Source organism: Trachemys scripta, chromosome 2, assembly GCF_013100865.1.
Source record: "Trachemys scripta elegans isolate TJP31775 chromosome 2, CAS_Tse_1.0, whole genome shotgun sequence".
Classification (NCBI taxonomy): domain Eukaryota; kingdom Metazoa; phylum Chordata; order Testudines; family Emydidae; genus Trachemys; species Trachemys scripta.
Window position 1 is genome coordinate 105655167 of NC_048299.1, and position 116549 is coordinate 105771715.

Genomic DNA, 116549 nt, shown 5'->3' on the forward strand with positions numbered 1-116549 from the left:
TGAGCGGAGCGGCGCGGCTCACAGGTCGGTGAGCGGAGCGGAGCGGCGCGGCTCACAGGTCGGTGAGCGGAGCGGAGCAGAGCAGCTGCCAGAGCAGTTCGTGGGACGGCAGGAGTGGGACTGCGGGTGGAGTGGAGCAGTTCGTGGTAAGGCTGCGGTGGAACCCCACGGAGAAGCAGCCGGGTTGGCCTCGGATCACGTAAGGTGCCCCTTAACACCCTGCTCACCCCCCCCTTTTTGAACTCTGGGGCTGCACTGATCAGGGACAGAGACTTTGGGGGGTTGTCGGACTTTTGGGACTTTTGTGATTCTTGGGTTGCTGGACCCAAGAGACTTTGGGATCGGTGGACTTTTGGGACTTTGGTGACTCTTGGGTCGCTGGTTTCAAGAACCAACGGGAGAGGACACGGCCCAATTTGCTGGGGTGGGTCTTCGCTCATGGTTTGGTCTATGAACTCTAGTTGTGGTGTTTTCCCAATTTAATGCTATGTCGTTTACCTCATGTTATTAAACATTTTCTGCTACACCGAGGCTCTGTGCTTGCGAGAGGGGAAATATTGCCTCTTCGAGGCGCCTAGGGGTTTGTGTAAGATTTTCCCAGGTCACTGGGTGGGGGCTTGAGCTGGTTCTGTGTCACGCTGTTGGGAAGGGACCCCTATATACTGAACCCGGCCCTTGCTGCTATCAACTTGGCCTGGCAGAAGGGTTACAGGTATATTTTAAAATTATGTTTTTCATTGAACAGGTGTTAAGATGGAAACTACACGGAATAGCCTCAGCTCTTATAGATCCAGATGGGAAGCAAAGCAAAATATCTTTTCAGTTCTGGTTTCTTCAGAGCTGGTTTGCTTGGTGATTCTCGATTTACTTCTGGGCTTTTCTTGTTCTTAGATTGCTTTTGGGCTCTCATTTCTGCTTTTTCCTCCTGAAACCAGAATTTTTTTCCCACTACAGTGACTTTTCTCTTTTTTAGACTATGGTTTTGTATTGTAGTGCACAACACACAAAGACAGGTCCTGGGATCTGCCTATTTGAGAAACTGACTCTCCCCTAGCCAGGTTGTCCCAGCTACTGTCATCAAAGGAGCTCAAGACAGAGCTGTTTCAATAGAGAAACAGGGAGTTGCTGGCTACTTTCTATGAAGGAAACTCAATACTAGAACTCACTCACCACTTAGACTGAAATAGCCTGAAACTGTTTAATTTGCAGGCATGCTTCAAGACCCATCTCTTTACCCAGGCTTTTTTTGGGGGAGCTGGGGGGTGAGGGGAGTGGTAAGGACTGGAATTTACCAGTTAGGGAAAGTACTGTTTGAGATTGATTTGGGGTTCTCTGGTGTGGGGGTGAGCAGAAGCTACTGGCTTTATCTTTTATTCCAAGGTCCTTCTAATGATAAAAAGCATAATTGGCAAAGCAGTTTTCAATTTTCCCAGCTGGGAAGTATTTGCAAAATGTAATTTTGAAGTCATGAAAGTTTTTTGTCCTAGCTGGAAACTTTTTTTAAAGATGATCTCAGCCTTTATTATAATTCAGCTTCTTCTCTCTCTCTCTCTCTCTCTTTTTAAATTTTGTTTTTGCCAAAGAAAATCCTTTAATAAGCACTGTAGTTTATGACTGAGTCCACCCCATGGCATCAGTAAAACTAAGATGTTGGCTACTGGCAGATAGTTCAGCATGGTACTGTATTATCTGATTCCGATCATGTTGAGAAAATGGAGCCAACTGGACTCTTCCCTCCTGCCACACCCCAAAATATTAGGAGCAGTAAGTAGCTGACATCAATATTGTGATGATGTAATATATATATATTGTAGTATTACAATTGGATCGTGGGCTGACACTATATTTTAGTTAGTAATCAAGACTGTGGGTGAAATTCACACCAGTGAAGAAAGTCTTCTGCAACACCACGATTCTCTTAAGGCCATAGATGCTGATCCTGCAAATACTTACACATATGTTTAATTTTGAGCACCTTAGTAGTCTTTTTGACTTCAGTGGGACACAAGCTTCAGTGAGACTGCTCACAAGCTTAAGTGTTTACAGGATCAGAGCCTTAGGGTGAAATCCATCTCCATGCAGAGGGGCAGCACAAAGCCTATTCCTCACTATTTAAGGCCTTTGCAAAGGATGAATTTCATCCCTAACCTCTCTGTGCCTCTCCTTACCTTACATTACAAAATTATGTTTTCTGACTCTTTTTTAAAAACCCTTTTAATCCTCTCTTGTGGGATATATGATCTACACAACACACTATAACATGAAAGGATAAAACTATCCATAGTCTGTACCAGCTACTGTTGATGTAGACCTGGAGCAGTGACCCCAGCAACAGCAAATCTGTGCCAGTGGCCACAACTAGCCCTCTGGTTAGTCTCTGATTTCATGATTACATACCATATTTTTCCCTCTTGTGTCATCAGCAGGGGTAAAACCCAGGACTTCTAAATATCCTGGCCTCTTCTACTTGCGCTAAAGGAGTAACTGATAACAGAAGGAGGCTGTTATGTGGCTTAGTCCCTAAATGACAACATAATATACACTTTGAAGGTGGGTTATACAACTGTAGGAATGCTCTAGGAAATATTTCAGGGAAGTTTTATGGTCTGTGTTTCACAGGAAGTCAGACTAGACGGTCACAATGGTCCCTTCTGGTCTTGGAATCTATGAACTATTTGTGAGACAGCAGTGGAATGTTTGGTACCAGAACTCCAGGATTTTATCCATGGCTCTGGTAGAACAGTGTGTTCAAGTGGTTAGAGCAGTGGTTACAGACATGATAGTCAAGCACATACATTTGGCACATTCATTCTGAAAGGCATTGTGTCAAAATGGATGAAACTTGGCTCTGTCATGATAGAGAGACAGGGTCTATTCCTAGTTTTGCATAAAGAGACCTTGTACGATATCTCAGAAACTGATAAAAAGAGGAGGATCATAGTTGTGTATCTCCTACAGTAGAGGTGTGTGCAGCTTTGGTCAATAATAAGGGATGTGAACTGCTCAGAAATACTAATTTCAGTCAGGGGAGAGGTCAGACTATAGTCCATGGTCTCCTGACTCCCAGCCCAGTGCATCATCCTCATCTAAGTCAAAATGGGGGACTCAGTCTATGTGGAGGAAGACAGGAGTAGCAGGTCTTTCAAATGTTTGAGTGCCACATGAGCTATGGGACACATGGCACCTGTGCAAAAGTTCAATATTTAAAATCACCATGTAACATTGTAGAAAACATAGCAAACTTAAAATGTAACTTCCCTGAGTGGAAGGACTGACTGCCTTTATACTTATTTGTTCACAATTTTCCAAAATAGTCTCCTTTAGGCTTGACATTTTCCATTGTTGGTCTTTGGGGGGGAAAAGATGATTTAAAATGATCACTGTACACTTAATTGATAATATTATCCTATATGCTATTCTCATTACCATTTTTTCACACATATAACTCAAATAACCATATTTTTGAAGTTCAAACTTTGCAGAGGTTTAGCCCTCCCTGAGACACAGTGTCTTTGATAGGAATGAAAAATGTTGGTTCTGGATTAATAAATTCACCCATTTGAAAACATTGTTTGGATTGTGCAAACGAGAAACAGTTCACCGAAGCCTAGAAGGGCACATTTGAAAGGCTTGCTCCTGCTCCCTGTGAAGTTAATGACAGTATCCTGTTGACTTCAAGAGGAGCAAAAGCAGGACAATAATGCTCATCAGGGTGTATTTAACTGCACAGTTCACATGCACATATGTAAGGCCCAAATCCAGCTCAGTATAAAAACCACTAGTGTAGGGGTGTCAAACTCAGTGAATGAAGAGGGCTGAATTCTATTTTTAATTATGGTCAGTAGATGTGGGTATAAACTTAGGACCGCACACCTACCCTTGATCTCCAACAGAAAGCCCAATGATGTCAGTGGGCATGCCCTGGGTTGTATGTTCAACACCCTGTTCCTGCGGAACCCAGATGGTATTCTACTGACTGCTATATGACTGAATGTATTCTTAATCAGCAAGTAACAATCACTAAATATAGTGAGTCAGAGTCTCCTCTCACTTAGCCCTGGTCTACTCTACGAGTTTAGGTCGAATTTAGCAGCTTTAGATCGATTTAACCCTGCACCCGACCACACGACGAAGCCATTTTTGTCGATTTAAAGGGCTCTTAAAATCAATTTCTGTATTCTTCCCCGGCGAGGGGTTTAGCACTAAAATCGACCTCGCTGGGTCGAATTTGGGGTAGTGTGTATGCAATTCGATGGTATTGGCCTCCGGGAGCTATCCCAGAGTGCTCCATTGTGACCGCTCTTGACAGCACCTTTGAACTCAGATGCACTAGCCAGGTACACAGGAAAAGCCCTGGGAACTTTTGAATTTCATTTCCTGTTTGGCCAGCGTGGCGATCTCAGCAGCACGCAACAGCACAGGTGACCATGCAGTCCCTCCAGAATGTTTCTACGCTCCCCCTATCATCTCCGTCCCTGAGGTTATCGCAGATTAGAAGGCGAAAATAACGCACTCACGATGACATGTTTTCCGAGCTCATGCAGTCCTCTCGCACTGATAGGGCACAGCGTAATGCATGGAGGCATTCTGTGGCAGAGGCCAGGAAAGAATTGCTGTGTTTACTTAACGGCAAAAGTATCATGCCTTGCTAGCGATCCTGCCAGAGCCAGGTCGCTGTGTCACATGCAATCCGCGCTTGTCAGCCCTGGGTGGGGGCATGACCACTTTGTGAGCAGGAAGGCCATAGATATAGACATTGCATTAGGTAGCTTCTGTAGCTAAAGAAAACATGCCTGTGCATTCGGCAAAGTCTTTGGCAAAAAAAGAGAAGCCCCGTAGTGTAGTGGTTATCACGTTCACCTAACACACACAAGCCCCTTCGTGTAGTGGTGTAAATGTTCACCTCACACGCGAAACGACCACAGTTCAAAACTGGGTGGAAACAGGTCACTGTTCCTTTTTCTGACTCCCCTCCTTCATTTTTAGTCTTAGAACAGACCGCGCTGTGAAATTTGACTTTGAATTATATCAATTATGAGTTAAATAACATGGAAGCTCTCTCTAAGTTATAGTCCTGGGTTCCTTACCCTTTCAGCTGCTCTGATAAATTAGCATTTTTGTTAGGGGCAGGGGAAAATTTTCATGAAGCCTTTTATAGGGCTAAATGCTATCTAGGACTCTGAAATAATCTTAATGTGGCCCATAGAGTGCAACCCTTCGTTCTGGATTTGTCATTCCACAAGTTGAACTGCTCCTTACTACTGTCCAGGCTTCATGAGCCATGGGAGCAAGGGGCAGGCTGGGGTTGGTGCGACTGCGCGGTAATGTCGGCTGGGAGAGCAGCCTGAGGCAGAAGCCTCCAGCTCGCATGATATTCCAGGCTGGATTGAATCACCATGAGATGAAACTTAAAGAAGAGAATGACCTGGAGTCACTCCCATTCTGTGCTCTAAGAGGAGGATAGCCATGTCTGTCCAGGCACCCCTGATCGACCTCACCGAGGTCTGCCAGCAAAGTGGGGCTGAGCGGGACTCCGGCTGGCAGGAGCCGGTGGACAGAGCCTCAGACCGGCAGCGGGCTGAGCGGCTCAGCCCGCTGCCGGTCTGGGGCTCCATCTGTCGGCCCCGCTCAACTCACTGCCTGCCTGGGGTTCCGATCATCCAGGCAGGCAGCGAGCTGAGCGGGTCAGGCAGATGGGACCCCGGAAAAAAGGCACGAAACAATTGTCTGCCGTTGCTTTCACAGAAGGAAGGAGGGAGGGGGGCCTGACGACATATACCCCAAACCACCCGCGACAAAGTTTTTGTCCCATCAGGCATTGGGAGCTTAACCCAGAATTCCAATGGGCAGCGGAGACTGCGGGAACTGTGGGATAGCTACCCACAGTGCACCGCTTTGTAAGTCGATGCTAGCCGCGGTAGTGAGGACGCACTCCACCGACTTAATGCGCTTAGTGTGGACATATGCAATAGACTGTATAAAATTGACTTACTTCTATAAAATCGACCTAATTTCATAGTGTAGACATACCCTTAGACCAGTTTTACAGTGATATAACTCCACAGACATCAGTGGAGCTAACCTTATTTACACCAGTGTAAGTAAGAGGAAAATCTAGTCCATTGTGTTCAATAAACTGGGAGACTGTGGCTTTCATTCTGTCAAACTGATCATGCTGGAACACCTCTTTCACACTTTGAAACCTCTAATGATTATTTCCAAAGGAAACAGAACTGCAGAACCTCAGGACTATTAAGTTAAATCATGCATTTGCTTGCTAGGGACTGGAGGGAATGGGTGGGGGAGAGAAACCTGGAGAAAATGAGAGCGAAACCAGACCTCAATCAGGCCTTATCTTGCATAAAGATGGATTAGAATTTCACCTACAAGCCACCCTTTCCCGACTCCTGCATAGGGGTAGTGGTTTCTTAATACCAAATATTATTTTCAGCGGTTTAATAACCCCAAAAATGTACTAGAACTAAAAGTGTTGGATAATCTTTGGATGTGTGTCTGAACTTAGTAGGGACCTGCAAAACTTTCAGAATTTGGCCATTGTTAATTTAATCCCTAGGGTCAGGGTGAAAGTAGAAGTGAAAATAGTGATTCCCACTCTGTACATCCAACTAGGACAGGGTTGATATATTTTCAATTACAAAGGAAGATGTCAAAGTTTGGGGTGGGGTGAGGAGGGTGCTTGTGACGCTCTGTACCTCGGGTGAACACCCTATACCCCCATGTTCATCTTTATAAAATGATTGTGTGGTATCCAATGCAAAGTTTGTCATGTTGGGTGTCTTTGGAAGATTTATGATGCACTGAGCACGGTTGTTATAGTGATGTTATAGTAACTGTTACAGAAATGTTATAGTAAAGTTATAGGTTGTAATTTCATGTATATTGTTAAGAGGCTGAAAATGTATCCTCATGGCCTAAAGCAAGCCCATGCAAAAACTCTCCAAGAACAGAGAGTCAGTTCACACCTCGTCAGGGCATGAATGGGACAAACCCAGCCCAGCCTCACAGGAACAATCCACACTGGTTTAGGCAGGAACAAAAGAGTCTGTTAGACCCTCGAAGGAGTCACCCCCTTCCTTTGGTCAGTTTGGAACTGTGATGAGGTAATGCTCACCTGACTCTGAAGGGAGGGTTGGGGGGAAAAGCCAAGAGGAAAGAAAGGGCATGATAAAAGGGAGAGACATTTTGCCATGCTCTCTCTCTTCCACCTACATCTACAGACACCACCACCACCACCAAGCAACTGAAGTGCTGATCGAAGGAGAGAGCCTGACTGAAACATAACCAGCCAGCCTGTGGTGAGAAGCATCTAAGTTTGCAAGGACATTGAAAGTGTTAAGATCACCTTAGAATGCGTTTTGCTTTTATTTCATTTGACCAAATCTGACTTCTTATGCTTTGACTTATAATACTTAAGATCTATCTTTATAGCTAATACATTTGTTTGTTTATTTTACCTGAAGCAGTGTGTTTGGTTTGCAGTGTGTCAGAGGCTCCCCTTGGGATAACAAGCCTGGTACATATCAATTTCTTTGTTAAATTGATGAACTCATATAAGCTTGCAGCGTCCAATGGGCATAACTGGACACTGCAAGACGGAGGTTCCTAGGGTTGTTTCTGGGACTGGAGATATTGACTAGTGTCATTCGCTTGCAAGTAGCTGGGAGCAGCTGACATGCCAGAGGCAGTGCGTGAACAGCCCAGGAGTGGGGGTTCTCACAGCAGTGCAGGGTAAGGCTGGCTCCCAGAGTCAAGGATTGGAGTGGCCTAGCAGATCACTGGTCCAGACAACACCAGAGGGGAATGTCACAGTGCTGTCTGCTTTCAGCAGAATATCTGGTGCTTTTCATAGAATCATAATATATTAGGGTTGGAAGATACCTCAGGAGGTCATCTAGTCCAACCCCCTGCTCAAAGCAGGACCAGCCCCACTAAATCATTCCAGCCAAGGCTTTGTCAAGCCAGGCCTTAAAAACCTCTAAGGATAGAGATTTTTTCACCACCTCCCTAGGTAACCCATTCCAGTGCTTCACCACCATCCTAGTGAAATAGTATTTCCTAATATCCAACCTAGGCCTCCCTCACTGTAACTTGAGATCATTGCTCCTTGTTCTGTCATCTGCCACCACTGAGAACAGCCGAGCTCCATCCTCTTTGGAACCCCCCTTCAGGTAGTTGAAAGCTGCTATCAAATCTCAAATCAAATCAATTTGGTGACAATATATACCTCCAGACCAGTGGCACCGCTATGGGCACCTGCATGGCCCCACAATATGCCAACATTTTTATGGCTGACCTGGAACAACGCTTCCTCAGCTCTCGTCCACTCATGCCCCTTCTCTACCTACGCTATATTGATGACATCTTCATCATCTGGACCCATGGGAAGGAGACCCTGGAAGAATTCCACCATGCTTTCAACAGCTTCCACCCCACCATCAACCTCAGCCTGGACCAATCTACACAGGAGGTCCACTTCCTGGACACCACCGTACAAATAAGCGATGGCCACATTAACACCACCCTATACCGAAAACCCACCGACCGCTACGCCTACCTTCATGCCTCCAGCTTCCACCCCAGTCACACCACACGATCCATCGTCTACAGCCAAGCACTGAGGTACAATCGCATCTGCTCCAACCCCTCAGACAGAGACCAACACCTACAAGATCTTCACCAAGCATTCTCAAAACTACGATACCCACACAAGGAAATAAAGAAACAAATCAACAGAGCCAGACGTGTACCCAGAAGCCTCCTGCTACAAGACAGGCCCAGAAGAGAAACCAACAGAACTCCACTGGCCATCACCTACAGTCCTCAGCTTAAACCTCTCCAACGCATCATCAGTGATCTACAACCCATCCTGGACAATGATCCCTCACTTTCACAGACCTTGGGAGGCAGGCCAGTCCTCGCCCACAGACAACCTGCCAACCTTAAGCATATTCTCACCAGCAACCACGCACCGCACCATAACAACTCTAACTCAGGAACCAACCCACGCAACAAACCTCGATGCCAACTCTGCCCACATATCTACACCAGCAACACCATCACTGGACCTAACCAGATCAGCTACAACATCACCGGCTCATTCACCTGCACGTCCACCAATGTTATATATGCCATCATATGCCAGCAATGCCCCTCTGCTATGTACATTGGCCAAACTGGACAGTCACTACGCAAGAGGATAAATGGACACAAGTCAGATATCAGGAATGGCAATATACAAAAACCTGTAGGAGAACACTTCAACCTCCCTGGCCACACAATAGCAGATGTTAAGGTAGCCATCTTACAGCAAAAAAACTTCAGGACCAGACTCCAAAGAGAAACTGCTGAGCTCCAGTTCATTTGCAAATTTGACACCATCAGATCAGGATTAAACAAAGACTGTGAATGGCTATCCAACTACAGAAACAGTTTCTCCTCCCTTGGTGTTCACACCTCAACTGCTAGCAGAGCACCTCACCCTCCCTGATTGAACTAACCTCGTTAACTCCACACTGATATATACCTGCCTCTGGAGATTTCCATTACTTGCATCTGAAGAAGTGGGGTTCTTACCCACGAAAGCTTATGCTCCCAGTACTTCTGTTAGTCTCAAAGGTGCCACAGGACCCTCTGTTGCTTTTTATCAAATCTCCCCTCACTCTTTTCTTCAGCGGACTAAATAAGCCCAGTTCCCTCAGCCTCTCCTCATGCTGAATGGGAGATAGCCTTGAAGCAAACTTTCTCTCAATCCCAAGCTCCATTCTTGCAGCAGTGCCAGTTAAGAGCAGACAGTCAGGTGGAGAGTGCTAAGTACTTAGACCATGACAGCAGATAACGAGGACAGACTCATCAGTATGAGGACGTTTGGTGACCATACACTGGATTCTGAGGGTTGTTATGGGTTAAAATGAGCCACTTAACATAATGACACACGAGATCTAAACTTAGGAAAATTATCCCTGGTGTGTGGTTGTCCCTGATATACACAGCCGGCTTCAGGTTTCAAAAACAATGATAGCAGCCATTGGGAAAAACTTCAGGTCATTTTCAGTGCAAGTCATGCAGCAACTGAGAGAAAACATTGATTGTTTGGGGTCAGCCAAATTTCTTGATGATATCAAATGAAAGCTGCTGGCATGAACCTAGTACCTATGAGCCCAGTGGAACTGATGGAGCCCAAGGCTGCTGGAGCCCATCATTTGTTAAACAAACAAAACAAGCAGTTCTGGCAATTGAGACCTCACTATCCTGCCAGGTTCTTCTGACGCCATTTCATATTCATAAAGCCCAAATGACTTTGACATGCTATCTGGCGTATCCATGACAGGAAGGGTTGCTGAAATCACAGTTGTTGACTGTGAGCAACTTAAGGCTTGCCCTAACAGGGCAAAATTGGATACTATATATGGTGGCTGCACTTTGAGAACCCCATAGCTTAAAAGCATTGTTTCATTTTATTCAAATATGTATCCAGGTCTTTTCTGCTGGCAATCTGTTTTATCCATAAGTAATGCTAGAATATTGGAGGATTATGCGCAAATACAGTGCTGATCAATCTTTTATAAAATGCTCTGAATGACGTAGAAATAGCGAAAGTGAGAAAAGTCAGATGAACTGTATGTCACCATTCAATGTTTATCAGATGGGTAGTGACTTTGAATCACAACTGACCAGTCTTGATTCAGATTAGCAGTCTGTAAATAAACACTCCGTATCCCCACCTGCTTTTATTTGAATATTTTTAATGGGTTTTATACTCCACTGAACCTGAGGACTGCTCAGTAAAAGAAGGCTGACAGGGAGGCAGTCACAGCTCCTTGATTCTCAGCCAAATCTCAGTGTTTCAGGCCCTAAATAATGATTGGAGGATTAATGCGAGTGAAGTAATCATAAAATAATAATGAAATAAACTAAAAGTGCAGGGAGCAGCTTTAGTTTATACCACTGATGTAAGATCGCTCAGGGATACACACCCCTCCAACACACTCCCTTCCCCCTTCCTATGCTGGGGAAGGAGCCAGGGTGACTGGAGCAGGCAGGAGCAGAGCTGGTGAAGGAGGCATTCAAGCTTCCTCCATCAGTTTTACGCCAGTGGAGATTCCCCACACAGAGAAAAACCCAGACCTAGGTGTTTTATCAGTTTGAATCTTTTCATAGAATCATAGAATCATAGAATATCAGAGTTGGAAGGGACCTCAAGAGGTCATCTAGTCCAACCCCCTGCTCAAAGCAGGACCAATTCCCAGCTAAATCATCCCAGCCACGGCTTTGTCAAGCCGGGCCTTAAAAACCTCCAAGGAAGGAGACTCCACCACTTCCCTAAGTAACGCATTCCAGTGTTTCACCACCCTCCTAGTGAAATAGTTTTTCCTGATATCCAACCTGGGCCTCCCCCACTGCAACTTGAGACCATTGCTCCTTGTTCTGTCATCTGCCACCACTGAGAACAGCCGAGCTCCATCCTCTTTGGAACCCCCCTTCAGGTAGTTGAAGGCTGCTATCAAATCCCCGCTCATTCTTCTCTTCTGGAGACTAAACAATCCCAGTTCCCTCAGCCTCTCCTCATAAGTCATGTGCTCCAGACCCCTAATCATTTTTGTTGCCCTCCGCTGGACTCTTTCCAATTTTTCCACATCCTTCTTGGGTGTGGGGCTCAAAACTGGACACAGTATTCCAGATGAGGCCTCACCAATGTTGAATAAAGGGGAACGATCACGTTCCTCGATCTGCTGGCAATGCCCCTACTTATACAGCCCAAAATACCGTTAGCCTTCTTGGCAACAAGAGCACACTGTTGACTCATATCCAGCTTCTCATCCACTGTGACCCCTAGGTCCTTTTCAGCAGAACTGCTACCTAGCCATTCGGTCCCTAGTCTGTAGCAGTGCATGGGATTCTTCCGTCCTAAGTGCAGGACTCTGCACTTGTCCTTGTTGAACCTCATCAGGTTTTTTTCGGCCCAATCCTCTAATTTGTCTAGGTCCCTCTGTATCCGATCCCTACCCTCTAGTGTATCTACCACGCCTCCTAGTTTAGTGTCATCTGCAAACTTGCTGAGAGTGCAGTCCACACCATCCTCCAGATCATTAATAAAGATATTAAACAAAACCGGCCCCAGGACCGACCCTTGGGGCACTCCGCTTGAAACTGGCTGCCAACTAGACATGGAGCCATTGATCACTACCCGTTGAGCCCGACGATCTAGCCAGCTTTCTATCCACCTTACAGTCCATTCATCCAGCCCATACTTCTTTAACTTGGCGGCAAGAATACTGTGGGAGACCGTATCAAAAGCTTTGCTAAAGTCAAGGAATAACACATCCACTGCTTTCCCCTCATCCACAGAGCCAGTTATCTCATCATAGAAGGCAATTAGGTTAGTCAGGCATGACTTCCCCTTCGTGAATCCATGCTGACTGTTCCTGATCACTTTCCTCTCCTCTAAATGTTTCATAATTGATTCCTTGAGGACCTGCTCCATGATTTTTCCAGGGACTGAAAAATGTTATACATTCTCATTTCTTGGTCAACATTAAAGAGGTTTCTAGAAAACAACATAACTGCCATCTGCTTCATGTGGGTCAGTAAATCACATATGTGCAATATTTAAAAAATGCCATGTATACTGTATTTAATATGTATTAAGAATGTGAATTTATCCCAACATTTTGAAAATACTGCAAGAGATTTCAGTACACCGTGCCGAACAGTGACAGAAGGAAGTTGCATAACTAAAGTACTGTGTAGCGCTTTGTAATTTTGTCTAATATTTTGACTTCTGAATGATTTTGTCTGATATATGTCTGTAAAATTATAACATTTTATGACATTCATCAGTCACAGAGACATATAGTAAAATCTATAGACACAAAGCAGATTTGTTAGCTGACCTGTTAGTATTTCCATTAACTTTCAGCAGTAAAATGCAAATCACTTAGTACTTACTCATTCAAAACTTTATTGACCTCAAAGGCTCTTTGATTTCATGATCAAGGGCCCAAACTTGGGAGATCCTGAATGCCCTTAACTCTAAGGCTATGTCTACACTACAGCTTATGTCGGCGTAATTTATGTTACTCAGGGGAATGAATAAATCCATCCCCCTAAGTGGCATAAGTTATGTCGACATAAGCGCCAGTGTGGCAGAAGAGCTTCTCCCACTGACATAGATTCTGATCTGGAAAGAAAGTCCCAGCATGCAGCTTTCTATACAGTCCAGTTTTCCGAAAGATGCGTGCATCATGCACCTTCCCTGACCACCCTGCATTTATGTCAGTAAAACGGCCACAGTGATCCACCAGTGCCTGCAAGACCATGGAGAAGTAGCTCTTTCAGTTGATATACTCCATCACAAGATGGTTCGGGGCCAAAATTGGGATAAGCATTCCATCTATTGCTCCAACACAGTTAGGGAATCCCATTGCCTCAAAGCTATCAATTATTTCCTGCACATTAAACTCCTGGGGGAATTCTGCGCCAAAAAAATAAAAATTATGCACCAAAAAAATTAAAAAGTCTGCACACAATATTTTAAAATTCTGCATATTTTATTTGTCAAAATAACAAAATGTAATCATGCCAGTTTCAATTATTCTGATAATTTATTTCAAAGTATTTGGTAGCAAGTTTGTCTGTAATAATACAGACCAAAAATAGAGTCTGGTAATTTTTTTTTTTTTTTGACAAATAGATTCCTTACTAGGCATATTAGTACAGAACTTTAAATAATTAATTTAAAATACAATACCAAACTGTATTTCCAGCACCTGTCAGAAGCAGTGCAAAGGCTTGGAGGAGTCAGGGGTAACAGAGAAGTTGAGGAACCTGGAAGGTTGTTGGGTGTGGGTGGGAGAGATATGCAACAGGTTTTTTGGGAGGGCAGGATAGTTAGGGAGTTCAGAAGCCTCCCGCATGCAGACCCTTGCTGACCCCAAGCCTCTCCCATTCAGTCAGGCACATCTGCCCTTCTCCCCGCACCCCCCATTCTCCTGGTTCTCTGCAGCCTCCTTCTCCAGCCTCATGTGTCCCTGCAGCCCTCTTCCCCATCTCCATGAGGCCTTGCACCCCCATTCCCATTCAGCCCTTGGCTCAACACTGTCACCCCACTAGCTCCTGAGCTTTGCCCCAGTCTGTCCCTCCCACACTAGATATGCTGAAGTCCAGTCTGTGACCCTCCCCAGCAGTCCCATGTGCCCCACTCTGTCTGTCCTAACCTGGCTCCTCAGGCACAGTGCTGTGATGAGCTTCTACTTCTGGGGGAATTCTGTGCCATTGTGCATGCACAGAATTTTTTTCCCCAAAGAAAATACATTCTGTCCCACAAGTGCTGCAGTTCCACCTTTTGCCCATCAGAGGCTGCTGTGTCACCAGAACAGTTGGCTGCGTTCATGCTGTTGGCTGTTCTGGTGACACAGCAGCCTCTGGTAGGCAAAAGGCAGAACTACAGCACTTCTTGGGCAGAATGTATTTTCTGCGGGGAAAAAAATAAAATTTTGCGGGGCTAATGAATTCTGCGCATGCGCAGTGGTGCAGAATTCCCCCAGGAGTAACATTACTGAAAGTCACAGTCCTTCATAACAGGAGGCGATTAATGGCCCTGCACATTTGCATCACCGCAACTCTCATGGTGGACTTCCCAGCTCCAAAGTGATTTGCGACTGACTAGTAGCAGTCTGGAGTTGCCAGCTTCCACACAGTGATCACCACTCACTTTTCCTCAGTGAGGTCAGCTCTCATTCTGGTGTTCTTGCACCACAATGCTGGGGTAAAATCCTCACATAGTTCTAGGAAGGTGGATTTTCACATCCGAAAGTTCTTCCACCACTGCTTATCACTCCATACCTGCATCGTGATGAATCTCACCACTCAGTGCTTGTTTTGGTCCACTGTGTGTAGCTGTTCCATGAATGCCAGCAACAATCTTGAATTATTTGTTTCCATGGCAGACAGCAGGGCAGGCATCTCTGATTCATTCTCTGTTTTGCAGCTCATGGAATACTGCAGGACCAGCCACATTGTGTTGTGTATTTAGACACAACCCCCAGAAATCAAACTTTAAAGAAAGGCTACATTTTTTAGAAATTGCACAGTTTAGAAGGCAAGTTCATGATTTTTTTGGAACTGAATTATGATTTTTGAACAATAGCAGCCACCAACACAAGACAGGCAGAATGTTTTAAAGTTACTCCAAACTGAGGTAGATCTACTTGAGCTGCCACTTACGTTGGAAAAAATCGACATTTGGAGAATTTCAATCATCTGTACTTAAAATGTTGCTAGTTGGGTGGTGATGATGCTAAACATTGGCTACATAAGAAAATAGTTCTATAATCTTTACCTAAAAAAGCATACTAGGATTGCCATCTACACACTGCAGCATTTCTTTGACGTAGTACAAATAAATGCAGGACAGCTGAACTCAGCTTCTGGCTTCTAGGTTGGGGGACTGTTTCCTGGAGAACAGGGACTCTGAAAAAACTTTAGGGTCATGGGAGATAACAAACTGAACATGAACGCCCAGTGCCAGTGTGATTGTTGGGTTGATAGAGCAGGGTGTGATGCTATCCTGGCATTACTGAGATCATTGCTGGTATACTGGATCCAGTTTTAGTGTCCAGGCTTTAAAAAATATCTTAAAAAATTCGAAAGGTTTTAGAAAAGAGTTATAAGAAAGACACAAGTCTGGAAGACATGCCCGTATAGTGTAAGATTTGAGGCGCTCAGTCTATTCAATTTATTGATAAGAAGATTAAAGTATGACTTAAACTCAGTCTATAAGTTCTACACTTAGAGGAAAACACTTTGATTTAGCAAACAAAATCATAACAGGATCCAATGGCTGGAAGCTGAATGTTTTAAACTGGAAATCAGACACAATTTTTAACTGTGACAGTAATTAATCACTGCAATAGTTTACCAAGGAATGTTGTAGATTCTCCATCAATTGAAATCTTTAAATTAAAATAGGATGTCTAAAAGATATGCTCTTATTCAATCACAAGAAATTTGATTTGATGCAAGAATTATTTGGTAAAATTCCATAGTCTATGTTGCTCTGGTGGTCAGACTAGATTAGCATAAAGATTTTCTGACCTTAAAAATCAGGGGTGTGGATTTTGTAGCTATGCTGATGTAAGTTTTCAGTGTAGACTAGCCCTAAGATTGCCTTACTTGTCCCATTAAAAGATCCATGGATATACAAACCTCTATTCAAAATGATCCACTGATGTGTCTAAATTATGTTTTCTGTAAGAGCATGCCATTCCCACTGACTTCCTTGAGCTTATGCACATTATCTGACTACAGAATTTGATCCGATGATAATGGTGAGTGTGCACTATCTGGAGAATGTACTTCTCCATGTTTAAAATAATAGGATATAAAACAGATTCTTATTTCAGTTAATAGAATTGATTTGAATTTTACTCCAGTGTAGCTTAGATCAGAATCTATCTAAGAGTGTCCTATTGATTGATGCACAGATCTCCACTTGATGCTAGGCTAAGAACTTCCATGAAGAAAAGTATGTTTCCACTTTTAAATTGTAGAAATTTACCCCTTAATCCAAAGGCAAATCTCATCACCTAAAAAGTAACCCAAAAAGGGGAAGGATATGCAAATAAGCACACCAAGCATTCCTATCTTTAGCCTTTATACTTTTATTATAGGTGATGCTGGTAGTACAACTTATTATTAAGGCTATATCTACACTTAAAATGCTACAGCTGCATTGCTGTAGCACATCAGTGTAGACACTTATTATAGCGATGGGAAGGATTCTCCTGTCACTGTAGTTAATTCACCTACACAAGAGGCAGTAGCTAGGTCAATGGAAGAATTCTTCTGTTGACTAAGGCTAGGTCTATACTACCCACCTGAATCGGCGGGTAGAAATCGACCTCTCGGGGATCGATTTATCGCGTCCCATCGGGACGCAACAATCGATCCCCGAATCGGCGCTCTTACTCCACCAGCGGAGGTGGTAGTAAGCGCTGCCGACAGAAAGCGGCAGAAGTCGATTTTGCCGCCGTCCTCACAACGGGGTAAGTCGGCTGCGATACGTCGAATTCAGCTACGCTATTCACGTAGCTGAATTTGCGTAACTTAAATTGACTCCCCCCTGTAGTGTAGATGTACCCCTAGTGTTGTCTACACCAAAGGTTGGCTTGGCATAGCCACGTCTCAGGGGTGTGGATTTTGTAGCTATGCTGATGTAAGTTTTCAGTGTAGATCAGCCCTAAGATTGCCTTACTAGTCCCATTAAAAGATCCTGTTTTTAGTTGCTTATATCATTGCCAAACTTTAACTGTTTGGGCTGAAATTTTCCATGCTGGATGTTTGCCTCAGGCTGATATTTATTTATTTTAATTTCAGTCAAAACAGTTTGGCTGTTTCTAAGAATGAGGCTAGGGAAAAATACATTGTCTTGTCCATGTTAAAAAATTCTGTTGACCTTTGTTTTTCAGAAGCTTTAGTGGTCCCATGCTTCGCAGCAGGGACTTGAAATGTGGCAAAGGGCAGCCTTTGAGTCAGGGATGTGCATTTTGCTGATCCCATGAAAATCTGCCCAAATGTGGCCAAACTATAAGCCTTTGAAAAATCACAGCTTGCACATTCTCAATATAGACTTGTTAGAGCTTCACAGTTAAATTTCCCAAAGATTCCACCAGCACAGGGTATGCTCTAGCCTGGGGCTGCAGTGGGCTGAGCAGGACTATTCCTGGAATAGCAGCTCTTGATTGCTGAGGATTGGGGCTGGGGCCAGGCACAGGCACCAACTTTCTTCTTTCCAGGTGGCTCCTCCCCAAAGCTCCCCCCAGGCCACACCCCAGCTCTCCCCGCCACCACTTCATCCCCTCCCCTCAGTGTTTCCCGCCTGTTGCCAAACAGCTGATCGGTAGGGCTTGCCAAACAGCTGATCAGCCAGTGGCTTGTGGGTGCTGAGCACCCACTATTTTTCTCCATGGGTGCTCCAGTCCCAGAGCACCCACAGAGTTGGTGCCTATGGAGTCAGGTACTGTAAGTCAGAGTAGGGAAACTATTCTCTTCTGTGCTCTCAATGCCCTCCCTGCTCATGCCCAGGGAGTGAGGAGGAGGAGGAGGCAGAGGCCTCATATGAACAGAGGGGACAAAAGCCAGACCTAGTGGGGACAGGGTGAGTAGACTGGGATAAGAAGCCTGTGTGAGGGGACTGGAGACTGTGTGGGAGGGATGAAGAGGGAAACTGGGATGGAGAGTGGGCAAGGAGACTGAGACTGGGGGAGACTGGGATGGGGAGCCCAAAACAGGAGACTAGAACAGGCTGGGCAAGGGGACTAGATCTGGGATGAGAGGCCTAAGGATTGACAATTAACAGATGTGATGTGAGCAAGACACGAGAAGTCATTCTTCCGCTCCACTCTGCACTGGTTAGGCCTCAACTGGAGTATTGTGTCCAGTTCTGGGCACCGCATTTCAAGAAAGACATGGAGAAATTAGAGAGGGTCCAGAGAAGAGCAACAAGAATGATTAAAGGTCTTGAGAACATGACCTATGAAGGAAGGCTGAAAGAACTGGGTTTGTTTAGTTTGGAAAAGAGAAGACTGAGAGGAGACATGATAGCAGTTTTCACGTATCTAAAAGGGTGTCATAAGGAGGAGGGAGAAAACTTGTTCACCTTAGCCTCTAAGGATAGAACAAGAAGCAATGAGCTTAAACTGCAGCAAGGGAGGTTTAGGCTGGACATTAGGAAAAAGTTCCTAGCTGTCAGGGTGGTTAAACACTGGAATAAACTGCCTAGGGAGGTTGTGGAATCTCCATCTCTGGAGATATTTAAGAGTAGGTTAGATAAATGTCTATCAGGGATGGTCTAGACAGTATTTGGTCCTGCCATGAGGGCAGGGGACTGGATTCGATGACCTCTCGAGGTCCCTTCCAGTCCTAGAATCTATGAATCTATGAATGACTAGGTGAGGAGAATAGGACTGGGATGAAGAATCAGGGGTGGGGAAGAGAAAGGTCTGGAGGGGATGGGGTCATGTTGGAATGGAACCCATTACAGACTCTCACCATTTCTCTGCTGTCAGCAAATAGCTGTGAAACCTACTGGCAAAGTGTTCCATCTCCTTCTAGTGTTGGTCCACATAGAGGATGACAATCTACTACTGCTATCAGTTACACCATTGGCTCAAATGGCAAAGCTGAGTGCAGTGGATTGAAAGGTCCGAACCCAGCTGATGAACCATGCAGGTGTTAATATGAAGCCACATGATGGAATTTGTTGTTTTTTAACATAGGAAATTACACACAAGAACCCACATTAAAAGAACATTAATAAGATTGCAAAGTCAAGCAATCAAAAGCTAGGAAACGCTAGAATTATGGTTGCCAATGCAGCCTTAATTCAGTTCTGTTGTGTGTATGCATTATAATATAGTCTTTAATTATATGATCACATGTGTAATTGTGTAATTATGTGTATAACCATACTGTTTGTATTGAAAAGTACAATGGAAATATACCACATTAGCACCCTCCAGCAATAAACAAAGAGCCAAATTCTGCTGTCAGTTATACTAGTTTTAATCAGTGCAGTTACTCTGGATGTTCATCATTGTAACAGAGAGCAAAATTTGGCCCAAGCTGTTCAGTAAATAATTTTTTAATGACTTCTTTGTTTTAAACAAAAAATTTGTCACATTTACCTTGTACACTACCAGAAATGAGTAATCCTGCAGCAAAAGAAAAGAGATGGGAATGAAACTACTGCAGCCACATCTAAACCACTAGTGACACCTAATTTTCATCAAAAAGGTAGGCAGCTACAGTATTACATTTTTAACAACTCTGAGGTCTTTGGCAATGTTCTGTTTAATGTGTTTATAAAATACGTAAGCATTGTTTATTGACACTTGAGCTAGATTCAGCAATGGGTTTTACTGGCTGAGAGTGTAAACCACAGTGCTGCTGGCGACATCAAAGTGCCCAGTTAAATCCCAGCTCTAGCACAGGCTCTTGTTAGTGTAGCCTTTCAAGTGGATGGAACTGGTGGGTCATCCTGGATCCCTCTCTCAGCAGGATTTCTCTGGCCCCTTAAAGTTGCACTACCCCATGGAAGCCCTGGGGGTGAATAGGTAATGAAAACACTGCCTGTCCTTCCTAGAGGTGACTCTTCCTTGAGAGACAGTGGCCCCTACTGGAGCAGGGAGGTGAATCAACCCATTTGCTGTTGTTAAATTCAAGCTTAAACTTGCATTTTCCAGAAGTTCTCAATAGGATTTCCTTATGGTGCCTTGATACTTTAAAGGGTGTTTACTTCTTTAAAATACTAACATTATTTATTACTAGGAATGTGCTCTATTACTTTTATGCTATGGATAAAAGCTGTACACACTCCAGGGCATATATTAATGGCCCATTAATACACTACTCAGAATGTTAAAATTAATCTAAAGCTTCATGCCTCTCAACACACCTGAGTTAATACATACCCCCGAGTGTCTTATTGCCTAGTTACAGCTCTCCCTTCACTCAAAAAACCTGGAACTTGATTACATCCATATATCAATCACAGTGCATGTTTACATAGTATGATTTGAGTTAATAGTTTAATGATGAAAGGGCAGGATGTACTTAACCGGCTCTGGCTGTTCGCCTGACTCTTAGGAGAAAAGAAAGGTTTTATGCAAACATCCTTATATGTCCTGCTACAAGAGAGGCAGAGAAAGGACGAAACCCTAGTGAAGATTCTAGATTGTGCAATCTATCCTTTTGCTCTGAACAATTCTGACAATCTGCATGGCTCCAGAAAGGGTTGATCTTAATATGAAATGCAGCAATTTATTTCCATCTTTAGTTCATTAAATTAAAATGTAAAGTGCTTGAAGTCAGGAATTTATATAAAAAAGTCTTTGGCTCCAGTATGCAGCTTGGATAGATGGCTTCGACATGGATTTTTCCTTCCATTTAAGCTTTCTTCTGCTGTCTGTCCTTAGGCTGATTCGGTATTTTATTTTTAGTTTTCGCCTGGGATATGGCCTCTCTGTATTCAGCAGTAAATGGAATTGAATTCTTCTCCAGAATAGCTAATCTAGATGAATCACCATCTTTTGAGGTCAGGAGTTAATTTTGGGTTACATTTTCAAAGCCTCCCTTTTGTGTTTGTAGTACAAGATATATGGACAAAAGAACTTATCCAACTTTGTATAATTTTGAACAAGTCAATTAATCTCTCTGTGCTTCAGTTTCCTCATTTGCTACATTGGGAAAATGCCTGTCCCACAAGATATATTCTTGTTTACAAAGTCCTTTGAGATTCCAGGATGAAAGGTGCTAAGAAATATCAAGTATTATTAATTATCACTACAGCTATTTACTCACTAAATGTTATTTCCCCCCATCTACATACTTTCTTGTCTTCTATATATTTCTTGGAGGTGAGGCATTGACAAAACTGTACTTCAACTCCCTCTTCTATCCAGTCTTGTGAGTGAAACTGTCTTGTGAGTTGCCAATCTCTTTTTCTATAGCTGTTTACAAAGGTTCAGCTGTAACTTCAGAATAACTCCCTAATAGGCAGCATGAATTAAGAGTTAACTGCTGAATCAGTTTCATCGGTTTCCTACTTCATGTGTATCTATCCATTCAATCTGTTTCACCTGAGTAGTCTCTTCTGAATTATGCCAACAGTGTCCTCTGCTGTACATAATAAAAATAACAGCATTCTACAAGTTAGGTTTTCAGACCTCATTTCACCCATGCTGACTCAAAATACAAATGATCAGTGATGAATTGGATCTCCAAGTTTAAATTCTGCCACCAAAATGAAAGAAGGGTTGGGATGATTTCCCTGGCTTTTGTGAAGCTAGCCCTCCCATTTCTGAATCCTGCTAACTCATCCTTGCTCAAGGTTACTTATTCCTGGGGTTTGCAGAAATATTTCTGAAGAGCTAACGTTTTGTCTTGGGAATGGACCAGATTGTCCCAAGAAACAGGTATTTTAGAAATATTTCCCAGGGAAGGATACCCAGGAGTGTGTTCTCTTCCAATCCCCTTTGCAAGTGCCCACATCCCACTAGCGATCCATGGTATTTAGCACGGGGAGTGGGAAATGTTGTGAGAGTTTTCAAAAATCTTAAATATGTTTTTTGCTGCAAGGTTATTGCTGTTTGCTTATTCATGACTGAAGGCTAGTTCTGGGTATAGTTTATTTCAGGGGTTCTCAAACTTCATTGCACCGCAACCCCCTTTTGACAACAAAAATTACTACAGGATCCTAGGAGGGGAGACTGAAGCCTGAGCCTACCCAAGCCCTGCCATCCTGGGTATGTGTGTGGCGGGGGGGACAAAGCCAAAGCCAAAGCCCCACCACCCCAGGCCAGGGGGCCAAAGCCCAAGGGCTTCAGCCCCAGACAGGGGGCCTGTAACATGAACCCCAGGGCCATCCCTAGCCATTTGGATGCCCTACGCAGCCCCCCTGTGGGGAGGCCATGTGGGGACCCAGGCCTCCCCCTCCCCAGGGTCTGGGAGGCAGGAGCTGTGGGGGGCCACTTTTGGGGGCCCCACAGGCCCAGAGTGGCCCGGGGGATTAGTGAGGGGCCAGGAGCAGCCTGCTCCGCTTCCTTTGCCCTGGCCCCAGCTGTGTCTCTCGGGGGTGGGGGGGGGCTTGGGGGAAGGAATCCCCCACTCACCAGCAGCAGCGGCAAGCGGAGCAGCCCGGCCCCAGCCCGCTCTACTCCACCAGCTCCCAGCTGCAGCGCTCCGCTTCCTGCTGCCGGTGAATTCGGGGGCGATCCTTTCCCCGCACTCACCGGCGGCAGGAAGCAGAGCGCCACAGCTAGGAGCTGGTGGAGTAGAGCGGGCTGGGGCTGGGTTGCTCTGCTTCCTGCCACTGCCAGTGAGTGCGGGGTCACTGGGGGAAGAGGTGGAATGGGGGCGGAGCAAGGGGAAGGGTAAAAGGCAGGGCGGAGGGAGTTGTCTGCCTCCCGCCCCAGGGATGGCCCTGCCCCTTGCAGGGGGGGCACCCGAGGGATAGGGCTGGTGCTGCTGTGAATGCAGCATGGAGGTGCCTCAAATTTCATGGTGCCCTACGCAGCTGCGTAAGCTGCATATGCCTAAGGACCGCCCTGCTGCCCAGGGCTGAAGGCCTTGGGCTTGGGCCAAGTCTAAGCTAACCCTGGCAACCCCATTAAAATGGGGTCGTGACCCACTTTGGGTCCTGACTCACAGTTTGAGAACCTCTGGTCTATTTTAAGGTTGTGTACTTAAAATTACCAAGGAGTGCCTAGAGCAAGGAATAGGCACTTCTTTTGAATTGATGTGTGTATAAATCTAAGGAAATAGTAAATGAATACATGTCTGAGAGAGACATTACCTGAAGTTATAATGTGACATACCTGGAACTGGGAAAAGCCTTTCTGATGTTGCACTCCATATGATTTTATGAAAATATGCTAATGAGTGTGAATATAATGTAACTGGAATATGCTTCATGCAAAAGGTCTCTTGTAAGGTTTCATTACAAAGCTTATAATCTACTGCGTGTGGTCATCCGATTTGTATAACTGTATCATTCTTGTATCTGAAATTAGAAATATGAAATATAACTCTGAGGTCCCATTGTAATTATGCAAAGTGTGGGCCATTAACGGTGGTTTGGAATCTTCATGGCTCCCATCAACTAGGACAATTGGTTGTAAATAGCTCTGTTTACTTGCAAGCCTTCCTATGAGTCAGGCCAGGAAGAATGAAGGCTTGGGGTCTCACAGGACATGTGACCATGTCACCTGGTACTGGAATCCATCTTAAAGCTGGGTGCTTTTCCATTTAGAAGGAGGGGACCCAGAAAGACAAAAGATTCCCACCTTGTGCCAAAGCTATATAAGGGGGTGGAACAGAACAAAGGAGGTTCCAGTCATGAAAAATCCCCCAGTTTTACCACCTGAGCTGGAGCTAACAAGAACTGTATGGGGGAAAGGATTGGGCCCAGACTAGGAAGGAGTCCAGTTTGTGAAAGAAGCTTATTGGAACATCTCTGAGGGTGAGATTTTATCTGTAATCAGTTTCTTAATGTATTAGGCTTAGACATGCATGTTTTGTTTTATTTTGCTTGGTAACTTACTTTGTTCTGTCTGTTATTACTTGGAACCACTTAAATCCTACTTTTATATTTAATAAAATCGCTTTTGCTTATTAATTAACCCAGAGTAAGTAATTAATACCTGGGTGAGCAAACAGCTGTGCATATCTCTCTATCAGTGTTATAGAGGGTGGACAATTTATGAGTTTACCCTGTATAAGTTTTATATATTTGGGGTTTAGGCTCCCAGATTGACTGAATACTGGGAATGTCCCTGTTAACTGAGAAAACCCTGGGCTAAGTGAATCTTAGTTTCTGTGCACTGCAGGAGGGCGTGGCCCAACCTGTTCATCTGTGCTGTAGCTGACTGGAGCGTTTAACTCAGCAAGATGGGAGTGGAGGGAAGCCTTCTCTGGCAGGAGGGTTTGCTCTCAGTGGTATCCTAGCACATCTAGTGACAGTTTCTGTGACCGAACCTGTTACAGTCTTATCTGAAGTTTCTTTAGAAAGACTATGGTTGAAAAGGATACTCTGAAGTAGAGGTAGGGAGAGGTCATGGAATCAGAGTTACAATCCAATGAAGCGCTGCTTGCCTATCCAAGGGGTCTAACCATTACATTTGAGCACTGCTGTCCCTCTTAGGTAAGTCACATGGGGAAAATGTTGGCTGTGCTTGTTTCCTTAATTAAATGTCTCCTAGTCCAAGAATTCCCAATGTTGTCTCATAGTTTGAGCAATACCTGCAAGTGAGGAAGACCTATCATATAAATTTTCTCTCTGCTGTAGTCAGCCAAGAAAAATCAAAGCATAGCCCTGGGTGCTGCAAAAAACAGGGCTATTGCCACATTCAGAATGTGGAGTACTGCTTTAAACAATAACAGCTGAGAACTACTCATCCAAGGAGCTCTGCTTCATATCAGATCAGTTAAGAGCTAAAAACCTAAAATACAATTATAATTCTGACTGTTTCAGCCCCATGTGATCCATTTCGTTTGCTCCTCCCCCTGTTGCTTACTTTTTAATCACTGCACACCAGCTACTGGAAAAGATTCAGGAACTTGCCCCAGAACCAAGTGAAAAACATGATCCTGTTCTAGAACTTATTTAATTTGATTCCTGTAGCATCTCTATCTACTTAGAAAGTTTTAACTCATAATTCAAACCCTGGTGTGATAGAAATGTTGAGGAAATCTGTGGGAGTTTAAAAAGAAATGTTTGAGGGGAAACATGGTAGGGTTCTCAAAAATTGTTTTTCTCAATACCTCATAAATGCTCCTTATTCTGATGCAAGCAAGAGTCACAAGCTAGCACCTTTCAGGGAAGGTGGGGCTGCAGCACTGCCACCTCACACAAGAAATCATGAGTACAAGTACGATTCTGTTACGGAGGTCACAGATTGTGACTTTCCTGGACCTCCGTGACTTCTTCTGCAGTGGCAGGCCTGGAACAGCTGTCAGTGCCGGGGCCGCTGCAGCAGCGGCCAGGATTGCATCAGCCCTGTGCAGAAGCAGCGGTGGGGCTGGAGTAGCTGCCAGAGGTCAGCCCCCAGCAGTGCTCTGTTAGTCCTGCCCCCTCGCACATTTTTTTTTTTTAAAGTAAAAGTCAAGGACAGGTTGTGGGCTTCCATGAATTTTTGATTATTGCCCATGAGCTGTCCCTGACTTTTACTAAAACTTCCTCAAGACAGAAACTTAACCTTAATTACACTGGTCTACAATTTTTGAGAAGTCGTCTACTTCAGAGATAAAATGTGCTATTTATTATGTATTTTGATGTGCTGAATTCAAATATGACAATTAAAACAACTGATTGGCTACTGTTTCTAAGATATTTAAGTTTTTACATTTTATGTCTATGTATATTGTGTAGATAGTAGAGTTTTAATCATAAATTGTAAACCTAGGTCTTTTCATGTGTTTATGGTTGCTTTACATGATAATATTTCACCTGTCCTGTTTATGTAACACTTTAAAAATCAGCAAAAGGGTTATATAAATAAAATTTATTATGAAACAAAAGGCAAAAAACTATTATGAACATAGTTTAGTCCTATTCAGTGTCTACTCGGCGCTTCTTGGCTTGTCTCTTGTATTCATTAAATGGAGCATCTCTTGTCACTGTCCAGCAATAGTCTGCAAGCGTTGATGGGCTCTATTTGCCCTGATAGCGTTTCTCCATTGTTGCAATGTCCTGGTGAAATAGCTCGCCGTGCTCGTCGCTCACTGCTCTGCAGTTCGGTGGAAAAAAATCTAGATGAGAGTGCAAAAAATGTATCTTTAGTAACATGTTGCAACCAAGGCTTTTGTATGCCTTGAGGAGATTTTCCACCAACAACCTGAAGTTGTCTGCCTTGTTGTTTCCGAGAAAATTTATTGCCACTAACTGGAAGGCTTTCCATGCCGTCTTTTCCTTGCCACGCAGTGCATGATCAAATGCATCATCTGGAAGAAGTTCACGAATCTGAGGACCAACAAAGACACCTTCCTTTATCTTAGCTTCACTTAACCTTGGAAATTTTCCACGGAGGTACTTGAAAGCTGCTTGTGTTTTGTCAATGGCCTTGACAAAGTTCTTCATCAGACCCAGCTTGATGTGTAAGGGTGGTAACAAAATCTTCCTTGATTCAACAAGTGGTGGACTCTGAACACTTTTCCTCAATGACTGTCGAAGTGGCCAAACCTTCTTGATGTAGTGGGAATCTCTTGCACGACTATCCCATTCGCAGAGAAAACAGCAGTACTTTGTGTATCCAGTCTGCAGACCAAGCAAGAGAGCAACAACCTTCAAATCGCCACAAAGCTGCCACTGATGTTGGTCATAAGTTTATGCACCTCAAAAGTTGTTTCATGTTGTCATAGGTTTCCTTCATATGGACTGCATGACCAACTGGAATTGATGGCAAAACATTGCCATTATGCAGTAAAACAGCTTTAAGACTCGTCTTCGACGAATCAATGAATAGTCTCCACTCATCTGGATCGTGAACGATGTTGAGGGCTGCCATCACACCATCGATGTTGTTGCAGGCTACAAGATCACCTTCCATGAAGAAGAATGGGACAAGATCCTTTTGACGGTCATGGAACATGGAAACCCTAACATCACCTGCCAGGAGATTCCACTGCTGTAGTCTGGAGCCTAACAGCTCTGCCTTACTCTTGGGTAGTTCCAAATCCCTGACAAAGTCATTCAGTTCACCCTGTGTTATGAGGTGTGGTTCAGAGGAGGAGGATGGGAGAAAATGTGGGTCCTGTGACATTGATGGTTCAGGACCAGAAGTTTCATCCTCTTCCTCGTCTGACTTAAGTGAGAATGATTCTGGTGCATCAGGTTGGGGGCAGGGAACCCCCTCTGATTGGTGACTCTTCTCCAGGAGGCGGGCAATTGAGGAAGAACAGGAGGGGAGGGATAGCTCAGTGGTTTGAGCATTGGCCTGCTAAACCCAGGGTTGTGAGTTCAATCCTTGAGGAGGCCATTTAGGGATTGGAGGCAAAAATCTGTCTGGGGATTGGTCCTGCTTTGAGAAGGGGGTTGGACTAGATGACCTCCTGAGGTCCCTTCTACCCCTGACATTCTATGAGTCTATAACAGTCAATCAGAGCTGCTGTAGGAAGCAGACAGCGCTTCCCTTCCCTAACAGGAACTAAGAGGACTTTAGGTGATGGGGGAGATGGAGCAGCTGATACTATCTTCACAGGACAGGTGGAGGGAAGGAAGAGCAGAAAGATCCCATAGGTTAGGGCTGCCTTCTCCCATTCTGTGAATAATGGGTCAGTCTGCTCTCTGCTTCTTCCTCCTCCTGTCTTCATCCTGACACCACCAGGCCTGCTAATGAGGAGTGAGTATAGAGTCCCTGCAGTTGACCTCATCAGAACCTGGGATGGATGAGAAGAGGACATTGCTTCATCTGTCCCTGTCTCCTCCCCCCCCCCCCCCCCCCAACCTGGGAATGGATGGGGAAGACCCCCTGGTACTGCACTATTGAATCAATTGCCTCTCCCCCAGGAGCTACAGCAGTGGAGGCAGAATTGATGTAGAAATGAGGGGATCAGGGTTTTGGGGTGCAGAATTATGTGAGCTATGTAACAAACTTCTTGGCCAGGGGATGGCAGCTGTGGGGTTTGAGGTGCAGACTTAAATAATTAGAATGCTAAGGTATGAGGAGACCACGCCAACAGGCAGCCATCGAGCACCCCTGTAGTGGGAGCCTAGATCACCTGAAAATCAATACATTTGGGAGAACAGGGGGCAACACTAATTGTCACAGACTTGTGCAGGGAGTTCAAAAAACAGAAGAGAGCCCAAAAACCAAGCCAAAACCCCTACTTTATTTTCAAAAAAATCTCATGACTTTTGGGATACTCTTATCATGTTGGGGGTGTGGGCTCTGACATGACATTTTTAATTGTTGGGGTTAGCGGTAGGTACTGCGCTTGTTCTGTGTCAAGGGCAGCAGAAAATAGCTCTTGGAGGGATGGCAACTGCCAGGGGAGCCAGGCATGATGAAGTGAACAACGTAAACGATCCACGAGGCCAGTCCAAACCAGTGAAATGTTCAGAGACACCCCCGTGGTCCCTGATCCATCTCCCCTGCTTCTCAACGTTTCGTATCACACGCGCCCCCCCGCTCCCCCGGTCCGCGTGTTGCAGGGCCGCTGCTGCCCAGGCCTGCGGGGTGAACGCGGGGATCATTACGCGCCAGCATCCACGTGCCCCAGACTCTGCCCCCGCCCCTTGGGCTCCTCCTCTCCCCGGGCAGGGGCGTGGCCTTGTCTTTCACCCGGATGTGGGACGTTCGGTTCCGCCCCTCGCTGAAGACCCGCCCCGGTAGTGACGTAAGGAGTGAGGGCGGAGAGAATCGGGCTCTGGGCTGCCGCCATTTTGGTTGCGTGGGGCCAGGGCCGGTGGGTTTGTCAGGCGCGGGCCCCGCCGGGCGGCGTGTGAGGGGCGCGCGGGCGGGCGGGGCGGGATGTCGGCGTTCTCGGAGGCGGCGCTGGAGCGGAAGCTCTCGGAGCTCAGTAACTCCCAGCAGAGCGTGCAGACGCTGAGCCTCTGGCTCATCCACCACCGCAAGCACTCGGGGCTCATCGTCACCGTCTGGGAGCGGGAGCTGCGCAAAGGTGAGGTCGGCACTGGGCAGGCCGAGTCCGCCCCATGCTGCTGGCTCGCCCCGGCCTGGGGCTCACCCTTCCCGCGGCACCGCCCGCCGGGGGCGAGCGGAGCCGCCGGGACAAGTAGGAGCCCCGAGGGCCCTGCTCGGCTGAGGGGGCGGCCGCTCTGTGTCTTCTCCGCCTCGCTGCCCCACCCCCCGGAAGGCGGCATCGCCCGCTCCGCGCGGCACGCGGCCTTTCCCCGGTGACCCGCCGCCTCCGCTGCTGGGAAAACAGCGCGGTGTGTGGGGAGCGGGCCCGGGCTAGGAGCTGCGGCTCTGCTACGGGCTCGGCGGCGATCCCCGTCCTAGCGCGCTGGGGAAGAGCAGTGCGGCAGGCGGGTCCCCGGGGATGCGCTGTGCCGGGGTCCGCGCTGTGCCTTGCTTGGCCTGGAGACTTCCAACTGCGTCAGCGGGTTTGTCTCTTTTCAGAGACCGTTAGTCAGCGGGTAGGACTAATTAAAGGGACACCGTCAACTTTACAAATAAGGCTTTTTTAATCTATGATGTTTTAGTGGTACTGAAGATCCGTATAACAAAGGCTAGAGACTCGTTTTCCCTTTCGGTATTTACTTTCAGTGTTGGACATTGTTTTGTGTATAATCAGTTTTGCAGTGTAGTAGGCAAATTGCTGTTTGTGGCTCCTTCACAGCAGTAGCCTGGAGTAAATACATTAAATAGAAACATGTGATGTGTAACTACAAAAATGGGCAGGAGGACTCAGATAAGTGTGAGAACTAAAGCTTTGTTTACCTGGCTTTGGAAACTGACTATATTTCAGTCTGTTTTTTTTAAACTTTGAGGTTGTCTCCTTGGTAATATGCGTTCATCCTTAATTTAGTTTTTCCTAGCAAATGAATTGTAGACTTTCTGCTGCAATGACAGGAGCTGGCCTATTTGCCATAGTACTAGAAGTCACCTTAGCTGATAACTTGCTCTTCCTGGCAACTTTTGCTTTCACTCTCCCCATAGTTACCTTTAACACAGCAGAGACATTTAGGGATTTGAACAGGAAGAGTTTAGGGGTGGGTTTTTCATTAAGGAGGAGAAGCTGGTAGGCAGCAGTCCAACAAAATTGATAGGAAAAAATTGGCTGCCCTGATGTATGTGCCTTGCCCTATTGATAGATCGCAGTGTCCAAATAAATCTGTTAGTCTTTAAGGTGCCAATGGATTCCTCCTTGTTTTTGTGGATACAGACTAACAGGGCTACCCCTCTGATAAGTGGTGGATTAAAGTGTTTTTTTTTTTTTCTGGGTTGGACCACATAACTTCATAGACATAGAATTGGTTCATCCTAGAAATGTGGGTTTAAAATTAAATAGGATTAAGTTAAAAGGAAAACTTTAGTATTCGTATCTTATAATTATTTTAGCCTGTATTGAAACAGTATGTAAGTTTTAACATCTTACATTAGGCTTTCATGTGTTTTGTATTAGGAACGTTTAAAAATACATTTGATTTTAAAATACATTTTAGTTCACTTCTTGCAGAAAATGGCTCTCTTTTGAACTTTCAAATCACTAGACTGAACAGAGTAAGTAGAATTAATATCAAACCCAAAACTTGTGGGTTCTTGGTAGAAACCATGGGATGTCAGAATGCACAAACTGAAGTTAATTGTCTACTACACAGATATGTAGGTTTAACTACTTTATCTAAGTTATTTTGTAAAGTAAAAGTAACTTCCCTAGAACAACACTGTCTCCGGAGCAGTTTCTCTTGTTTTTCATGGGTTTTCTCCTACAGGTCTAAAAAACAAAAATCCCAAACACACCCCAAATAAATTATTTAAGATCACTGTTTTGAATGATGGAGAAGTTTATGAAGAACAGCTGATTGTAGGAGCCTTTTTAATTGGTTTTATTTTCTATCTTCATCAACATACATATGAGTTTGAGGGTATGAGGCAGTCACTGTAGTACCATCAGTATATTGCTCATGTCGAGCTCTTTAACTCCTTATGAAGTTCAGATAGTATAGTTAAGGCTATGTTTTAGTCACGGGTATTTTTAGTAAAAGTCATGGACAGGTCACATACCGTAAACAAAAATTCATGGGCCTGTGACCTGTCTATGGCTTTTACTAAAAATACCTGCTGTAAATAAAGCTGGGGGAGGGGGACCGGCCTGGGAGTGGGGGCTGGGCCACGGCCTGGGGCTCCTGCTGGTACTGGGGAAGGGAGGGCTGGTAGGGGCTTCCTACCTGGCTCTGCATCCCTGCAATTCCTAAGTGGCAGGGGCCAGGGCAGAAACTGCTCCCGCCACAAGTGTTGGCTGCCGCAGCTCCCCCGCCACCAGCCGCTGCAAAGGTCACAGAAAATCATGGAATCTGTGACAACTCACAGCCTTAGGGGCTGTGACTAGGGAAATGGTTGAAACTCAGTCTGTCAGTGGTTTCAATCTTATTTGATCATGCCCCCCTTCTTTATGTCTGTAGTAGTTTTATGCACCACACCATACAAGTATGTATACCGATTTAAAAAAAAATCAATATGTAACTCTCACTAAATATTAAAAGCAGTAAGGCATTGATTCAAACAGAGCAAACAATCCATTATAATAAAAGCAAAACTGCGATTGTGGTTGATGCTTACAATTAAATGTGGACACCACGTCGTAGCAACGTATAGATGGCAACGACTTTGTATAATTCTATGCAAGTTAAAACAAATCCATCAAAATACACAGCGTCCTCTGAGAACCTGTATGGAGGAATCAGCTTTGCTAATTATTCATTGCTGTGGGTAAAGTGTGCAGTAAGTCTTTTTTTTTTTCTTCCCCTCCCCTTTCCCTAAAGCTTCTCATGGCCCTCCCAGAATACATTCCACACTTTGAGAACATCCTCTCTAAGTAAATGGAGGTAGTGTTGGTTGGCAGGATGAAGCACTCTGAAGAATTGACAGCAATGTTTGCTGGTAGCATCTGTCTCCACTTGTCAAGGTTGTGCCCTCTTGGGGGAGGGGATCTGTATGGGGTCCTTAGCAGAAATACTATTATTTTTATCTTCACCTGAATCATGATTTCGCTACAGTGTTGCGTGCCTTTACCACCTCAAAGTAGGATGGTGCAATGCTTCTGACTTGGGGCTAACCTCTGGAGTGTCTGGAAACTACAGCTGTTTAGACATGTGGCAGTCCAGCTGCTGTCTAAGAAAAAAACACTGAGATCACTTCATGCTGCACTGTCCATTTCAAGTTTCTGGTCTTCATTTTTTAAGCTATAGAAATTGCCTTTTGTTCCACATCCCAACCTTCAGCTTCATTTGAGGGTGCTGTGGCTGACAAACCCCAACCTCTATCTTAACTATTTGTCTGTGATCACCACGGTATTTGAAAGCCTCACAAAAGTTGTTACTTATATTTCAGTACTGTCTAGAAACCCCAGCCAAGATCAGGACCTCATTGTGATAGATGCAGTGCTAACACATCATAGACAGGCCCTAACCCCAGTAGTTTCCAATGTAATGAACAATATAGGCAAAGAGTGGGAGGGAAAACAAGCACAGAGCGAAGTGACTTGCCCAAGGTGAGACAGTAGGTCCCTGGTAGAACCAGGACTAGAATCTAGGGGTAGGTCCACACTACCAGCCCGATTCGGTGGGTGGAGATCGATCTTCTGGGATCGATTTATCGTGTCTCATCTGGATGCGATAAATCGATCCCAGAAGTGCTCCCCCGTCGACTGCGGAACTCCTGCTTGCCAAGAGAAGGTAGCGCTGTCGACGGGGGAGCTTGCCTGCGCCGCGTGGACCTGCAGTAAGTAAACTTAGTTCAATCTAGGAAACGTCGACTTCAGCTACGCTATTCTTGTAGCTGAAGTTACGTTTCCTAGATCGATCCCCCGCCCCAGTGTGGACCAGCCCTAGGTCTCAGGAGACCTAGTTCAGTGCCTTTTTTTATCAAACCACATGAATACATCTGCCCAACTCTCCTGCCCTGTGAGATAAAGAATTAGTAATAACTTTGTTTTAGAGAGTAGGTGATTTTGCCAGTGATACCCAGGAATTCTGTGACAGAATTAAAAATTGAACCCATATCTCCTGAGTCCCAAACCAGTGCCATAATAACCATAATAATAACCATCTTTCATCTCATAATTCATTCTTGTGGAAGGTCCTTAACAGTGGAATATGCCATCACCAGGGATAAGCTGAGCAACCTTAAGAGCACAGTACAATGCAAGACTAATTTCTCTGGAGCCTTTCGCTTAACTAATGAGTGGAATAGCCATGGATGCGTGTCTTGGACAACAATTTGCCTAGTTTTTCATCTTAAATGGCTTCAGTATTAAAGATAGGAGCTCTCACACCTTTGTTCCTCTTTGTCAGTGGCCCCTGTATTTCTAAAATTGTGTAATGGGAACTAGACACTATGGTGAAATTGGGGTGAGGAGGTGGTATTTAGACATGCATATACTATTTACTGTCTGGATAAGTTAACATATTGTAACAAGTCTATTCTTCTGGAGCCTAATCTCATGCATGAGATTCTGGTTCTGACAGTGAACTCTTGCAGTTTGCTTTAAAAACTAGCAAAATGAGTGACAAAATACAAACTTCTGGAATATGAAAACAAACTTCTCAACATGTCTTTTTTGGGTTACAATTAGCTAGAATTCTCATATTTGTAATTTTTTGTCCTCTTAAAACTTCATATTAAAATATAGATCTTTTCTTTAATGTTTTGGGTTTTATTTTTAGCTTCTTCCTATTTTTCTTTCCTTCAGATCCCTTGTCCAGAGTACCTTAGGTAAATTTTACCTCACTTGGTTTTTGGTAATTATGTAAAGATGGTTACAGTAATAGGAGCTGTTTTATTCCATGATGCAGCTTTTTTTCTTGACCCTCTTTCTCCAGTCGTCAGTAAAGAATGACTCTTTTAAGAGTACAGAAACAAATGGTATTGGAAAGATTTTTTTTCTGTGCTGATGGCTATGGTAAGATAAGGGGAAATGGCTGATCAAACTGAATTGAAGTAATTCTGAAGTAAGCTCCCATCCCTAGTTGCATGTTCTTAAGTCTTTGGACGGAAATTCTTGATTAGAATAACTTTGTACAGTTGCAGAAGAGTAATCATTTTTAGTTTTTAGCTATTATAGATTTCACTTTGTCTAGATGTGTGTGTACATAAATTCAAAGGAAAACTGTTAAAATGCAATTATATTTGTAACATTTGGAAATATGTAAATAATTAGAATTATTTCAAAATAGGATGCTGAATTCCCTGCAGTCTTATGGCATGTAATGACTTTTTTTACTTATTTGTCTTGGTTGTAGCCAGCAGCAGGACAGTAGGATTTGTCCATGAATTTACAGTCCCTTAGTGTAAACAGTATCTGAGTGTTTTGTAAGCATGCATTACAGTTCATAAACTGAGATTTTTTTTTTGGACCTTTCTCCAAATGAATTATATAACAGACTTTTTACTAATGCTTCTTGACTGTAACTAATGAAAAGATTAAATGTATATATCCTAGAATTCATCATTCTGTGAAATTACAGATACTATGGGTTGACAGTAGACTTCTGGCATCTGTCATATAATGACATATTCATCAGATGAGTCTACTCATTAGAGACTTTCTTTAAAAGGTTGATTGGAACATACATGCTGAATGCTCCTGTAGATTGACTAGTATGGCTTTTAGTGTGTGTTTAAACTTGTGTTCCACTCATTTTCTTTTTGTTTTTAAGCTAACCTATGAGATAATATGCATATACATATAATTTTTAAATTTAGATTTTTTTTGTCATAACTGTCATTTAGTTCATGCTCTGGGTCTGTTCTAGCATATTGATGAAAATATTTTTATATTATTGAAAAGAGGCTATAGCAATTTGAAGCATGACACCATTATTACTTCAGAGATAAGAAACTACAGTGATTAGAGCCCAACTATAATTTTAATAGCATTGTCATGAACTTCAGTTGAGATTGATCCGTCTAGGTTTGTAGCTGTTTCTTTCATGCATGTTCAGGGTATGTCAGCCTCTTGATGTGACATTGTCATAAGGCATTGTAATGACTCCAAACTGTGGCTTTTTTTGGTAAGAAAAAGTTGCCTTTCTGTTTGGTTATAATCTTCAGACTTAGCCACCAGGATCAAAGCGTCTCTCTATATGAGGCGGTTGGGGATGGGTGGCATTATCTGAAGAGGTCAAATCAGATAGAGAGAAAAGTATTGATACTGTCCCAGTTCCACCCATGAGACATCATTCAGAGTAGATATTTGTATTATGATCTCCCCTTTCTTTTCTTGTATGTTGTAATCAGCAGTGTAATAGCCAACAATGCTTACATTTAAAATTTTAATTATACTGTACCTTAGTTAACCTATTGAAATGAGTGAGGCAGTTCACACTTCTCCGAGCTGTTTCATGTCTGTAGGGTCAGGTAGATATTAATAGGGAAAAGCTATATCTTTGGAACTGTAAGGGCTAAACACTTACAAATTAAAGTGTAGATTCTAAAGCCCAGAAAATCCGCCATCAGAGAAAAGTACTAGTTCTTCAAACTGCCATGAACGGGATCAGTCTGGCTCCTGATATAGTGGGTTAAAATTTAACTTTCTCTAAATATATGATCTGTGCATGACACTCCTGTGTTTTAACTCTTGAGTGAAGAGCTGATAGAATCTCCCCAAACTCTTAACCTGTGAGGGCTGTGGTAGCAAAGAAGAATGTGAGTCAGGTCCCCACCAGTTGTTTCATGTGACTCCCTCTGCTGTATATACTTGCTGCCCTGAAAACAATCCAGTCAGTTCCTCCTTAACTGCAGAGGAGCTGTGTACCACGTCAGCAGTTGTAGCTCTTTGGATCCCAGTAATTGCTTGAGGTATCCTTTCTCAATACCAGCTTTGTCTTTCAATCAAGTCTGGAACTTATTGAAGTTCTTATATCTTGGCTGCTGATGTTTGGTGCAATTCTTGCTTGACTTTTGTCAGTACTTTGGCACTTGGTGACACTTGATTTTTTTGTTGGCGCTTTGATGTTCTGACATTTACTAATTGTTGGTGCCTGTAGTCTTCTTTGGTATGCTGCTTTTTATTTTGCCACCAGCTCATCAACCTGCTGTTTATCTTTTCCCTACTGAGGCAGCTTTTGTAGTCTTCACAGAGATTACCTGAGTACTTGGGTTAGTTAAACCTTTCTGCAAGCATCCACGTTGCTAAGCCACACTTGCGGCATATCTGGTAGGTGCATGCATCCTGGTTATATGCTAGAATTTCCAAGGGCATATCCCATGGTTCATAGTGCAATACCACTCCATGAATTGTTTTGTGGTGTATTTTGGAAAAATTATCTGTCCCTCCCATGTCCCTACGTGGAAGAGTTCTTTGCTCACCAATACAGAGAATTTAAACACTTCTGGCATTGCACACTCCTCATTTCCATCTTCACCTCTGTTCTATCCACTGTTAAGGCATTGATCCAGATCAGGATGATGACCTATTCCAGCAATTGTCACTGTTAATCCAACACCTGTTTTCTGGAGGCAGATAGAGGGCATGAGACTTGGTAGAGAGCATTTTCGCAGCAGGCCTTGGTGCGGACACAGCAGAATTGAGACAGCTGATGCAGGTTGTAATAGCTGTAGATTCTCTTATGTTGACCTGATGTTGGATCAGGAGCACAAGTACAGAGTGGGTATACACTGTCATGCAGACCCAACCCTCCAGTGTCAGGACATGCAGATGAGGGAGTCCAGAAGTAGGCTCTTACCTCAGACTGCTACAGGTTGGTTGCTAACCAGTTTTGTCAACTGTGACCATCTCCTTCCCCCCACAAAGTGAACGTGAAGTTGTACCCTGATGTAAGAGTGCACTCAAAAGAACTTGCATACTAAGCAGTTGCAGATGGTGGTAGTATGTACATTTTGACAACTTATGGTAAGTCGGCACTGCTTGCAAACTTGTTTGGATGCAGTATGCCCAATGACATTTGTGTTGTTGGGACTGCTGTGCACTCCACAACATATGCAAGCATAATGGGGAGAGCGTTCTCCAGGAATGGGTTGAAGACTGGCTGCCTGTACACCAGAACCTAAGAGTGCGCCTTTGATCACTGGGACTGGGAGAACAAGGGAAGTAAGGGATGGCTTGTGTGGCCACATCCTTCTTTGTGTGGGGAAAATGTGGGGCTGTGGAGTGTTGTACTGTGTAGACTGACATGTTTGCTGCTGTTCTGAAAATTAAAAGCTTTTGATTTAAGCTTTCTGCCTCTTATTTCCCAGACACACTCACCTGTGGATTGTTCAATCAAATACTTTAGTAAAACCAAATGCAGCCAATCCAGCTGCTACTGTCCAGAGTGAAAATATTAAGAGTGACATTTACAGTGAAAACAAAGTAAATCAGTGTGATGTCACTGATAGAATTGCACATCACCAGTGTTCTTGTACTACTTCTCCTGTAGTTGCACGGTGGTAGGACGAACAGAATACATATATCCATACTCACTTCTGTTCTAGGAGTTTGACTGCCACATTGCCGACCCCACTCCAGAATTGTCAAGTGGTGCATTGACTGCCAGGTATGTTAGCATGGAGGAGAGTCCACTGGAGAAGGTACTGGTCATCAGGCTAAGCAGCTGCTTGAACATTTCCTTCTGCTGCTGCCAGTCATGCTCCTTCATCTCCCTGTCCTGCTCCAGCAACTGCCTCTGGAATTCTCACTGCTGGTGTGACCTGTGGCTAAAGTCATTTTGCATATCCTGCAGCTGGTCATCTTTGGAACATTTTTTCTTTTCCCCTGCTAGTTCAGGGCCCTCATCCCAAAAGCCGCTGGAGGGCTGCTTGGTGCAGCAGATGTGGGCAGCCTTGCAAAGGCAATAAAAGAGCCTTTCTTTCTTTCTTTCTTTTGTCTAGGGAAATAAAAATCTCTCTTTTAACATCGTGTCACAGGAAGGTCACAAAATTGATACTTTTATCTTCTCCATCCCCACATTTATCTCCTTTCTCCATATTTGCCTGTTGATAAGCAGCTGCAACTCAGGTCACCAGACCACCAATACAATGGAAAATCTTGGAATTTTTTTAAAATAAAATAAAAAATATATATTTTTTTATCTGTATGGGGGTGGGTTTGGTGCCCATAAACCAGGGACCTTTTACCAGTGCTTGGCTTAACGCTATTTCAGGTAGTGGTGTCATTAGAAGATGTTAATTTGCTAGAGATTCAGGATTGGAAGAGGGAATTTTTCCAGGCCTGTGGTAGAAGACCATCTGTCTATGTCAAAGAGGTATTTCCTTGCCTGGTGACTGATCAGTGAGTGACTAGAGAGGACTTGTAAGCTGTGGGGCGGGGAGGGTTTGTCCTGCATAGGCATATCTTGGACTGTTTTGAGGATTTCCTGTATGAAAAGTTCACAAGCATATTCTTCTGGGAGTGGACCAAAATCTCAGTGAACGCAAAAAGCATGCTGAAATAGGATGCAGAAACTTGCTTACCACGAATATGCCTTTTCACAGCCCCTGTACGTCCGCAAGAGACTTTCACTCTGGGTGGATTTGATTTAAATCATGATTTAAATCACTAATCAGGAAGACTCGATTTAATCATGGATTTCTACATAATAGCGCTTTCTTGTTGGTTATTATAACCTTAATACATATTCTTCACAACTCAGATATAGGTTTCATTTTTAGAAGGTACAGTGTACATTTTTAAAGTGATTTATTTTATTTTGAAAACTTTGCAGATTAGTTTTACAGCTATATCAGAAAATGTCAAGTATCAGAGGGGTAGCCGTGTTAGTCTGAATCTGTAAAAAGCAACAGAGGGTACTGTGACACCTTTAAGACTAACAGAAGTATTGGGAGCATAAGTTTTCGTGGGTAAGAACCTAACTTCTTCAGATGCAAGTAATGGAAATTTCCAGAGGCAGGTAAAAATCAGTATGAAGACAATGAGGTTAGTTCAATCAGGGAGGATGAGGTGCTCTGCTAGCAGTTGAGGTGTGAACACCAAGGGAGGAGAAACTGCTTCTGTAATTGGATAGCCATAGACTGTAATCCTGATCTGATGGTATCAAATTTGCAAATGAACTGGAGCTCAGCAGTTTCTCTTTGGAGTCTGGTCCTGAAGTTTTTTTGCTGTAAGATGGCAACCTTTACATCTGCTATTGTGTGGCCAGGGAGGTTGAAGTGTTCTCTTACAGGTTTTTGTATATTGCCATTCCTGATATCTGACTTGTGTCCATTTATCCTCTTGCGTAGTGACTGTCCAGTTTGGCCAATGTACATAGCAGAGGGGCATTGCTGGCACATGATGGCATATATAAGATTGGTGGCCATGCAGGTGAATGAGCCATGATTGAACTAACCTCGTTATCTCCATACTGATTTATACCTGCCTCTGGAAATTTCCATTACTTGCATCTGAAGAAGTGAGGTTCTTACCCACTAAAGCTTATGCTCCCAATATTTCTGTTAATCAGAAAATGAATGATTGTTTAGTTATTTCATTTACCAAAGGGTAATTGAAGCAGATATTTATGAAGTCATTGGGAGGTGAACTATCTCCAATTCAACAGGTTAATCGTTAATATTTGGAGGATTTTCTTGTCATGCTGTATTAGAAGGAGAACATCACCAGACAGACATTTCAATTGTTCTATTTAACTAAAACAACACAGTATGTTGGATTTTTTTCTTCAACAGCAAACATATTTTAACACAAGAAGCATATGAATTTTTGAATTTAGTTAAACAGTCAAGGTTTGTTTTTGCTAAAATTGTTTAACTAAAATAGTTAAATATATTAAAACAAAAACAAAAATTAAATAGACTGTCAGCCAGGTCAACATGAGAAACTTAAAAGTTTTGGCTTCTGCGGCTAACTCCGTCGTCTTCACCTTCATTTTCCTGTTTGTTCATAATCTGGAAAAGAAAAACAAGCTTTCCTGCTTTTTCATGTCCCAAATGATTTTTCAGTTTGGAATGAATTAGTCCAAAGGAAGAAAATATTCTTTCTACACAGAAAAAGCTACTGCTGTTAAAAGTGAGATTATCACTTCAACAGTCTCTGAATCTAAGTGCTTAAGTGACTTCCACCAGTTCGCTGGTGTGACTTCCTTTAAAACATCATCAGGAAACATCTATTTCTTTAATGGTTCTCATTCCCCAACTGGGTCTTTTTTACAGCCTACTGCCATTATATGTTTTCCCTTCTAGTGAGAGAATGGTATGGTAGATCTCAAATCAACAAAGACTACGCTCAGAAAGACCTCAAGACTTCTGGAACATGCTGCTCAAACAGTTTCACTTTTGTTTCTACTGCCTGTTCCTCCCTTCTCACATTTATCTCCAAACTACTTCTCCTTGTCCAGATCTGTTCTGTCCCCAGCAATTTTCTATTCCAGGGGTCGGCAACCTTTCAGAAGTGGTGTGCCAAGTCTTCATTTATTCACTGTAATTTAAGGTTTTGTGTGCCAGTAATACATTTTACATTTACAGGGGCCAGCAGATGGAACCCCAGACTGGAAGCGGGCTGAGCGGGGCCAGTGGCCAGGACTCGGGCTGGCAGTGGGCTGAGCCGCTCAGTCTGCTGCCGGTCTGGGGTTATGGCCGCTGGCCCCGCTCAGCCCACTGCCGGCCCGGGGTTCTGTTCATCCAGGCCGGCAGTGGGTTGAGCGGGGCCGGTGGCTGGGACCCAGGCTGGCGGACGGAACCCCAGGCCGGCAGCAGAGTGCCACTGAAAATCAGCTCGCGTGCTGCCTTTGGCATGCATGCCATAGGTTGCTGACCCCTGTTCTATTCATTGAACTTTTTGAAACTTTGCACTTTTAGAGAGAGGTAAGGCATTGAGTCTGTATACACAAATTTGCAGAGGGACAATAGGGTTGAGATCTGTTATCTCACCTCTGTATCTATGTATGTTTGTTAATATTTTTTGCTGTTAACAAGCATGTTATCTCTGGAAACACAAATCTTCAGTTTGAGAACTGCAAAACTAAGCATCTCTGATGGTATCTTCTAGACTGAGCACTGAGTCCCATTGGGTAGATAAAAAGATTAAACTAAATCATCTGTACAGAAGCCCCTGGAACCCCATAATATTGGGTCCAGGGTCCATGAACTATTGGAATTCATTTACAAAACTTTTCTTAAACATTACATTGTATTATCTCATACTATAGAATTAGAATTTATAATCCCTATTCCATGATGACATATCTTTGAGCTATAATGCATCTTAATTAAAACTATCTTTAGATAGGCTTTTTCCTCAAAAAGCATTTTATCAAAAAATCCGATTTAAATAACCCCCCCTCCTTTTTTTTTTTTAAATCATTGATTTTTATCCACCCCACTTCTCTTAATATAGCCACAGATCAGACAGTAGGACTTAAAACCCTGGCTGTCTTGGACCGTGCCAGTATGAGAAGAGTGCAGTGTGTGTGTGTCTCATATATATAGAGCTATGCATATGTGCGTGTGCTACATGCATCGCTGTGTCTGCAGGCATCGCTCATTTTGTAACCTCAGTTGTGAATACATTGGTTAGCAGTATTCAGTTACATCTCAGATAGAATAAATGACTAGTTGCATATTTACTTTTTTTCTCCTTGATTGGAATCCATCTTAAATTGCATGTGATGGGGAGGAAGGGGGGAAAAGGGTGGCTGGGGAAATGGTGTGGCTTCTGAACTCAAGTGGCCTAAAGGTCACCCCACAGTACATAATATTCTTCTTAATAATTGCATTGGCCATAAGCCAGCAAAATCCTACTACTTATGTTGCAGCTTCTCACTAGGAATAATAAAGATGGCAGCAGCCTCTTACCTGTCAGTGGCTGTGGCTCTGATGCTGTTTTCTCTGTTCCATTCCCTGTCCCCGAGCAGGTCTATGGACTCTGGTCTGAGGATGTCCTCCTGTCCATCTGCCCATAGGGCCTGCTGGCCCTGGGGTATGTTTGATTTCTTCCAGTCCTTCTACTGCCAGGATCTCCTCTGTCTCTGCCAGTCTCTGTCCATAAGTGCATTTGCTCTTAAAACCCCATCAGGCACAACAGGGGGCTGTTCCATGCTTTGGGTAGTGTTGAGCAACTAGTCAAACTCTTTGTAATAGTGGCAGGTTGATAGTAAGTTTCTAGATTTGTCGTTGCTATTTTTTGTAGTGTGTTTTTTTTTATTCTCTGTACACTGACTTTCCCTCCATATAATCCCCTCCTCTGCCAGACTCTTGGAGATGCTCCTTTAGAGGTGTGATTTTTGGTGTGTATCTCAAATTATGGTGCTTACTACACTAACTGTTCAAGTAAGCTGTGTAGAAATGCAGAAGACTGGGTGTAATGTGTTTATAAACTTGCCAGATGTAGTATATAAACTAATAGATGAGTTCCAGTGCAGAGAAAGGGAGCAGGTACAGAGGCAGGAAAATATGACCCCTACAAAGCCGTTAGAGGACAGTCACCTGGGTTACAGCTGCCTGCGCATGGGGGATAGGTTCTAGCCCCTTCCCCCAACCCTATCTTACAGTGAATCGTGAGTTCTAACTTATACCCCCAGCTGGGTAAGCAAGTCTGACAAATCCATATAAAAGGCTTCTTATGCATGGAAGAGAGGCTTGGGCTATAAAACCAAGGTAAGAGTCTGGGCTAAATGAGTAGAGTTAAGCCAGGTTCTTTCTTGTGTGTGTCTCCCCCATCCCCTTCCATCCACGCACACAAACATCTCACCTGAGTCGTGCTTTCCGTCCAGGCCAGCTAGCATGGCAGGGGGTATAGGGAGTAGTGCATGGGTTCTGGTTTCACTTGAGCTAGTAGTACTCCTCCTGTGCTGTGAGAATGCAGACTAAATCATTTAGAGTGCTGATAGTCCTCCATTGTCTTCTCTCAGTTTCCTCCAGTGTGCCAAGGAGGACAGACAAATTCTCCCACAGTTCACTGGGAAAGAATCGGTTGAGCAGTTTACTGCAGCACAAAGAGCTATGGGCTATATCTCCAGAAAGTCCTGATAATGCACATGGGGGAGCGCACCATAACTTGGGTAAGGGCTTGCAGTGTAGCTGCTCGTACACAGGCTGGAGTAACATGTGGTTCCTCATAGCATACATGTAACACACAATGAATATTAAACTGTCTGAATGTCTGCCATATACGTTTTGGATTAGACTTGCTTTCAGTGTGTCTAACTACCGGTTTGGTCGGAACTGTTTCAGCTAGCACTGGTTTAGTGTCAATATGAATGTCATTAAAATGGTTCAAACTGAAATGGTCCAGATGGGTAACTACTCCCACAGTGCACCAGTAGCCTTTTGAAGTGTTCCGGAATCCATTGCTTCTGGGAGCTGTGCCAATAATTGGAATTAGGTAACCAGAGGGCATTGCAACTGAAAGTTCAGAAGAGCATTAGTGTGGGCATAAGGTAAAACTGCACCTTTTCAGAATGAGAGTCAATATACATCCAGTCCTAACATCCAATCCCTTCCTCTGTATTCACCTGGTGCAACGTCTCAGTATAGCAGTGTTATTGGTTGTTACCTATTTTTGTACTGCTCCCAGTGTCAATAGTCACCACCTAGCCCCTGCCTTGAGCCAGGAAAACGTGTGTGATCTTAAATAAAACCCTAATAACCTGTAAATTGTGGCAGACAACACTACTAACACTTGAATCTAACATACTGTGTTTTACCAAGTGCCAAGGAAAATCTGTATAGTTCCCTGATCCCATTCATATTTTTTTATGGAAATCCAGACTTCCATATCTCTTTGAGACATGAATATGACCGGTCATCTCCGAAGAGAGATGCTATAAGGGGTAGATAAGTTTTTAGATTGAGTCCAACAGAGTTGATTTTGGAAATCAATACGGTTAACTGTTCCTGAGAACATTTTACATTTAAGTCCTTTGTTCGTGTCATTTAATTAGAATCTATACAGAGCAGAATACATTAGCAGCAAACGCTAAGGCAGGATTGTGTGTACTTCCAGATAGCAATTTAGCCTAGTTTGATATAGTTCTATTGCACATCAGCGAGAGTTCAAGGTTGAGATCTAGATACAGAAACACACAGAGGTGGAGAAGTTTAAATGTGCATCATCCAGAGATAGGCTCTGAACTGGAACCCAAGAGACCTGGGTTCTAATCAGTGTTTCATTATTTTAGTAACTACAGAAAAATCTCTAACAATATTCCTCTGCCTGTGCTCCTTCAATGCTGGTTGGTTCTCTGCTTCAACTGCCAAAGAATCCTTTGGATTAAGCATTTTGTATAACTAAATCAGGCAAATCTATAATATCTGTAGATTGGATAGATCAGTGGTTCTGAACTGGGGTCTTGGGCTGCAAGCAGGTTTTCTGAGGGGGGAAACGCCAAGCAGGGCCAGCATTAGACTCCCTGTGGCCCAGGGCAAAAATCTGAAGCCCCATCACATGGGTCTGAAGTCCTGGGCCCTGAGGACTGTGGCTTCACAGTGCTCTTGTGGTGTGGGGCATCAGGCAGTTGCTCTGTTTACTACCGCCTAACGCCTGCTCTGGCTTTTATATGCAGAAAACCAGTTGTAGCATAGCTGGGCTGTGGAGTTTTTATAGCATGTTGGGGGGGTGGGGCTCAGAAAGGAAAATGTTGAGAACCCCTGGGCTAGATTGTATGGGGAGACTTTTTTTAAAGGCATTACATACACCATTATATATACACCAATATCCTATATGTTGCTTAAGACAATTTGTAAACGTTTCTTACCAGCAAATGGACAAGGAAAATATCTGGCTTTGTAATGTGTCTCATCTCAGTACAGTGAATATGAATATGGTTTGTTGAAATCTCACCTCTGACAGCTGGAGAAAACACTAACTTTTTGATGGAGATGTGGGGAGACTTTTTTCCTCCATCCGTTAATGGTAGCTCTTTAGAAAGAGGTGCTTCCCCCCCCTCGTATGAGAACTGTGAGGAAGTCAGCTTGCTGTCTCTGGGATTTCTTTCCATTGGATGGACTCCCTTGTGACAGAATGGCCTCCTTGTTTTAGTGTTCCACTCCTTTTAATTAGGGTTTCTGAGCTTGTTTATAGAGGGACCCCACCTTTATGTGGCTTGTTTTCATTGTCTCTGACTTTGAGCTATTAGGAGAACAGTGCAGTGTCAATGAGCAGATCCCAACCCATCAGTGTTGTTGGTACTGCTATCTGAGAGTATATTTTTGTTTCAGAAATCCACTATATTTCTCAAACTTGACTATTTTGAAAACTGAATAGCTATCTAGCCATGCGGGAAATAAATGGGTCTCACAAGTATTTATTCTGTGCAGCTATCAAGATATGTCTGGGCTGTTCTGTTCCCTGTGTATGTGTGCATGAAGAGATTTATGGTTCAATATGGTGACTTTTCAGAGTTAACACATTACAGCTTCCAGATATCTTGTTTTGGGGAAACAATGTATCAAACTGATATCTTTTTCCTGTTAATGACTGTATCAGTACGAGGGTTCAGTTCAGAGGATAGCTTTACCTAGCCAAAGGCTCCTACAATCTCAGATCACCTTACTTGGTTGCTCCGTAGTTTGTCCTCAAAACTCAGGTTTTGCTTGCTCCCATTTCAAGTGATACGCCAAAGGGGGCAGTATCTCAGAGCTTGTTGTAGAGACCAGCATGAGCAATTTACTCATATATTTGATAATTTTCAAAGAGTAACATTATTTTCTCTGGATTTCACCTTCCACCTATCATGCGGTGTCTCTGTGCCTGACCCAGATTACCAATCTGGGTTTTTTCAGTAAGAGGATTTTGCATACTGTTGTCCCTTAGACAAGAATCTAACTTCATGTCAACAATGTGTCTATTTCGGATGTTGAGAGCTGTTGTTAGTTCTCGCTGTATGCACTGGCATATGAGGGATTTTGTATAAGGAACATGATTAAAACAGTGTTCTATTTACACTGCAGAAATGTAATATTATCACGGAGGGGATGGGGTGCCACAGTGTTACTGGATTCTCCTCCCCCAAAGTGTAGATGACACCTGACACCAGTATGCAAATATACTGGGCTGGTGACCAGTACAGAGAGTGGATTAAGCATCTCTAGACTGTGCAGGAAAACCAGGGACCAGAAACACACGTCTGGCAACTCGCCAACATCGTGCCTATTTTCTGAGGCGTTTGACAAGCACAGAGCCAGCGGTGGTGCATGATGAACTAGTCAGCTGGGATGGTGCCCTGGTGGCCCCAGAATTCAGCATGGGGCCTGATGGGAACCAGCGGCAGGTGCAGAGAGAGGCCTGCAAAGTGATTCTTTGCTGAAATGAGTCCCAGAGGAGGCTTTGATGCAGGAGCAGCACATCCTGCTGTACTTGGAGGAGCTGTTTGATGCCCACCTGGGGAACAACCCGGCCCGCAGAGCCTGCAGACGACAGACTGGACAGAAGCTGCCTCGGAGCCTGGTAAGTTTCTGGCTCCATCTAATGTTTAATATAGGAATGGGATGGATTTCAGTTCTGTGAAGCACTGCAAAAGTTATTAAAAGCCCTGGTTAACAGCATGTATCTGCTAATGTCAGATTGTACACCAGTTGTGCACCTGTTTCCCCCCCGCCCCCTTTTTTCTCCTCTCCTCCTCCCCGCCCCTTCCCCCCTGTGGAATTCAAATTGGTGACCAGGAAATACAAACAATAAAAATGCCTTGAAAGTATTTATTTTACTAGAAAGGCACAGATTTTTGTTAGGGCATTTCTGTTTCTTAAAAATAATAACCTTACTGCCATACCTGTAAGTATGCTACTCTATAACCATCCAGTAGTGTAACAAGCCTTCTGGAAAGAGTGAATGGTATGGTGTGGTTGTAGTGGAAGTGTGTTCCATTCACAAATCTAGTCCATTTCAAGTAAAAGTAGTCCAAGCAGTACATAGGTGACACAATCATTTTGTCTCAAATTTGAATGGGTTTGAAAATGCATCTAGAAATATGCCAGAGGGTTGGGGTAATGGTTGTGGAGTTCTGTGTTGCATGTAATTATAACTGGCTAAGACACGTGGAACTTATGCAGCATCCTGTTGATTCCCTCATGAATTCTGACTCAATCTTAGGTGCTGATTAAATGCAGACTTTTCCTGAAGCCAGAACTCCAGATAGGTAATCACTTTTTGGTGAAGTGTGTATTTTTTAGGCCCACCTTGGTAGCTCACCAGGCCATTCCACTCATAGATGTGCTGTTCAGCCATTATATGTTTGAATATCTTCGTTTCATACATTGCAGGTTTCCCACTGGCAGCTTTGAATATCATCTCCTTTTGTCAGTCAGGCACCACAGAAACGGTTATGTCCTCCAAAATGTGGAAGGCCTGAAATGATAGAAAAAGCCTTCGTAGCAACTGACAGATCTCCCCTTCCCCACAAGTAGTTATGCAATTTTTAGAAAACAAAAAACAGCTTTGAATTTTTAACTTACCAGTGTCTCAGTATTACTGTCATTGTAATTAACCAGTCTCTGTTCAGGGAGCATCTGTGGTCGGAAGCATCCCTTTCACAGTATATTGAAGTTCAGTTTGGAAATGTAACCCTTTGTCCTTGGAATTCCACAAGAATTTTTTCTGTGCTCCTGCAGTGAGCTGTTTGAGACAATAACTCTGTGTCTTGTCCTATTCCAGGCCCCTCGACCTCTAGTGACTGCAGAACCGCAGCAGCTCGCCCACTGTATAATACAAGCCTGGCTCAGCATACTGTCAAGGACTGTTCGAAGAGGAAGTATTTCTGTGATGAACTTATGATTGAAATTCTGGATAGGGTCCACAAGCAGGTCCAGTACCAAAAACAGAGGGACTTGCGGCTAAAGGCGAGGCATAATGGGAGTCAAGAGGAAAGGCTGAGGCAGGCTGCACAGCTTGAAAGCAGGGTTTCAGTGCAGGAGCAGGCATTTGTTTCACTGTTCCTCGAACAGGAGCAGTGGCTAAAGGAGGAAGACAGAGGTCAGCAGAGAGAACAGTTTGAGTTGCTGATGTCAATAATGGCTGAAAGAGTACTGACTCCTGCTGCATCACCCACATTACAGCCTCAGACCCCTGGGCAGTATCCTGGGATTTAGTCCAGAATCAGTTTGAAAAACTTCATGACTGTGTAGCCTATGCAGTCATGCCCCAATAGCGACTGGGCCAGGCAACTTGGACCAATGCGGTCCTTCATATCGACCTCCTTCCTGTGGATGCCTCCACCCCACTCGTGCGGCAAGAAGGGAAAGGAAACCTGGGGGCCAGGGGTAGGGGGGTTTTGTACATAGTTTGATTATTTGCAGTTTTTCATGCCCTTTTTTCCTCCCCTGTTTGGTTCTGTTGTTACTAGGGTGTTGGTGTAGCAGTGTCAGCTGATCTGCCTGGCAGTGGGTGGATATTGTAGTTTCCCAAGACATGTTTATAAATAAAGCTTTCTGTGTCATTAGGAGAGTTTATTTCGATCACTGTCATATTGTACAATGTGTTTTTAAAATAACAAAGGTAAACACATGATCAAGAACAATTAGAAATTAGTAAGCAAATGCCATTCCTTTATACAATCCTCACTTCAGTCCCTTCTTTGTATTACTCCTGGGGAAATTCTGTGTACAATATTTTAAAATTTGGCATATTTTATTTGTTAAAATAACACTATATAATCACACCAGTTTGTTATTTTAGTAATTTATTTCAACATACTTGTTAGCAACGTCTAGCAATACAGACACCAAAAAAAAGTCCCCAAAAATAGTGTTAAAGAAAGCCCTATCACAATCCACTTTCTGTTTCTCTGCCCCCTCCCCCACAGAGTCCAACCCGGGGGCCAGACACCCTCTCCCCCAGAGCCCAGGGATCCAGAGGGAGAAACAGCCTTATGCTGGATCCTGGGTTTGTATGAAGTTTCCTGCATGCCATCTCCTTCGTTCGGGGTGTGCCGGGAACTGCAGCTGTCCGGACCTCTCCTCTCCTCTCTTCTCTTCCTCCCTGCCCCAAGTCTTCCATTTTGCAAACTGGGGAGCAAGACTTGGCTGGGTCCAGCTGCTCTGCAGCCCATTTCTGCAAGGGGAAAAGGAAATTCTGCACAGAACATTCATTCTGTGCAAATTCTGCATTGCACAGTGGTGCTGAATAGAAATCTATCTACTTTCTGCCTGAGTAGACTGGTTCAGTGGCTCTTCTCTGTCATAGGTCCATTCAGAAGGAAATGGCTCACCTCTGGCTTCACAAAGATTGTGAAGAGCACAGCAAGCTACAGTAATGCGAACAGCATTGGTGACTTGCGCATCCAAATGGGTCTGTAGATATCTCCAACAAGGATTTCAGTCTACCAAAAGCACATTCAGCAACCATTCTGCACCTGCTGAGAGTGTAATTAAGCAGTATTTTTCCAGGGCTTCCTGAATCAGGGTATGGTTTCATATGCCAAGGCAAAAAGGTCCGTGGGGGGATCCCTAAAATAATGGTGGGGTCAGTAATTCTATTGATAATGTCATTTGATGGGAATAATGTTCCAGCCTGTCCATGAATCTGGACTCCCACTCATCACAAAACCCTGGCATCATGAACTTTCCCAGTGCAGCCCATGTTCACATTCATAAATGGACCTCTGGGGTCCATGAGGGCCTGTATAGCAATTGTGTAGTTCCCTTTGTGGTTAGTGCTTGTGCTCCCTGAGGAGGGCAAACTAGGGGCACATGAGTTCCATCAGTGGCCCCAGTGCAGGTTGGAAATCCCATTCTCTCAAATGCAGTTACTTCATGAATATTTTTTTAAACCACATGCCTGATTGCCACAGAAACCTCCACCACCACTTTACCCACAGTCGACTTCCCAGCCTTAAACTGGTTGGCAATGGACCTGTAGCAGTCTGGGGTAGCCAGCTTCCGGACGGTTATAGCAACCTGCTTTTGGATTGGCATGAGTGGCCTCATACATGTTTTTACACTAGAGGATTGGGGCAAGCTGTTCAGAAAGCTCCAGAAATGTAGTTTTCTTCATGTGAAAGTGCTTAACCACAGCTTGTCATGCTAGGTCACCATGACAATGTGATCCCCTCAGCCTGCACTTGTGGCCCTGTACCAGAAGTGCGGGTCTACTTAGGGGGCATGAGTGACTGTACTGAGTGTCATGAGCTCCATCAGCCAGTTGGAGTCTGCCATGCTTGGGTACTCTGCTGCCGCCTCTTCCTGCTCTATCAGGTGCCTTTGGTGGGTCAGAAGATGCCACCAAAATATCCACCACATTTCTCTCAAGCTCTGCCCGTTTCCCCAACACAGAAGGGAAAGTGCAAGCAAGAGAACTTCTTCTAAAGGCACTGCCTCCATGTTGCTGGTTCCAGTAGCTGGGGGTGCATGGACCAAAATGCTTGCTTGGCAGGATGTGTTGGCGGGCTGTTTAAATTTCCTATAACATGCAGTGTAGATGGTCAAACTTTCTCACAGTATGCCAATGTCAGGGATAGACCAGCCACATTTCAGAAGGGCGTTTGAGAGTCTGGTATATGGCTGATTTCACCTGGGTCTATGTGCTGCACTGTTGACATCAGAGCCCCAGGTTCAAGCCTGGGTTAGAAAAACCTTAATGTCCGGGTAACAATCATTGTAAACACTCAAGTCCTGGGTTCTGTAACCTAGGGTCTGCTGATTGGAGTCCCATTAACCCTGGGCTTATATTGCAGCGTAGACGTACCCTGAAGCGATTTTGAAAATGTTACCCTAAGATTATAGCTACAAGATCATATTAAGGTTGCTTTGGTGATTCATAATGTCTTTTTAAAAATACACATTGCGCTTTTAAATTTTAAATTAAAATATGTAAGGTTCTGTGTGTGGAAAGAAGAATTTGGGAGACTAAGTGTTGTGCTGTGGAGGAGAGACTGGGTTGATGAGTGTGGTGGGTAGGGACAGTGTGTGTGTGCTGAAGTAGCAGATGAATGTGGTAGTGTGAGAGGGGGCAGAAAGAGGTCAGAGTAAATTGTGGATTGGCAAAATGTGAATGTCCAAACTTCAAATTAGTTGTGCTGGGCCTGTACTTAAAATGGCAGCGGGGCATGGCGGACTGCTATGACTTGCTGTCTCTGGGTTTTAAGGGCTGAAATTTATGAAGACAAATTAAAGTTGCTTTGATTATTTTGTATTAATAGCATGAGGTGCTAATAGAAATAGTGAACTTTGTATTTTTAAATAACATTTATATCTGTTTTTATCCTCTACATAAGAGATGTACGAAGAAACTCAACTGAATGTTAACCTGCAAAATTAGTTTTATACTACTAACTATTTTGGATTGTTGCATCTCTCTCTTTTTTTTTTTTTTTTTTTTTTCTTTTATTAGCAAAACCAAATAGGAAGTTGACATTCCTATACCTGGCCAACGATGTCATTCAGAACAGCAAAAGGAAAGGACCAGAATTTACAAAAGACTTTGCACCAGTTATAGTTGAGGCCTTTAAGCATGTTTCAAGGTACAGTAAACTGTAATGTGGGCATTATTGTCTTTTTAACTATTATTAAACCTGTGTGAGGCATTTTCCTTCCAGAACACTTCATTTGTTCTGTCTGGCTCAGCAGCTTTCATGCATCCTGATTAAAGGAAACACCCTATCCTAGATCTAAAATCTATTATTTTTTCAATTTCTTCCCTGCACCTCTTAGTTTAAAAGCTCCTTTGATCTTGCATGTCAATCTTCTTTAGCATATGCCCAGTGGTACTGGAACACTGTTAATAGTGTGGGTGCTGAAAGCCAGCCCCCTTACCCTTATTTGTGGCCCTCCCCCACCCCCCGAGCTCGGACCGGGAGCAGGGCCGTGTCTCTGGGATGCAGGGACCTAGAAGGGGTAAGTGGCCTGAGGCTGGGGCTGGGAGCCCGGGCGCAGGAGGGACGGCAGCTGGGACCCCGCATATAGCCTAGGGGTACTGCAGCACCCCCCACACCATAGTTCCTGTGCCTATGCATGCACCTCAATCAGAATAAAGTTTATTAGCCTGATAATCATCTTTTCACATTGGAAGACTGTCGGTTGTGTTTGTCTTTTGTGTTAGGTCGAGGGTAAATGTTTTTTTTATTCATTCTAGTTATTGTATGTTACAATAATTCTTTATTCCTTAATGATACAGGTCTAGCATATGATTTCTCTGAATGCAATCCACCTATTTAGCACTTAAACTAGAAAGTGTATCTGTAGATGAATCTTTTGCATCTTCTTATGTAATAGGACTTCATTGTAAAAAAGATGAAATGCTAATTAATAGAATAAGGGCGAAACTGATCTATCATGTTTCACTAGGTTTAAAGGCACTGTGAAGCATTCAGTGATTGAAGTAGGTTGGTGGGCTAGTAGGCATGGCCTTTATTTCAGTGTGATGTATTGTGAGATGACTTTGAACAAGTCAAAACCTCCTTTACCCTTTCTGCAAATGAGGATCTTTATCTCACAGAGGTGTTGGGAGCTTTAATTCTTCGATATTTGTAAAATACTTCAGATTCTTGGATGCAAGATTATACAGGTTGAATTGTTTATTACTGGGTTGCACCTCTACCATTTTTATTGGTGATTTTACTATTTCCCCCACAGTGAGTCTGATGAGAGTTGTAAGAAGCACCTTGGCCGAGTGCTCTCTATTTGGGAAGAAAGGGCTGTTTATGAAAATGATGTATTGGAACAACTTAGGCAAGCTTTGTGTAAGTATTCTGAGTGTATGTGTGTTTCAGTCTCTTTAAATAAATGTATTGTTTCCTGAACTGATTTTTAGGTCTCTACTTTGACTTTTAGATGGTGACAGAAAGGCCAGGAAGCGTACATTTGAACAGATAAAAGTTGATGAAAATAACTGTTCAGCACAAAGTTCTCCAAGTGACCCTCCACAGGTAGAAGTCTCTTGTGTTCATAAACTTTTATCATTTCATAAGGTTTGGGATATGTTTAAAAATAAACCCTTCAGTCACTGAGTAATACAGAACCAACTCAGCATTGAGTCCCATTTTAAGGGCCAAATTAACACTCAGAGCTAGAAAGCTGATTAAAGATGGCTTTATGCAACCTTTATTCTTCCCCAATCCTTGGATTATCATGAGCAAAACAGCCCCTGGTGTAACTTGGGGAAGCCCCAGTGTTGCTCTCAACTATGCTGGCTGCAGAGGCCTCCCATAGGGAAGGACTGCTGTGCACTCCAACTCTACTTCAGGCACTTCCTTATATTAGAGTGGTTCATAGGTATCAAGTGGGTTATACTAGATTTATGCTTCCAGAGTCTTCTGCCATGCTGATGGAATCTTTATTGCCCTCTTTGGAGCTGGTTTATGGTCTTTGTGGTTCTCTAGTGGTGTAAAGGAACCTCTCTGGGCAGAGGTACTGGCCCTTAAAGTGTTGTTACAAGTAAATCTCTAAATTTTGGGGCGAGGTGGGAGATTAATTGAAGATTTACGATTCCTTTAATTTGTATTTTACAATAATCTGTTGTGTACTTCTCACTTTTAGGGGTACTGAAATATCTTTCTTAGTTACAATACTTCTATATCTTGGCTACAAACTACATCAGTTTCTTAGCATTTTATAATTTTAGCAAATTTGACACTTTTTAAAAAATTTTTTAAATTGTAGTGTTTTTATATACATTTTTAAAATACCAAAAATGTTTGGCTTTCAGAGTTAATAGTGAAGAAATAAACATAAGATAGGACTATTGTAAATGTAAAATATTGATTATACAATTATATCAAATTATTATCCATAACAATGTAATATTTAACACAGTTTATTTTACTCTATGTGCAAGGACTTTCATAATTTACATACTTGTCACTATGTTGTGCGTATGGCATTTTGTTATGTCACTTTCTCTTCCCAGAGGGTTTTTATAGTTATAACTGGGGATGCCAGAACAGTAAAGTGTGTGTGTGGTTTTTTTGTTAAGAACAGGGCTTTGGAGATAATCAAAATTTAGTACACCCTATTGCAGCAAATAATTTCTTTTTATTACTTTGATTTAAGCTCAACTTCATGAATATGCTACCATTGAAATTACTGCTATGCTTTTATGGTATGATGTGCCTACCAGGAAAAGTTAAGAAAAAAGTAATTTAATATGTTGCACTTAATTTAAACAATTTAAAAGTACAGAGTAAAAATGAAGAATACCCCCAGGTAGTCATTACCAATAAACCTTGTACTTCATATTTAAAAGTTGTCCTATTGCAAGAATTTAAAGGAAAATGAGACCCTTTTTAGCAGGAGGATCATTCTTAACATTTGGAACATTGCAGTGCTGCTCCATGGGGAATTAATTAAAGCAATTATGTTGACATTTTATCTCTTTTGGGTCAGGGAGGGAAGACGTTGGTAATGCTGACTTTGGCAAAGTAGTTTTTATATCGATACTGTCAAATTGCATCCCATAAACTCATTGTGAAATGATGCTGACATTCTGTATCAGGATTTGATGACTAAACCAGTTCTAAGGCTGTGTGCTTTTTCAGACTACAGATCTCATTAGAGCATTACAAGAACTAGAAAATGCAGCCTCTGGGGATGCAGCAGTTCATCAGAGGATAGCTTCATTGCCTGTAGAGGTCCAAGATGTGTCCTTACTAGACAGAATAACAGGTGAGAGGTGGGGATGCAGTAACTGAAATGTGAGCATGAGAGAGCCTGACAAGATTTTGTAATGTATTGCTATTTTTTTTCTTTACTTGTCTTTTAGATAAGGAATCTGGAGAACAGCTTTCCAAGATGGTAGATGATGCTTGTATGGTACTGGCGGATTACAATGGCAGGTTGGCGGCTGAAATAGATGATAGAAAACAATTAACTCGAATGTTATCAGACTTTCTGCGATGTCAAAAAGAAGTCCTTGCAGAAAAAGAGCATAAGTTGGAAGTGCGTAATATTTTGTTCAGTTAGTCCATGTTCTTCATGAAATTAATGGTTGTTATAAATGTTTAGATGGTTTAAACTTTCTCTCAAAGGTAAATATTAGGTGCCCGCTTCTAGCACATGACTAGCAAGAATTTCCTAGCTTCAAAATTCTAAAACCATTAAGCCACTTACACATTAGGTGGTATGTTGAGGGAAAGTTCTCCCTCTATATCTAGCTCACTTCCTTTTTTTACCTCTGATATTGAAAAAGTTCTTTTGGTTATTGTTTTACGCTTGGTCTTCACTGAAAAGTTATGTTGGTGTAGTTATTTTGGTTGGGGTGTTTAAAAAAAAAAAAAACCATAGCTATGCCAACAAAAGCCCTGGTGTAAAACGGCTATGTCAACAGGTGGTTCTACTGTTGTAGCCTTCAGTGGTTGCTTTTTCTAAGCTCTGTTCACAGCTTTCTCTTTTGTGGGGGTGCTTATCTAAGTTTAACAGAGCTTTCTTATCTGCATTGTTCAAACAAAATAATTTGCTACATGGGATCTGGGAGCTTAACTCTTCACCCAGCTAAGGTCTTGCTTGATTTTTCTGTTCTGAAATAAGATTTCATTAGTGCTTGAATTTTTAAGGTATCAATCACTATAGTACTGAATTACTACATTACATAATTTAATGATGAATCATAATTTCATATAAAGAGCCATGTTTTCCTCCCATCCCTCAGAAGTGCATAATGTTTTGGGGAAAAATGTCCAGAGTTGTCTAACTGCTTTGAGGTGCCCCAGCTGTCTAAGATGTTTTAAGATGGATTGTGAGTTAGCTGATTGTGTGATCTACATCCAAGTGTTGCTGCAAGCGCTCTTGTCCCAGAGTTACCTTTGTTGGACTGACCAGAAGCTTTCATTCAGTCCAGCAAGTTAACGTGAAAGATTACAAAGCACAAGTCTTAAAGTGCTTCAGAATCTAGCACAGCTGTCATAATTTCCAATGTTACCTACTTTGACACAAGGTCCAATAAGATTGGCCATACAGTTTTTCTTCAGCACCATCCATGAGGCCAAGTACCCATCTTAGTATCCAGAGTGAGTTGAGGTTTTGACATAAAGGATCTGCATACATCCTTAAAAGTGCTCCATGCTTTCTCTCAATGCAGGTCAAGGTCTGCATCTGGAGAAGCCACTCAACTCCAAAAGTTAACTGTGTCTGTCCTAGACTTCTGCCTTTGACTTGTATGTGACTGACTTAGACCTTCTGTTACTCAGTCCCTTAAAAATGGGGGTGGATGAGTCAGACCCATGGGTCCTGTCCACAACTTGACTTGATGAATCTCTTGGGATTTGACTTTGGTTTTATTAGTGATGTATGACCCATAGTTTCTGGCCATCTAAAACTTTGTCTCGAAGGCTAGCCCACTTGAAAGTTCCAGTGCTCTAGCCGCACTTGGTATCTGTGCCCCATATATTAAGACACTTGATGTTCTTGCTGTCTGGGAATGATTCTGTCTCAGCTAGAAGTGGTCACTCTGCATCTGATGAATGTTTATGTGCATATAGCAAGACATGCATATAGTATTATATGTGTCCAATTTTTTTATACTGGACAGTGCTTCCAATTCACTGCTGTCTTCTAGGCTGCTGTCACACCAGCATGAATTTATAAAAATACCTAACCATTGCAACAATATATCCAAGAAGATGAGAGTAAATATTTTCGCCTGTTTGGATACTTGACTTATGAAGTATGTCTCGTGGAAGAAATGAAAGAATTTGGCTGCAAGTCCCAGCTTTTAAGGGACCATTGGGGTCAAAGGAATCCTGTTTGACACAGTTTGTATTAGTTTGCAGTGTTTTGGACTTGTATGACAGGGGAAGGATTTAACAAAAGACTTTAGTTATCAAGAACCAAGCTGGAAATCTCAGCTCTTATGGCGCCAATAGTATTCATGGTATCCATGGCACACTTTCACCTGAGAACCTCAGTATACTTTGAAGGATCAATGAACAAAAAAACCCTTTTCATCCTAATCTGAGGACAAACACCCATCATGCTGCTGTTGATTTGGTGGGGTCCTAAGACACATTTCCCACATGACTACTTTATCTGACGTGGAAGAGCACTACTGCAATTAGGCCATGCTACTATATCATAGACCCTTGTGATGGAGTCATTCACCAGAGAGTCATGAGAAGTTTTCGTGTGGACACCCCAGAAAGACTCACCACACGCTTTAAATAGTCAGTGGTTTGTTGCACCAGAAAATACATGGGGACTACAGTTGTGAGTAGATATCTTTGTTTTGTTGGGAAATATCTTGGCTATCAAAAGGAATGGGAAGAAGCATACAAAGGTCTTGACCAAACTCAATAGATTGTACATCTTGCCACATTTGATCTCACAGAACCAGGGAATTTCTGCATCCCAATCTAAGGTCTCATTCTGTTATGGCTCCTGACAAAGTAAAGTTTTGGTAGCTGTGTTAAGTCCTTGTAATTGCTCATGAGTCAGTCTGAGCCTTTAACTTTAAATGCCAATGATATTTGGTCTGGTGTGAACAAGTTTGCCAGGATCTTCTGCCTGGTCTCATGCAAAATATCTTCTTTAATTATAGACCGAGTTTGCAAGTTTATACGCTGTTCTGTTTTTCTTTACACTCATGTAAAATGTAGCCCACTTTTTGTTCAGTTGCTATAGTAATCTGTTTTTCTATAAAGTGCTATTAAAAATCCCTGGTTTCACAAGATGTTCAGTTTGTAAAGACTTTTTTTGAGCCACTGACTTCATATATAAACTCAAACTTCTTATGGAAAACATTATGGACCAAGATTTTTTTTTTTTTAAATAGCAGTCTAAAGTTACTCTTATCTCCTCATTCAAACACTTAAGAGGCCTAAGTTTCAAAAAGCATCATCACCCAACATTTGTTGATTTCAGTGGAGCTGCTGGATGCTAAGCAATCCTTAAAATAATCAAGCAACATATTTAAGTGCCCGAGCATACATTTACTTGATAGATCAAGATGTTTTCAAGAGAACTTGTACGTATGGCTAGCTGATTGAATTTCTTGTTGTTTCTCAGATGCCAAGGTGTAGTTAGAATATGCACGTTATCTGTAGTCCGCTTCCAATCAGTTCCCGTCAAAGAGCTTTTTAATGCAGCTGCACAGAGTTTCTGCCTGTGCATATAAATCACTGTTGCTTGGACTCAGCTTTGTATGTAAGTATGTATGTTTGAGATGTTTCTAGAACAGGGTTTGTTTGGATTTTACCCTTCAAACTTAAGGTTTTTTTGTATCCTCACCATTGTGAGGCTTTGAAATTCAACAGCTGTATTTTGCTTTTTGTAGCCAGTTATTGCTACTGCACAGTCTTTTGATAAAAATCCTGAAGCTTATAGTCTTTAGAAGGAGATGATGACTATATTTTACAAAAGTGAAAACTTACCTCTTGCTTACAGAAAGTACATTTATAACATCACTTTCCTTGCAGAGTTTTGGGGTGTTATGTTTTATATAATTTCTATCTGGTTACTTGCGGACATGTAAAAAGAGTAAGGGGCTATATTCTCAGCAGGAACGGATGCATGCCATCTGCTGCTGAAGTGGTTTGTTAGCATTAGAATTTGAAAGTCTGGGGAATTCCTGCTAGCCATAAACTGGAGGATAGGTTTAAATGTATGAATCTCTTACCTTTTGAAGAGAACTAAAGGTAAGTTTCTTTCACTTAAGAACAATATAGCCTTGTTTTGCATGAGTATATCTACCTTTTCTAAATAACGGGATTTATAATGGGTATTTCTCTAAATTAACAGCTTGTTAAAATCAAGGTACAGTATGCATCAAAATTAAAATTTGATAAATGAATGTTGACAACTGGTAAATTTATATTGGTCATGTGTATTTGTATCAAAAGCTAACCGAGTTGTTTATTAAGGTGACTGTCATAACACCACTATAGGTAAGTAGTGTTGTTTATAGCTTTAAGTATGATTTCTTTAACATCTATCTAGCTTCTGTTGCAGGTGGTGGACATGGACGTATCTCCTAATGATGTCACCATCCATTAGTACACACATCCTGCTAAAAATAAATATCAAAATCAAAATCCTGTATTGTCTCTCGTTTTTGAAAATTGAAAAGATATTACTTTAGTAACTGCTTATATCAAAATGTTCCCTTTGCCTTTTCACTGATACTTTCCATTGTTTCACAAACCACAACCTGTCTTTTATACCTGAAGCAGAAAATAAGTGTTTGTTCTCCCTGGAGATCAGAAGCTACAAATTTTAATCTGCTAGAATGAAATATGCAGCAGCTGCGAAGCTAGCATTCATTTTCAATAAATTCAACATCTTAAAGCCCTTGGTCTTGTTAAAAACACTTAATGTGGAACCCTTAACCAGAGAAGTCAGCAGTTTGACTTATAGTGAAGTTGTAATTTTAACAAAAAAGCTGTGCAAGTAATGCCATTATTATTTTTTACTGCCAGTAACTTGGTGGGCATGTTAGGTTACATCCCAATGGGATGTGATACAACTTGCAGCATGTGTCCTTCACATGTACAATAGTGAATTTTCCCCCTTGTCTTCTCCATCTATCTTTTACACTTGGTGTTTTGATAGCATAGACATCAAGTATTTCAAGGCCCTATTCTGTATTCCCCTTAAAACAAACACACTCTCTTTCCCTTCCTCTTCTGCAAGAAGTCATTTTGCAGAACATTCAGAAAACTAGTGACTACTGCTATTTATTTTTCCCCAAGAAACTTTTATCTTCATATAAAGAACTAAACACAGGATGAGATACCGGTTAATCTGCTGACTCAGTCAGTGCAGCTTGAGCTGAATCATATTTTCTGGTTGTATATAACTTTTTAGTAGCGTGGTCTGTTTCTAGAAAATCTGTAAAACAGTGTTTATCAGATGGGGTTGCTGCAAACAAATCCATGGTGAAGGCTGTGGATGACAGAAATGAAAAGGCTTGACAAAAACAAAAAATAACAATCTTCATTGCCCAAACTTACAAACCACTGCATTCCGTTGTTTGTGGAGTAAATCTCTCTCCTCAATTTTACTTCAGGACTGCTCCGAATATCTCTTAGTTTGGTATGTTAATGAGAAACCCTGATATTGTTAGTAGTCATTGCTTACTAAATGCTCCAGTTTCATTAACTTATCATAGCATCAGTGCTACCTCCTTGAATTTGGGAAGGCTAACAGAATGTTCCCACTTTCTAATAATTGAGGAATAAATAAACAAAAAAGTTAAAATGGCCTTTGACCAGCTTTTTCATAAATCCTGTTACCAGCCCTTTTTAGCTTGTACTTCTTTTAAAAAAAAAAATTTCACTCACCTTAACCTTAAGATTAGTTTAGTATTCTGTCATTGCCTTGCTCCATGAGAATAACGGCTTGTAATAGGTGCACATTTGTTTTATCAGGGGGCCTTGTGTAAGGAAGATGTCTAAAGTGATTACCCTTAAGCATATGAGTAGCTTGGAACATTATGCCCTATATAGACAGTCCTGTGTACACTACAAAATTGCCAGAGTCATGAAACAGTTCATAGTAATTTTTATACTGCTTCAGATAATTTAGTTGTGCCATATGGCATGAATGGTGCATAACTCTTCTGAAAACACTTGTTGAAAAACCTAGTTTCAACAATTGTTTTTGAATATTAGCTGATATGTTTTCAAGAACTGGTCACAAACTACTTCCAAGACACTGCCTATCCTGTAGTGTAGACAGAGCTGTTGTGCTATTAGATGTGTGTGCAGTTGTGTAAGCCCCTGCACTCAACTGTTTTCTTTCATATGGGCAAATTTGTGTATAAATGGATAAATTTAAAACTATAGCATGTGGTTAGGATTGATTTGCAAATTGAACCTTAAGTGTGACCCATAGAAGGTTGAACTACTGCACTGTAATGTCACTAGCAAATCAGTTGTTTGAGAAGACACTTTTTCTTTCATTATAAGGTCTTTTTTTCCAGGTGTTTTTACTGATTCAGGAATGCCATGACTTTTCTCACCTCCACATATGAATCTTTACAAGCTAGCATAGTATTGCTTGGTTGCCTGGAGTTGAGGTGTGTGATGCAGGGCCAGGGAAGGTTTTCCTTTTTTGCCTGTTCCCACAGACTACAAAATAAGATTGGCAAAATTGAGATCCCAGTAGAAAATATTGTGGGATTAAAGAGAAATCAAGAGAATTAAATGTGAAAGTTCTAGGTAGTTAGTGAATACATAATAGCAATTTTTGTGTAGTTCTTTTTTAACATATTCATGCTCAAATAGTTATAAATCATAGATTAAACAAATTACCAACAATGGGGACTGTTGTGTAAATAGGCATTTCCTTCTCTAAAATAAGTATTTTGAATAGTTCTCCACATCTTGTTTATGGATCTCAAGCTTCTAGTTTATGGTAGCCTTTGAGTTTTCTTTAGTGTTTGGTTTAAAAAGGACTTTCTTATAAAAAATGGTAGTTGTATGTGGCCCATGAAGAGGCATAATATATGACTTCATCATCCGTTCCTCGCTAATTGACAGTGATTAGCTCTGTAATCCTTGAACTGCTTTAGTAGGAAAGTGAATTTTGAATAGTCTACTGTTTTTAAAGATGTTATTTCAAATCAAGACTCAAATCACTAAATTTAAAGTGTTTTTTTTTTTTTTTCTATTTGAGAAGCATGACTTTTGGGGAAGCTCCTGATTTTTAACCACTTCCATCTAGTTGAGGCTTCTATTCAAGTTGCTCTTCTCTTGCATTAGACAAGATTTTATGTTCAGGGCCAGCTGAGTATTCCTCATTTTATATATTTGTCCTGATTATATTCATAAAATACCTCTGCACAGGCACTCCCATTTTTAATCCTGATCTGTTTCATGGATAGGTATGTCCATTTCCTTGAGTTCTGTGCCTTCTAGAAGCTCTTCTTAAATAATTTAAGATCAACTTGTTTGTAAACAAGACTTCTCTTCCCAAAAGGATGTTCTTCGCTGCCTCATTCATTTGGATGTTATGGGGAAGCAGCAAAACATCTAAAGGCACTTCAGAATTTGTAAAATCAATGAAATGGTGCCACCTTTTGAAAGAGAGGCATCAATAAGCAATCTGCACTAGCATATCACTAGTCAGACCACTTCTGGTGCAGAACTTTCCTAGATCCAATTTGCGTGGGTTTGAAATAAGATTATAATAAAAGTGACACTAAAAATCTTCTCATTCTTATTAAGGTGGCAAGGAGTACTTGCCTCTATATACAGAATAATTCCCTTCTCTACAGAACTCACTTAAGTGCAGACTTTTTTTGTAAATGTGAACTCAGTATAATGCTTGTCTGATGTTTCTATCAGCTGTAGCGGTTCTGGGATCAAGCCTTATATTTCATTTCTGTTGTGTGAGCAACAGTAGTAGCTACACGGCTAGTGCCTCTTCCTTGTCGATAGGACAGAATTTTTTTTTGGTTGGTTGGTAAACTACAAGACCTGGAAGATACACTGGGCACAGACATAGCTCAGTCATTTTATCACTTGTCTGACCATCTGTACACTTGAAATAGGCCAAGGATTCATGTGTTCAGGGCCTCCAGCCTGAACTATTGAAATCTTCTCTACCTGCATCTGGATATGAAATTTGTGAAGAAATTCTATAATGCAGAGAGACCTATCTGCTGAGCTAAAAAGAGAATATACACCTTCATTTTTTCCACTACAGGGAGTCTTAGTTCTTTAAAAGTGAATTGTTCCCTTTCTTGCGCTCCTTTACAGTAATGGCTGCATTTAATTATTTTAAATTAATTCTACCTTTTTCACTGGCAAGATCAGGTCTTCAATTTAAACCTCTTCCTTGGAAGACTTCAATATATATATATATATATTTTTTGATGGACTAGATTGAAACTAGACTTTCTGTTCTCCAAACCCTAGAGAAGGATGGTCCAGTGGTTAGAGCATTGGCCTGGGACACAGAAGACCCAGGTTTAATTCTGTGCTCTGCTACAGTCTTCTTGTGTGACCTTGGGCAAACAGTTTAAGTTCTCTGCCTCAGTTCCCCATGTGTAACACGGGGATAATAGTGCTTCTCTGTCTCACTGGGTTGTTGAGGATAAGTAGGTTATAGATTACACTTCCATTTACAGCTCATAAAGGGTTAATCAGTTGTTTCTTACCATGACTTACAACCATCTATACCACTTTCGCCTCATGTCAGTAACATGCTTATAAAATTTATTTAATCATTTGTTTATCCTTTATAAACAACTTATAAATTGAACCTTGGCCCAGGTATGAAGTATAATCAATAGTCATATTAAAATGACTGAATTCCTCAGATACTATGATAATGTGGGCCATCAGTATATAAAACCCTCAATTGAAAACGCATTAGATTAGACCTTCAGCAAAAATAGGATCTGATATTTCTAATATTTAAGTGGTAAAAATGAAGCCAGCTTTAGAATGGAAGGATGCACTGGGGCCTAAAACACAGGACTTGAATATACAGAGACATGGGTTTAAATCTTGGCTTTAATACAGTCATGCATTGAGAGCTCTGGCAAGTCATTGTGCTGTCTGAGGGTATGTCTATACTACAGTCAAGGGGCATGATTTGAAGCTGAGTAGACAAGACTTAAGCTAGCTTTAATAACCGGCTGGCATGGGTATTGGAGCAGTGAAACCATGACAATGCTAGCTGCCTGAGTAATTGCTCCAGGTTCTGGATGGATTTGCATCACATGTGCTGCTGTGGCTTCACTGCTCCAGTACCTGAATTAGCTGGATTAAACCTAGCTCAGGTATGTCCATTTGAACTGTAGTCATACCCATAACTGCAATACAGACTTAGCCTACACCTCATTCTTCTCTCTAAAACAAGGATACATCTCTACCATAATTATCTAACATTGGTAAAGTATTAGAATTCTTAGTCAAAAGTATTACCAGAAAGGAGTGGTATAGGGTAACCTTCCCCCCCCCCAACTTTATTTCTTTGCAGTTCACATTTTTAAATAAACCTTCTTTAGCTGTTTACAGACAATGGTAGGATCAAATTTAGAGTCCCATCTGAACTTTTACATTGTGGCTTGACTATAGCCTTTAGGAAAAGTCCCATAGTGTATTTTAAATATGTTCACATTATTCCACTATCTGCACTAGATTGGGATGCTTGTATTAATCTATATAAAGGTGCCTCAGTACTAAGAAACTAAGTGAGGGCAGCGGTCTGTTACGTATATCTGAGACCTGCTACTGCTGTGTGGTGAGGCTTTTAAACAGATTATTCCTGGCTGCTGTAAGCCAAAAGCTTGAGATCCCTAAACCAAAGTGAGTGGATCTGTCTCATACATCTTCAGAAGAACAACATTTTCAGGTATGTAATGTAATGGATTATTTTTGTATATACTTTGAAAACTGAAGTGACAGCATTTTTTTTTTCCCCCTTGGAGGGAGTTGATATGAGGACTTCCTTTTTGCTGGCATTACTCAGATGCACTGGTTAGTCAAAATACATTGCAATAAGCATATAAACTGGGTTGAGGGACAATGGGAAACTTCAATTTAATGTTCTAATTACAATCTAAAGAGCATAGTTTTAACTATCTAAAATGATTCTGTTACATGCTGTTAAGATCACGATCACTTTCAGTAAACATTTCGCTTATTCATAAAGAAAACATCACACATGAGTGCTTACTTTAGATTCTGCATCTAGAATCTAATTTTTGTTGAAAATAGTGCTTCAGCAGATCTGATCTGTTTTGGTCATATCTGCTAACTAAAAAAAAAATAGTGGCCTCATTTTAGAGGTACTGAGAACCTACAGTGACTGATGTCAGTGGGAGCCATCTGTGATTACTACCTTAAAATGAGGCCACACATTTCTGTAAGTCTTTTTGCCTATGCAGAAATAATACTGCTCCTGTTGAGTAAACTGGAATTTTTTCTGGTACTTACATCAATAGAATTGTTAATCAACGTCCAATTGCAGTCCCTTGTGCAACCTGACATTAAATGACAACTTCCCTTCACTTTCTCTCCCAATTAAAATTTGTGCTGTGTATTTCGTTACACCTGTGTTGCTGGAAAGGCTATAGAATTTCATAGGTGTAACAGATGGCTTAATTTGAGAATCAGTTGCAAAATATAATTATTGGTAGTCATGTGCTGCCCTATCTTAACGATATTATATGAGCTGGAAAGAACACAACTTTTGTTGATAAGCTTATTTCACAGGAGCAGAAATTGAACTATTTTTTTCAAATGTTCTAAAAACTTTTGGGAAGAGATCAAACCTGGAAAACTTCAATCCAAAAATTGAAAGTTGCCATATGAGAAGTGAAAAGGGAATGAAATGGGAATTTCTGCAGCTTTAGTGGTTTGTGATGCTTCTGTTACAATAGGAATATTAGTACATGTTTTTTGGTGGGGGGAGAGACTGTTTTAAACACCTCTCTCCAATTATTGCCTTTTCTTGGGCTGAAACTCAAAAGATTACACTTAAGTTGTTGTTTTCCTGCAACCATACGATTTAGAAACACTTTAAGTAGAACCTCAGATTCATGCAGAAGTTTTATAGGACCACCAAAAAGGTAATGAATCTGTGACAGCTCAGTCTGACCCATGCATGTAATTAGACTACTAATGTTAATTTGGACACACTGGAATTGTATTGCACCAGAAAACACTGCATATGTCATGTGTGAACTAGATGCTTGGAAGGGCTCAGCAGGGAGCCTGATAAATCTACTGGCCCTTCCAGTGTCAGTTGAAACTTGATGGGAAAAGGAGATGCTAGAACTTCTTGCTTTTGCTTTACCCTCTTTAGCCTGTGTGTCATTGAAAGATATGAGGCAGGTTTGATAACTTTTCTCTGCCTCGGCCATCCCGTTCAAATGTAGTGTACACTTGTAGTGTTAATGGCATACAAAATATGATTTTCACATAGAAGCTAGATATGTGCATAATCAGTTAACTGCACCAATACATTTATACAGTGATGCAGGACTACCAAAGCCTTGCTAAGCCCTTTCCCTTCTATCAGGCTTGACAGCCCTCTCTCATTCCCTCTTCCAGTGTCCACCAATTCCTGGAGGAAGTTGTATTTGTAATGCATATTTAGTCATTTTGACAGTTGTCATACTAGTGCTTCAGCAGACACTTTTTCTTGTCTTTTAAGAGACTTGATGCAAACTTGTTAAGATTGACAACTTAAATGCACATGCATAAGGAAAAAGAAAAAGCTAATACACTAACTCCTCACTTAGTCGTCCCGGTTAATATTATTTCGTTGTTACGTTGCTGATCAATTAGAGAACATGCTCGTTTAAAGTTGCGCAGTGCTCCCTTATAATATTGTTTTGCAACCGCCTTCTTTGTCCACCACTTGCAGAAAGAGCAGCCTGTTGCAACTGGCTGGTGGGGGTATGGAACCAGGGTGGACCAGCAGCCCCCCTATCAGCTCCCCACTCCCCTAAGTTCCCTGTGCGGCAGCTGCCCAGAAGGCTATCAATTGCCAGCAGTTCAGCTGTCCCTCCCGCCACTGCCATGTGCTGCTCCTGCCCTTTGCCTTGGAGCTGCTCCCAGGAGCCTCCTGTTTGCTGTGCGGGGGCTGGGGGAGGGGTGCTAATGTCCTCCCCCCGCTCCTGCCCCCCACTTACCCCATCGCCATAGAGCGGGGGTGGGGGAGAAGACATGACAGGGCTCAGGACGAAGGGAGCTTGCTAGCAGTAGCTGCTGTCTCAACTTAATGATCTACTTAAAAAGGCAATTTACTTAGAGTGCGGTCAGCGTACTTAAAGGGGCAGTGCGATCTGTCTGTCTGCCATGCTGTCTCCCCTCCCTCCATTTGTGCTGCCTTGTAGAGTGAGGCTACATTAACAACAATGTGTTAATCCTTGAGGACTCAGACGAGTGCTAGTTCATCATTCAGCACTAAGGCATTCCCTGGGAAATACTCCACCCTCTGACTCCACCACCTCTTCCAAGCTTCACAATCATCATTGCAGAGTACAGTATTAAATTTCCCTGGAGCCTAACCCCCCCTATTTACATTAATTCTTATGGGGAAATTGGATTGGCTTAACATCGTTTCTCTTTAAGTCGCATTTTTCAGGAACATTACTACAATGTTAAGTGAGGAGTTACTGTATATGAATCTTAGGTATGTTGCATAGCATATACAGTAAGGAATATTTAATAGCATGTTACATGTGCAATTTGCATAAATATTAATGTGAACATTGTCTCCATGTGTCTAAAATTTCAATTTTAAGATTTGTTAACCTGAATGCAAAAACTAGATTAATTTAGGTGACGACATAATCTCTGGAATCCAGTGAAAAAATCAAATTACGTTTTCTGCTTATAGTCATGTTTTAAAAACCAATTCCTCTTTCCCCCCATTACCATGTAGGTGGGGGGAAGTAATTAAGTTGTATCATGAGAGGAAATGTGATAATTAGTATTATCAAAAAGTAACAAATTTAACCTTGAATTATCGTTAAAAGCAAATTCTGGAGCTAAGGAACTCCCTGCCAAATAGTTAAAATACTGGGACTATTCACAGAAGTCTTCCATGGGTTCTCAATTCAGGCTGGCAAATACAGGGACAGCTGTCTCTAATTTAACTAGGACCAAATCTATGCAGGATTTTGTAAATCAAAAAATACCACTTTGAATCACAATCAAACAGGTACCTAGTACAGGCCATGACATGTCATGTCCTTCACACAGGACATACCACAAACTAAGCAGGAAGATGCTGTCAGCACTAGTTGAAGTTGTGTGAGAGAGAGATAAGGTAGAGCATTGCAATAATCTAATCAAAGTGACAAATTCATGGAGCAGTGGCACAAGAACTCCAGTGGCGAGAAGATACAATCCCTTTCCCAGCTACCAGTAAGGAAGATAGACACTCCTTTCTCCTGGATGTCCTGGTGTCATGAGGAGCCTACCCAAAAAACTGACCTTATATCCACACTTGAGGGAGCTGATGTAACTTGTCATAGCTGAAGGATGTCTCTCTCCAGCTCACCACTCTGAACTCCGTTTTAGCAGGACTGATCTTAAGATCTAGGTCACCAGAACACATGGCATCCTCTAGCTGCAAGGAAAAGCAAATTTAGAAGAATGGGCAATCTAAATACTGGAACGGGTTGCAATGTGTTCCATTGCCTCTACACCTTGACATGCATCCAAAGGACCAGTGACAAATTAGAAACAATGGAACCCTAAGCCTATGAGTGTGCTTGGTGCAGATGAACGGCTATCTAATAATAGCAATTGGGTGCACTGTAGGATTTGAAAGGGAGAATGAGCTACTTGAGTTAACTCTTCACTATTGCTGCCATGACCTATAGCTGAGTCATCAATACCTCATGGTCAGTGATATGAAAGAGACTGTTGGCCTATCCAGCAGTAACCATGGACACCTGAATATTGTCTTAGAAGAGACTCTGGGCAGACTGTATTCAGGATCTACAACTATATCTAAATCGAAAGGAGTTGAAATCACAAAGCTTTCAGATGGTGCCACAGCTGCCTTAGAGCAACCTTATGCTTCCTCTCCCTCCTCCCCCCCCCCCCCCCCCAATTAAAAGTCAGATTATTGCTTAGGCCTATTACTAAAAATCCTATGTTGAGCTGGCACCTTGTCTTTCCAAACTGAAGTGTTCCCAACAAGAAGACTTCCAAAATAACTTTCCAACAGATCTAGACCCTCAGTGAGATCAACTCAGCTGAAACAGTCACAGAAGACTTTCGGTTGTTCGGTATATAAATCTACCACAGAAATGGAGTTCATTTCAAATACTGTGTCTTTTCCCCTAGGTCGTTCTGTTGGTTGAGACTGGAAATTCTGATGAAATCAAAGAAAATGTGGCTGAGGGATGTAAAAACAACTTGACATCTGAAATTCTTTCCTATGGCTAATTGAACTGTATCCCTGGTGCTTTAGCCTCCTGCATTCTCTTGCAGGTTGTGTGTGTCTACATGACCTAAGAAAATAGTGGAAAAAGAGAATGTAAGGAGCTATTGTAGTGACAAGTGAGGAGAAAGGATGGCTATCCCTTACAAGACCTTCACATATGCTGTGATATTCCCTTAAAACTCAGTCAAGTTGCCTATTGATTGGGGGTGAACCAATGGAAGAAGTTCTTTGGCCTAAAGAATAGCACTGGCCTCTCTCTGGAGGAGTTAATGTGCTAGCCAAGACAAGAGTGTGGTCTTATCTTCTCTCTCCCGCACTCCAAAATCTTCAATTGCAGTCCAAAAGTAAGAACCAGAGTATGTACATCTGCATGTGTTCAGCCAAGAACCACATAGGGCACTCCCCTAATTCTGATAGCAATTAAATCATGAGTTAGTCTACATTGTATGGTTGTCTGTATGTATGGAAGTTAGTTTCCCACATCATCATCTAGGGAACTCTACCATTATGGCAGATGAGCTTGGGGATCTCAGTCATGAAAAGAAAATCACAAAGGGGTGGCCTGTATACAATCTACTGGGACTTGCGCACTAAGTGGATATCCTCAACCACACTCCATTTGGGAATTTGTGTATTCCAGGGGTTCTCAAATTTCATTGCATTGTGCCCCACTTCATGGGTGGGGGGGCCAAAGCCCAAGCCTCACCATTCTGAGCAGGGGGCCTGCTGCCTGGGGCTGAAGCCCTCGGGTTTTGGCTTCAGCCCTGTGCAGTGAGTCTCAGGCTTCAGCCATGGGCCCCAGAAAGTCTAAGCCAGCCTTGGCATCCCCATTCAAAGGGGGTTGCGACCCCCACTTTGGGGTCGCAACCCACAGTTTGAGAACCACTGGTATATTCCTTTATGGGTGTATCTATCAAAGATAATTAGACATATATCCACCAGTTAAGCTGTCCCCTTGAGAAGAATCTTTGGTACTCTTTTCCCTAATTTAAAAAAAAAATTAAAAACTAGATCCCTTTAGAGCTATTGCTCTAGAATATCAAAGCATGATAACTGAACCCTAAGGCTATATTTGCAGTAGCCATTTTATTCTTCACTGGTGCTAGCAATGTGAGGGTGGAGAGAGGGAATGTTAGTGTACAGTGCCTGCAGGCATTTGTACAATTGTGCCATCTAATTTTGCTCAGAGATGGTCTAGATAACATGGTGGTGAAATCATGGTGCTATACTCCCACCATTGGTAGCGCCTCTAGAACTGTAGCTACTGGAGAGACCCCTAAAATTGCTAGCCCAGAGACCTTAACGTTTTGAGCTTCTCTCTCTAGCTGTTTGTGTTTTTTGTTCAGCTTTACCACCTCCTTGCATCTTCCCTGTGACAGGGGAGCTCTTAATGTTCACTGTGAAAACAAACTCCTGAAAGTTGAACAGGATTTGGAATCTAACGGTATGTGATATTAATACAAAAGTAACTATACCTTTTGTAATGTAATCACCTGAGATGTCTGAGGCCTAAAATACTTTATACACACAGCTCCTTTCTAGTACTAATTCTAATGAAAAAATGGAAACAGTTACAGGCCATAAGCTGTTTCACACCAATGGGAGCTTTCGTTAATCTTTCTAGGTTTCATTCCTATTACAGGCAGAAATAGTGTCCCCCTTTTCTGATCAACAAGCTCCTCTTGTGCAGTTTCTTCAGCAATATCAAATTCCATTGTTTGATAGCTTAGATTTGCTGCCCGTGTGTGTGAAATTGGTCATTTGCTAAACTGTTTTTAGCTTGCCTATGTGGCAAAGAAAATCTTAATGGCTTAATTTTTCCTGATTTATATTCAATTTAAAAAAATACAATTGCAGAAGTGAAGGGTTTGTAGGCTAGGGCCCAGCAACAGACTAGTTCTTTCTTTTTATGAGAATGAATGACTGGGAAGAAAAACAAGCTGCAGCTTTTCTTAAGTAGTAAACTTAGCATAACATCAGTCCCTGGCCAGATATACTGCTTGGGTGCTTCCTGTGGACCAGACTAGCCCACCTTCACAAGCCCTATTGTCCCTAAATAGTTGCCACATTTGGCCCCAAGCCATTATCCTTAATCAAAGATTACTGCCCTCAGCAACATCATCAATTTTTGTGTTGTGAAATTGAATGTTGTGGGCAAGTCCCCACCCATTTGGGCTTGTCTGTTGCTTTGCTGAAGTTAATTTGAGGGTGGAGAGATGAGAAAATGGCACTTTCCTTTTAAATCTGTAGCTGAATTTGGAGTGATGGTAACTGCTGCTAGGAGAGTAGAAAGCCTCTCTTATATTTAGAAAAAGGCCCAAACTATTTGAAGTGACTCCAGTGAGACCAAGATTAGATTTAGGCCTAAATGTCGAATACACAAAATTCATTGTAAGCTTCAGTCACCCTAAACACTATCAAAAATTGTTTTCCTGTGACTATCCAGTGAAATGTACGTGGATTTTGGGCTGCTTGGTTCCAGGCTAATAGCTAAACCATGGCTTGAGGGCTTTGATGCCCCAAGGCTTGGTATGGGTAGTGGAAGTTAAATGGGGCACTAGCTGCTTTAGGTTGCAGATATATTGCAGGAGAGAGGGTAGAATCCTCAAGAGCACCTAATCCCATTTTCAAAAGTGATTTAGCTACTTTTGAGCCTAAGTTCCATTGACTTTTAGTGAAACTTTGGTTCCTAAGGGCTAGATCTTAGGCGTTGCAACTGTTAACTTCTAGGGCCCTGCCACCTAGTTGGATTCTTAGCCCTGAGTTAGGGACCCAGGCTCCCCATATGATGTCTGGAAAGCATTAGACACCTCTGAGATCCTCAGAAGCCAGCAAGCTGAATGGGAAGTCACCTAAGTTAACCAGGAACAAAATATAGGGAAAAGGGCAGGGCTTATGACCTAGACCCTCAAAGGTATTTAGGTCCCTAACTCCCATTGATCTAGGCCTTAAGTGTCTCCCCTGCTTGGGACTCTCAGCTGTAAACCCTCTCTTGAAGTTAGATGTGACTTACTTTAGGCACTTTTCTGGCCTGGTGGCTAGGGCATTCACATGGCATGTAGGAGACCCAGGTTTGATTCCCAATTTGAACTCAAGTCTGTCATAGATGAAGTAAATGCCCTAACTGAGCACTGGGCTGCAGTGTGACGGTCTCTCCGAGCCATGAATATTTAATTATTTATACAAAGTAGAACAGCTTCAACAGGAGAGATTGAGAGACCCACCCCATGCAATGCACTAGCCCAGGGGTGGGAAAACTTTTTGACCCAAGGGCCACATCTGGGTGGGGAAAATTGTAGGCAGGGGCAGGGGGTTGGAGTGCGGGAGAGGGTGTGGTGTGCAGGAAGGGGCTCAGGGAAGAGGGTTGGAGTGCAGGAGGGGTGCAGCAGGGGGCTCAGGGCAGAGAGTTGGTGTGTAGGAGGGGTTCCAGGTGCAGGTTCCAGGTGCAGGTGCCGCTTACCTGGAGTGGCTCTGGGGTGGCAGTGACATGCACCGGGGCCAGGGCAGGCTCCCTCCCTACCTGCCTGCCCTGGCCCCGCACCGCTTCCGGAAGTGGCCGGCACCACATCCCTGGGGGCAGAGGGCTGCATATGCTGCCCTCGCCTATGGGTACTTCCCCCGAAGCGCCCATTGGCTGCGGTTCCCCGTTCCTGGCCAGGCGAGTGCAGCACACGGAGCCCTCTGCCCCCCTCTCCCTTCCTCCCCAAGGGGCCACAGGGAAGTGGTGCTGGCCACTTCCGGGAGCAGCGTGGGGCCACGGGGGTGGCAATCCTGCGGGCCGAATGCGGCCCGTGGGCCGTAATTTACCCACCCCTTGCACTAGTCTAATGCTTAGGGCACTCATCCAGGAAGTGGGAAACCTGGCTTCAAGTACCTGCTCCAAAGTGGGAATTCAACTCTGAGTCTCCCACAGTTCAAAGGAAGGTCAAAACTGTTGGGCTACTGGATATTCTGGGCCATTCCCTCTTGTGCAAGGCATCATCCAGTAGTTGTACTGTAAGAGCATCTATGGGTTTGTCTACACTACCAAGTTTTGTTGACAAAACTTATGTCAACACCCAAAAGTTGACAAAACAAAAATTGCCAAAATGTTCACGCTTGCTCCCTCTGTCGACAGATCTTGTCCACATTGGGGACACCATCATCGATAGGGTGAGCGATGCACCGTGGGTATGTATCCCACAGTGCAGTGTTGTGGGAAGGAAGAGCTGATCGCTGCTTATCTTGGGATTCTCTCGGGATTCTCCCACAGCCCCCTCAGCTGCTTAGAGCAGCATCATGAGTAGTTCTGTGAGTTCTCCATGTTGAGGAATGGCAAAGCAGCACAAGTCTGTTCCCCTCCCCCTGCAGCAGCAGTCTGCCTGCTGCTGTGTTCCTAGTGCAGGGCAGAACAGGAGCATTCCAATGACTTGCTCTCCGTTTGCTCCCCAAATGGAGCAGCACACATATTTTTCCGGAGGGGCATATGCCTGCATGGCAGCAGAGATCAAAACAGTGAGTAGAGCACTCAGGGCAGCCATTGTGGGATGCTGACGGAAGCTAGTTCTGTTGACAAAACAATCCGCAGTGTCTACACTGGCTCTTTGTCAAGAATAAAGGGAGGGTAAAAGAGACACATCTCTCGTAGGGGTGGAAGTTTTTTGTCGTCAAAACTGGGCGTTTTTTGCGACAAAAGTCCCATTGTCGTGTGTACGCTCTTGCTGTTTTGTTGCCAAAAGGCAGTTTTTGGCAACAAAACTTGGTAGTATAGACAAGGCCTATGACAGCTGGTGCCAGAGGCAGTGGAATGCCTGGTTTTAAAACGATGTTGCTTTGCCTTGTGCTAGGGCTCTGAGCAGCTATTCAGCTTTGAGGTGGCATCAGGATTTAGGTGGCTAATGCATATGTCTACTGGTAGAAATTTAGGGTGCCTACATGGTTAGGTAGCAGCTGAGCAGTGGGTTTGAGAATATCAGTGGTGCATAAATAGCTCTTTAGATCCAGTCTTAAGTCTTTTTTGTAAATGAGATGTAGGCACCTCTGAAAATACTATCCTTGTATTGTAAAGAGGGTCAGTGGATAAAGACCTAACTTTAGCTACATGTGGAAGAAACTGCTTCTCTTCCCCAGCCCTTCTCCACTTATAAAACAAACCCTCTACTCAGTCTTAGATAAATTAAGCCTCTAGGGGACTGATAGGGTCTTATCTGCATCAGACCAGGTATTTTTGCCACCAAGTCCCTCATGAGGTAGAAGATAACTAACTGTAGGCCAGCTCTTCCATCATGGAGATGATACAGTTATTGCCAGGGTTTGGGTCACAAATGCATTCTGACTAAAAAGATACTGCTGTAGTGGAGTGTGTGAGGACCTGCAACAATGAAGCTTTCAGTCTGCTGCTCGGCGTGTAGCCTGATGGGCAGTAAACCCCACAGAAGAACTCTCCATAACTCCCAGATATCACATCCTCTAAAGTGTTTCAAACATGTTAAGGCTCTGCTTGCTTCAGACCAATTTGCTAATACCAATTTGCTTTCTATTTGAAAATGGGGTGAATGGCTCACAGCCTTGTTCATTCTTGAAAGGACAATAGACATAAGATAGCAAATAATGGAGAAGAAAAAATGCTAAGATTATGTCCTTAGGAAACCCCTCCTCCAAACCCAGTTGGTGGACACCAACATCTGAATCAAGTCACTCCAAAATAATTGCTGATGGCTGAGTATAGCAGCATGACTGAGTAAAAGCGCCATTCAGGGCAGTAGGGTGAAACCTTGTTAACCTTTAGAATATGGGGGAGTCAGGCCAGAAAACTACGCTGTCCATTATTTGAAAAGTTATCTGATGCATGTGGTGAAGATAATAGGCTTCAACCATTGCTGGAGTGAGACACTAACAGAAATTTTGAACAAGCCACTGCCTTAAAGGCAAAAGGTGGTAACACTGCTAGATGATTGAGTGACTTTCTTTCACATATCAATCACCTTCTTCATGCCTACTTTATACTGGAGCATAGAGCCTCTCTGGTGATAGTAACCAGTTCAAAACCCTGAAACATCAGAAATCCAATTTAGTTTTATTTGCTGGAATACATCCAACAGACCATCTTAGTCCCTTGAGTCCTTATGCCTCCACCTTCCCCAACCCAGACATGTAGGTATTGTGCAATTGACAGTAAACCAGTCTCCCTGATCACCCACTAGGAAAGTACTGAATATTTAGACTGCAGGAGACTGAACAGCCCAGGACTTTGTAAAAATAAAAGTGGTTTTCCAACAAACACAAGTTCACTCTGGAGGGTGTGCAGTTGGTGTTTACACTGTTAGTTGCCATATGGGGCCCCACCTTCACACACCAGGTCTAGGCTGACAGTGTGGTCAAACAGTTGATAATTCACCATGCCATCCGTCAAGTCAGGTCAGTCCTTGTACTCTGTCTCTCAAAGGATAGATAATAGATTAAGCAATATTCAATGGGTGTCACTTCTGAGAGAGAGCCCGAAAGGCCAGGCATTCACTGAAGAACCCAAGACTTGGGGAAAGTTCGACTCAGCCTCCAGGGCTGAAAATAACTCCCTGTCTGCATCTAATCCTACTAATCAGCTATTTGAGTTTTCCCATTTGCTGTGGGGACTCCAGCATTGTCTGATACCATAGCAGTAGGTAAGACCCTAGTTGTGGTACGTATTTCTTTTTTGGATGAAACCAGGTATCTCCTGAATGGGATCATCATGGACCCTCTGTCCTCCAAGGCAGAGGGCCCATGGAATGGAGGCGAGGCAGACTAATAGGGGTTATCACCCCAAAATAGACACTGTGCCCAAGTGTTCTGTTTCCTGGGGATATGAGGGTCTGTCTTTGGTAAACCTCGGTCATTCCTGAGTATTCTGCCAATGTGGGTAGGGTTTTCCTCAACGGAACTTCAGTTTTGTCTGCCTTATGTGAATCCAGGCCTCTAACAGAGTACTTCCCTGGAGCCACCTAGCCTGTGCCCTCCTTTCTCCCTGTGTATTGTTTGAATGTAGCAGTGTCACCCCCAACTTCTTGCTTCTGTCTGTGTCCTATCTGCTTTTGGGCTGTCCAGATAATCCATCCCTATAACCTCTCCTCATTGTCATTCTTGCTAACTTCCCGTAAGTAATTTATATGGGCTGGCAAGGTATGGCATTCTGCCTTAACCTTGTATGGTGTAGGTGTGAGTGTCCACCTTAACATGTGGTGCAGCCTTCAGGATCCGTATGGCTTTGTGACTTATTGTAGTACATAAGGCCCTTGATGTGAGACTAACAGTTTTGGCATGTGCTCAACTCGCACAAAGCTGCAGGTAGAGGAGAGAAAACCATAGCACAGTAGGGGAAGGAAACAGAACAATTAACTTTTGCAGTCAGTTCTTTAGCCATCTTTTCTCAACATGTCCAAAAGAAAGCAACATAGTATGCTACTGTGCTGCAAGCAGGGTGGGTGCTTCCTTGGGCTGATCAGTGTTTTGTACCTTATAGTGAAGGAGAAGTTAACGTGTTGTGTGAGGAGCAGAAGAGATCTTCCTCTGTATCCACTGCCACCTTACGCTAGTAGTCACAGCTCTCTAGCTGAACTGTGAATCCGGTGGGATCTTCATGGTTCAGACAGTGCTGGTCCTGGAAGAATACTTCTGTAACTTGACTACTCAGGGCCAACTGGAATGTCCTCCAAAAACTCCAGGAAAGTGTGTTCCAGCCAGAGGGCTAGAAAATGTTCTCTTGATGCATGTGCATCACTCCTAATAACACTCACAGAAGGTATGTGAATGTGTTGGAAGCAGGATATATCCAGAATATAGGCAGGTGTGGAGTAAATTGCACCACAAAGCTCTACCATGCACCTCTGATGACAGGAAGTATCTCAGCTATTTCATTCGTGGACAGAGTCTGCCTCGTGGGGCTGAAGGGAGGGGAAAGGGTGGTGGTGGTTTGGCACATATTCTAATCAGAGCGCTTTAAAGTCATGCTGAAAAAAAACTGCCGCCAAAATACTGGCGCTGATTGGGTTCTCTTTCTAGTCAGTGAGTAGGCTCCAGAGTAACTGAACACATTCAGCGACTGTTGGAGTTTTTAACCTGCATGTCCCCGTTCACCAGCAGAGACGTAGCTCTCTCTCCAACTCCTGAGAAATCATTCACATTGAGTTACAGATCAACTTTGATTATTTGAACTTCAGTGACATAGAACATTATAGAATGGAACAAGTCATATCCTTGAATCAAATTAAAAATTCCCTGTTATTTAAAATCTGAATTGTCCAAATTTATTTGTCCTTTTGACATTAGGATAATCATGCTATTGTATTTTAAAATGTGTGTTTCAGGCACTACTAGTCAAAAGGTATCAGTATATAAAAATTAAAACATCTATCATTAATATAAGCAAATATGGATTAGGGACTATGCTGAGATTAGCAAAATCTTTTATTTAGTTCAAATCTGGATTATTTTTAATTATAAAATGCTGGAGCACAAAGGCAGGACAGAAAATCTGATAATTGACAATTTAAATAGATTTAAATGCTACTTTTTACATTAAATATAGTTGTTTTAAAAATTGCTAACTGTTAAATGGCTTAATGGTTAGATCAAAAGGTTCCTTACCTGGGCTTGAAGCACTGTCTAAATCTGAGTAAGAGAAAGCCACTGAAGCTCAATTAGACCTTCTTGGTAAAAAGCAAGTCATCACTGAAAAATAATTACAACAGCTGAGATGGACTTTTCTGAGGAACAATCTGAATACTTGTTGGATGTAAGTTACCCTTAAAATATTGCCAGTAAAAGGAAGCTCAGGCCTGGATCTACAACTTTTAAATAATTTACCCACAAGACAAATTCATAGTATTCCTCTAAATCTGTCATGACAAAACTACCTCTAATAATCTGTTGCAAAATGCTTTATTTGTTTATTGAAGTAGTCTGTCCATCTTTGCATAATGCGTTTTTCTAGTTCAATAATATGTTTTCTCTGTCCTTTAATATTTCAGTGAACAGTCTGGTTTTTGTAATATTCTCCATGCCACTGTTGTTGCTCATTGCAACATCTTCCATTGCTCCCTCAAAACTACACACATATTTATTTAAATTACGGTTTACTCTGAAAAGTAACTATGCAAAAATAGCCCCTTCTTCTTTGAGTGATGGCTCCTATGTATTTTCCACATGTGGGTATGTGTGTGCACCATGCGCCTGAGTCTGCAAATTCTTCAAAGACGTGTCCATTGACCCGCAAAATCACAGTTGTAACTCCCCTCATGTTCCTGACCAAAGGCATAAAACGCAGGGTGGGTTGATGCGTCTCCAGTTCCTCCTCTTCATTGCCATAGCAGAAAGATCGCATGGGCAAGCCATATCCTCCCAGAGGATTTGTAAGTGGGTTTCAGGGGGATCTTAGAATGTTACAAAATACCAAAAAATTCCCCTTCCTGGGGGTATTACAGCTCACTTCTCGGAAGCACAGGCTGCCTTTCCTCATCCCTATCAGGTGTGCTGCTGCAGGGCAGCAACTTGGAATTCTGTCCACATGTGTGAGACACACTACGCTCTAGTCCAGGAGAAGTCAATTATTTTTTGTCAAGATCCAAATTTCTTGGTTAAGGTATAGTCAAGGTCCAAACTCCAGAGAAAATATTTTTAAAAAAATAGTAACAAGTAAATAAAAAGATTTTGAGATTTGTTCAAAAGTGTCTGGTGGTCTGGATTTGGCCTGCGGTCCACCTGTTGACTATCACCGCAAGCAGTGACTGCAGATACAGCTGTAGGAATGGCAGTACTATAAGCAACTCTGCTTCCACCTTCCTCGCACCCTCCTCCGGTCACCCATGTGTGGAATACACATAGTGACCATCACTCGAAGAAGACATGGAGATTATGTACTGTAATTGGAGGTTCTTTAAGATGTGTGGGCCCTATCTGTATTCCACTACCCGCCCTCCATCCCCTCTGCTTCATATCCGATTGGATTGCAGTAAGAGAAGGAACTGGAGAGGAGTTAACCAGCACTGCCTTTCATGCCCTTGGTGAGGAGCATGAGGGGAACTACTGTGCATGTATGGATCAATGGATGCTGCTTTGAAGAATTTCCAAACTTGGGTGCATGGCGTGCATGTGTACCTATGTGTGGAATACAGTAGGGACCACACATCTCAAATATCCTCTGTTACAGTAAGTAAGCTCAATTTTTCACTTGCAGATCTGCACCGTGTGGGTATTCAGTCATATAGGCTAACTTTAGTGACCAAGCAAGTTTTTACTTTTGATTTTTGTTATTAGGGCAGAGGTTCCTTCTTGTGTACCAGCAACAGAATTGCTAAGTTTCAATTACAGGGCTAGTCAGTTATACCTGTGCAATCTCACAGTATACTAAAGTTGTACAGTTTTGTAGCCCTGGGGTAGCACAGGTGTCACTGAGGGCCTAATTTGGCCAGCCAAACATTTATAACTGAGGATTGTGTGTCAGGAGGAAAGAACCTGGTTTGACTTTCAAATCCCAGTTTGAGTTTGCAGGGCTACCAGTTAGAAAAGTAATCTTTGAACTTGTAAACTGAGCACTTGTGAAATGGGAAATGTTGAAAGACCCTATGAGGTCATTTTTACAGCACTTTTTAAGAATAAAACTACACGTTCTACTTGAGGTAGACTTTTATATAAATCATAGTAGAATTACTTAATTTTGTGTCAAATGCTTCATGATATATTTATGCTCCCTATTGCAGGTGAAATCTTACCTTTCCCCTATGCAGTTGCACAGAGGGGTGAAAGGAAAGTGGCAAGTCACATATATAATATTAGAGCCCTGGCACAGGGTACATTACCTCAGGTAGGCTCAGAAGGATGCACGGCTGAGCACATTTTATTATTCCCTTGAAAAGCAGCAGCATACTTCCCCCCCCCCCCCCCCCCCACCTAGTATGTCCTGTATGTTGCGGATTTCTTGCCATACCCTTGAGCCTGGACATGTCCTTTTGAAGCATCTGCTGGTGTAGAAGCCAGGCCTCCCGGCTAAAACTTTCTTGAACACCAAGTACAGAGTTCTGCCTTCCTGCTTTTGACAGAGATGGATGAAGAGGCTTCCTGCACCACAGACAGGAGGAGACTAAATTATTTTTTTTCTTTTTCAATTTTAAATTATTTTCATGTGCACGAAAGATGTGGTATTGAGAGCCTGTAGATTGACCAACCTTACCTCACCACAGAACAGGAAAAGACAAATTCAAAATTTCCTAGGTTGCCCTACAAATGTGTGTCTAATCTGGTGAGCTCACCTCTAAGTATCAGCGAATAACTGAGTCCCCATGTCTGTTCAGTTGCTGGTTTCTCCCCTGAGATTTCCAAGTAGTGAAACTGGTCAGAGATCATCAACTTAATTTAAAGAGAGGCCACCTTAAAGCTATTGTTTGGTAATAACTTTCAGCTACTCTTATCATGGATTGAATATGAAACAAGTATTTAGATGGATATGGCTCTTTACCGTATTATCCATTTTGGGTATTTACATGGTCCCCATCACCATGGTATCTGAGTGCCCTACAGTCTTTTTAATGTATCCTCGCAACATCCCTGTGAAGTAGGGGAGTGCTATCCCCATTTTTCAGAGAGAGAACTGAGGCTCAGCGAGATTAAGGATGTGTCTTCACTGGAGAGTTAGCCTGGGTGATCAACATCTAGGCTGGCCTAATCTGGATGTGAGCAACCACACTGTAAAGCCCTGCCCAAGTTGCTGTGTCCTCACAAATACTATGCACCCCGTGTATGTTGCTAAGACTTCTGGGGGCATATTCCATGGTTCTTTAGAGCTGCGGTAAGCTGATCTGTTCTATGATTCTTTCTAAGTGAAGTGTGGGAGAACTTGTCTGTCTTTCTGGGTAGTTGGGGGAGTTGTAGGAAGGCATTGGAAGACTGTCAGCACTCCAGTGATTTAGTCTGAATCCTCACAGCATAGTGGGTGGGTTATGAGCCTGAGTGAAAGTGGAACTCAAGCTCTAACCCCCACCCAGCCTTCTCAGTTAGCTTGGGTTTAAAGCACCAGTTAATATGGGTGAGGAATTTTGTGTGAGGATGGGTGGGGAGTTAAGGATAACATCTGAGTAAGAGCCTGGGCTAACTCTTCAGTGAGGACGTACCCTAAGTGAGTTGCACAAGGTCACACAGGAAGCACATGGCAGAGAAGGGAATTAGTAATGGATTATCAATCAATTTAACCATCCAGAGTCTTCTGTAATTTTATTTTTCAGTATATCATAAGAACAAAACACCTATATAAGGAAACTTAGGTAAGGAACTGATAGAATGACAGAGTCCAAGTTTTTCATTTCTGGATGATGTTTCAGAAGGATCACTTAATTATTTTATGAATCTATGAGCTCTGCTTATCAAGAACATTTTTGTAATACTACATTTCACAAACAGATATATATATTTTTTGTTTCCCTCTACTGTATAGTCACTTTTTTTGTTAACATTCAGATACATGGCTTTCAAAAGGACTAAATAATTTTCCCTTACTGTGGGCCTATTTTTTGGTCTTTGAAATATCTGTTGAAGTACACTTTTATGAACAACTGTGAAGAACCATAACAATAAAAACACTGAACAATATCTAATTTGTTGTATTGCCATAATAGCCTGTTCTTCAATGGCCAGATCATCCCTAAGGATAAGTGTAAATCAAAACCTACAAACAAAGAAACAACCAAGTTCAACCACAGGAGATTCCAAAGCCTTTAATAAACTGGGAAGGTCAAAGTTATTGTAAAGACCTGTTAACAAGCCAAAAGTAGCTGGTCATCTATTATTGATAGAGAAACATTAAATTAGAACTCCATAGCAGCAAAGCCATTGTATATTGAACTACTCACATTTCCAAAGTTATCCTTCATGTCATGTAGACAGTTCTACAAGCATTGGCCGATATTCACTGCTGGCAATTTTTGAATTCATTGGAACTGCACCCGCTTACATCTGCAGTGAATTTGGCATATTTATAACCAGTGTGTTTGTGTATCTGTGGTGCGCTCTGTAGTGACCGTCCTCTGCTCTCTTGCACCAAACTTTGTCCAAAAACATTTTTGTAGATGAAAGATTTAAACATTCCAATAATGAAAAATAGCACTGTTTTTAAAATGACCACTGTACCCTCTTCAATAGAGCTGGAAGCCACAACAGGATGTGCCTGAGCAGGCCATTATTGCCTAGTTCAGGTGTGTTTTGGGGAAAATAGTTAATAGTACAAGAATGAGAGAAAATAGTTGGGGAAAAAGTTATAAACACACTTTCCATGCTATTTTGAATATATTTTCTTTCTTTTTTTTTTCCTACCTTCCTTTCTCTTTTTAAAGTTCCCTATACTGTTTGGACCTTTCCTCCTTTATATCCCTAAAGGTTCAGCTGCCCTTCCATCAGTAGGTTATGGTTCAGCAGCCACTTTTATCCCATCTTAGACTGAATTTTGTTTTTACAGTTTAGTGCTTCCAACAGGAAGTGAGTTTAAAGTGGCCGGATATGCGCAAACTGCTTCTGTAAGGTCAGCTTGACACTTCAGGCCAAGGCCAAGAGAGTGTAAAATTGTGATGTGATCGTCCTGTGCCCTGCCCTCCCCATTCCCTCTAGCTGCCTGCCTTTACCCTCACCATCTACAGCACTCTTATATTTGATTTTAGCATTAAGGATAGTATTTTTATTTTTCAAGGAGGGGAACAATGTACAGTTGGGAGTTAGGCACAAATCCTGCCTCTGCCTTGATAGCTGTGAAACTGGTGCAGTGACTGCAGAGGTACATATGAGAGACATGTATCCCATGCAGGGAGCATAGCTCAGTGGGGGGGGGGAAGGGAGCAGACTCAAGGTCTGGTTGAGCCAGGAGATCTGTTGCTGTTGTGTAGTACCTCCCTTCCTTTCCACCTTTCTCTCATACTCCCAGCACAGAGCCTACTTCAGTCAGTGGGCTAGGGCAGCCTCTTTGGAAGAGCGCTGCAGCTGCTGTGTGGTCTGATGAAAGGCTCCCTTCCCTCCCCTTAGACAACTGGATTTGTCCCTCGATGCATGTGTGAGATGTCATCAAAATGGTTCATCTAGCTAATCAGAATATGGCTTTGGACAGTGCCCCTAGCCAAACTCTAATTTAGGTTTTAAAAAGCTAAAGAATCAGTTACATCAGAGTCCCTTATTTGTGCTCCTGAAAGGGGAAATAGGATAGCAATAATCAGATTTAACATAGGTCAAACCCTATTTGCTTTGCACACAGAAATAGATTAATTAGTTAAATCATTTATAGCTTGGGCCCTATCAAATTCACGGTCCATTTTGGTCAATTGCTTGGTCACAGGATTTTAAAAATAATAAATTTCATGATTTCAGCTATTTAAATCTGAAATTTCATGGTGGTGTAGTTGTAGGGGTCCTGACCTAAAAAGGAGTTGTGTGGAGAGGGGTGTCACAAGATTATTGTAGGGTGGAGGGTTGAGTTACTGTTACCCTTGTGTGCTGCCTTCAGAGCTGGGCAGCTGGAGAGCAGCGGCTGCTGGCCGGGAGCTCAGAGCTGCTGCCTGCAGAGCTGTGCCTTCAGTCAGCAGTTCTGACTGATTGTTCCGGCCGCCCAGCTCCAAAGCCAGCAGTGCAGAAGGAAGGGTGGCATGGTATGGTATTGCCACCCTTCCTTCTGCGCTGCTGCTGGCGAGGTGCTGCCTTCATAGCTAGGCACCCAGCCAACAGCAGCCACCCTCCAGCCGCCCAGTTCTGAAGGCAGCACAGAAGTAAGGTGGCAATACCACAACCCCCCTAAAATAACCTTGCAACCCCCTTGCAACTCCCTTTTGGGTCAGCACCCCCAATTTGAGAAACACTGGTCTCCCCCATTAAATCTGTATAACATAGGGTATAAGCACCCAAAAGACTAGATTTCACGGTCCGGGATGTGTTTTTCATGGCTGTGCATTTGGTAGGGCCCTATTTGTAGCCTGATTTTTAGAGATGTTCAGCACCCATATCTACCACTGAAGTAAACGGGATTGTGGATGCTCATCATAGTTGAAAACCAAGGTGTAATGAACTCTTCTGCCTTGCTAAAATGGAGATATATCAACTTACCCATCAATGAGGTCATTATTGTTAGGTAATGTGTGTAATCATAGACTCATAGGACTGGAAGGGACCTCAAGAGGTCATCTAGTCAAGTCTCCTGCACTCATGGCAGGACTAAATATCTAGACCATTCCTGACCGGTGTTTGTCTAAACCTGCTCTTAAAAATCTCCAATGATGGGGATTCCACAATCTCCCTTGGCAATTTATTCCAGTGCTTAACCACTTTGACGGTTAGGAATTTTTTCCTAATGTCCAACCTAAATCTCCCTTCCTGCAATTTAAGCCCATTGCTTCTTGTCCTATCCTCAGAGGTTAAGAAAAACAATTGTCCTCCCTCCTCCTTGTAACAACATTTTACATACTTGAAAACTGTTATCATATCCCCCCCTCAGTCTTCTCTTTTCCATATTGAAAAAATTGGGTTTGTTTAATCTTCCCTCATAGGTCACGTTTTCTAGACCTTTAATCATTTTTGTTGCTCTTCTCTGGACTCTCTCCAATTTGTCCACATCCTTCCTGAAATGTGGCACCCAGAACTGGACACAATACTCCAGTTGAGGCCTAATCAGCATAGAGTAGAGCGGAAGAATTACTTCTCGTGTCTTGCTTACAGCACTCCTGCTAATACATCACAGAATGATGTTCCCTTTTTTTGCAACAGCGTTACGCTGTTGACTCATATTTAGCTTGTGGTCCACTATGGGCTGGTCTACACTGGGGGGTGGGAGGAGGATCAATCTAAGATACGCAACTTCAGCTACGAGAATAGCGTATCTGAAGTCGACGTATCTTAGATCGATTTACCTGGGGTCCTCACAGCGTGGGATCGATGGCTGTGGCTCCCCTGTCGACTCCGCTTCCGCCTCTCGCTCTAGTGGAGTTCCGGAGTCAACGGGGAGCGCATTTGGGGATCGATCGATTACTACCCGCCGATTCAGCGGGTAGTGAAGACGTATGCTATGACCCCCAGATCCCTTTCTGCAGTACTCTTTTCTAGGCAGTCATTTCCCATTTTGTATGTGTGCAACTGATTGTTCCTTCTTAAATGGAGTACTTTGGATTTTTTCTTATTGAATTTCATCCTATTTACTTCAGACCATTTCTCCAGTTTTTCCAGATCATTTTGAATTTTAATCCTGTCCTCCAAAGCACTTGCAACCCCTCCCAGCTTGGTATTGTCCGCAAACTTTATAAGTGTACTCTCTATGCCATTATCTAAATCATTGATGAAGATATTGAACAGAACCGGACCCAGAACTGATCCCTGCGGGACCCCACTCATTATATCCTTCCAGCATGACTGTGAACCACTGTTAACTGCTCTCTGGAAACGGTTTTCCAACCAGTTTTGCACTCACCTTATAGTAGTTCCATCTAGGTTGCATTTTCCTACTTTGTTTATGAGAAGGTAATGCGAGACAGTATCAGAAGCTTTACTAAAGTCAAGATGTACCATGTCTACCACTTTCCCCCTGTCCACAAGGTTTGGTACCCTGTCAGAGAAAGCTATCAGGTTGATTTGATACAATTTGTTCTTGACAAATCCATGCCGACTATTACTTATCACCTTATTCTCTTCTAGATGTTTGCAAATTGATTGCTTAATTATTTGCTCTATTATCTTTCTGGGTACAGAAGTTAAGCTGACTGGTCTGTAATTCCCTGGGTTGGCCTTATTTACCTTTTTATAGATTGGCACTACATTTGCCCTTTTCCAGTCTTCTGGAGTACTGTAAGTGGTAACATTTACCAGAATGCACACACACAATCCTTTAGTAGCTGAGGGTCTGGTGGGTCCCAGGCCCTGGTCTATTTTGGGAATTTTTTCTTGAAACTTTTTTTGATATATTGGTAATTTTGCACAGACATCAGCACAAACAGCTGGCTCTGTTTTACCTGGAGTAAAGGGTTAGTGATGACACAAAGATTTCCCACACAGCCTTTTGTACATACAATGAATTGGTTTAATTGGAGGAAGCCCTAAGAGACTCTCTCACTGACCTTCCCAGAATCCTGTGGCTGTCATTGTGCACAGTAGTTCATGGTGGATAGGAATTATTTATGATTTAGAGAAAGGGGAGTGGGAGGGAGCAAACATTTGTTTTGAGAGGCCTGCCCAAAACTGATAAAACCAGCTCTGCATTGACATCAGCATGGCTACCTGTAGGCAAACAGGATTGTGCATCTCCATAGCAAAGAGCTAGAGACAAATTCATACCCCTTTAAGAGGTAGTTTAATCAGTTACATTTATTTCAACCTAAAATATCCCACTCTTGAGTCAAAAGGATATTGTTGAATCAGACAGTCCATCTCCTTGCTTCAGCTCTTCCTCTGTTGTCCACAGGTTAATTTAAATGGGAGAAAATATAATTGTTACTTCATAAATCAGGCTTCTTGGGTACTAAGGGATAAATTCCCTTACTAGTGACCTTAATTGCTTCTTCAGTTCTTTTTTTTTTTTTTTTTTTCTTCACAATAGTGCAGGGGTAGGCAACCTTTCAGAAGTGGTGTGCCGTGTCTTCATTTATTCTCTTTAAGGTTTCGCATGCCGGTAATACGTTAACGTTTTTTAGACGGTCTCTCTCTATAAGTCTATATTATATAACTAAACTATTGTTGTATGTAAAGTAAACAAGGTTTTCAAAAGAAGCTTCATTTAAAATTAAATTAAAATGCTGATCTTACACCGCCAGCCTGCTCAGCCCACTTCCAGCCTGGGGTTCTATTCACCTAGGCCTGCAGTGGGCTGAGCAGGGCGACTCGAGGTCAGGGCAGAGGGCTGGGGTGTGTGTGGAGGTGCACGGCAGAAGGCTGGGTGTTGGGGGGAGGTCAGGGCAGAGGGCTGGGGGGGGGTGGAGGGGCAGGGCACAGGGCGGGGTGTTGGGGGCGGACTCGAGGTCAGGGCAGAGGGTTGGGGGTGTGTGGAGGTGCAGGGCAGAGGGCTGGGTGTTGTGGGGAGGTCAGGGCAGAGGGCTGGGTGTGTGTGGCGGTGCAAGGCAGAAGGCTGGGTGTGAGGGGGGTTCAGGGCAGAAGGCTGGATATTGGAGGCAACTCGAGGTCAGGGCAGAAGGCTGGGTGTTGTGGGGAGGTCAGGGCAGAGGGCTGCGGGGGGGTGGAGGTGCAGGGCAGAGAGGGCTGGGTGGGGATGGAGGTGCAGGGCAGAGGGCTGGGGTGCTCGGCTCGTGGGGGTGCTCCCAGCCCCCTGCCCTGAGCAGCTCCTGGCAGGGGGCTGGAAGGGATATGTCCTGTTCCACCCACTTCCCCCAGGCCCATCCCTACCGCTCTCTGCCTGCTCTACGGAGCAGTGAGCAAGCTGCCGCTTGGCTCCCTCCGCTCCCCCTCGCAAGGGCCATCGCGGACAGGGAGAGGGAGGAGGAGGGGCAGAGGGGCCTGAATGCACCACGCTGTGGGAAGAAGCAGGGGAGGAGGGAAGCTTGGCTGCTGCAGGACCAAGCTTCTGCCTCCTGCCCCCGCAGGGGAGAGCGGTGGTCGGAGGGGGCTGAGTGGGGCGGGGGACCAGGACCTCCCCTGCACCGCTCTCCCCTGCCGGGGCCGGAGGCAGAAGCTTGGTCCCGCCACAGCCAAGTTTCCCTCCTCCCCCGCTTCTTCCCCCAGCGTGTTCCTTTCCAGCCCCTCCGCCCCTCCTCCTCCTCCTCTCAGTAGGCAGCAGCGTGCTACTCAGAATTGGCTCGTGTGCCCGTGTTTGGCACGTGTGCCGTAGGTTGCCGACCCCTGCAATAGTGAATGTCATTTGAGCAATATATAATTTCTTACTTTCAAATGTACTACAGTTGTCTCTGCTAAATGCTCAATTTAAGTCCTGGAGATAATTTTTGCACTTGGACACACAAGCATAACTTTGCTTAAGTCAGAGTTATGTGCATGGATCTCAGGGTAAAATGCAGTGCTTCATGAGAACCTGCAGGAAACGGCTTTTGAAATGAAGTATATATGTCTGGCAGGTGCGATTTTAGAGTTCAGCTAATAGATACAGTAAATATTTGTGCCTGTATTTCACACAACTGTTCTTAAACAAGTTTGTGAAAACTTGCTTTTCTAAAGGAGAAGAACAAATTCATCATTTTTAATATCAAATCTGTTTTTAAACTGGCCCACTTTAGCTTTCAGAAATTCATTTTCTTTAAATGGCTCCATTGTTAGTAGGTCACAAATTTGGGAAGCTGTCTCTATGCTGCAGGCAATTTCCTTTTCATTGCTCTCAATTCCAAAGATTGCTGACCTTGGTGGTTGTTGTACCTGTCTCTTACTGTACAGTGCATCAGCGTTAATACTCTGTTCCAGCCCATTTACTCAGTACTGTTCTTCCATGACTAATCCTGTGTTAACTATGATGTTTCAGAACTTCCTGATGGTTTTGACAGGAGATCAAGACTTGAATATTTAGTGAAATTAAAAGCATCTGTTGGGAACCTGTCATTCTGGGGTATGGGATTATATTTATGGCCAAATTCTTAACTAGCATAACCTCTTCAAAATACCTATAACAGAACTATAGGAAAAAAGACAAACTCAGTCACAACCAGGAGATTACTTATGACCTGTTTTAGTGCCACTGGTCACATGACTGTGCCAGTGGGCAGGGGAGACAGATCTGAGAAGGAACCGTTATCTGGGAGGAGAACTGGGTCTAGTTGGGCAAAGAGTGGGACAAAGAGCTGACGGAGGGAGCCACTGAAATTGGACAAGGAGCCTGGGAGTGAGGTTGGAACTGGGAGCCAGTGGAGAAGGGAATGACTGGAGGCCAGGGTAAGAGAAAAGGAAAAATTGGATGAGGAGAGGGGAAGTGGGGAACTGGGACTGGTTGGACAGAGACTGAGGACAAGGAGCTGGCGGTAGGGGAAAGTGGAAATGACGGGACAAGGAGACTGGGACTGGGACAATGTGGGGTTTGGAGGGATGAGACCAGGACTTGCTGGGTAAGAGGACTGGGTTTGGGATGAGTAAGCATGAGGTGTGGAAAATTGGGCTGGCTAGGTAAAGAAAATGGGTCTGGGACCAGGAATGAAGGGTATGAAAGAGACAGGAGTGAGACAAGGATGGATTGGAGGGGATAGGGCAGAAGGGGCTACATTTGAAGGAAATGGGCAGAAGAGTCTGTTCCCATTAGGGTACAGTCCTCTCCAAAGCCTGGAATGGAACCCCCAGTTCCTGAGTCTCACTATTCCTCTGCCGTCAGCAAATAGCTGTGAAGCCTACTGGTAAAGTGTCTTATCTCGCTCTAGTGCTGCTCCACACAGTGGATGGCAACCTACTATTGCTATCAGTTACTCTTTTAGCTCCAGTGGCAGACGTCTGTGTACTGGATCTAAAGTTTCATTCAAGCCTGCTTATAGTCCATGTGGATGTAAATATGATGCCACAGGATGGTATTTTGGGGTTGGTTTGTTATGTTTTATTTTTTCTTTCATTTTGCTTTTTAAAAAACCTAGGAAATTGCACATATAAAACCTACTTTAAAAGAACATAATTAAGGTTGCAAAGTCAAACACTCAAAAGTTAGGAAATGTCAGAATTAAGGTTGCCTATGCAACCTTAATTTGCCCCCATACTTGTTCATGTGCATTATAATATAGTCATTAATTACATGATCACATATGTTTTTCCACTGGATCCCTGTCTCTCTCAGTGTTTTTCCTGGCATTTCCTAACTTTTTAGTTCTGGACTTTTCAAGCTTAATAAGATTCTTTTAACATACAGTAGAACCTCAAAATCATCAGCAGCAGCAATACACTACCAATAGAGAACCTCAGAGAGGTTGTTTGTAACTCTGAAATGTTTGTAAGTGAACAAAACGTTATGGTTATTCTTTCAAAAGTTTGCAACTGAACATTGATTTAATACAGCTTTGAAACTTTACTATGCAGAAGAATGCTGCTTTCCCTTTTTATTAGTAGTTTACATTTAACACAGTACTGTACTGTATTTGCCTTTTTTTTTTTTTTTTTTTTTCTGTCTCTGCTGCTGCCTGATTGAGAACTTCTGGTTCCAAACGAGGTGTGTGGTTCACTGGTCCGTTTGTAATGGTGTTGTTTGTTACTCTGAGGTTCTACTGTACTTTTTTCGTCTGTAGTTGTTTGTATACAACTTTCTAAAAATACCAAAACTCAGTTTAATGCCCTAAATTCTAGGGTACTTCGGGAATTTATTTATTTTAAGTGCTGGAAAGCAGGCTGATCTTGAGTCTTGTCAAATTTAAGGCACATTGATCTTTCTAATGGCTGATTAGGATAATCTCACTCCTCTAACCCTTAAGTCTCCCCTTTCTAATAAAATTGCAGTAGGAATGCGTGAAGAGTTCTGCTTCAGTTGGGATGCAATCCATAAATAAATGTACTGTTTCCTTTCTGAATGTAGAATGCTATGCAGTAGTGTCCAACCCTTGTTGGCCTTCATAAAAATCTTTGAAACCGAGAAGGGATACAAGCCCTTTCAATATTGACATCACTAATGGATATCTATCTTGGACTGTGTAATTAGTGGTGTATAAGTTGAAATACTTCCTAAATGTGTCTTTTAGGTAAAAGTTAAGGATTTTTTTTAAGTATGGGTAAACAGAGGCACTCAGGGTTATGTGATTTGTGCAGAGTTTCTAAGCTCAGTGACAGTGTCAGGAATAAAGCCCAGAAGTCCTGACTCACCTAATCTTGCTTTATCCATTAGACAACACTATAAATGCATATCCTGACATAAATATAACGTTGTATATGTAAGTGTACATAACATTAGGTTCTATGATAAAATAGCAAATGATTGCGTACATGTACTAGTAGTAGTAGTTTATTCTGCAGGTTTAATATGCCCTAGGAGTTAATTCTGATGAAGTTCTGTGCCCTGTGTTATACAGGAGGTCAGACTAGATGATCACAATGGTTCTTTCTGGTCTTTGAATCTATGAATATAACTCTGATAGCACTCCAGGGATATGTACGCACCATTACGTAATATGTACTATGATAAAATAGCAAATCATTGTATATATGTTTAGTAATAGTTTATTTTGCATGTTTATTATCAATCTTACAGCACTCCAGGTATGCTTAGATGACTGCAGTTGTGTAGAAACATTTGAAGTACAGAGGCCAAGATTTTCAGAAGTGATTATTGATTTTGAATATCTCAATTTTGATTCCCCAACTGGAAACACCTTTATGGGGGTTGTTTTTCTAGAAACTGCTGAGCATGTATGCTCTGAAAATTGGCCTCCACCCCAAGTTGGGCACCCAAAATCACTATGAACATTTGGACAAATTCAGAATTTTAGTTGACTGTGTTAGGGAAGTACATGAAAAATTAGGTCATTGGATTCCACAATATTTATTGCTTCATAAAATCTGTTCTATGTAATGGAAATTCTAGTCCTACATGAGGTTTATAATGGAAAAAGCTTTTGTTAAATATTCCTGAGATGGATGTTAATGTGGGAATGCTGTGTTACAAGTGGAAAGGAATTTTAGTGTTGTGTCAAGCAATTCTTTCCTGCTTTCGGGAGCAATTTGGAATTAGGCTTTATCCAATGCTAAGCCATTAGTTCTCTTTAAGGAAAGGTTACCATTAATATTATTTTATAGTTAGGCTAGGTGGAGTTAGGCTTTTTGCCAATTTTTAGCTCCTTTGAACAGTTTGGTTTTGCATAGGATTCCATTGAACCTCTCCTGCATTGTTTTATATCATTTTTATATTATTACTGAAGCCAAATCTACTGGCTTCAAGCTGTCTGTCAGCTCCTTAGAATCTCGTACCTTAGTGTTGAACCTCTAGCCATTTGCGTTCTGAAACTAGTGAACCTAATGCAATGAAATGTTATACATATTGCCAAATTATTTGCCTTTGTGAACCATAATCCTTATTCTTTCCTTTAATTGGACATCTCTGCCACCTACATCACCAAAGAGTTCTCAAGTGTGTGTTCATGCATACTGGACTAGAAACAAATGGAGATGAAAGCATAAGATTATCACCAGACTTTTAGATTTTAAGATCTTTGTGGCAAAGGACCATGTCTTTGTATCTGTGTGTGTACAGAGTCAATCCAGTTGGGACCTATGGATACTACTGTAACATAAAATATTAAACAGTACATTGTATTGCTGTAGTGTCCAAAGGACCCAATCAGGATTACATTTTCCACCTCCAGAGCCTCCTCCCAATGAAGGTGATCTGGACAAATATGACCACTATCTCTCTCCCCTCCAGTAAATGATATGCAATTCTATAGAGCTTTCTTATAATTCATATAATAGAAACATAATAATGTGAATACATCTTTGTTCTGTATAGAGTCAGCAAATATTTGAAGCTCTGTTTCCTAACTATAGATCATGTATTATTTGTACTGCATTTAGTACCTCATGGGACTCTGATTGAACTGCTAATGATCACTTTTGCTTTGATGACATTAAGAACTATGTTTGTTTTCTGACCCTCTTGGGTTACATGAACCTCACATTGCCTGAGACGTCATTTTGGATGGTCTGTGACTCTGTGTCAGTTAATATAAACAAAACAAAGGATTTGTTGATTGGGGCTGAGGGCCTGTATTTCATCTTTGTGTCTCATTATATTGAGGTTAACTCCTTGCACCTATGTGTTTAACTTCTAATTAGGAACTTGGGATTTCTCTTTGACGCCAGTTTACTTGCCACCCATATTGGTGTATTAACAAGGTCATGTTACTACCAGTGGTTTAAACTCTCTAAAATCTGGAGATCTTGGATTTGGTCAGCAGCGAAAATCTAGGTCCATGTGACTGGACTAATGTAATGGTCTTTGGGTCAGACTTCTTTTTTCATCCATCTTCTGTTTAGGTACTATTCAAAATACAGAGTTGTGTTTAAATTTATTTTCCATACCTTGTAAATGTCATGATCAGTGTCCTGTGTGGACATGTATATGGTGTATATAAACTTGGCTCCTAGCTGTCAATTGCAACTATAGTCTCTGCACTAGTGACTCATGGCACTTTTAAAGCTTATCTGCAAATGTTCCCCACCCTCCTATATATTTTAGAAATGGTATATTACTGTGTGCTGGTTTAAAGCGTTAAATATATGCCTTATATAGCACCTTGCTTCATGTGAAGAGGCCTCACAAATCAGTAAATAATTGTATGAATTACAAATGGTTAACCTATATTCAGATACAGAGTCAAAATCTAATTACTTTATTCAAGACATTCTGAAGCACTCAGATACCTCAGTGATGGGTGCTGTTATAAATATATATCAATAAATAATTGTGTAGGTAAGGTGAGTACCATTTGGCCTTTATTGTTATTAGCAACTCTTTATCTTGTGGATATGTGCTTAATAGAATAATGGAAGATACACTTACAATATTACAAATTACTTTGAAAGTAATCCTTGTAATATAGTGATTATAGAAATGTCTCATAAATCATTATGCCTATCTGTACAGAAGTAGGATGTCATTTTTAGTGTAATTGGACAATTATATGTACTTAATATTTATGCAGTACAGACGCTTTTAATGTATACATTTGGTTATAGTTCAAAACACTGAATTCTAAACATTTTACTACCTGCTGTAAAAAGTGTTATCAAAATGATAATCTAGGATTATGCAGCAGTCATTAGCTGCAGTTTCCAATGTTGTAATATAAGAGATGTATAGTGTTTAGAGCACAGCAGGGAGCAGGAAAGGAAAGGTCTACTTCTTGCTCTGCTCTAATTCCCAGTGGCATGTTGGACAAATCATTCAACTTCCCTGTACCTCAGTCTAACCATTTTTGACATTTGGCCAATCCCGCTTGGCATTTCTAGTGCTTTAATTGAGAGGAATTGAGCGGCTGCAGCTCTCTTGCTAGTGTAAATGACAAGTAACTTTCTGGATGTCAGTAGAGTTATGGGACAAGTGAGAAGAAAATCAGTCACAAGTAGCTTTAATACCATGTCTCAGAATAATTCCATGCTATTAGTCACTTGTCGACATTTCTATAATTGTATTATCTAAGACTGGCATCCTCCTCGTTTAGCTTTTGTATAGTCATAGGACAAAGAAAAAAAAACCCAAAACAAAATGTAGTGACCTAAATCAATCTCTTGAGCAGTGTTGTGATTCCTGAGCTATCAAACACTGGTTCCAGCAGGTGATAAACTACTTGGAAAATATCTGGTTGTCTAACTCCTCACCTATAAAAACATATTTAATTACCTCACTTGCTTCAGGGAGTCTGTATCAACAAAATGTCAGTTAAACACTATGGATGAGATTTTGAAAATCCCACCATGAAAGCAACAGTGACTGAAAAATAATCTAACGTCAACTACTTTTGCATTACAGGAATACAAGCGCAAGTTAGCCAGAGTATCCCAGGTGCGAAAAGAACTCAGGTCACGCATCCAGAACCTTCCTGATCTGTCTCGACTTCCCAATGTCACAGGCAGTCATGTGCACCTACCATTTGCTGGAGACATTTACAGTGATGATTGATTATAAGAACCTCTATTTCTATAGCCTCTGCTCTTCTGTGGAGTGAGGGGTAGGTCAGACTGATTGATAGTCCTGTAGTATTATTTTTGTACATTGTTGGAGAGTGGCGGTAAAAAAAAAAAATAGCTCCAAATAATTTATAAGAATTGTTTAAAATATTGGTTTGTTTACTGTTTTATTGGCAAGTGAACATATAGGTACATTTATAAAAGGTGGCATCTGTATATTATTACGTTAAAGAATGGGTAATTATCTTACAATATTCGTATCTTTTGTACAGATTTTGATCAGGTGCCCTGTATGAAACTGATAAGTTTTCACTTTATTTTTTTTATGTACCCTCTACTCAGTGTAGTTCACTATATAATCAAAGTGTACATTTAAGTTGCCACATTTCAATGGCTAGTGAGGCAATGGAACATTATGGAAATCACAATCTTATGTTTATAAGAAGACTACTGCGATTTATTTTTGGAGAGTGATGTTACTAGTTATTTATTAAGTTAATTTACTCACCCCCAAATAAAACTACTGCTTTATTTTAAAGTAAATGTTGTTAACCAGTTTTGAAAGTGGAAAATATAAATCATGTTAAATTGAACACCTCAAGTGACTCAAAATTGTGCATAATTTTAATATTTAAAAGTAAACATTAAAAATACTGAGTAAAAACTACACATATTAATTAGTACGATAGAAATGCTTTTTTTCCTGACAACTTGCTTAGTAAATTGAAGGACCACTTCTTTGTACAATAACATCTTCTGCCACATCTTAACTTTCTGCCACATCTGTCTCCATTAACAAACCTGATCCCAGAAATGGGAAGTCATTCCACAGCTTTAACTATAGTATGCAGTGGTTATTCAGGACCATACCTATTTTTGAATGGCCATTATTAAAATTTGAAAGTACTCAAGTACCATTTTACTTATACAGCATGATGATACTACAAATAGAATTTTGTTGTCTGTGGAAACTTTGGGTCAAAGCATCCTCTCCCATGGAGAAACCTGTCTAAAGAGGCAAACGAGCACCACAGGTCTCCTGTCTCTAAGCCTCCCAGTAAACATCTTCTAGATCTTGGTCTCCTTTCCTTACAAGGAGGGGACTTTCTCCCAGAAAATCTAGGCCACTGTGTGTATTAAACTGTAGAAAAATGTTGCTGAATGTGTGTTTAAAAACAAACTCTATCACCGTATAAATGTGGTATTTGTATATGAGTAACTAAACTTATGAAAATAAAGTTGTTTACCCCTTGCCTTTTAAAAACACCAAGAGGCAGATGTTTAAGGGTATTTAGGAACCTCAAGATGCGGCTAGATGCCTAGTGGAATTTTCAAAAGTGCCTTACTCGCCATTAATAGGAGTTAAGCACCTAGGTGCTTTTGAAGATCCCACTAGGCTCCTAGCTGCATCCATAGTCCCCTAAATACCCTTGAACATCTGACCCCAAGTGTTTGAGTTTGTTTTACCGTGTGAGACTTTATTAAGTGTTCTAGCAAGAGATTTGCCTAGAGAAGCTCTTTCATTGTAAACATTCATAGCAATATTAACAAATATCCACCTTTACTCATACTTGTCATGTAAACTAAAACTTTTTACGTCAGTGTAAGCATAAATAAAGTTTACAGCCAATTAACACTGTACCCCCCCATCCCATATTACATACTTAAAAACAGCAGTTTTTAAAATAAAATAGACTGAGATGACTCAGTATAGACCTGGAGTGAAATCCTGGCCCTACTGAAGTCAATGAAAGTTTTGCCATTTACTTCAGTAGGTCCAGGCCCTGGAATACTTGTTAACTATCAGCAGGATATAACAGCCTTTTTTAAAAAAATATTCATATTTGGACACAAGCACATACAGTCAGATTTTCCTCTTCTGCAAAAAGTACCACAAATGGGCTGTAGTTAGATGGAAAAATCTATGGAGTGAAATTACAGGGTTTCTGCACAGCATCATTACTTCAGAATAGGGTTTGGTGGCCCACAGAGAGTTTGGACCTTCACCCATGGATTTCTCTGTACATCTGAAGGTAACAGAGAAATTGGATATTTACAAAGAGGGCCAGACTCTACATGATATTTCTTGGGACTCTTCCTATCCTCCCTAACAATATACCATCTAGACTGCTGCTGGCGTGGCCTCTCAACCCACACCTGGTCCCAAAACACTCCAAGTCCCTCTCAGGTTTACATGCATGAAGGAGGAACCTCCGGGAATTAAATCTGACAGGATCAACATTCATTTTTGCACACTTTACCCTGTAATTTGCAAGGAGATGATATTATGTAGAGTTGTTTTCATTGGGAGTTTCCCACCCAAAAACCTTATTAAGGGGTGGGAAAATGCTTGATGGTCTGAGCTCACCAGCCTTCAACAGATTTATAGCCATTTGAGTGGGCTTTCTACTCATTTTATCATTCCACAGTGAAAACCAGAGTGGGAAGGATATGGACAATAATTAGAACAAAGGAAATTAGGTATGTTTTCTTAAGCAGAGTCAGGTATGTAAAAAATATCCATAGTCATCTTTTCAAAAGTTGAAGACTATTTGAAAACTTAGACCTAGATTAAGACTTTCATGGTTTAAATGTGTTCTAATCCATTAAAAATGTAGCTGTATAAATGTATATGTATACACACTTTATTGCTGCAAAGAAGAACTCTCCTTTTGTAAAGCATAGTACAAAATTTCTTATAAATTAAAACCAAAAATCAGATCAGTTATTTCATGAATCATAAATGCACAGAACAAATCAGTAGTCTCAATCCGTCCCAAAGCAGGTGGACAGCTGCCGCCATTGAAGTCACTAGGTGTAGAGGTCTACTGATGTAGAGTTCATTGTAAGATCAGAGCCTGGATTTTTAAAATATTTTGTTGTAAAAAGTTTAAACATTCATTCCTTCTCCACCTGCCTTATTCAGAAAAAGGGCAGAAATCAATGTGTAAAAGTCAAGGAAAATCGACATTCAGCTCCTCAAGGACAGAGAGAAAGGTAGACACTGACTTCACTCTTATTCTCTTCTTAAGTTTTAGTAATATTGTTGTGTATCTATAGATGTATATTTAGAAGTGGTTAAAGACAAGATTTAGGAAAAATATATTGAAAAAAATCAAACTTTTCCTTGAGATGAACATTAATTTTGATATAATTTTAAGTGAAAGTTTGAGAACTATACTTTTCTTTGGATAAAATTTGCTGTATCTCACTGTTAATGTTTTTACCTCATGGAGCTTTTAATTCTGCAGTGTGCTTTGTTTGTTTGGGGTTTTTTAACAGCCACTCAAATTTAGTTTGAAAACAAACAATTTCGGGGAGATAAAATGCTCCTTGTTTGTCACTAAAATTATCTCATGGTAGTGGATGAATGGTGCTCCAACTGTCTGATTTCTATGGTAGTGACAGCACAATATCAATGAATTTGATGTTTTAATACTGTAACACCATTCCCAGATTCACTGGAGGAGACATATTATTCAGTAAGACACAACAGCAACCCCATAGGGTTGGCAGGTATCCTTAAGTTCTCAGGTACCAAAATGTAGCATATATACCTGTGCACAGGATTGTTCCCAGGTAGATAAAATGAGGTGTAATCGCCTAATCTGGATAAAGTTGTATTTTGGTAATGTGACACAATTGCACTGAAATCCAAATCACCTGCCCAAAGAAAGATGGATACTAGATGCAAATTTTTTTTAGCTCAACAAATGTTACACCTTGAAGCGTTTTCTAATAAAAAAAAAAATTAGATCCTTCAGGTGAGAGATACACATTTATTTACTCAGTTATATTATATAGTTCAGGAGTTTTTAGTGAAAAAGCATGGACATAATCCCGCAGCCCTTAATCATATGAATAATACTTACTTGCAGGTAATTCTGCTGCTGTCAGCGGGATTACTCTAATGAAGTAACGACTTTGAAGATAAAGCCATATAGTTGTAAAACTTTATAAAAAATCTCTAAAAATGCCTATTCTCCATAGTTTTGTGATCTTACAAACAAATTTAAGATTCTTGGTTACAAAAGAATTGTAACTGTTGAAAAAGATAAATTGCCTCCTCTGTAGAAAGTTAATTTATAGATTTCAGTAACATTAGCTTGTCTGTTTTACATTCAGCTTCAACCTTTCATATATTAAACCAGTCAACCTTCCATGATTCCCCCTCCCACACAACACAATGAAAGCTACATGCTTTAAAATCTAGAAGTCAGTGGCAAAACACCCATGAATTTCAGTGTCTGCAAATGTGTCCTCTAGTGATCACCAAAATTCACCCTTCCATCAAAAAGCCTATGCACCACCTGGAGAACTTAAATGAATATAGCTTGTGCATAGGCCTTTTTCTGGCCCTCTGCCTGGGTGTAAAATTAAACTTGTAGTACATATGGTAATAGAAAGTTATAGAGTTATTGTTGAAAGATTAGTGAATCAGCTGCAATGGCACTATTTTTGATGGGCTGGTTTTCTATTAATACAAACACTTGGGATTAATTCTTGCTTACTTTTCTCATGCCGATATTCCCACTATTTGTGTGAATAAAGCAGTTAGGATCTGGCTGTCAGCAACACACTCTAGAATCAACTTAAAAATCTTAATGGGAATATTGATTATCTTTTTTTAAAATGGATGACCATTCTGTCTTTGAACCTGTCTCACTGTGTTAAATTATCTTAATGGGTCAACTTCTCCATCTTACTATTTAGAAGTCGAATTCAAAGTATCCTAGTAAGCATGATCCTTTTTTGTGGGAATTTGAAAAAATGCAATAACAGCACTTTGTAACTTGTTTGCAACAGAAATGTACTCATTTGTTGAAAGCTGACAAGAAAGATGCTTGAAATGTAAAAATGTGTTTCATTATTGTGCACTGCTCACAGAATGTGTAATTCTTGTATTTGTCCTCTAAATAACACCTCAATGTATAATGTTTTCATATTTAAAAGAATAAAATGTTGTAAAAACATCGTAAATCAACATTATTTAATGCTTATATGCCCAACCTATGTTCTCTAAAATGTCTATATATAGCCTCCATATATTGTTCTGAGTAACCCAAAACCATGCCGCTATTTTGTCTGCGTCTGGTTTATAATAATTTTAATGATTACATTACTCTCTCAGTTGAGTGAAATGGCACTTTTAAATGAGGGTGGCATTTGTTCTAAAGGAAAAATATATAGTTTTGTGGTGAGGGTCTCTAAAAACTGTTTAAAACTAAAGAAGTTATCAATTGAAGCGACAGGACACTCCATTATAAAAAGAAAAATCCATGACAATGATTACACTTAGTGTCTTCTATTTTGAAAGATTTACCAGTTTGAGAGATTCCCCATACTTAAAATGGGGAATAATTGCTGAAACTGGGAATATCTCAAAATGGAAGAAAGTTTAAGCATGATTGCTGTACCAAACTGATTACTGTTACCATTTTGTTTTCTTATATGCAGTGTTGTCATAGCCAGGACTAACTTCTGTTGGTGAAAGATACAAGCTATCAAGCTTAGGATGAGCTTTTCTTTAGGTCTGAGAAATGTACAAGGTGGAACAGATTGTTTAGCACATGTAGTTAACACATATTTCAAAGGACCATTCAAGGTGAAGTGGCCAATTACCACCTCTCCAGTCATAGGAGGATGGAAGGGGGAGGAAAAAATAGGTGGGAGGGGGTTAGTGCGTTACAAATTGTTGTAATAAACCATAAATCCAGTGTCCATATTCAGTCAATGACTTTTAGTGTCTAGGAAAGTTGAGTTTAAACTCCCAGGCTTGTCTTTTGAAGGTGTTGTGCAGGCTTCCTTTGAGGATGAGGATTGAGAGTTCAGATATAGAGTGATCACTTTGTGAAAAGTGTTCACACACAAGTGATAAGGTGTTTTTGTCTTGTATAATTTTTCTGTGTGACAGGTTTCAGAGTAGCAGCCGTGTTAGTCTGTATCCGCAAAAAGAACAGGAGTGCTTGTGGCACCTTAGAGACTAACAAATTTATTAGAGCATAAGCTTTCGTGGACTACTTCGGTATGCATCAGAAGAAGTGGGCTGTAGTCCACGAAAGCTTATGCTCTAATAAATTTGTTAGTCTCTAAGGTGCCACAAGTACTCCTGTTCTTTTTTCTGTGTGAGTTCATTTGGAGCATACTGATTGTCTCATTTCACCCACAAAGTTGTTATTGGGGCATTTAGTGCACGGGAAGAGGTACACCATATATTGTGATAGGCACGTGTAGGACCCATCGATCTTGAAAGGTGTGTTGTGGGGATTATTGATCGTTGTAGCAGGTGAGATGTGTGCAGGTTTTGCATCTGTTGTTCTGGAAGGATTGGGTGGTTTTCAGTTGGTGTATCCTGCTCTGGGTGAAGCTACTTCTGATGATGAGCTTGGAAAGGTTGGGAGGGTTATTTGAAGGCCAACAGAGGGGGTTCAGGAAAGATTTCTTTAGGATGAGGTCCTCATCAAGAATGGGTTGTAGTTGTCACAGGGGGGGAGTTATTTCTGTGTTGAAACAGGTTCTCTTGAGGTATTTGGGTGGCCCATTTCATGACATGATCTCCTTCTCTAGTGGAGTGTCCTTGTTTGGTGTAGGCAGTTTTAAGTGTGTTAAGGTGTATATCCCAGACTTTCTCCTCAGAGCATATTCTACGGTATCAGAGTGTCTTGCTGTAGATAATTTTTTTAGTGTGTTTGGGGTGATTGCTGGATCCGTGAAGGTAGGTGTGATGAACTATGGGTTTCTTGTATATAGTTGTCAGTAGGGTTCCATGGTTGAAGCTGATTGTGGTATTCAGGAAGTGGATGCTAATGTGGGAGTGTTCTAGAGAACACTTCTTAAAGAAGGGGGAGTGGTTGTTGAAATTATGGTGGAAATCTATGATGAAGTTTAAGTCATCTGTCCAGAGAAAATATCGTTGATGTATCTCAGGTATTTCATTGGTTTCATGGTGTATTTGTCCAGAAATGCTTCCTTAATGTGGCCCATGAAGAGGTTGGCGTATTTGGGAGTCATCCTAGTACTCATGGCCATTCCCAGGCTTTAGACAAAGTGTTTGTGTTGAATGTAAAAGTGTTATGGGTGATAAATAGGATATAAAGGGATTTAACATTAGATACAAAGATGATATGTGCATACAAATAGGATAAATCATATTGGATAGCTTGTGACTTTTCCATTGATACCTTACATGACATAGTTTGTATAAGATGTGATGCAACTGTCTAACAGTGGCAATATTATGTTTCAATCATACAGCGTCACAGCATCCAAAAGTGGCACACACCTTACTGTAAAAAAATTTAATAAAATGTCAAAGATTTTACAACACAGACCCTTTTAAAATACTGCTTTAAAATATACATTTTTCTTCCCAACAAAACTGAAGAATTAGTAAAGGCATCAGAGGACAAGCCATAAAGTGACCCATGTAAATAAATACAGAGCTCTACAGAGAGGAAAAACAGCACAATGCATTGTCAAAGCATAGTTATCAGAAAAATTGTTAAAAATTGACCCTACATATATTTTAGTTAAATCTAAAGTGAAGGAAGGGCTTTCTAAATCACTTTTATTATGTATTTCAGCCACATTACCCATTTCCAGAAGATTCATATGAATATTACCTACTTATCAGCCCTTATGAGATTAAAACTAAGATTTGCAACAAGCTCTGCCCTCCCTGAAATGTTTTTTTTTAAATATACCAACTTGTATTTGTTGGAAAGTGGTCTTTAATTGGATTTTTAAAAAGACAGATGCACTTCAAGGGACAAGTGGAATCATTTTATTTGTCGCTTTAGTGGTGCCAAAACAAGAATGAGGACTGGAACAGAAAGGAAGCAACCATTCACAGCACAGATCTGGAAAGAATTAGAGATAAGCAGATCCTCTGCAAGTTCTACTGTGGTACAGGATCCTATTTTAGAAATCATTACACTGACTGCTACAGCGCAAGCCAATCTGGTCCAAGAACAGATTTTGTCTTTTAATTCCAGAGCCATTAAAGATTGTGAAACAAGTACAGGCTTCCAAGACTTGGCTTATTACCTTATTATTCCAGCAATATCCTCTGGTAGGGAATCTATATAAAAGTACAGAGACTGTTTCCAAACAATGTATTTAAATCTCCCCTACATGCTGAAGGCCTCACCACAGCCAGAAATTAAACCAGTATTAACAAAAATTGTTTCTAAGTTTATAAAACAATTAATAAAGCAGCCACTAATTTAGTTCATTTACTGGCCCAATTTTAGCCACTTCTACTGTAACCATTTTCATGACTCTTGTAATTATTCAGCATTTCAAAGTGAAGACAAGAAGTTTTTCAGGTCCATCTTCTTCTGGCTCTTTTGTTTTTCTTCAAGATTAAGCAACCATTTTAGCTGAGTAAAATGAAATTTAGGGTTTTTGGGAGTCTTGGGGAAAGAACTGGATGGTGACTGTCCAGACATGCATGTTCTGAAAAGCAAAGCAAAACAAAACAAAAATCAGATAAATCTCTTATTAAAAAGTGAGGCTGGAGAAATAATGTAATTTTATGGTCGGATTTTGAAAATGGTTGTGTACATAAAATTCAGGTGCACAATTACTTAACTGCAAACATAACTTATGCATTGTGTGTGAAAGTGAGCTGTGAGAAGCACAACTATCCAAATATGTTTGAAAGTACTGAGTCTGTGCACACAATTACATACGTGCTTAGAAAATAAAACCCTAAATGGTATCTCACACTAAGGCTGAAGTTTATTTTTTTAAAAACACCCAGAAGTGATACTTTTTACCCCTAGTCACTCTTTTTATTAGACCCTTTGGACTTCTGCAATTTAAAAAAACAACAAAATAACAACTTGTCTTCCATTTCAGATCAGAGAGATTACTAAATGACTTGTCTGAACTCCCTTTCCTGACTTCTAGTACTGTGCCCTATTCACTGTTGCCTCTTTAGGTAAAATGGAAATAGGCACCTGGAAGTTGATGCTGGACTCTTGCTTGTAGATCCAGATTTACTGTGGTTTAAGGGTGTCATTTTGTTTGCAGATATCGGAGTCTTTGGATCTGGTTTACACATCGGAGTACCAGAACGGCTTGTTGCTGTTGCCAGAAAATCTCTGCTTTTACCATGATGTCTTGTTGTTTTGTTGCATGTGTTGCAAGTAACCAGCTATGAAGAGAGGAAAGGAAATGTTTTCTCTTCTGTCAGTCTTTCCCCATTTTAAATGTAGAAGGCATTGGTGACTAACACTTTTAGACTGATCCAAACTGCTCTTCAAAATTACAGAGTGAATCAAGCTGCTTAAATACTTACTTGTGTGAAGCAGAGAGACATAAAAAGCAACATCAAATCCACCTCTAGCTTTCTCCTTTAAACCACTTAAGCCATCAAATCCCCCAGGGTCTGACTAGAAATGATTCCAATCCCCTGGAAACTAATTTCAGGGGACTTTTAATACTGAATTGCAAACACATGGAGTGAAACACAAAAAACAATGTCACAACAAAAAGACTAGACAACATTAAAAGTGGCTCTGACTGTACAATACTCTGAATGTACCTCAGTGGGATTCATGTTTCACCACAAACATACAAGAAACCGGAAAATGATCAAAATGTATTTTAAAATTAATTTTTTAATTTACACCTCTATTTAAATATACAACACTTTTTTGCAAACAAGGAGTCCTTGTGCCACCGATGAAGTGGGTTATAGCCCACGAAAGCTGATGCCCAAATAAATTTGTTAGTCTCTAAGGTGCCACAAGGACTCCTCGTTGTTTTTGCTGATACAGACTAACACAGCTACCCCTCCGGAACACTTTTTTGGTGAGTCTTCAGAAAAAATGATATTAAAAATCCAAAATCTTCAAAAATAAAAATATGCACTACTGATAAAAAGAAACAAGGTAACCCATTGGTATGGAGAGAAGGAGAACCACACAGGGAGAGTGGGACTAGAGGGTATCTACTAAAGTTCAGTAGGGTCAAAAGGGAAGCAGCTGAGTGGGCATATATTAATAGAGAGATTAATATATTAATGTCATATATTAATAGAGAGATTGTCTGAGACACTGCTCCCATCACATAACATCTCTTATAAGTACACCAACTGCTTTCACAGAAAATAATAGGAAAGCTTTTAAATTTATTTTAGCTCTTTTTAATGGATTCAGCTAGAAACAAGGAGAATCAAAACAATATGACCTGCCTGCTCTCCACAGAAGACCACCAGTGGTCCACAACCCAAAGTTTGGGAACCAATGACTTAGGCAAAAATCTTTTTAACAGCTGATCTTCCATTAACTGATGAAACATATCTGCAAAAAAATGTACAGATGATACCTCTAGGAGTTTTAGAACACTGCAAAATAGAATACGGTAATTTTATGCAAATTGCAAAGTTAGCAGAATGCTTAAACCAAGATTAAAGTATCGCTAATGGCTAAGAAAGGTCTTGTAAACATAGCCTGTCAGCTTGTTGGTTTAAGTCTCAGTCAACCTTGCTCCTAATGTGTCATTTTCTACAGTAGGAGCTTATACGGCGCTACAATGGTAATTTTGGGAGCTGTCAGTTCCTGATAGTATTTTAAGTGTACAGTACCAGAAACATTTCAAGCACAATCCAAGTAGCAAATTGCAACCAAATAACAGTAAGTATGTAAGTCAATCTTGATCTTAACTTGGACAGATCTTAATGAGATTGTCAGTCTGTCTGAAACAGAGCAGATGGTATTATTACTATGTTTAAATCCCAATTCAAGGTCATTGCATGGAGATTAGAATGGACCACTAACTATAAACTCACATTTATATGGATGCCTGCTACATTCTGAGAATCTGTCCAGCTAACAAACAAATGTATATTTTTGCTTAAAAACCTGTTACAGCTCTGCAGCAGGTCACAGTTTATGTCAATATTTGTTTGTTTTTTTTTTGGGGGGGGGGTACACATAGCGGTACATACACACCTTGCCAACTACTCCGTAGTATCATTACTTAAGTTTGTTTGGGCAAGACCACCCACATTATTGGAACAGGAAGAGACACACTGAATATCAGCTGTCTAAAATGACAGTTCCTCAAATCTATCCGAAATGTTTGTAATATCACACCAGTGAATAATAAAAGCAAAATTTCCAAGTTCACAGTGGTCCACAAGCCCTTCAAATGGAAACTAACATTTTGAGGGGAGGGAATTTGCTTCATTGTGTAATGTGTCTATCTGAAGTGCCTATAGCTTTGACATATAAGTGATACTAGTTAATGATTATGAAACTTCCTCAACCCAATCTTGTTGTTGGTGCTTCAGATTTCTATTGTTGCAAATTCTGGCACAGGAAATTATAATCAGTAGTTTCCTCATTTCTTAGAAAGCTGTCCAATCTGACCACAGGACATGCTCTGAAGACTCAATGTTGTGCCCAGTGGAGTGTCGTCTTCATTTATTAAGACATCTGTCTATATAATTGTTTTAATAGATTTGTATGTCTCTATAGCACTACATTAAAGGTATATATAGTTATTCTCTGCATGACAGCTTCAGAACTTGAACACTTCTCCATTTTAATCGTTCTGGAATATAATGAAGATCATGCAGTAAAGTGAAACATGTTAGCATTGTTTACTATATTTTGTGTTAACAAGCGTCTTCCCTTGCCCCTTAATGACTAGTTTCATTATTTTAATGAAGTTACTTTGGATTTACACATTGGTGTAAATGAGAGCAAAAATCAAGCCCAAAAAGCATTCTGAGACCTCCCCTAATGCAGACTGGTTTGCAGCACTGGGTAAAGTGCCTTTTCTTGGTGATAAAGCACTGTGCTCTGGGGTAGAAATGTATATTTTAACCCAGTAGACAGGGGAGGCCAGTTATTCATTTTTCCTTCTTACTGGATTGTTTCCACTTTCTACTCAGCAAACAAGAACTCACTGATTGGCTATTCATTACTGAATATTAAACACTGGTCAGGGAAGTCTCACACAAAATGGCCACCCAACCCAAGATTGTTTGAGCTTCCTCTTGGAGACACCAGAAGCTGCTCAGGCAGTTCACACTCAATTTGAAAAACGCTGACAAAGAAACAAACCAAACCAACAAAATTGTCGCACTGTCTGACATGTGAGACTACGTCACTATGGATATCCTCGCCCTCAAAATATAAGCAACTGGGACAGTATTAATGTGTTACTAAGCACTTTGTGTGTGTGTATGAACTTTTGATCTCTTCCAGAAATAATTTACTCTCATTTAGGTACACCGCTTCACAACCGACTTCTAAATGGGAGCCTGGTGACAAGTGTTTCCTCCAGGCATAGCTGTCCTTGAAATCTTCAGGCCTCTACACAGCATTTTGCAGCCCACGGGAGTGAGCATCCCAGCCCGGGTTGACAGACTTGGTCTAGAAGAACTTTCACTAGTACTCAGCTGTCCAGACAGAGATTTGAAGTGTGACTCAGAGTATGAAACACCCCGCACTCCCTGGGTTTCAGCGCCTGAGCCACAGCTTCAAAGCCCTGTCTATAGAGTTATTTTCAGAGCACTAGCACGAGCCCCACTACCTAAGTCTATCAACCCGGGCTGAGAGGCTCGCTCCCATGGGCTCCAAAACACTGGGCAGACATATCCCAAATGGATAAATAAGAAAACAAGAAGTCAGGCAATAAGAGTTAATGTTCCAACGGCAACTTTAACTGGGATTATGATACACGTGCTGTATGCTTTATCATAGACATTTTATGACAAACAGGAACATTCAGCTTATACACTTAAAAAAAATGTCCATCACAGCCAAATTAGTGTAACTGCTGGAATCTTAACTTTTAACAGGCTTTTCAGCTTTGATTTCCTCTTTTTTTAAGAAAAGGGGGAAAACTTACCTCTACTTAATGATGTTAGGATTTACCTGGCCCCAATTAGGCTCTGCAGGTCATAACACTCTTGAGTGAAGAGGGTGGAAAAAGACAAGCATCTTTGCTGCTGCTAGTTTAGCTGGAGACACTTCTGCAAAACCGCACAAATGGACTAGCAGTACACTTTACACCAAGAACATTCTCAACAAAAAGTGATCTTCACAAGTGGTTTGTTTTTTAGATAAAATTTTAGAATATGCAGATTGTGGCTTCTATACATTTTTGCAGCCATGTGTTTGAGGTTTGGGGATTTTTCCACCTGCCATTTTCTCATCTCCTTATTGTTAGAGTCAGTTTTTTTGTTTTAAAATTCTTTGTGTGTGTATCTGAATAGAAGTTACCCCAACAGGAAAGTTACATAGAAAAAGTTGCTATGTTATGATGAAATAATCTTATGGATTGCAAGCTCAATTTCTAAACAGAAAAACTTCCTATCTTCTTTTATTCCTTCTCTCGTTGAGGGAAATAAATGCTCCAGGGAATGAACAAACCCAGTTATCGTGTTAATTGGAATAGCAATCTTACCAGAACACTTCTTGAGTCCTTGTACTTTTTCAAAAGCTTTGTCTGTTTCAAATTGAGTTTATGGTTCTTTGCCTCCCGATTAAGAAGTTTCTGTATCCGTGGAGTCAGTTTCATCTTGGGTTTGATACGTACTCTGTGGTTATCAGGAACCAGAAACTGGAAACAGTAAGGGCATATCCTTTCTCTGTTGGTTTTGTTATCTACAGACGAATAAAGGCAACACAGTAAAACCCTAAATGAACGTCTCTCTGTAAGTATGTTTTAGAGGTGAACATATATTACAGCTATTAAACCACTAATTTATAGCATACTGTAAATTGCGCATTGATAAGGGCATGACAACCTTTTTTCTAGCATTTAAAAAATATTATTCAGGTACAAGTACTTTGTTCAAACTGTTCTGTTAGAAGTGTTCCTGTGTCAGCACGAGATACATGATTAATTTGATTCTGCATTTCATACTTAGCAAAAACTCAAGAGGAAGCCAAATGTTAAAAAATAATCATATAGTATTGTGTGTACAGTTACACATAATAAGGCACTCTCCAAGGGGTAATTGTACCAGAAAAATACATTCCATCTTTCTTCAAAATCTTACATTCTGAGAACCACATTCCTGCAAGAAACTTCCTGAGGCACACTCCTGTGTCAACATAAAACCTTACTGAAGTCAAAGGTGGACTGCCCTTGCTAAGCTTCTTCCAAGACTGAAATTTAGTTAAAAATATAATAGTGTTAGAATCAAAACAGGCTGATGAAAGGCCAAATTCAGGCTTGATGTGAATGGATGCAGTATGGAGAGATGGTCCCACATCTGCCTCACTGCATCCCATTCCGGATAACATTAAATCAGACATAAGTGGTAGCCACAGAAGAGTCTACCAAAGGGAAAATATTTCCCAATTCCCTCTGATAAAGGATTTCCCTCTGTTACCCTGTTTTTGAGGGTGGAGGAGGAGAAGTGATCATGTTCTAAAAGTCACATCATGCGTTCTGAGCAGTTCAAAAGCTGTGAATTGAGCTTGCCTATCTGGCTCCGATTTAAAGAACCAAACCCACTGAATTGTTTAAACTTGCCTTTTTTGGAATGAAGCGTCCACCTGGGGGAGGAAAAAGAACAGGGTTACTGACCAAGTGACAAGTCACTGCACACCAGTCCCTGAAGCTCGGGCAGCAGGAGGCACTGGTTTGAGACCGAGCCACCCCATGCATGGGATCCTACCCTGGGTATAGGCTGTCCCCTACAAGGAAGTGTTGTGGAGAGAAGGTGGGAAGCCAGGAGGGGGGCAGCAGGACACACGGACAGCTGGCTGCGGGGGGTGGACAGATGTCAGCCTGGCACAAGGCAGTCACAGCAGCTCGGCCCAAACGTGCGGGGCTCACCCAGCCAGGGCTCCTGCAGGCGTCAAGAAACCAGGACCACGTGGTGGTTGAACACGAGGGTGACGGGCCATGACTCGACGGGGCCGTCATTACGTCACAAATTGGAATGCCGTCGGTCTTCTCCCCACCCCCTCGGAAAGGGGGACCGCGCGCCAGGCTCTTACATCAGGAATCGGGCCTGAGCCGGGCACGTGCCCATCAGCGCCCGAGCCGCCCCTTCCAGGAACCGCCGGCGCCTCGACATCCCCGCGAGAGCGAGAGGCGCGCGCACACCCCGCCGCGACCGGTCCAGCGCCGCCGACTTTCCTTCCGGTGTGAAGCGCGGCGCAGGGTCCAGGCGGAAACAGCAGCTGCGGCACAAACGTTCCGGCCTCCCCCGCGGGAGGGAGAAAGAGCGCGTCGGGCGGGGTCGCGGCCGGGCCGGGCCCCTCCCCTCGCACGCTCAGCCCCGGGGCGCCGTCAAAAATATCGCTTCCTGTGCGAGGCGCAGGCGGGACAGAGGTCCCTGGACGCGTAAAGCTGGGCGGGAGCGCGGCCGCGCTGCCCTGGCGTGCGGGGAGCCGGGACTCGGTGCCGCGCGCTGGGTGTGTCGCTCCAGGGCTCCCCGGCCGGCCTGGCCGGCCCCCCCCATGGACTCGCCTGGGCCGGGGCCCCCCAGTGCTGCGCAGGCGCGGTCTGTTCCTGGGGCCCCTTGAGCAGCTCCCGGGGCCGGTTTACACTGCAGAGTTTTGGTCTTTCTAGCAGGGTTGTGGCAGCCCCCAGCAAGCCGTGAATCCTCACAGGCGGGGGTGGCCGGCCCCGTGCCCAGTGATCTGCCCTGCCCTGTTGTTGGTCACTGTGGCACTCATCATGGACTTCATTAGCTAATGCCCAGAAGTCAATCTGATGAAACGCTGAGCGGGCGCTCACCACCGCCCAGGAAAGGCCTGTCAGATACATGTGCCGGTGCAGAATTAATTACCATGAATCCCAGCTGCAGTGATGCTGATGAAATAGCCACCTGCCCAAAAATGGAACTAGTTAACTTAGCAATATTGCAATGAGAGCTCAAAATGTGGTGTTTTAGGGGAGCCTTACCACAGTGCCTTGCTGCATCCCTGTGTCACATGTTCTCCTTGTCATTTCCAGAAAGGAGACAGCTTTTGGCAAGGAAATGTGAGAATGAAGCAAACATACATTTTAAAAATCATTGAATGTTTTTAACAATAAACAATCATCTAGTATAAACAGTAAACCTTTCCATTTTTAGTTGCTTTCCCTAATATTAAGCATGTTTAAATGTGTGAGTGACCCATCCCCCATGCTGTAGAGGAAGGCCAAAAAAAGGGGGGGGGGGCGTGAGGGGGGTTGTCAAGGCTGCTTTCACACTTTGAACTTTAGGGTACAAATGTGAGGGCCTGCATGAAATTTCCAAGCTTAACTACCAGCTTAGATCTGGTCTGCTGCCACCACTCTCGATGCTAATTCCCTTCCCTGGGTAGCCTTGAGAGACTCTTCACCAATTCCCTGGTGAATACAGATCCAAACCCCTTTGATCTTAAAACAAGGAGAAATTAACCATTCCCCTTCCTCCCTTCCACCAACTCCTGGTGGATCAAGATCCAACCCCCCTTGGATCTAAAAACAAGGAAAATAAATCAGGTTTTTGAAAAGAAGGCTTGTAATTAAAGAAAAGGTAAAAAATCATCTCTGTAAAATCAGGATGGAAAATAACTTTACAGGGTAATCAAACTTAAAGAGCTCAGAGGACCCCCCTCTAGCCTTAGGTTCAAAGTTACAGCAAACAGAGGTAAACACCCTAGTAAAAGGTACATTTACAAGTTGAGAAAACAAAGGTAAACTAACACGCCTTGCCTGACTGTTTACTTACAAGTTTGAAATATGAGAGACTTGTTCAGAAAGATGTGGAGAGCCTGGATTGATGTCTGGTCCCTCTTAGTCCCAAGAGCGAACAAATTCCCAAACAAAGAGCACAAACAAAAGCTTTCCCTCCCCCCCAAGATTTGAAAGTATCTTGTCCCCTTATTGGTCCTTTGGGTCAGGTGTCAGCCAGGTTACCTGAGCTTCTTAACCCTTTACAGGTAAAAGGATTTTGTAGTCTCTGGCCAGGAGGGATTTTATAGTACTGTACACAGGAGAGCTGTTACCCTTCCCTTTATAGTTATGACAGGGGTCTTTGCCAATCTGACCCAGGGGAAAATTCTTTTCCAACCCCAAATATGGTGACAAATTAGATGCTGAGCATGTGGGCAAGACCTGCCAGCCAGACACCTGGGAAAGAATTCCCCATCTAGTGTCCTATCACCAGCCATTGGAGATATTTGCTGCTAGCAGTTGCAGATTAGCTACATGTTATTAGGTGAGGTTCTGTGGCCTGCAATGTGCAGGTGGTCAGACTAGATGATCATGATTCTGACTTTAAAGTTTGAGTCTCTGTTCTGGAGCTATCTGCAGTGAAAATCCCCAGTATGGACACTTACTGTCTGAGCAGAATATCTCTGGGTATCACAGAGTTCTCAATAATGGAAACAGGATTCTGTTCTTATATCTGTTTTCCCCATTGCTGCTGTCCTCTAGGATGCTGATTCTGGGCCCCCTGGTTAGTAACTACAGATCATGGCTGGTGCTCCTTTTGATCTGCATAGTCGGTGGGCTTCCAAACTAAGTGGTTCTAGTGTCTCATCTATCTGTTGTGTCTTCTTTTATACTTAGATTATAAACTCTTTGGGGTAGGGACTGTCTTTTTGTTCTGTATTTGTACAACACTTCACACAATGGGATCCTGGTCCTTGATTAGGACTCCTAGATCTTATGGTAATACAAATAATAAATAATAATAATTCTCCAGTAGCTTTCTTAATCTCAGTCTCCTGTTCATATGTAGAAGAAGAAATCACGGCTCACCAATCTTTTAGAATTCTTTGAAGGGGTTAACAAATATGGACAAGGGTGATCCAGTGGATATATTGTACATCAGGGGTAGGCAACCTATGGCACGCGTGCCAAAGGCGGCACGCAAGCTGATTTTCAGTGGCACTCACACTGCCCGGGTCCTGGCCACCAGTCTGGGGGGCTCTGCATTTTAATTTAATTTTAAATTAAGCTTCTTAAACATTTTAAAAACCTAATTTACTTTACATATAACAATAGTTTAGTTATATATTATAAACTTATAGAAAGAGACCTTCTAAAAACGTTAACAAGTATTACTGGCACACGAAACCTTAAATCAGAGTGACTAAATGAAGACTCGGCACACCACTTCTGAAAGGTTGCCGACCCGTGTTGTACATATACATATTGTACCAACTGCTGAGCTTGAATTGATATGCAAATTAGATACAATCAATTTAGGCTTAAATAGAGACTGGGAATGGCTGAGCCATTACAAACATTAAATCTATCTCCCCATTTAAGTACTCTCACACTTCTTATCAAACTGTCTGTACTGGGCTTTCTTTATTATCACTTAGAAAGTTTTTTTTCCTCTTACTTAATTGGCCTCTCAGAGTTGGTAAGACAACGCCCACCTTTTCATGCTCTCTGTATGTGTATATATATCTCCCCAATATATGTTCCACTCTATATGCATCCGAAGAAGTGGGCTGTAGTCCACGAAAGCTTATGCTCAAATAAATTTGTTAGTCTCTAAGGTGCCACAAGTACTCCTGTTCTTTTTATAGATTTTTAGAAAGCCTTTGATAAGGTCCCGCACCAAAGATTCCTAAGCAAAGTAAGCTGTCATGGGATAAGAAGGAAGGTTCTCTCATGGATCAGTAACTGGTTAAAAGATAGGAAACAAAGGGTAGGAATAAAGGGCAATTTTCAGAATGGAGAGAGGTAAATAGAGCTGTCTCCTCTGTTTTCTGTACCGGGACCAGTGATGTTCAACATATTCATAAATGATCTGGAAAAAGGGGTAAACAGTAAGGTGGCAAAATTTACAGATGATACAAAACTACTCAAGATAGTTAAGTCCAAAGCAGACTGTGAAGAGTTACAAAGGAATCTCACAAAACTGGGTGACTGGGCAACAAAATGGCAGATGAAATTCAATGTTGATAAATGCAGAATAATGTACATTGGAAAACATAATTCCAACTATACATACAAAATGATGGGGTCTAAGTTAGCTGTTACCACCCAATAAAGAGATCTTGGAGTCATCGTGGATAGTTCTCTGAAAACGTCAATGGGCAGCAGCGGTCAAAAAAGGGATACAGAGTAAGAGAGAAAATATCATAATACCTCTGTATAAATCCATGGTACACCCATATCTTGATTACTGCATGGAGATCTGGTCGCCCTATCTCAAAAAAGATATATTAGAATTGTAGAAGGTACAGAGAAGAGCAAGAAAAATTATTAGGAATATGGAGCAGCTTCCGTATGGAGAGGTTAAAAAGACAGACTTTTCAGCTTGGAAAAGAGATGACTAAGGAGATATAGAGGTCTATAAAATCTTGATTGGTGTGGAGAAAGTGAATAAGGAAATGTTATTTACTCCTTCACAACAAAAGAACTAGGGGTCACCCAATGAAATTAATAAGCACCAGGTTTAAAACAAAAGGAAGTACTTCTTCACACAATGCACAGTAAACCTGTGGAACTCATTGCCAGGGGATGTTGTGAATGTCAAAACTATAAGAGGGTTCAAAAAAGAACTAGATATGTTCATGAAGGATCCAACAATGGCTATTAGCCAGGATGGTCAGGGATGCAACACCTTTCTCTAAGTGTCCCTAACTTCACTGCTGGAAGCTGGGAGTGGACAACAGATGGATCACTTAATGATTGACTGTTCTGGTCATTCCCTCTGGGGCACCTGGAACTGGCCACTGTCGGAAGATGGGATTCTGGGCTGGATAGACCATTGGTCTGATCCAGTATGGCTGTTCTTATGTTCTTAAGAGGATACAAGCAACATTCCCTCTAATTTTTCCATCCATGTGCAGAGTGAATTTTATGTGCACCAATATTGAGGTGATGTGCACCATCAGTAGAAACAAAAAACCTAGATATAAAAAATATTTTTAAAAAGTTACCATAGGGATAATTACTCTGTCCAGGACAGGTTAGGCATTTTAGAACTCACTACTCAAAAAATAAAGCATAAGAGAGAAATCAAATTATGAAATGCATAGGCCAGTCAAAAAATTAAAATAGCACTTCGAAAAAATAAAATTACAGCATTTTATACAAAATATATGTGCATTGCAGGAAGTACCAGAAGTAACAAAAACAACAACAACAATAACACAAATATGTGTTGGGAGGTGATTGTGAAAGAGACAGAGTGTGTGTGTGTGTGTGTAAGTATGCAAGACTGTGTGTATGTGTGTGAGACAGACTGTGTATGAGAGAGAGACACACAGAGACAGTGTGTGAGAGACAGAGATAGTGTGTGTATTGTGAGAGAGAGACAGAGACAGAGCGTGTGTGTGCTAGCTGTTGGGAAGTCTATGAACGACCGTGTGCTGTCTCTTTAAGCACAGCGGCACTCACCAGAAAGCTCATTGTTCAGACCGCAGCAGCTGCCAGCAGCCCTCCTGCTCCTGAGCCCTGTTCCCTAATCCCCGCTCTGTGGAGATGGGGTACATGGATGGGGGGAGGTGGGAGGAGAAGAACACCCTGACATCAGCACCCCCACTTCCCCCCATCCCGCTCTGCACAGCAAGAAGGAGGCTCCCGGAAGCAGCTGGCCAGGAGCTTCAAGGCAGAGGGCAGGAGCAACTCTGCTGCAGAGCAGCAGGGAGAGGGGCACCTGAACACATGTCGCCAGATGTGCATGGCTCTGCTAATCGAGTCCATGGCACTTGATTGACTCTTGAGCGGCTGCGCAACCGTGCAGCTTAGAGAGAACACAGGACACAAGGTGTGATAGGTACAAGGTGAGCTGTGCCTTAAACCCCTTTGCTGTCTCAACTGCATTGCTCATGTGACAAGATTCACTACCTTCACCCCTCCCTGGATGGAAACATGTGATCCTACCACTCTTAGCCCCTTGTTTAGCAACCATGCTAAATCAACAGGCCTAACAGTGTTTGACGCCTGCAAGGAATTTCCCTCCAGAAGTATGTGACCAGTGGCTGATTAAAGTGAATCAAACCAGCTGCTTTAAAACACATTTTTGTTCATCCAGAGGTACGTATCATTTTGAAAAAAAGATTAACACAATAAAAGTCTATACTCATTTGGTCTTGCATAAACTTTATCTTTTCCTTGCAAGTTTAGGAAGGTTCGGCTTAAGCCAGATATCTGCATAGGCGAGTTATAGGGGCCCGTGGTGCCTGTAGTCCACCAAAGTGCAGGGCCCGGAGTGGTTGCCTCGGTCTGTCCTACGGATGGGATCGCTCTGCTTGGACCTGTTCTGGGCACCACCAAAAAAGGCATTCTCTGCCTCTCTCTCTCTCTGTCTCTCTATCAGCATCACCCCTCAAGTAGCTGTTGGCAATTCACCTCTCCATTCTTCAGGAGGGTCCCTTTAACTGTTCTTAGTCCACTTGATCTATAGGATGTGGCCTTGGTAAAATGGCTGGGAGTTGGAGCCTGGGAATAGCATCTTGCCACTGAATAGTCCAGCCATTGTTCCCTTACTCCCTTGAAATTGTTTTCTTTTATGTGTCCTTTCTATGACCATTGTTTCATTTCCTGCTTGCTCTTCCTAACAGCCCCTTTTGGTCTAACTCCATATACTCAGAATAATATCAGGCAGATAAACTAAGGTACAAATATTCATAAAAAATAATACAGATATCTCCTGTGTTCTCAACATAAAGAAAAAAAACCTTCACACTCAGATCAACTGGATTCGTAAGTGTCCTTTTGTTCTATGAAACACTAAACTGGGATTCATCTGACCTCCTGTATAACGTAGATCACAGGACTTTCCTGAACTGTTGTTGAACTAGAGCAGGGGTTGGCAACATTCGGCACGCAGCTTGCCAGGGTAAGCACCCTAGCGGGCCGGGCCAGTTTATTTACCTGCTGACGTGGCAGGTTCGGCTGATCACGGCCCCCACTGGCTGCGGTTCGCCGTCCGGGCCAATGGGGGCGGCGGGAAGCCGCGGCCAGCACATCCCTCAGCCCGCGCCGCTTCCCGCAGCCCCCACTCGCCGCGGTTTGCCGTCCCGGGCCAATGGGGGCGGCGGTCAGCCGAACCTGCTGCGTCAGCAGGTAAATAAACTGGCCCGGCCCGCTAGGGCGCTTACCCTGGTGAGCCCCATGCCGCACGTTGCCGACCCCTTAACT

At 42.2% G+C, this 116549-nt stretch overlaps 2 protein-coding genes across 4 annotated transcripts; one reads left to right on the forward strand and one right to left on the reverse strand.

Moving 5' to 3' along the window:
* Positions 1 to 29024: 29024 nt before the first annotated feature.
* Positions 29025 to 95740, forward strand: RPRD1A (regulation of nuclear pre-mRNA domain containing 1A). 3 transcript variants are annotated; one of them, XM_034761360.1, is made up of 7 exons: positions 29025 to 29196; positions 51475 to 51604; positions 52716 to 52822; positions 52914 to 53008; positions 54617 to 54743; positions 54841 to 55016; positions 94330 to 95740. In XM_034761360.1, the coding sequence occupies exons 1-7, from the start codon at positions 29046 to 29048 to the stop codon at positions 94477 to 94479; spliced, it is 936 nt and encodes a 311-aa protein (XP_034617251.1). In that variant the 5' UTR covers positions 29025 to 29045; the 3' UTR covers positions 94480 to 95740. The 3 variants fall into 3 exon arrangements, with proteins under 3 accessions (XP_034617251.1, XP_034617252.1, XP_034617253.1); XM_034761361.1 differs by lacking the exon at positions 94330 to 95740 and adding an exon at positions 59007 to 59106 and having other exon boundaries at positions 29026 to 29196; XM_034761362.1 differs by lacking the exon at positions 94330 to 95740 and adding an exon at positions 59019 to 59106 and having other exon boundaries at positions 29026 to 29196.
* Positions 95741 to 102247: 6507 nt separating this feature from the next.
* On the reverse strand, positions 102248 to 109860 carry C2H18orf21 (chromosome 2 C18orf21 homolog). The gene is made up of 5 exons (XM_034761363.1): positions 109463 to 109860; positions 108993 to 109015; positions 107916 to 108115; positions 103451 to 103647; positions 102248 to 102944 (listed from the first exon to the last, which is right to left on the reverse strand). The coding sequence occupies exons 1-5, from the start codon at positions 109540 to 109542 to the stop codon at positions 102788 to 102790; spliced, it is 657 nt and encodes a 218-aa protein (XP_034617254.1). The 5' UTR covers positions 109543 to 109860; the 3' UTR covers positions 102248 to 102787.
* Positions 109861 to 116549: the final 6689 nt, after the last annotated feature.

What these genes read in the sequence shown, in the direction of transcription:
- RPRD1A (XM_034761360.1), top strand. Translation starts at nt 29,046, where the DNA reads ATGTCGGCGTTCTCGGAGGCGGCGCTGGAGCGGAAGCTCTCGGAGCTC. An exon ending in GGAGCGGGAGCTGCGCAAAG is followed by an intron (nt 29,197 to 51,474) that starts GTGAGGTCGGCA and finishes TTCTTTTATTAG; the next exon opens with CAAAACCAAATAGGAAGTTG. An exon ending in ACAACTTAGGCAAGCTTTGT is followed by an intron (nt 52,823 to 52,913) that starts GTAAGTATTCTG and finishes TTTGACTTTTAG; the next exon opens with ATGGTGACAGAAAGGCCAGG.
- C2H18orf21 (XM_034761363.1), bottom strand. Translation starts at nt 109,542, where the DNA reads ATGTCGAGGCGCCGGCGGTTCCTGGAAGGGGCGGCTCGGGCGCTGATG. An exon ending in GCTCAGGCCCGATTCCTGAT is followed by an intron (nt 109,016 to 109,462) that starts GTAAGAGCCTGG and finishes TTCCTCCCCCAG; the next exon opens with GTGGACGCTTCATTCCAAAA. An exon ending in AGGACTCAAGAAGTGTTCTG is followed by an intron (nt 103,648 to 107,915) that starts GTAAGATTGCTA and finishes CTCTCTTCATAG; the next exon opens with CTGGTTACTTGCAACACATG.